Source organism: Camellia sinensis, chromosome 2, assembly GCF_055761805.1.
Source record: "Camellia sinensis isolate YWXY chromosome 2, ASM5576180v1, whole genome shotgun sequence".
Lineage (NCBI taxonomy): Eukaryota > Viridiplantae > Streptophyta > Magnoliopsida > Ericales > Theaceae > Camellia > Camellia sinensis.
Window position 1 is genome coordinate 50,071,420 of NC_138962.1, and position 130,345 is coordinate 50,201,764.

At 37.3% G+C, this 130,345-nt stretch overlaps 2 protein-coding genes and 1 pseudogene across 7 annotated transcripts; 1 reads left to right on the top strand and 2 right to left on the bottom strand.

Annotated features, from left to right (window-relative positions):
• Nucleotides 1-34,322: 34,322 nt before the first annotated feature.
• Nucleotides 34,323-50,093, top strand: LOC114278446 (protein RAE1). 2 transcript variants are annotated; one of them, XM_082914352.1, is made up of 12 exons: nucleotides 34,323-34,509; nucleotides 34,726-34,791; nucleotides 35,545-35,631; nucleotides 36,799-36,876; nucleotides 36,966-37,159; nucleotides 38,083-38,224; nucleotides 45,197-45,277; nucleotides 45,980-46,108; nucleotides 47,388-47,465; nucleotides 48,235-48,306; nucleotides 48,831-48,911; nucleotides 49,696-50,093. In XM_082914352.1, the coding sequence occupies exons 2-12, from the start codon at nucleotides 34,735-34,737 to the stop codon at nucleotides 49,744-49,746; spliced, it is 1,050 nt and encodes a 349-aa protein (XP_082770478.1). In that variant the 5' UTR covers nucleotides 34,323-34,509; nucleotides 34,726-34,734; the 3' UTR covers nucleotides 49,747-50,093. The 2 variants fall into 2 exon arrangements, with proteins under 2 accessions (XP_082770478.1, XP_082770479.1); XM_082914353.1 differs by having other exon boundaries at nucleotides 34,378-34,509; nucleotides 34,730-34,791.
• Nucleotides 50,094-51,040: 947 nt separating this feature from the next.
• LOC114278445 (BRASSINOSTEROID INSENSITIVE 1-associated receptor kinase 1) lies at nucleotides 51,041-60,355 on the bottom strand. Of its 5 annotated transcripts, none has more exons than XM_082914356.1 (12): nucleotides 60,066-60,355; nucleotides 59,771-59,892; nucleotides 57,508-57,640; nucleotides 57,309-57,425; nucleotides 56,063-56,206; nucleotides 55,275-55,346; nucleotides 55,056-55,127; nucleotides 54,888-54,967; nucleotides 54,162-54,290; nucleotides 53,706-54,047; nucleotides 52,365-52,762; nucleotides 51,041-51,614 (listed from the first exon to the last, which is right to left on the bottom strand). In XM_082914356.1, the coding sequence occupies exons 2-12, from the start codon at nucleotides 59,862-59,864 to the stop codon at nucleotides 51,294-51,296; spliced, it is 1,902 nt and encodes a 633-aa protein (XP_082770482.1). In that variant the 5' UTR covers nucleotides 59,865-59,892; nucleotides 60,066-60,355; the 3' UTR covers nucleotides 51,041-51,293. The 5 variants fall into 5 exon arrangements, with proteins under 5 accessions (XP_082770482.1, XP_082770481.1, XP_082770484.1 ...); XM_082914355.1 differs by having other exon boundaries at nucleotides 60,012-60,355; XM_082914358.1 differs by having other exon boundaries at nucleotides 57,309-57,380; nucleotides 60,066-60,353.
• A 7,752-nt stretch (nucleotides 60,356-68,107) lies between these two features.
• On the bottom strand, nucleotides 68,108-113,301 carry LOC114289856 (uncharacterized; annotated as a pseudogene).
• Between the last annotated feature and the right edge of the window lie 17,044 nt (nucleotides 113,302-130,345).

Sequence of the window (130,345 nt, forward strand, 5' to 3'; positions counted from 1 at the left end):
TGTTCCTCAGGAACAATTACCTCATCTTCACATTAAGTTACCAAACAGATAATCTCTAAATAAATTAATTTAATGACAGCATCTCAAGATACCTAGCACAACATTAATACCAAGCCTTTGGGTAGTGATATTAACTGTAAGTGGTATTCTTGTTGTAATGATCAAACATTGACAATAAGTTATGTCAAATAACAAATCTATCTTTTGATGGATTTATTATTCACATTAGGTTTCCTTGACAATTGGCACATGTTTATCACCACAAAATGTGTGTGTAATTCTGCCAAGTCTTAATCATGTCTTTGGACCGATAAATACCGGCATGAGATACACAGACATGAACTTCAAAACATTCCATATAAAACAATCTAGACAAGAGAGATCACTTTTGTGACATCTTGTTTGAATTGACTTATATTGAGAATGTTAGAAAATTAAATTTCTGTAGACGTTGTATGAAATTACATTAAATTTAAAGATTTCTAAATTTGTGACCCCGTATATGTTATATAATCTGCAGCAATTCCAATTATATACATATATATATATATAATTGACAGTTCCAAAAACAAATATATATATATATATATATTTTTTTTATGATGTTCAAAATGAAACCGATCAAATCGCAAGATATATCTATATATATATATAAATACATGATGTTCATCCATTTGAAAAATGAACCGCCCATCTGAATTATGTTCCATTTCTAGAAAACAAAACAGAATTTGCAGCAGAGGAAAAAACAGAAATACAAAAAACAGAATCTGATTCCAGGAAACTAAATAGGATGAAGAAAAGCATATCTATTCTAATAATACACATGATATAACCGCTCTGATACCACTTGTTAACATAAATTTCAGAACATAAACCTTACACTTTGGATCATTTACCATGTGTATTATCAAGAAATCAAGACAAAATGACATACCTGAATCCATTGATGAACGGTTAAACGGAAGCGTCTGATTGTTAATAAAACCTTAATATTGACTTTGTTAGAGCCTTCTAATCCTTTCCCTTTGGTGCCTTATGTTTTTCCTTGAGAGAATTTAGAAAAACAAAACAGTATTCTTATTTTTTCACCTTGGGAAGGAATAGGGACCATAACCTTTTAAAGGTTGTAATTGGTTTTCATAACTGAAAGGTAATGAAAACCAATAAATTAACCATTATTGGTTTTAAAACTGAAAGGTAATGAAAACCAATAAATTAACCATTATTGGTTTTAATACTGAAAGGTAATGAAAACCAACTTTAACCAATATGTTTTAATTTCTATTTCTGCCCCTCATAGAAATAGAAATTATACAACTAGTATCTACACATTAGATCCATAACACAAATACCCTTAAGCCTATTAACTAAATTGAATCACTTAAATTGTAGGCTTCTTATAAATGATAACACCACATTTAATTATGTGGTCCCATTGAGACATTATCTAACAAACCAACCCTTCCCTTGGTGCTATGCACTTGGTGTGTTGTGTCTTGACGACAGACAGCAACTTGTGCCATGCCTCTAATTCTTTTCCTCTTATTTACACTTGACCCCCACCCCCCAACACTTACCTAAACGAGGCTTAAGCAGGTGAGTCAAATCACCCCCCCCCCCAAAGTTGGTGCTATGCACTTGGTGTGCTGTATCTTGACGACAGACAGCAACTTGTGCCACGCCTCTAATTCTTTTCCTCTTATTTACACTTGACCCCCACCCCCCAACACTTACCTAAACGAGGCTTAAGCAAGTGAGTCAAATCAGCCCCCCCCAAAGTTGGTGCTATGCACTTGGTGTGTTGTGTCTTGACGATAGACAGCAACTTGTGCCACGTCTCTAATTCTTTTCCTCTTATTTACACTTGATCCCCACCCCCCAACACTTGCCTAAGTTGGTGCTATGCACTTGGTGCTGTGTCTTGATAATATACAACAACTTGTGCCACGCCTCTAATTATTTTCCTCTTATTTACACTTGACCCCATCTAATTGCTATTTCTTATTTACATTTTAACCCCAATTAATTGTGCATATAATTAACATAAATATGAAATTTAAAGCATAAATCATTACACTAGTGAGCCACTCAACATATCCTTATGGCATACTGCAAACACTTTTGCTGTTTTTATTTATTTATTATTATTTTCCTAATAAAAATTAAATGTTTAGCTGACATTGTCATGGCGTTGAAACTAATCAAATATTTAGGTGTGTTACATTTCTTCCTTCCTAAAAAGAAGTTTGTTCTCAAATTTTTCGTACCTTAGTTTTTGAAAAGATGTGGATATAGCTCGCATTTGATTCTCAGTTTCCCACATAGATTCTTCGACACGATGATTCCGCCATAAGACTTTTACTAGAGGTATAGTCTTGTTTCAAAAATTCTGATCACGACGGTCAATATGCACCAGTTGCTCTTCACATGAGAGATCGTTTTGAACTTTTAGGTCTTCGTGTTCAATGATATGTTCTGACTCTCGAAGATATTGCCGAAGCATCGACACATGAAATACATTTTGAACATTGGACAATTCTAGTGGAAGGGCGAGACGGTATGCTATAGGGCCAATCCTTTCTAGTATTTCAAATGGCCCAATGTAAAGCGAGTTTAATTTTCCTCGTTTTCCAAATCTAATGACTCCTCTTGTCGATGAGACTCTTAAGAAAACATGCTTCCCTACTTGAAATTCCAAATCTTGTCTCCATGTATCTGCATAGCTTTTCTAGCAGCTCTGGGCAGTATAAATTCGCTGCTGGATAAATCAAATTTGTCATTGGTCATTTGCACAATTTCTGGACCCAACAACTTCCTATCTCCTACCTCTATCTAACACTTTTAATTGGGGACATTAGACCTCTAATACCACTTTTATTATGACCCACCCCAGTGCCTAGGGTTGGATTCGCAACTAGTTAAATTCTAAAATTCCTAAGATTAGTTTGAAGTAACTAAATTAAATAATGCAGTGGAATGAAATAAAAAATGTAGGTAAATATCTGAAGCGTGCATGAGAATTATTACTTATTTATGTAACATACATTAGATAATAATTACAAATACACACAAGAGAAAAAAAAGGAAAAAAAAAACACGATATTCATCTCAAGTTTGGGTCCTGATTAATAGAGTAAACCATTATTCCTTAAGTTTTGTCACCTCAAAGGGTTTCAACAGCTATAAGCACATGACAAAGTAATGAATATTATACCAAGAGCATAAGGGTATACAAATCACCACGGACAATTATTTAGGCTAAACAATGAATAGTTTAGTTTGAATAAATCATTTGAAATAAGAGACATACAATACAAAAATCGTATATGCAAAATAATCATAACCATGATACAAAATAGAATAGAACAGAGGGTCAGTGGATCCATGACGATGGTCACAACATGACTAATCAAAGGGTCAATAGTTATTTAAGTCCCCCAAGGCGTGGGACCTCCGTGGTGATACTTATAAAAATAAATTGTTACATACTCGTTGTCAAATAAATTCCAAAATTTAAACAATCATAACCATGGGCTTCAATTTTTAAATAAGTAGGGATCATAAAATGAATAACATAATTAAATGATAATATAATTAAAAAAACATAATTTGCATAAAATAACTTATAAAATAATGAAATAATTTATGACTACTTAAGGTATAATATAACTCACCTTAATACCGTCCCTTACTATTTATTCTACTTCTTCTTTTTCTTCTTCTTCTTCTTCGTCTTTGTTCTGGTGGTATCTTTCTTATTGCTCCTTCGTTTGTTTTTGTTCCCTTTTGGACAAAACATGTCCTTTATATAGTATTTGATTAAGCAGGTGAGTCAAATAGATGACTCACCCCCCTTGGCACTTGCCTAAGTTGGTGCCATGCACTTGGTGCTGTGTCTTGATGACAGACAGTAGTCATAACTTATTTTATTACTTATGAGTTATTTTATACAAATCATATTTTTATTATGTTATTCATTTTGTGAGCCCTACTTATTTAAAATATAAACTCATGGATATGATTGTTTAAATTTTGAAATTTATTTGATAATGAGTATATAATCATTTATCTTTATAAATACCACCACGGAGGTCCCATGTCTTAGGGAACTTAAATAAGTATTGACCCTCTGAATTGTTACTTTAGTGACCTTCTAACAGTCCCATGCCTTGGGGGACTTAAATAACCGTTGGCCCTCTGATTGGTCACTTCATGACCCTCTGTCTGCCATGGATCCATTGACCCTCTGTTCTATTCTGTACCGCGGTTATGATTGTTTTGCATAAACGATTTTTGTATTTTATGTCTGTTATTTAAAATAATCGAATATATTCAAACCAAACTATTTATTGTTTAGTCTAAATAATTATTCATGGTGATTTGTATACCCCTATACTCTTAGTATAATATTTCTCAATCTTCCATGTGGTTATAGCTGTTAAAACCATTTTAGATGAAGAAACTTAAGGAAGAATTTACCCCATTAATCAGGGCCTAGATTTGAAATGAACATCATGTGTCTAACGAATTTTGAGAAAATATTGTTATCGTAGTATTTGTTATGTAATTGACCCTTAACAAGTAGACTCAATGGTTATTTAAGTCCCTCATGGCATGGAATTTTCGTGGTGATACTTATAAAATAATTACTCAAAAACACATTTAATAAATGGTTATATCCATGGATTTCCCTTTTTTAAGAAAATAGGATTCATTAAACAAATAATATACTTTAAAAACTAATATAATTTACACAAAACAAGTTAGAATAGCTCAAAATATAATAAAACTCACTTCAATATTAATTCTTAATTTTCTCTTCCATTTACGGGTGCCTCTATTTACACATCATAATTTATCTCAAGGCAAACCACTTCTCAAGGCACACCTTTAATAATTTGATAAATAAATATTTTGCTCAATACACACCACAAATTTGCATATTTACCCTTACTCACACACCCCACCCACCACAGTATACCCCCATATTTATCTCAAGGAAGCCAACCCCTCTGATTCATACAATATGTAGTTTGACATAGCATCTTTGGTTCTTAATCAACTCACAATTTCTTACTGTATTTTTTTTTTCATGGACTGCATATGTTGTGCAAATTTATGAGCGCCCTATATAATTTGCTTGATGATTGCTATTATTGGAAATCAGTCTTATGTGCTATTTACGTTGGACAAGTTGATATATAAGCTGGTGAAACAGGTAATGCGTCTGCGAGCCCTATTTTGTCTTTTTCATCACTGTTTTCCAGCAAACGTTCTAATTTGTTGTTTTTGTTGTAGCTTCAAACCGTTGCTAGTGATGAGACTGATAATAAGCTTATTCAATTATACGAGTATGAAAAATCTCGGATGCAACAAAATTATGTGGATTCAGGATAAATATGGTAATTATACAAATAGTGTATATCATAACTTGTCATTTGTAGTCGTTTCACTTAAGATTAAAATTGTAATAAAAAATAAATTAATTAATGATATGCCTTGAGAGGAAAAGTAGTGTATAAATAGAGCCTCCCTCCATTTGCTCTACTAAGCTTTTTCCCTCACTACACTTCCTTACTCCACTCTTCCACTTTTCTTTTGTTGCCTTCCATTCCTTCATAATATATCCCCTATTTATAGGAGATCAATTTGCTTAAAACCATGGTTGCCTGCCCAAGCACAATGCATACCATGTGGCATTGCATTGTATACCACACCCACGGCACCACAATGCATACCACATGATACCACGTGTTTGCAATTCATTCAGTGAATTGCAAACCTTCCTCCTAATTACACTTTGTCTCAGAATATATATAATTACATTACCATCCCATAATGATTCTTAATTTAAAATTAAATTACATTTTAATACATACAACCATAAAATGAAATATGATTTTTTGAGTAATAATTTAACCATTTAATATTATACGATAACTAATTTAGCTTAATAAATTATTTGAGTTTTTACAATCTTCATTTCTTTTAAAATTTCACCCTCAAAATTGATTTCTAAAAGTATCTTGTCGTTTCTGCTGCACACACTGATAGAATTATTTTCTACTATATTTTGACTCGTATCAATCATCATAGGGCACTAGAAATTAATTCTTTAAACTTCTAATCGATTAAAATTCTAAGGGTCTTTATGAGGTATACAATTATAATTCTGGGAAAATTCATCTTCTTGCTTTCTATTATATATTACCTCTTTTGATTAACACTAGGGGTGAATTCAATATGTCTAGGTTGTGATTTGAGATTTGAATTTATTTATTTGCTTATGAGATCTTAATATTATATGTGTCTACCTATATCTTTGAAAAAAATCAAAAAGTCACTATCCTATTTAAGTCACATCATCTTATTTAAGTCATATCACTTCTCTACCACATCATTTCAAACCCAACCCATGTTTCATAAAAAGGCCACGTTTGGTAAAGCTGTGGGAAAATGATTATAGCTTATAACTTAACAGTTTATAACTTATAACTGTGAACATAAGCTGATTTTTGACTTATAAATTAAGTTTTTCCTCTCCCACTCAAAGAATAAGTTGATTTTTGACTTACAAAAAGTTATAAGCTGTATTGTTAGGCTGAACTAAACACATCAAAATACCTTAAATTAAGCTAAAAGCTGAAATAAGCTGGAAATAAGCCCTACCAAACAGGGCTAAAGTAAAAAAATACACTTATTTAGAACATCCCAAATAACACCATGTATTTGGATTCATAACTTAATTAAATTAAAAGTGTTTTTCGTCCAATTGAGTTTCAAATATAAGTAAATGGATCACAAAACATATTGCACACATTATTCACAAAAACATTCCCTCAGCTTTTCTTTGCTTCCAACAAAGTAGTGATTGAAGGGGGATAAAAAGTTTTTAAAAACAACTTTACACAGCACAAAATTACAAATAAATGGACCAACAAATATAATAACATAATCAATACAAGGGGTGCACTTAAGAAGGTGATTGAGCAGACACATTTCACTTATTATATAATAAGTGGTTCAAAAATAGGAAAAGAAAATGGGGGTGGCTGGCCACTTCTTTTTCTTTTCTTTTTTTTTTATTAAATTTTATCATAATACATAAAAAATACGATTTTTGATAAACACATAAAATCACACAAATTTATAATAACATTTAGGTATTGTTTACCCTATCTTATTATATATATATTTTTTTCCATTGTGTGCACTGGCGGAGCCAAAAAACTAAATCAGGAGGGGCACTTATTAATTACAACTTCAATTTTTTTTTAAATTTATTTATTTATAATCAACAATAAGAAGATAATAAAATTTTACAAAAGTATTTCACATAAAATTTTACAATTAATTTCGAGTAAAATCGAAAAGAAAGTATTGCGTATAACTAGTGTATCATGAATAATGTAAAAAAGTCATATATTTAAGTCGTAAAATAAATTATATAATGGTAATGACTAAAAATTTCATATAATAGTGATATCACATCATTATTGACATATGATATCACTAACCAATAGTAAAGCAACATATAAAGGGTGAATTCCACATGCAAATATAACTAACATTCTAGTAATTTTTACATGTATATAGTGAGATTAATTATTTTTGCATATCAATAATGATGAATATTACCTTTTTATTGAGCTTTTTCACAAAATTTTCATACATAAAAATATAATTTGTTGTAGTCACTTCATTTTCAATAAAACAATCACTATTGTTTTCATAAATTTAAAAATGCTTTTGACATTTTATTCTAAATATAATTTTTGTTTAAAATTTTATTTATATACATATGTAAAAAAAAAAAAAAAAAATCCAGGGGGGGCATGTGACCCCCCTCGTCCTCATGTGGCTCCGCCACTAATTGTGTGTCCTGTGCTCCAAATTTTTTTTTTAAAAAAAAACATAAGCCCTATTTTAAAAAAAATAAAAAATAAAATAAACCATTGCTCTAATACCACTTTTGTCACGACTCAAATCCAATACCTAGAGGTTCAGCGTCGCGACAAGATAATAACTAAAGTCGTAACAAATTAATAATGCAGCGGAGTAAACTAAAAGGGTACCCAAAATTTTATTTTATAATAACAAAAATATATACATTAGAGCTTTTATTTAATTACATTGCCAGAGCTAGATTATGACTATAAAGTGCATTGTGCCTGTCCCACGTGATGATCCAGATAGATTACTTAAAAGTGGTTAACAACTAGAAGCACATGACAGAGTGAGAAATATTATACTAAGAGTATAAGGTCATAAAAGTCACCATGGATAATTATTTAGGCTAAACAGAGAATAGTTTGGTATAAATCATTTTACAAAAACAAACATATAGTACAGAAGTCTTATAAGCAAAATAATCACAATTATGGTACAAAACAAAGAACAGAACAGACGGTCAGTGGATCCATGACAATACAGATGAATAGACCCAAGAGGTGACTCATACGGACCCGAAAGGTAGCTTCCACAATATTGTAGCACTTTGCTCCGCACAGCACTTTGCTCCACACTAGAAGGTCATCAAAGTGACAAATCAGAGGGCCAATAGTTATTTAAGCTCCCCAAGACATGGGACCTCCGTGGTGGTATTTATAAAATAATTACTCAAAAACACAATAAATGGTTATGTCCATGGGTTTCCTTTTTTAAGAAAATATGATTCATTCAACAAATAATATACTTTAAAAACTAATATAATTTACAAAACATAATTTACATAAATGATTTAAGGTAGCACAAAATATAATAAAACTCACCTCAATATTAATTCCTAATTTTCCCTTCTACTAAGCTTCTTCCCTCCCTACACTTCCTTACTCCACTCTTCCAATTTTCTTTTGTTGCCTTCCATTCCTTCATAATATATCCCCTATTTATAGGAGATCAATTTGCTCAAAACCATGGTTGCTTGCCTAAGCACAGTGCATACCACGTGGCATTGCATCGTATACCACACAATACATACCACATGATACCATGTGTTTGCAATTCATTCAGTGAATTGCAAACCTTCCTCCTAATTACACTGTCTCAGAATATATATAATTACATTATCATCCCATAATGATCCCTAATTTAAAATTAAATTACACTTTAATACATACAACCATAAAATGAAATATGATTTTTCGAGTAGTAATTTAACCATTTATTATTATATGATAACTAATTTAACTTAATAAATTATTTTATAATTTTCCATTAAAGGTATTATTCGGGTTGTTACAAATGGCATTCATTTCATTGGCCATTTGTTGTTCCCAGTTCCCATTGAATGTGTTGATTATGATATTCTTATTTCATTGCCAAAAAGTCTGTCCAATAGGCAGGAAGCTGTTGCTGTGGTGGTGGCATTGCAACTTGGACATGATCTTCAGGATCATCCATGGAAACATCACGAGCAACCATGCTTATAAGCAAAATATGTTGTCCTCCAACTCGGTTGATTGTGTACTCACTATTGTCGGAGCCAATATGAGATTTGGGCTCATTGGCAAATCTAACTTTGAAATGTTTGAGAATTTTGGTCAGCAACGCTCCAAGGGCTAAAATTTGTCTTACATGGGTGCGTCAAGAGCCATTTCTCTCATAATAATATAGCTCAAACCAATGGATTGACCAACCTCAAAACAATAGAGTAGGTAAGCATTATAGGTGAGAACAACATCATAGTGGCCTGCTTTAGGAGTTACATTCTCTACTAAAAAATGATACAGGATGCGAAGATGTGGTTTGAGGTGTTTGGCAAGTAGATTTGAGCCTGTAGATTTGCTAATGCAGATAGTAGAATAAATTCATTAATATTGCCCACAATTTGAGCCATTTGTTCCTCAGATTGAAAATATATTTGGTTATTGCTTTGTTAAATATCAAGAATAGAAGTCAAGGTTAGAACATTAAACTTATTGAAGTTGCCTTTCACATAAGAGTGAATAGTGTAGTCGTCTTCTTCGGCATTCGAATGTTTGAGATGCAAATAAAAGAGGGCAAGAAAACGGCGATATACATTTTTAGGCAAATTTATCAAGTTTTGCCATCCTATGGCTTGAAGTTTGTTTATCAAAAGGGCATCATATTTTGGTGCAAGGTTGACTCTTCAACCAGTAATGATGGAATGGGAAAACATTGTTGCAAATTTAACTTCCTGGTGCTGTGAGAGGAAATCAATTGAGGGATATAATTGTTCTTAATTGGATGACTATCCAGCCTCTTGGGCTCTAGGATTCTTAGTGCGAGGAGCCATGACTATTTAAAATTAACAAATAAATAGAACAACAAAATTATGATGAGATTTTAGAGCAAAATGTTATTCTCAAAACAGTTCCTAGATATTCAACTTTAAGCAAAATTTGTGATAGGAAAATAGAAACTTGATCAATTAAAAAAATCATAGAAGCATGAGACATGGTCGTATTGGAAACATATCATCATTATTGAACTTCTATCCACATACTGATATAATCATATGGTAACAGAAAAAATAAAAAAAATAAAAAAAAAATAAAAATTGACAAATTTTCAACAAATCAGACAAGGGTGAAGACAAATTATAGAAGCATGACCATATTAAGCCGTTAACCATTTCCAACAATAAGATAGAAGTATTGCATGAATTGAAAAAAGAAAATCAAGGGTAAAACATGTTGGAAAAATGGTTTTATATAGGCATAATTTTGAGCCCTTTTTGGGTGGGCCCCAAACGTCTTTTGGGGTGGGTCCGAAGAGGTGACGTGTTCCTTGTCGCGTGGCAAGTCACACGGTGAAGACGGAACGTCAAAACCATTTATGAGTGAATGAGAAGTTAACGTCGTTTTCAGGTCTAACATTAATTTTTATTTAGATAAAATTCATTTGAATTTTTTCAATTAAAATTATTGTGGGAATTTAATTTAATTCTAAATTCAAATTTTGGGTTCCTAAGTGGTTTCCTAAAAAATTTGTAATTGTAGAAATTTAATTTAATTCTAAATTTAAATTTTAGTTTCCTAAAATTTGTACCTCTTCATTTATTTATTTATTTAACTATTTCAATAGTTTAATATATATATATATTTAATTAGTTTAATATATATATATATATATATATTTGAAATAGTGTAAATAATAAATTACCTACACATGTTGAAACAGTTCCTAACGGTCAACGTTTCAAATTTGTTTGACCATTGGTTTTCTTACTGCCAACGGTTTGACAAATTATTTGAATGAATTAGTGCATCTGTTCACTTGGCATTGCACCTCTCCGAGGCTAAGGATTTTTGCCTATATATATACTGCCATGTTCCAGCAATCAAGGGTCGGAAAAAAGAGTCAGAAATTCTTTCACTTTGCTGTCCATTTCTTTTAGTACATTATTCCTCATATTTAGTTTTAGGAATAAATATTTAGAGAGTTAGAACACAGGTTTGGTTCGCCGAACAAATTGTTTGGAGTACTACTACAATTTGTGAAGATCATTGTATCCTGGGAGATAGACGCCACTCATCCGTAAGTACCATAGCGGGGTGAATCTGTCTTAAGGACAGAGTGTCACACACTCGACTTGGTTTTGTAATTTTATTTGGTTCGACAAAATAAATCCGGTATGTTATTTATTTATTTTGTTTGAATTTATTTCTAGTTATTTTATTTACACAGAATATTGTTCCAACAATCTTAAGACAGATTCGAAAAATTCTGTTTACAGAATTTTTCGTTTGTTTTCCTTTTTTCATTCTTCGTAAATAATTTCGAAAAAAAAATTATTTTCTGTGAATTTACAAAATAATATTCTGGTTGGAAAAATAAATAGTGATTATATGCTATTTGACAGATAGTAGTAATATACTGTCTCTTTTCTTTGACAACAACTAGTAGTACGATACTGGTGTCATTAACAATTCAGAATATATTTTTGTGGAATTTTTTCAGAAATTAATTTTGGGTTTTAGAAATTATTTTCTGAGTTTTCATTAATTAAAATTCTGTTTCAGTATTTTAATTATTGAAGTGTTACTGAAATTAATTTTCTTGTGTGGAATTAATTTGGTTAAATAAAATTTTATTTTATTTCCAAATTAATTGAAAAATAAAAGTTATAGTTATTATTTCTTTTATTTTTATAGAATTTAATTTCTTGTGTGGAATTATTTTGGTTAAATAAAATTTTATTTTATTTCCAAATTAATTGATAAATAAAAGTTATAGTTTTTATTTCTTTTATTTTACAGAATTTAATTTTCTGTGTGGAATTAATTTGTTTAAATAAAATTTTATTTTATTTTCAAATTAATTGGAAAATAAAAGTTACATTCTTGTTTCTTTTATTTTTACGGAATTTAATTCTGTGGATTTGGTTTAATTTTCTGTGTAGTGTAAATTCTAATTCTAATTTTGTTTTATATATTAGAATTGATGGCTACTGAAACGAATGCCCAAACAAGTACTACTGTGGTGGCTGCAATGACGCCAACCCCCTCTCCTATGATGACAGTACCAATAAATCATGGTGAAAAGCCAGAGAAGTTCTTAGGAACTGACTTTAAAAGATGGCAACAGAAAATGTTGTTCTATCTTACAACTCTGAACCTGGCTCGTTTCCTCCGTGAAGATGCTCCTATCCTGAAAGAGGATGAAACCGACCGGCAAGTGGTTGCTGCGGTTGATGCCTGGAAACATGCCGATTTCCTTTGCCGGAATTACGTCTTGAACGGACTTGACAACACATTATACAACGTCTACAGTCCAATCAAGACTGCAAAGGAACTTTGGGAATCGTTGGAGAAAAAGTACAAAACGGAAGATGCCGGCTCAAAGAAATTTGTGGTTGGCAGATTCTTGGATTTTGTAATGGTTGATTCAAAAACTGTGATCAGCCAAGCTCAAGATTTCCAACTCATTCTGCATGACATTTACGCAAAAGGTATGTTTCTCAGTGAATCCTTTCAAGTTGCAGCCTTAATTGAAAAATTACCAAAAGGCTGGAAGGAATTCAAGAACTACCTCAAACATAAGCGCAAAGAAATTTCTATGGACGAGTTAATTGTGCGTTTGAGGATTGAGGAGGACAACCGCAATTCTGAAAAGCGGGCTGGTAAGCATCCTATGGAGTCTAAGGCAAATGTGGTGGAACATACTTCAAAAACCAAGAAACGAAAGTCTTCTGGAGAAAGTTCATCACAAGGCTCTAAAGGGGGGGATAATAAAAAGTACAAGTTTAATGGCAAATGTTACATATGTGATAAAGAGGGACATCGGGCCAAAGATTGCCGTAGCAAAGGCAAAAATAAAAGAAGAACAAGCAAGAAGCCTGCTCAAGCCCACATGACTGAAGTGGACAATATTTCCAATGGTGTTGATGACATCAATCTTTCTGCAGTTGTTTCCGAGGCAAATCTTGTCGGAAATCCTAAAGAATGGTGGGTGGACACTGGTGCTACTCGCCATATCTGTGCCGACAAAAAGATGTTCACATCTTATTCTACAGTGGATAATGGTGAACAACTCTTTATGGGCAACTCCTCAACTTCCAAAGTTGAAGGACAAGGAAAGATTGTACTCAAGATGACATCTGGAAAGGAACTCACTCTCAACAATGTGCTGCATGTACCGGACATTCGCAAGAATCTTATTTCCGGATCTCTGTTGAGTAAGAATGGGTTTAGGCTAGTTTTTGAGAGTGATAAATTTGTACTTACTAAGAATGGGATGTATGTAGGAAAAGGTTACTTGTCTGATGGCCTTTTCAAGTTAAATGTAATGACCGTTGTACCCTCAGTTATTAATAATACTACATCTTCTTCTTACTTGCTTGAGTTTTCAAATTTATGGCATGGTAGACTAGGACATGTTAATTATGGATCTTTGCGTAGATTAATTAATATGGAATGTTTACCTAAATTTGACATTGATTCAAATCATAAATGTGAAATTTGTGTTGAGGCAAAATTATCTAAAACTCCTTTTCATTCAATTGAAAGAAGTACAGAACCACTTGAATTAATTCACAGTGACATTTGTGATTTTAAATCAATTCAAACCAGAGGTGGGAAAAAGTATGTAATCACTTTTATAGATGACTATACTAGATATAGTTATATTTATTTAATTCGAACCAAGAATGAAGCTTTGGAAACTTTCATTCAATATAAGAATGAAGTTGAAAATCAACTTGGTAAGAAAATCAAGAAACTTAGAAGTGATAGAGGTGGTGAATATGAATCACCTTTTGGTGAATTTTGTAAAGAACATGGAATAATTCATCAAACCACAGCTCCTTACTTTCCTCAGCAAAATGGAATTGCTGAAAGGAAAAATAGGACTTTAAAAGAAATGATGAATGCCATGTTAATAAGTTCCGGTTTACCTCAGAACTTGTGGGGGGAAGCAATACTTTCTGCTAATTATATTTTAAATAAAGTACCCCGAAAGAAAATAAATCAAACACCTTATGAATTATGGCATGGAAGAGTACCATCCTACAAATACTTAAAAGTGTGGGGGTGTTTGGCTAAAGTGGCTATTCCTAGTCCTAAAAAGACTAAGATAGGTTCTAAGACCATTGATTGCATTTTCATTGGTTATGCCAAGAATAGTAGTGCATATCGGTTTTTGATTCATAAATCAGAACATTCCGAAATGCATGTAAATACTATTATTGAATCTCGGAATGCATCGTTCTTTGAACATGTATTTCCGAATAAGATTGGACAAGAGACTAGTAATAAGAAAAGATCTTTTGATACTATTACTAGTAATGATCAAGAACATGATCAAGAACAAGAGTTAGATCAAAATGAAGAAGAGGAACCTAGGCGTAGTAAACGTGCTAGAACCTCAAAATCTTTTGGTCCAGATTTTCTAACATATATGGTAGAAAATGAGCCTTTAACTTTTAAAGAGGCTATGTCCAGTCCTGAAGCTCCTTTATGGAAAGAAGCTGTCAACAGTGAAGTTGAATCCATCTTGCAAAATCACACTTGGGAACTAGTGGACTTACCACCAGGTTGTAAACCTCTTGGATATAAGTGGATTTTCAAAAGGAAAATGAAAGCGGATGGATCAATTGACAAATACAAGGCAAGACTTGTAGTCAAAGGATTTAGACAAAAAGAAGGTCTTGATTACTTTGACATGTACTCACCGGTTACTAGAATAACATCCATTAGAATACTAATTGCTATTGCATCTCTATACAATCTAGAAATTCATCAAATGGATGTTAAAACCGCTTTCTTAAATGGTGAGTTAAATGAAGAAATTTACATGGAACAACCAGAAGGGTTTTCTGTTCCAGGGAAAGAAAAGAAAGTGTGTAAATTGGTTAAATCATTATATGGTTTAAAACAAGCGCCAAAGCAATGGCATGAGAGATTTGACAAGGCAATGATGTCAAATGGATTTAAAATTAATGAGTGTGACAAATGTGTTTATATTAAAAACACAGATAAAGGTTATGTCATTGTATGTCTTTATGTAGATGATATGCTCATCATTGGTAGTAATAATGACATGATTAAAACTACCAAGAAAATGTTGAATAAACATTTTGACATGAAGGACATGGGCATTGCTGATGTAATACTTGGTATGAAAATTACCAAAACATCAGAAGGATATGCTTTGTCACAATCTCATTACATTGAGAAAATACTTGACAAATTCAGCAAAGATGATGATCATCTTGCTAGAACTCCTGTAGATGTTAATTTGTATCTTTCTAAAAATGTACATGAAAGTATTTCTCAATTAGAGTATGCCCAAATTATTGGAAGCTTAATGTACTTGATGAACTGCACCCGCCCAGATATAGCTTATGCAGTAAGTAAATTAAGTAGATATACGAGTAATCCGGGAGTAGAACACTGGAAAGCAATGATAAGGGTTCTAAGATATCTTCGATTTACTCGTAACATTGGGCTTAACTATACTAGATATCCAGCAGTACTTGAAGGATACTGTGATGCAAATTGGATATCGGATACTAGAAACTCGAAGTCCACCAGTGGGTATGTCTTTACTCTTGGTGGGGCGGCTGTATCTTGGAAATCTTCCAAACAGACTTGTATTGCTAGGTCTACTATGGAATCTGAATTCATAGCTTTAGACAAAGCAGGGAAAGAGGCAGAATGGCTTCGCCACTTCCTTGAAGATATTCCAATATGGCCAAAATCGGTGCCTGCTATATGCATACATTGTGATAGTCAATCAGCAATTGGTAGAGCACAGAGTCATATGTATAACGGTAAGTCACGACACATTCGTCGTCGACATAACACCGTACGACAACTACTCTCTAATGGAATTATTTCCATAGAATATGTTAAGTCTCAAGACAACATAGCGGTAACCAAAGGGTTAGCAAGAGAGTTAGTTAAGAATTCATCGAGGGGAATGGGACTAAAGCCTATTAAATAAGAGTTACCACAACGGCAACCCAACCTAGTTGACTGGAGATCCCAAGATCTAGGTTCAAAGGGACAACCGAGTTGTGATTGACTCAGAAGGATCACTGTGGAGTCCAACTCCTACCCATTTCTATGATGAAATAAGTGATGTCTGCAGCGATTTAGGTTAAGTAATACTTTTAATGATTCTTATATCTAGGTAAACCTAGTGGAGTATGGCAGGATACTTTTCATAAGAATCACCTATGTGAGTGTGAACTGGGCCGGTTCTATAAGATTTGTGAAGGGCTACAAGTCTTTAGAGCACTCATGAAAGACCAGGTTGTTCAGGGCCAAAATGAACACAATAGTGAGAACTAAACTGTGTCTGGGAATATACTGTGTGAGTTCTATTGTCTTGGTTTACACAAACGGCTGAACAGTTCAAGACATCGTGTTCACTGGTTAGCTAGTAAATCCGATAGTGTCTCACAAGGGAAGGTTCAAAGCCAAAAGCTACCTATCCTTTGCAGGATATTTCCAATTTCTGTACTCTCTGTATTTAGATCATGTTGTTGCATTTTCTCTCCGTCAAATTCCATTCATGTGGGGGATTGTTGGAAAAATGGTTTTATATAGGCATAATTTTGAGCCCTTTTTGGGTGGGCCCCAAACGTCTTTTGGGGTGGGTCTGAAGAGGTGACGTGTTCCTGGTCGCGTGGCAAGTCACACGGTGAAGACGGAACGTCAAAACCATTTATGAGTGAATGGGAAGTTAACGTCGTTTTCGGGTCTAACATTAATTTTTATTTAGATAAAATTCATTTGAATTTTTTCAATTAAAATTATTGTGGGAATTTAATTTAATTCTAAATTCAAATTTTGGGTTCCTAAGTGGTTTCCTAAAAAATTTGTAATTGTAGCAATTTAATTTAATTCTAAATTCAAATTTTAGTTTCCTAAAATTTGTACCTCTTCATTTATTTATTTATTTATTTAACTATTTCAATAGTTTAATATATATATATATTTAATTAGTTTAATATATATATATATATATATATATATATATATATATATATTTGAAATAGTGTAAATAATAAATTACCTACACATGTTGAAACAGTTCCTAACGGTCAACGTTTCAAATTTGTTTGACCATTGGTTTTCTTAGTGCCAACGGTTTGACAAATTATTTGAATGAATTAGTGCATCTGTTCACTTGGCATTGCACCTCTCCGAGGCTAAGGATTTTTGCCTATATATATACTGCCATGTTCCAGCAATCAAGGGTCGGAAAAAAGAGTCAGAAATTCTTTCACTTTGCTGTCCATTTCTTTTAGTACATTATTCCTCATATTTAGTTTTAGGAATAAATATTCAGAGAGTTAGAACACAGGTTTGGTTCGCCGAACAAATTGTTTGGAATACTACTACAATTTGTGAAGATCATTGTATCCTGGGAGATAGACGCCACTCATCCGTAAGTACCATAGCGGGGCGAATCTGTCTTAAGGACAGAGTGTCACACACTCGACTTGGTCTTGTAATTTTATTTGGTTCGACAAAATAAATCCGGTATGTTATTTATTTATTTTGTTTGAATTTATTTCTAGTTATTTTATTTACACAGAAGATTGTTCCAACAAAACAAACCCACATACAGAAATTGAATTTCATTGGTGTTTGGGAGATGGAGTTTCAGAGTAGGTTTTGCTGCATAGAAGAAACAAAAAGGGAAAACTACATAGATCTGTCGCTCGAAAAGTATTGAAAAGACTATCTGTTCTCCACCCAGTTGTCCGGCAAGACGACCGGCCATCTCCAGCTGAGTTGTTTTGTTTGTTTAGACTGTGCTGTGGAGTGTATACTGCTCTGTTTCATCAACACCAAAGTGATGAGCTTCTGTGGGATGAATAAAAGAAGTAATGCACTTTTTAAAGAATAAATAGAGAGAGTTACACGAATGAATCATGAGACACATTCAAAGCTTTTGGTCAATGTATCAGTATTGTGTAAATGATGTAGGTGGGTGTTAAGTAATGAACAACCATAAATGTTTAGGCATGTGAAGATATCAATTGCAAGCGTTTTGCAGTACAGTACAGCTATTCCCTTTTTTTTTTCTTTTTTTTTTTTGTAGTGAAAATGTATATAGTAGTGCTTTTGGAATTATGCTTCTAATCAAAACTCAATTCAAAACTCTTTGCAAAACTCTACTTACAAAAAATTTTTCAACAATCTTCATTTTAAAAAATATAAAATAAGTAGTTGTCTAACAATTGCATTTCAAACATTACGAACAAAAGAAAAAAAAGTACATGTAACATAACAATTCCATTTCAAACATATAAAAGAAAAGAAATAAAATTGTACATACAATACGAAAAAAAATTGTTAATATGATTTCATAATGTCATAAATCTATCCATGTCGAACATGATTTTCCCACACAGCATCAGTAATTGCGTCCTTCAACTTTGATTGGTACGTCAACCCATTTTGTGATATATCCACATAATTAGCTTCGCCTCCGGCAAACCCCTGTTCCGCCCCCTCAGCTGCCATTTCATTATCGACTTCCATGAAGAATGGGTCCATAACTGCATGCAAACAGATCCAGTTATGTACAACACAACATGCAATCACTAGGGGCCCTTGTCGTGTTGACTTGTAATTGGGCATAGACAGCAATATTGGAAAGCATTTTTTGAGTATCCCAAATGTTTTTTCTATGACATTCCGTAATGACGAATGTCGGTGGTTAAACAATTCCTTGCATCCAGAATACTGACGGCTGTGGAACTCTTGCAAGTGATAGCAGTGAACAAAATAAGGCAAGAAATCTTGGCATGTTTGTATACTCGACATCCACTAAATAATACTTGCCTACATGGAAATAATGTTAATAACACTTCGTCAAAAACATGTAAAAAAAATATCATTTTGTGAAATACTACAGTATGTTAATTTGTAACATTGACTATGGGCGGATGTGGAAAATGTACATCATCTTTTGTAATTGAGTCAACTAAAATTGCGTTGTCATGGGCGTTTCCTTCCTATCTAGCATTGATAAATGTGAATAACATGTCGAAGTCGTAAGTTGCTAGTACATATTGTGATACCGTGGCTTTGTAACCACGGAATGTATTCTATCTAGAGGCAGGGACCCACGTGTTTACCAATGTGCCATCGATAGCACCGACACAATCTTACATTCTATTATCAATTTTACATTAAACGTGATAGAAACATTACTTTGATAAACATTAAAAAAAAAATCAAGCGAAAGCTATATTGCAAATTAGCGTGCTGAAAAGTTATACCTTGAACCATGGAAAAAACCTTTTATCATTTAAAATTTTTACTGGTGTTTCTGCTTGGTTCTGTGGTTGGATAACCGTTGCTGCAAGCTTGCATAGTGCATGCATTATGATTTTGATATGCCAACAAATGGTTACAGTAGAGTGTTGAAATCTGTCGGCCAGTAGCCTATGCCGGTTATTTAGTGCGCATGTATATAGAAAAATGCCAAACGATTCCTTGACACTGATACGCATCTTTTCCATATTCACAAAGCCATTGTGAACTAAGGCGTCTTTTAATAAAATGAAGGTGGAGGTATCCATTTGCATGATGTCCATCATTGCTTTTAGATGGCCATTTAATAAACCGACGATATAGTCATCACCTTTGAATGGACAAGTTCGCTGCAGTCATCTACTTGTTGACACATTCAGATGTTCATCAATAAAAACAATAATGAAGAAGTACATAAAATCGTCCATAACCTCATCCTCCTTTGATGAACTTACCATTGCATTATTTTCTGTATCAAATGACATATTGTTTCGGCTACATAACAATAAAACCACAATTATTCAGACTATTAGAAAAGGGGATAACTGTTATCGTTATTCATGAACATGAAATTAACATATCGATAAATTGAATTGCCTTAGTCATTTATTGAAGTAAAAACAAATATGTATATATACAATCTATACCGGTTAATAATTCATTTTGTTGTAGAAAACAAAATTATATGCAGTGTACTGATAGAAAATTGAATCATTGAAAACCATGGGACTATCGCAATTAGTTCATAGGAACAAATAACATAAACATACAAAAAGAGGAACAAAAATACAGCAACACATGAATAAAAGAAAATAAAAAAAAATTAACGAAGAATGACATGTTGCATAACCATTGAAATGACAACAAACTCCACGAATGACGCAGGTTCTCAGATGACTACAAATCTAGGACCATTGACAGGCGTATATGCACAGGAGTGCGCATAAAAAACCTCCACCAATCCTTATCTTTGAATACTGTCAATGCCTTAAAATATTGCGCCGAGGGTATGTCCCTCAGCTAAAGTAGGGCATCCTGACATGCGTCAAGGGAATAGTCATCACCACCTGTACTTATAGGCTCCGTGTCTTTTGATTGTGCACGTGACTGTTCCGTCTTTGCCTGTGCATAGGCAGTGAAAACTGTACAAACATCATCAAAGCCACTTGACCTTGACTTTTTCGAGCGACCACTATCACCCTGGATATGGCCCTTCCTGTGACTTTTGTCCTTACACGTTTCCATGTATTAGTCTCCAAATGTGTCAACAGGAATGCATCTGCCGCATTACTAACTCCTGCTCCAGGAGAACAAAATTTGTTAAGCATTACATCATCTTTATCGAAGTCAGGGGTCCTTTGTGTAGATGCACGGGCCAAGGCCCTATGGCACAACAATGTTCGACAATTTTGGCCATTTCCTCAAAATACTCAAATCCTTTAGTCCTGAACTTTTTCAAATTTTTTGATTCCTACCTCCAATTGTGAAATATTAAAATAAGCCCATGGTACATGTGACAAAATTTCAAAAATAAATGTAAAAAAGCCTACAGGTTGGTGTAATACCGTATCCCAAAATTCATCAGGTGCAATAATGGTTCCTACAATCAGATCCCATCCAAGACCAGTGTGTGCCTGAAGTCGCTTGAAAGATAAATAGTCAGCTTTGAGTTGCTGATATTTTTCTCTCACATTTTTTGGTGTGTATCGTAACCCATAGGCTACTTGCAACTCAGTTGCGAAATGGGTCTATTGCTTCAGCGTCCACATAGTGCTACAGCCTTTTGTTTGGTTCCGTTGCACCGCTTCTTTCAACATGTTAATGAGCCGGACTTCACTTCTGGAGCTCCACATTTTCAACTTCTGGTTGTCATCTGAATTGTTGCTCTCCATCTAACACATAATTTTTACGTAAACTAAGCTTATGTTCAAAAAAATTACATAAGAAGACAGTGTACAACTTTTGCATAAGTCCTAAGAAAAACTATTCCATACAAGCTCATGTTTCAGGATAATGCAAGGAGAACCAATTCTAAAACAATTTTGTGTCAGTTTATAACGTGTTCAAATAGTAGAAATTAAAAGATTAATCCCTAACAATTGTTAAGAGTTTTTGTAGCCAAATTGAAGTTTAAACATGCACATAAGAAAGTAGAAGAAGAAGCAGAACACAGACGTAGCAAAGCAGAGCCGAACCACCAAGGGACGGTCGATCGGCTGAAAGTCTGAGTGAACTATTGGCAAGACGTCCAGGTGGACGATCGACGAAACAACTTTTTCCCATATTAGGGAGAACCTATACCACTTCTCAGCGATTCCATACCAGATCGACAGAAGGAAATACTACATGTGACACCCGAATTTTATTTTTTATTTTAATATTGCAATAAATAAATAAATAAAAATAAATAAATTAATTAAATATCAATCAATAAATAATAATAATAATAATAATAATAATAATAATAATAATAATAAAATAAATAAATAAATAAATACATAATTTAGGAAATTGGGAATTAATCGATTAAATGGTTAAGGAAACAAATTGTGAGACACTACATGTTAAATATTTTAGTAAGTGGTAAGTGATGTTTTATAGTTGGGTGGTGAGATTTTTAGACGTGAACCTAACTTATAATCATAAGTAATTTTAGGACTCATAAAAGAAATCATAACCTTTAGAATTGAATTTTGAAGGAAAAAAAAAAAAGACCAAACAGATTTTCAGTGGGCCAAGGGTCAATATGGCCTTTGGTGGCTTCTTGAGAATTAATTAAGAGAAGGGACAGATGGCATTAAGGGAGGTAACCAAACCAAGAAACAACATTACCTCTCATCACCAACAAGATAGAAGCGTGGCAGCATTAGACTTAAAATCTTAGGTAGTAAACAAAGGAGTAACGCCTATAAATAGTGAGGACTATCAGTAAACTTCAAACAAAACAAAAACATTCGTAGTGTATCAGTGAACTTCGAAAGGTGGGGAATTGTAGTAGCAAAACTACAAGCTAAGAGTCAATCCTAAGGTGGGTTTTATTATATCTTGAGTTATCATAATGTGTTTTTTACATGTCTTGAGTTACCATAATATATTTTACGAATGTTTTAAGTTACCACAATTTATTTTATATAATTTATGTTTTATGGTTAGGTTAATGTTTCAATTACGTGGATTATTTTCTGAACTCTAATTGCGTAAATTAAAACCCATGGATATGCTTGTTTAAATTTTAGAAATTATTTGACAATGATCTTGTAAATAATTATTTTCCGTAAGTATCACCACTAGAGTCCTATGCCTTGGGGGACTTAAATAACCATTGGCCCTATTTAACCACTTTGTGGTTCCCTGTTTGTCATGGATCCATTGACCCCTATTCTGATTGTCACTCTAGTGACCCCTGTTCTGTTCTGCACCGTGGTTATAGTTATTTATTTCAGTTTCTGCCACTTAATTAATTTGTGTATTCAACTCAAATTATGTTAATGTTTTAGCTTAAATAACTATCCATGGCTATTTTGTGCCCCTATACTCACAGTATAATATTTCTCACTCTGCTATGTGCTTATAGCTGTTACCCCTTTCAGGTGGCGAGGTTTAGCGGGATCAAGATGGAAAATGAATCGCTGTGTTGTTTTTTTTTTTATTTTCTTTTTTTAAGATTTCTATCTATTTTTTTTTATCGGACTCTTGTAATACAATAAAGCTCAAATGACTATGTTTGTTTCCTTTTTAAATAAGCAGTTGATACCCAATTATTTTATTTTAATTTATTTAATTTATCCGCTTGCGCTATGATTACAAAATTATTTGAATTATTTTATTTTTATCTTGTTATAACGCCGAGCCTTTGGGTACTGTAATTGGGTCGTGACAGTGGTATCAGAGCAATAGTTTTTTTTTTATATAAAAAAAAACATAAATAAACAAATAAATAAATATATATATACATATAATAATAATCATATAAGTTTTTGAAATTTTCTGTGTAATTTTCACATTATTTGAATTGAAATTTTTTTCCAAAAAATGTGTATAAAACAAAATTGCATATGTTTTTGAAATTTCCTGTACAATTATTCACATTAATTTTATTTACATTAATTGAAATTCACATTATCTGAATTGCAAAAATATATATATATATATATTTCAAAAAAAATTTAACCTTGTATTATTTGATATTATGTGGTATGTCTAACACAAGTAAACCATGCTATAATGTCTAAGCTATGTTTTCCTGTGTCGTAGGAAATGGCCAACCTTATGGAGTTGTTTTGGTTCGAGCCCCCAGGAGCTCATCTTGTCCCAAACTTATTAGAGGGCTGGGGTGATTCAGAGAGTCTTGTCAGGCAAGCCCACCCGGCACTCAACCGACTCATGGGACGACCCGTGTATTTGTAGGCCGACGCCGATGAGGATTTCTTATTCTGAAGACTTAGCCGAGGCAACACTCGTGAGAGGTACATAGGACCGACCCACGTCGTTGGTCTTGCTCCAGACCTAGAACAGTTGTATTTTCTGGTCGCACCTCTACCCCTAGGCTTTGCAGAGAGGAGGGGACACGCGTATCCTAGCAGTCACATCGGCACCACAACACCTCCTCCACAACATATTGTCCATACCTCAGCTGTGGACCTCACTGATAGTGCATCATACATGGAGGTACTGGTACAAATTACCGAACGAGAGTTTTGGGGTTATGATCATGGTGTTCCTGTCTACATAGTCCAGGTGGTATGGAGTTGTTTTGGAATAGAGCACAGTGGGTGGGAGTTCAAGTCCCTCATGCAGAGTGAGTTTGCAGGGTTATTTCATGGGCCAGTTTTTCGAAGTCAGTTCTCATGGTGGTAGCCTAACGGCCCATTCTAGTTATCCGACCAGGAGATCCTTTTGTGACCTGACTGTGGTTAGCCTAATCCAATTTTGTATCAGTAGGATTAGACATTAACACTTGACCGTTATCCAAGTACGTTGTACTGATATCTTTTTCTTATATAAGTAAAACCAGTATTATGTAAATGATGTATGTATTGGATATATATGCTGTTATGGGATCGTTATGAATCATAGATATAATATTGCAATAATAATTGATTCAAAAAAAAAAAAACAACAATAACAAAAAGGGAAGTCCACTAACCGTTTTCACCTTGTAGTGATGGCTAATGATGGAAATGGAACTGGATCATCGGTTAGTGGTACTGACCCAATGGAGCAAATCATGGAAAGAGTAGTTACTAGTTTTCTGTGAGCCCTACAAACCAACGTTAACAGCGGATTGCCTGAACGAAGAGAAGAGCCAACTACTATAAAACAGTTCCAAGACTTGAAACCTACCATATTTACCGACAGCACAAACCCACTGGTGGCAGAAGCTTGGGTCAGAAATATAGAGAAAATTTTTCGCGCGCTACCTTGCACAGAAAGACAGAAGGTGACTTTCGCCACATTCACCTTCAAAGACGATGCACAAGAATGGTGGCTACTTACCCTGGAGAAAGAAGATATTGTGACTTGGGCCAGATTTTTGGAGGTATTCTATGAAAAATACTTCCCAGATTCACTACAGGAACAAAAGACGTCAGAATTTATACATTTAAGGCAAGAAAGCATGACAGTGGCCGAATACGAAAGCAAGTTCACACAACTTGTGAAGCCCCTGAAATATGTATTCACTTTAAAAACCCTAATGATTGAATTATTTTCTTAATGCCCCTCGGTTACTTGAATTAATTCGAATCTTGTCGGTTAGCATTACTATTTTTATTTTATCAAAACAGGAATTACCCTAGCTGGATTAGGTTCCCTAACCTAATTTAATTCTATATAAGTTACATGTATTTAACTCCAAGCCCTCACTCTTTATTTAATTCAAAACTTATCCAAAAACTAGTACTTGTACCTTGTACCTTGAAGTACCATCAATCTTGTTATATATATATATATATGTATACGCATTGAGGAGTGTACCCCTAATGCCTAAAATGATTAAAATAATAACCCCATCACCCTTCCCAAGGGCCGGCCACCATAGGGAGAAGTGAGGAGCCATTTTCAAAGTCTTTGATCATGATATTCTAGGAAATCCAAGACCTAGTACCCTAGACCTAGGATAATGTTTCCAATACTAGTTTCCTTTCAACTAGGAACCAACTAAATGTTGCCTAATCCTATGATTTAACTCCCAAATCACTCCTATCCCATTAGATTCCAAGCAAGAGCCTAACCTTTCCATCATTTTCCAACTAATGGGCTTTTAGGACTTTTTACATCAAGAATTGCCTATATATACCAACCTCCCCTAGCTTGGCAAAGCACAAATAACACACTCACACACACTTTCAGCTAGAGAGAGGGAGGAAAGCAAGAAAGAGAAGTCTAGAGGAGAAGAAGGAGGAAGAAGGGAGCCTTCTTGTGCAAAGTAGCAAGTAAGCCACAAACACAACCTTCTCTTTCATTTTCCTTTTTTTCAATACATGTTTCTAAGGGTTCTAAACAATGTTTTCAGATTTGTTATTAATGAGGTCTTATGTTAAAAATGCTAAGGGTTGAGTATTGATTCCATCTCTCTTGTATTTTCTCCATTTTGACACAAAACCATCTTTTTCTATACCAATCTCTCAACTTTCCAAGGGCACTCTTTCAAGAAAATTTTCTGAGTTAAATATATGTTAGTTAGCATGTTTTCTTTACAAAATAAACGAAAACTTTCCTTTGGTAGAACCCTTATCTCATAAAACTTCTTGTTTTGGGCATAGTAACTTAGAATCTGTTTTTGCAGCCCACTTCCAGAAATTCTAGAAAAAATGTATAAAATTATTCTGGACCTATATTTTATGTCAAAACCTTCCTTAAGGTGTTATATTTCAACTAAAATTGGTTTCATCGAAAAACATTAAGCGGTTTGCAAGAAAATCAAATTTTCGTAACGGTCGACGGATCTGAATAGAATCTGGACAGCGCTGGAATATTTTCTAAATAACTTAGAATCTGGAAAAGCAATCCCATTTCCGAAAAATGTTCTAGAAACTACATCAAATTCTCTACAAACCATAGGAAGGCCGAGTCCGGTGAAGGATCTAAAATAGTCCTTTCATTTTAATCTTTATGCGATACTAAATCTGAAAATTTGTTATGTATGGATGTTTTATACCCTTGAGTTCATGAGATTGCTTATTAGCTTATGATCATATCTTGGCATGATATTATATGAATATTATTGTCTTATAAGTTGAACTAACCTTGATTTAAAATATTTAACTCAACGGGAAACCTAATGGGGAGGGTATTGGGTTTTCGAGCACTTGAGTAATGAAAAGATGAGAATATGTGATATATGGATTGTTGCGATGCGTTCCCTATTTGAAAGTTAAAGTCTTGCGCAAGTGGTTTTCGGAACCCTTGAACGGAGCGGTTGTATTCGGACATTAGGTGGTTTGGGGTGAGGAGGGATTTGGGCAAGGCCCTATTTTACCGTCTCCTTTGAGGCCCTGCGGTTGGCGCTACGTGGTATATAACCGTTGGTAGGCATCCGAGGTTAGTTCTGTAACAAAGCAGCAAAAGAGGGGGCATATCGAATAATCCGCGTCCGATTCTTGTGGTTGGGAGGACGAAATCTCTTTGGGGGATTTCTAGTTTAGTGACATCTAACTTAACCCTTTATTTATTTATTTACTTGAGTATCATGCTTTACTACTTGATGTTATAATTGTGATTATGTATTGGACTGGGAAAAGGGGTGGGGTGTGTGTGTGTTTAATGGGCATTCAAAGCTCATGACGTATCATGCCAGGTGACGAAGCGGAACTTATAGCTGGAGACGACGAGCCGGAAACCTTCGAAGACTTTTGGCTATCTTAGGAAGGCTAGAAATTTCATTTTGTTATTTTGTAAGACTTATACGAAGATTTAAGCTTCTTTTGGGATGTAATGGAACCATCTTTTGAATTAAGTATATTTGTGGTTGTTATGTATTTATATTCTATGTATGAACCTTATCGTTGCTTATGAGACCTTGTGTCAATGCCTTTTAAGATCTGTCAAAAGGGCAGTACGCTGCCTAAGAAAGCTGGACTTAGAAGGGAGGCTAATTTGACTCCTCTGGTGATCTAGGATCTTACTTGGTTATTGACCATAGGACTCATTAGTGACTCTCCCTTGACTGCAATCAATAGTGTAGAATCGGGGCGTCACATAATTGGCCCGATTCGCGATGTACGTCATCCCCACCAAAGCTCGAAAAGCTAGGAAATTTGAAGTAGGATTGGATCCTGAAATCAAGGATAGGCTGGAGGTTTTGAAACTACCAACTTATGCGAAGGTGGTAGATCGAGCTTACATTGCAGAAAAAGGGATTAAAGCCTTGCGCTCCAGGGAACCAAGTCAGAGGAAGCGATTTTGGGAAAGAGATAACAAAAGACTCGGTGTCGCGCCTCCCAAGAGAATAAATATAGGCATAACCAATTCAATCGGTTCAAGCAATCAGGGTCCTACAAATCCCAGAGGTGACACCATTCCAGCTTGCACTACCTGTGATAGGACTCATTGGGGGCAATGCCATCGAGATACAAGAGCATGCTTTAGATGTGACCAAGTTAGCCATTTGCTGAGAGATTGTCCAAAGTTCGCCAATCCTACAACCGGCCCCTTTGAACCAGCCTGAAAACGCGCAGTACCTGGAGGAGTGAGAAAGGACCAAAAACGCCAAGGAAGAGCTTTTGCCTTGGTGCCTGGAAACCCAGAAGTTACAAAGAACGTCGTGTCAGGTACACTTTCTGTTTGTGGTTACCTAGCCCATGTTCTCTTTTACTCTGGTTCAACTCATTCTTTTGTTACACCACACTTTTCTACCAAGTTGGCATCAATACCTGAACCCTTAGGATATGTATTGTCTGTGTCTTTTCCTTCTGGTCATTCCGCCCTTAGTACTAATGTGTACAAATCTTGTACTATATCCTTAAAAGGTGAAACTTACATGTAGATTTGATTCCCCTCTGCATTAGTACCTTTGATGTGATCTTAGGAATGGATTGGTTAGTTGCCCACCGTGCCTCTATTGATTGTGAAGCCAAAAAGGTCTTCCTCCTGTCACCAAACCAACTTGAGCATGTCTTCGAAGGAACTGGAGCCTCTCCCCCTCCATGTATTGTATCCTTCACGATAGCCCAACGATTACTAAGAAAGGGTTGTTATAGTTGTATCTGTCATCTGATCGATACTCAACAAGAGACCCAGTAGACACCCTATTAGTTACCGTCCTCAAGACTTGGACGTCATCGTTTGAACACTCAATGATCATCTATGCTCGTGTTCGTTTTGAGTTCTCGGAGGTCTCGGCTACGCGCCTTGCCTTAGGATCTCTCAACTTCTCTGTTTTGTGCTTGGTTGTAGACCAAACACTTGTGTTTTTGCTTTTGAGGGAAGATGGTGGCTTGTTGGCCATCCCTTCAACCCATCGGCTAAGGCATGAAGCCATCGGCCTTGTTTTCCTGCCATCGGCCAAAAGTATTGGTCGATCGGCACTCTTTTTCGTCGATCGGCACTTATGTTGGTCGATCGGCCATATTTTCTGGTGGAACCCTGTTCACCTGCTTTATGCAGATATTTTATGCCAGCTGTCACAGCTGGCATCCACAATTCCTCCCCTCCAAACACGTGTATGAAGGGATTTACACCTTTACTTAGCTTCTCCAAGAAGCCTTGGAATTGAATTCCTATAAGAGGGGAGCTCCTTCTCCCTTCTCAGAGGTTCAGAAAAATCATCTTTGAAGGATAGATATAGCCTTGTATCTATCTTCCCTTGTTTCTCCATTTTTGTGCTTCTAAAGTGTAGTATTGTCTTACTATTGCACACAAACACCTACTAGAACACCATTCTTGGTTGTTGAGGTACTAAGGAGTTGGTGCTAGAGTTCTTGAGGTGGTTTTGATCAGAGAAAGGTGCTAGAGCCTTGTTCTTGAAGAGGTTCTACAAGGGTGAGCAACTAACCTTTAGATACCCCATTCTTGTTTAAGCTTTTAGACCTATTTGCTTATTGTTTTAAGCTTAACTCTTAACTGATAAAAGTTCTGATTTTTAGTGCTTAAGACCTTTGTTTAAGGTCATTTTTGTGTTTGGGGTTGTTTACCCCCTCTTAGGCCTTGTTTGGCCTTGTTCTTGTGCTTTATTTTTAAGCTTTAAGATTACCTTGTTTTGGCTTTCCCACCACTGAAATCCCGTGTTTTAAGGTCTAATATTGTCTTGAATGCTAGTATAAATGGCTTATATTGGTAGCATGTTTGCTTAGCATGTTTTAGCTCAATTTCAGCAAGTATTTGGTGTTATTTTGTCATGCTTTACCTCTGTTTTGAGTTGGTTTAGTTGGCTCTTACATGCTTCATGTACTTGCCTTGCAATCTTCTCATTTGCCTTAACATGCATCTTGTGATTAGACTATCATTCTTGCATATTTTGGCTCAACTCCATGAAGTTTTTAGTCATGATTTACCATGTTTAAGCTCTATTTGGTGTTGTTTTGATCATATATGTCATGCTTTGTATAGCCATAAGGCATTCTAGCTTGTTGGCTTGGAGTGTTCAAGTCACTAGTATGCATTACTAGGACTATTATCATGATTTGGCATCATTTTAAGGCCAAGTTTGGGAAGACTAAATAAGTGTACTTTTTGATTTTTTTTGTATTATGTGTAGAAAAAGTAGAGAAGAGATGTTGATTGATGTGACCCAAAAAAGATAAAAAGATGAAATAAGTGCACTTTTTTAGGTTAGCCAAACTTGGCCTAAATGTTATTTCAGTCCATATAGTATACTCATATACTTGCACTTATCACTCCTTTAATGCTTTAAAGAGTTGGTGTCTTATGTCTCATGATTGGATCATTGTGCATGCTTCCATACTTAGGCCTTTGGGATGCCATCTAAGTGGGGTTTTGGGCTTACTTTGACATGCCATAACTCTGATTTTATTGGTTTAAGTCATGCCATGTTTGGTTTTGATAGGTGTAGTGTAACACCTCTTTTGTAGCCTTGCATGCTTCATGCTTTTGGCCCTTTATTCTAGCTTATTTTGGCTTTGGTCCTTGCATGTTTTAGACTCATTTTGACATGATCTAGGACTGTTGTGGATTATACTTGCCATTTGCTTCATGTTTTGTATAGCCACAGTTTGAGCTCCTTGGCTAGCCTTAAGTTTTAAGGCTTTCTTGTATGCCTTGCTTGCTTTGTTTAGTTGGTTTGGCATCATTCCTAGCATCATTTCAGAGCTTGTAGTATTGTCATACTTGCATGCTTTGTCCCCTTTTAAGTGTTCTTGAAAGTTGCCCTTTTATGCCTAGGTGATAGGCCATTACATGTGCATGTTTGTATGTGCTTTTGTCCATTATTTCTTATTCGGCCATTGATTTGGGCATGTTTGAGAGTAGCCCATTTTAGTTTAAGTCCATTTTACCATGTTATTGCATGCTTGTTTCATTTTCCATGTTGTTGCATGCTATGCATGTTTGCATATTTAGGTTGCATGCCTATTGCATATTGTATGCTTGCATGCTCATGTTGTATTAGATTTGTATCATGCCTGAGTTGTTTGCATGCTTGCTTGCATGCTTAGGTTGCATTGCATTGTGTGTGCATTGCCTTGCCTCTTGATTACACATGACAGAGGTTAAGGTCCCCTTGTGTGTTTTTGTGCATTTCATTTGATATTGAATTACACTCTATTTCCAACCAATGGGCAAAATGGACCTTTTGTACCAATTTTCCTATAAAAGGAACTTCACCCTTAGCATTTTGCACACAAGAACAACACTTATACACACCTACATATTCAGTTGAGAGAAAGAAAGAAGAGGAAGAGAGTGAACTTTGGTAGTGGAGGAGAGGAGCATATGAGAAAAATTGTGCATGCACTTCACTTAACTTCAAGTAAGCCATAACATAACTTTCTCTTATTTTTCCTGTAAAATACATTCCCTTAGAAGTTTTAAACATTTATTTCAGATGTGTTTTGATGGCATTTTTCTATTAAAAATGAAAGGAGTTGAGCCTTGATTCTACCATTCTTGTATTTCTCATAATCGGTATAAGACTACATTTTTCCATATCAATCTCTCAAACTTTTCAAAGGCACGTCTTCACCTTAAATTTATGATTTTAATACATATTATTTGGTATGTTTTCATCACAAAAGAAGTGAAAAATTTTCCTTAGTTGCCCACTTTTCTCACCAATCTTCTTATTTTGAGTATTGTGCATGAAAAACCTATTTTTTAGCGAAATTTTAAAAATTATAGAAAAATGTATAAAAATTCCCTTGAGCTCATTTTTATCTCTAAACCTTCCTTAAAGAGTTAGATTTCAAGGAAAATTGGTTTCATTAGAAACTAGTGAGCGGTTTGTGATAAAATATGATTTTCGTAATGGTCGACAAATCTGGACAGCACTGGAGTGTTTCTTAAATAACAAAACATTTAGGAAAGCTATTCCATTTCCGAAAAATGTTCTAAAAACTTGATAAAATTCTCTACGAACCATAAGAAATTCGGGCTCAGAAAAAATATGAAATGGTCCTTTTAATTTCAATATTTAAGTGGTTTTAAATTTGGAAATTCTGTTTCGCCTTGGTGATATAGCAGATGAGAGTTGTAGATTTTATCAAAGTAAGATCAGAGTTATTTTTGGAGATCCTTGAAGAAATATCGAGATTAGAGTGTTGGCGACGGAGGAGATTGATTTGAGGTAATTCTGGTGGTATACAATATGATTCCTTTAAATCTTCTTGCAAACTGTGTTATTTTAATCACCTTTAATTTGTACACCTATTGATGATTTATATAATTTGATAAATTATGTGGAATTATTCGTTGTTGATTCGTTTGATTACTCTAGTCATTTGATGAACTCTGTGTAGTTATTCTGTGTTGGAAATGTTAATTTGTCTGGCTAAATGACGTGGAATGCTCCGTACATTGATCGAGTGGACTTTGCCAATATGCTCTGTACCAATAGCCTGGATAAGCGGTTGTGCTTGGGTGAGGGGGGTGAGGCCGGTCACTAGTCATGTACTGAGTAGGACCGGGTATTTGGTTCTGGATAAATTATCATATGTCGACTTGTTAGTGTAATTTGGTAAATTGCTTGGTATCTTGAATTGAATCATTTGTGTAATTATTGAATCTCTATGAATTTATTCTTTGTCCGAGCTTTGTTATTCCTGCCGTATTGTATGCTTCCCGAATTAATTTATTTTTCAGGTGCGGAGCAATTTAGTGGAGATTAGATTTAAAGTTCTAAAAATGATTATTAAAGTTAGATATTTTGGAGTCACCACTATATGTTATTATTATTATTATTATTATTTTGAGATTTGTATAAGATATATTTTGGATACATTTGTGTGATATAAATTTTTATTTTTTTTGAGGTTATTAATTAGTTAGAGGTTTAAATTTAAGGTTGAGTTGATCTATTAACAGCTCAGAAGTTGGGGCATTATACATTCGAATACCCAGATTCGAACAATGTACTCATGTTTGACTATCTACAACCGTACAAGTTCTAATTGTTCGATTTTCTAGTGTTGAACATAATCCACATATTCGGTTAATAAATTCTAAACTTATAGCATTTGTTTGGTTTTCAATAATCGAACTTTTGAATTTAGCTTGACTTTATATTTCTGAACACTTACAACAAATTTTTTTTAAAAAAGTTTTTCTAGAACTGTGCATCCATGGAGGGGGTCGTGAATTAGAGGAGTAGGGAGTAAAGTCGTCTTCATGAACGGAGACCGGTTTAGACTGATTCCCAAACCTTTGGGATGACAATAAAATAGAGAATCGAGAGGGACGTGTGTGTTTTTGAAGTGGACGTGTAGAATATGGAAGATTGAATATTGTGGGTGGGGTGTGTGAGTGAGTAAGGGTAAAGATAGAAGATTATGGTGTGTATTCAGTAAATTTCTTATTTATTAAATTATTAAAGGTGTGTCCTGAGTAGTGGTGTATCTTGAGATGAAAGGTGATGTGTAAATAGAGATACCCGAGAGTTTGCCAAACATGTTCTGATATGTGTTTTGCAATGTTGGATGGGAATTAATTTTTAAGAACCATATTCTAACCAAACAAAGCCTAAAAAAACTATTAAAATAACCCAAAAAAAAAAAAAAACTAAAAAATTTATGTGAAATAGTGCCCTACTAATCGGTCATAAGACCTTGTTTGGGGTAATCTAAAAAAGTCAAAAAGTCAAAATGTCACTATCCTATTTAGGTCAAGTTTGGCTATCCTAAATAAGTACACACTTTTTTATCTTTTTATCTTTTTTCCATCACATCACCTCTCTACTTTTCTGCATATCTTTTCGTAAAAAGACAAAAAGTGCACTTATTTAGGTCATCCCAAACAACCCCTTAACTCATATCACCTCTCTACCACATTACTTCAAACTCAATCCATACTTCACAAAAAGTCAAAAAATATACTTATTTAGATATTCCAAAACTACCCCTATCTTTTCATTGACGCTGAAGCGGTGAACCGACATATCCCGACCCGATAACCCATTTTCGACCCAACGGTTAGCGTTGCAAGAACACTATACAACCCGTAGCGTCCGCGCAACGCGTGTGGGGGGTCTGTATATCACTCTTTTTGGGACACATATGTATAGCATACGCCTCTCCCTCTCTCTCTCTCTCTCTCTCTCTCTATCTCTCCTCAGTTTCAAGCTCTCTCTCTCTCTCTCTTCCCTCTCTCTCTACAGGTACCTTTCTCTTTCTCTCTCTACAACTTGCATATTTTGGGATTCTTTGTTGTCAAATTAGGGTTTTTATAGTGCTCCGATACTGTTGTTGTTTTAGCTGTGGTTATGACATTCAAATCTTGACACTATTGTTGAACTGGGAATTTGCAATTAATCTTCAATTCTAATCACAGTTTTGGTTTCTCTGTGTTCTTGTTTCTCGATATTTATGCATAGGCAGCTTCAATGGCCACTTTCGGTGCTGCTTCGAATGCGAATCCCAATCCGAACAAGTCGGTTGAGGTAATTGTTTGTCCACTCTCAAGTTTAATCACTTCACATTGTTTATTTTTTTCGCTGATTTTTTGAACTTGATTAAGCTTTGAATATAATTTCGTTATATAGTTCTGTTGGTTATACACCTCCAAATAAGCCTCCTCTTTTTTCGATTTTTGTTTTGTTTTGTTTTGTTTTTGTGACTTTTTTTTTTTTTTTCAGAATTATGTCAAATTATTATTTTTTTTGAAAAATTCCGAAAAACAAATTGGAAATGTCAAAATAAGTCAAAAAAAGGCCATTATTTTTTTGCTTATTATTTTCCTTTCTGAACTTATTTTGGCATTTTATAAATTTTTCTTTTTATTTTCCGGTTCATCCTTGGAGTAGAATTTAGAAACTTAAAAAACGTTCACTAAAGACCAAATGAGCCTAACCAAAAAAAAAAAAAAAAGAAAAAAAAGAAAAGAAACAACCACCATGTATGGAAAAGGATTGAGACCCTCAATTTATAATGCACAATTCATCCATAATGACATGGTAGGATATGTGTTCGATTTGTTACAAACACAACCGTTTAAAAGCCCAGCTAGCTACCTTGCCATGTCATCATGGGTGAATTGAATTGTGGGTCTTTAGCATTCTTCATTATGTATTTATGTTTGTATATACTTGCCATTTTGTTTGACTTTTTCGCTTAATTTGAGTCTAGAGTACAACTATTCGAGTTTGGTTTGTAATTTTTTGTATGTAACATGTGTTGCTTGTATAAATGTGTAGGTGGTGCAAGCTCCAAGTGATTCTGTATCAAGTCTTTGTTTCAGTCCCAAGGCCAATTTCCTTGTTGCAAGTTCATGGGATAACCAGGTTTGTTTTGTTCATTTTTAGTTTGTTGTTCCTTATTTCCTTGCCATGTTATTCTAAACCTCTTGAAGAAGTACTGATGCAAACTACATTTTCATTTATACTTGTTCTTAAGATGTTCTGTTTGGTTGCTTAGAAAAATGCATGGCAAGATACCATATTAAACATTTCCGATTGGCATGGGCTTAAAAAGCTGCCTTTTGGCAAAAAAAAAACCAAAAAGGCCAAACTTCACTTTACTCTCTTGTAATTTGGGTCATGTGCAGTTTACCTCTTAACATTTGAAAATGACCACATGAATCCCTTTTGGTTTGTGAACTCAAGGGCACCGTTGGATCTGTTAACAATTTAATGAAAAAGACTAAAAATACCCTTATATTTTGTCATTTGTTTGAAAGGTGAAGTGCACTGTAACCCCCTGTGTTTTATTCCATGTGCCATTTACCCCCATGAAATTTAAAAATGAGCATATAACCCCCTTATGTCTGTCACGTATTTCACACTTGTTGTTAAGTTGAACAAAATGTTTAACGCTGCACTTTAATTCACAAACCACGTGGAGGTTATGTGGTCATTTCCAAATGTTAAGGGTAAACTACACATGACCCAAACCATAGGGGGTAAAGTGAGGTTTATCTAACCAAAAAATAAAAGACTAAAAAAACCAACTTTCCCACATCCCCCCCTCAAAAAAAAAAAAAAAAAAATTTTTTTTTAGCAATTATCAAAAGCATTAGCTGTTTTAGATTCTAAAAGACTAAAAAAGGAAAAGAAAAAGAAAAGAAATTGCCATACTTCACCGAAGAAGAGGAAAGAAAGACCTTAATCCCCCTGGGCCAAAACATATACGATGTGTGTGTGTGTGTGTGGTTTTTTTTATTTAAATTTGAAGAGACCTGAACAAGACCAAAACATAACCAAATTCTTGTGATTTGAGTATCCCATATTCCCATTGCAACCAACTAAGGTTTTTTTGGAAAATGTTTTGAGGTATTATGGGGACTATTCTACTGCATGAGCTCTCTCTTTCTCCTTGCTGCCAAATGCTCTTAGGTTTTGTTTCATTTATGTTGTCAAATTTCCTTTATTTCTATCCAGATGGTGTCTTGTACTTCTTGTTACTGTGATATACTAAACTCCGCTTCTATATTGTCTTATGTATTTCCATAGGTGCGATGTTGGGAGATAATGCGGACTGGGACCACTGTTGGTAGTGTGCCCAAGGCATCAATGTCACATGACCAGCCGGTATCATATCAAATCTTCAGAGTGTTTGCAAACTATTCTGCTGATTTTGAGTTTGAAAATGTGGTAATTGATTGTTTTATCTTTTGAAGGTTTTATGCTCAACTTGGAAGGATGATGGCACAACTGTTTTCTCTGGGGGATGTGACAAGCAAGTTAAGATGTGGCCATTACTCTCTGGTGGCCAACCAGTGACTGTGGCCATGCATGATGCACCTGTTAAGGAAATTGCATGGATCCCTGAGATGAACCTCTTAGTCAGTGGAAGCTGGGACAAAACTCTGAGGTAAGCATTGATTTAGTTCTCAAACCTGTAATTCGATTCTGATTTTTTTTTTATTATTTATTTACACTCTAATATGTTAAATCGCTTATATGATTCTTTACTTTTGAAATGCTGGATTTAATGATACAGTCTTATCACATTGTCATCAATTCATATTTGATTCAAATTTTAGCTAAGTTGTTGGTTTATGTAGCAAAACAGCTTGCAGTCTAGGTTAATAGAGGTTCTCCTTCCAGGCAACTTCATCTGGAACAGTTTCTTTTTTGGTAGTTTTCCTATTATTTGTGTCTTTTCTATGTGTAGGATAGTATGTTGTGCATTGTGCTTCATGCGAAAGAAGAGACGCATATGTACACATGTCTCTAGCTATAAAATAATAACTATGCCTAAGAGTATAATTTTGCATGCAGATTTATGCTACCACCTCATTCTAATTAAATAGAGCATTTTTCTGTGCTTGGCTTCAAGGAAACTTTTGAAATTTATAGATTACTGCCTTAAAAACTAAAGGAATAAGATATATCCGCTCTTTTCCTTCCTTTCTTTTCTGTGGTGAATTGCTTTGGGGAAAATTTCACAGATAAGAAGCTGAATCTGTGTCATTATCTAATCTTGATAAACTCACAGAATTTGGAAAGGAACCATTAACACATTTGCTATTTTACAACTGATGATGCCCTTGATAGTATAACATTCGTGACTCATATTTCATCTAGACTTTAGTGCTTTTACTTCTGCGTCGTTTAGTTTTTATTTTATGTTATTAACTATCTTTCTGTTGTAAATGTATGCTCTAGCACACTCTGTTTGATTTCCTTTGCACTTGATTTATTGTTTATATGACTTTTTGTTGTTGCACATCTCATGTTTGGACTTATAATTTTGTTAAGTTAGGATTTTAATCATAAATTACCCGATTTCAGGTATTGGGATCTGAGACAGTCAAATCCAGTGCATACTCAACAACTTCCTGAGCGTTGCTATGCATTTACAGTGAGACATCCACTGATGGTTGTTGGGACTGCAGATAGAAATCTTATAGTCTTCAACTTGCAGAACCCTCAGGTATTGTTTTTTCACTTATTAAATATTTTGACATCATTGAAGCCGTTATTGAATGATTGGTTGTTACAGTAACATCATAACAGTTTACTGTGATTAGTTTAATAAATGACATAGAAATTTGTCGTTACTAAGTTTGGAATGGTAACTTTTGATTTGAATGATATGAAATCGAGTATGTGATCTTGAAGTCATAATATTCCATTCAAACATTAAATGTATACTTACGACAGTAATTTCAAGTTGAATCTATTATTGAGTGAGTGTTGTCTGAACATTTCAATTCTTCCTCGAGTTTTAGAAATTTTGTGACGTGAGAGAAGGAAGCCGAGAGGCATGATCAGACAGACAGAGCACATCGGTTCTAAATATTGAAACTTTTTCATGGATTTTTGTTTTTTTCCATAGCCACCGACCAGCTATTGAGTAATGAGACTGAAACTTTTGTGGACAAATGTTACGGTGCTTATACTTTTAACTTTTGGGGGTGTTATGCCTGTTAAAATTTTCAAATGGGTGACTATTAAATGAGGAATCACCATTTAATTTTTATTTTGTTAAGAAGGCATTGCAATTATGTAAAATTGATGCTTCTTTGATAGACCTGTGTGGAAGCAAATTGACAACGAGTCAGTTAAAGATAGATGACCTTCAGTTAGTTTACACATGATGCAACAAATTGTTTTTATCATTAAAAAATGGGTGATTGATTCTTGACTATCTTCTTTCATTCATTTAAAGAAAACACATAAGAAGAAGAAGAAAAAGAAGAAGCTAAACACACAAGACTCATGACAGATGGTTAACCATATGAGATTAGAGATTAGTTCCTGTGTTAAATGTTCGAGGAAGTGGGGTATGTTAAAACTTGTTGATGGCCAACCCTTTGTTGGTACCGGAATATTGTCCTCGCCGGCGGTTGTTGTTTTTAGGTTCACAATCTTATGGGATTCAAGATATTGGTACGAAAACCAAAGATCGACGTCGTCTGTCAGTGGTGGAGCGCGGCCACGATCGACACAGTGAGATATTTCTGTTTGGAGCTGAGATACGGTGGTTGGTTGCACGTTTACAGCAAGCTAAGGCGACGGTGGACTGTGGTTTGTTTCTGGGTCGTGTGTCGGGTGGTCGCCGGAGTGTGGCCACTTGGCTAAGGACGGAGCAGATTGGCTGTGTGGTGTAGGTGGTTATGTCTTGGGGGCCCACTCGTTGTTAGATCTTCATTCCAACGGCGGATGGAAGTTGGAAAGGTCTAGCTTTGGTGCTCGAGGGCTTCGATCCTGGTTGGGGGTGGACGCGACAAAGTCAGTCTTGGTGGTCACCAGGGGGGCGGCGTTATATGCGGTTGCCGGAGATGAGGAGGCCGGCGAGGGAGCGGAGCTCTGTTACTCGCACGAGATTTACGGCGCATAATCTTGTGCGAAGATCTCGGCCTTATCTTAATGGGTGAGCAGCTGTTGGTTTTGGGCAGCGGGCAGTGGGCCTGGGTCACTCTCTTGGGCTTGAATTTAAAAGTGAGGCAAGGCAGAATGGGCTGGGCCATCAATTTAGGGAAGGGCAGCTAAATGGATTGGGCAGGCGGCTAAATGGACTGGGCCTCTCAAATGATGGTAGTTTTGGACACAGCCTTTGGCTCGACCAATTATGCTAGTTAGGCGACCCACTCATCGGTGGAGTCATCGGCTCTTTGGCCCAGTTATTCGGCCTCCTAGTTTTGGCCCAAGTTGTCACACAACTGTCGGGGGTCCATTTTGTCGGATTGTTTCTTGAAACGTGAACCCTACTATTCGACGAGTTTTCGGATCGCTGACTGGAGCGTTGGGGCCTGGAGGCGAGGCGACTTCGACTGTCGACGGGAGTCGAACAATTCGCCAAACGTCGGAGCTACATTTGACGGATCCTGTGTGTGGGCCTGTGGACATCTCGGTCGATTGGTATGAGGGGGGCTTCCAATATGTTCCTGCGCCGTTAGTGGTGGGAGATGGGGAGGTTGGTTATGACTGTCCAGTAGGGACGACTCTACAGGAGAGGATTTCAGAGGGGTTGACTGGTGTGGTTGGGGTAGAGATAGAGCTTCATTCACAGGAAGTTCTAGCGAGTGCGGTTTGGGCTGTGGTTTCGATGCGAGAGTCACAAGTGGAGGGCGGCATGTTTTCGCAAGTGTCTGAAAAGTGGGAAGATTTGGTGGAGGATTCAGACGCTGGTTTGGGTTTGGTCAGGGATGAGGAGGTTGCCAGTCCTAGCTTTTTTCAGCCGCTTGCAATGTTGCATGATGGGACGGGTGGAGGAGGGCCGTTTGCTGGAGACTGCTTTGGGGGTTTAGAGCCTTCAGCCTCGAAGGTTTCTGATTGGGTTTTGGAAAGAATTGGCAAGGTGAGTCGGTTGTTGGGAATCTCTTTTGATGGGCACGAGGAAGAGGCTATGAGTTTATTTTCGGCGGTAAAGATGTCTTGGTGTAGTAGGGTCTCGTCAACGGATGTGGTTCGGAGTGGGGCTCATCGTCAGAAAGGGGAAAGGGAGCTGCGAAATTTAGAGTGCTCGATTAATTATGATCGTCGTGTTGGGGAGCAAGGGAAGAAAGGGAGGCGTGGGAGGGAGAAACAACTTTTGTTGAAATGAGACTGGAGATTTTATCTTGGAATGTGGGTGGCTTGAATGACAGGGGAAAGCGTGTGGCAGTGGGAGCGTTGCTGAGAGGTGTAAAAGCAGATGTGGTTTGTTTTCAGGAGGCCAAAATGGAGTGTCTGGGTAGGGATGTCATATAGGAGATTTGGGGTGGTCTGTGTTTTGATTGGGTGTATCTTCTGGCGTCAGGTGTGGTAGGGAGGGTTCTTGTTTGTTGGGACAGTCGGGTGGTGGTGAGGGAGGAGATAGAGGTTGGGGCATTCTCAGTATCCTGTTTGTTCAGATGTGTGGAGGATGGTTTCCGTTGGGTGTTTATCGGTGTGTATGGTCTAATGCAGGGTAGGAAGAGGCGGACATTTCTGGAGGAGTTAGCGTATGTTGTGTTTCGGTGGGAGTCACCTTGGTGTGTAGGGGGTAATTTTAATTTGGTGAGATAGCCGGGGGAAAAGGTCTGGAGGGGATCGGCTTTCAGGTGTGATGCGGACTTTTTCTGATTTTATCGATGAGTTGCAATTGGTGGATATGCCTTTACAGGGCGAGGATTACACATGGTCTCGAGGACGGGTCTTTTCTCGGATTGATCGTTTTCTGGTAACAAGAGATTGGGAGGAGCATTTTCCAGGGGCAGTTCAGCGACGGTTGTCCCAGTCAGTTTCTGATCATTGGCCAATTCTATTGGATGGTGGGGGTATTTGGTGGAGTCCTCCTTTTCGTTTTGAGAATATGTGGCTCCGGTCGGATGGGTTTGCTGATAGGGTGAAGCGATGGTGGGATAGCTATGTGGTATCCGGTTCTCCGAGTCATAAGTTGGCATAGAAACTGAAATGGCTGAAGGCAGATTTGAAACAATGGAATAAAGAGGTTTTTGGCCATTTGGATGGGCAGAAGGCAGAGGTGTTGGCTCAATTGTAGGCCTTGGATATTGTGGAAGCTGATGTGGGTTTGGCTGATGAGGAGGTGTCTCGTAAGGAGTGTTTGCCTAATTTTGCCCGAATTGCTCAGATGGAGGAGGTCAGTGTCAGGCAGAAATCTTGTTGTCTGTGGCTAAAAGAAGGGGATTGGAATACAAAGTTTTTCCATTAGATGGCAAATGCGCATAGACGGGTGAATCAGATTGGACCGATTCGGATTAATGGGGTGGAGTTGACGGAGGAGGAGGAGGCGGTTCGCATGGGGTTTGTTGGGTTTTATGCGCACTTGTTTCGGCGGCCGGAGGAGGGGTGGCATCCGGGGATAGATGGTTTGGATTTTGGTATGATTTTAGATTCGGCCAGTATGGAAGAGCCGTTTTCAGAATAGGAGGTGTTAGATGCTTTGAAGGGGATGAGTGGTGATAAGGCTCCAGGTTCGAATGGCTTTACTACGACTTTTTTCTAGCATTGCTGGGAGGTTGTAAAAGGCGATGTGGTGGCAATAATGGCACAGTTTGGGAAGAGCTTTAATGCGACTTTTATTACTTTGATTCCTAAGGTGGGAGGGGCCACGAATATTCGACAGTTTCGTCTTTGTTGGGTAGTGTACAAGTTGTTGGCGAAAGTTTTGGCTAATAAGCTTCGTTTGCAAGTGGGGGAGGTAGTGTCGGAGTCTCAAAATGCTTTTGTGGGTGGGCGACAAATTTTGGATGTGGTGAGAAATTTTGAATGTCTGTATTCGTAATTGGGATGTCGGTAGGTTACTTCCAGACGTTTAGGGGTTTGCGCCAGGAGGATCCTTTGTTCCCTCTGTTGTTTATTCTGGTCATGGAGGCACTAAGTCGGTTGTTGTCTCGAGCGGTGCATGCGGGTTTGTTGGAGGGTTTTTCTGTGGCAGATGGGGTTGGTATTTCTCTCATTTTGTATGTTGATGATGCTTTGATTTTTTGTGGGGTTGATTCAAAGCAGCTGGGGTTTTTGCGGTGTGTTTTGCTATGTTTCGAGGTGGTCTCAGGTTTTAAGGTCAATTTGGCAAAGTTAGAGTTGATTCCAATTGGGGAGGTGGTCCATCTTCCGTCTTTGGCGGCTATTTTGGGTTGCAAGGTGTCTCATTTGCCGGTGTCTTATTTAGGTTTTCCTTCAGGGACACCTTATAAGGCGAAGGGGGTGTGGGATAGGGTGTTGGAAAGGGTTCAGTGCCGGCTTGCGGGGTGGAAGAGGCAGCATTTGTCTAAGAGGGGGAGGCTTACCTTGGTGAAGAGTGTGTTGGGTAGTATCGCAACTTATTTTATGTCAGTTCATGTCATTCTTGTGTCGGTGGCTCGACGGTTGAAGAGGCTGTAGCGTGATTTTTTGTGGGGAAGTGATGGTGGGGGGTTTCGGTATCATCTCGTTAATTGGGAGCAGGTTTGTTGTTCTAAGAAGGCTGGGGGGGTTGGGGGTGCGAAGGCTGTGTAAGTTTAATTTGGCTTTGTTGGGGAAGTGGCTATGGCGGTTTTCTAAGGAACGGGACCGTTTGTGGTGCAGGGTGGTGGCCTCCAAGTATGGGTTGGGATCCTGGGGAGGGGCGAGTGGTGTACTAGGGTGGTGGGAGGCTCTCATGGGTGTGGCTCATGGAAGGGGATTTGGCTGGGGAGGGTTCAATTCTGGGAGCGGGTTCAGTTTCGGGTAGGCAATGGAGCTTAGGTGCGGCTTTGGAAGGAAAAGTGGTGTGGGGAGGTTACCCTTCATGAGCGTTTTCCTTTGATCTACCGGTTGGTGATGGACCCGGAGGTGTTGGTGGCTTCTTGTTTGGCCAGAGATGGTATGGAGTTGGTTTGGGATATTGTTCTTCGTCGCCATACTCAGGATTGGGAGGTAGGGTAGTTGGTGGAGTTGATGACCTTTTTGTATGGGGTCCAGGTAGACCGAGAGTGGGAGGATGATGTGGTCTGGGGAGTCCTTGGGGCAAAAGGTGTTTCATCAGTCTCGTCTTTTTATTTGTCCTTGTGTGGTGGTGGCAGGGGAGTGTTCCCTTGGCGTGGTGTGTGGGTTTCTGGTGTTCAATCGAAGGTGGCTTTCTTTGTGTGGACAGCCGCTTTTGGTTGGATCTTGACTATTGATAATCTGATTCGTCGGCATCATATCCTGATTAATTGGTGTTGTATGTGTTGTGCGGATGCGGAGACAGTAGACCATTTGTTGATTCATTTTCCGGTTGTATCTCGTTTGTTGGTGCTTGTTTTTTCTCTGTTTGGCGTGGTGTGGGTTCAATCAAGGCAGGTTGTGGATGTGTTGCGTTGTTGGGGGGGGGGGGAGGTGATCGAGTTGGGAAGCGGCGGCGGCGGTGCCTTTGTTTGATGTGGTTGGTGTGGTTGGAGCGGAATTGTTAGATCTTTCAGGGAAGCACTCAATCCTTAGCCCGTTTAGAGTCTCAATTCCTGGGTATTTTGTATAGTTGGGTGTTAGGACGAGTGAATCCTGATTTATTTGTTCTTTTGGACTTTGTTGATGATATAGTTATTTAGGCCCCTGCTCTTCGTAGGGTTGGTTTTGTATTCTTTTTGCATCTTCTTGATGCTATGGTAATAAAAATCCATTTATCAAAAAAAGAAAAAAAAGGGTGATTGATAGTCAAACTATTTCTATAGTAGCCTCTTCCACAATAATAGGCCGCCCAAGTTTTCCAGTTTACCCTTGCTAGGATGATAAATTCTATTAGAAATTTTGAAAGAGGTATCTGATTAAAACAAAATTTTGAGGGAACTCATGCCATGCTATAAAAAGAAATTGGTTTTCTCTTGTAACTGCTTCGTCATCAGCTTTTATATCCAATCTGGTACGTTTGTTAAAACAGAAAATCACTAAATATTGCAATCATTTGTAACATTTAAAAAGAAAAAGACCAACTTTGGAAATGCGGAAAATAGAGGCCCACTGCCACAATCTTGTCCAAACAATATCTGATTGATTCGTCCCAAAGGTGGTGCTTCCTTTAAAACCTTCATTAATATGCACTTCTGCTGTGAACGACCACTGTGAGATGTGGTTTCTTAGTTGCTAATTTATCTGGATGCTGCAGAACTTTTTTGTGATGCGACTTTGACTCCACTAACCACAAAATTGTATCCTTTGTTGTGGTGACATGACCAACTCACCATTACTTGCTACTTAAAGTGCATATTAAAAATGGGATTTAAAATGCTAAAATTTAGATTATCATTTTGATACTGTGCTATGGCAATTAAAAGGAAGCTTGTGTCACGTTTTGCATTTTTTTTTACCTTAACAATAAAAAATGCTCAAGAGTTGCCCAAAAAAAAAAAAAAAATCTTACCCTACTTTTTCTCATTCAAGTTTTTTGAGTTCCATTGTTGCAATGACTGCTGAGATTGTTTCTTCATTTGTTGCCTTAAATTTGCACTACATTGATAATATTAATCACTTTTGAATACAACAGACTGAGTTTAAAAGGATCACTTCACCCCTGAAGTATCAGACAAGGTGTGTTGCTGCCTTTCCTGATCAGCAAGGTTTCTTGGTAAGTTCTCCCTTTTATTTCATTCCTCCTCCCAAAACTGTGGTAATGTACGTTCTTGTGATGATCTTAGTGCACTTAATGCATGTAAATATGGTTTTTATTCTTGGATCCATAATGTTCTATACAAGAGGCATTACAAGATCTTCATTATTGTTATATGAGAATCTAATGCTTTACCACCTAAGTAAGTCCCTTCAATTTGGAGCTAAATGCTTTAGTAAGCTGGTTGTACCTGGTTCAGGGCAGGTAAGAATTTTACATGATGTTGTCTCATGAGAGATAGCAATACTCTCTAGACATGAAGGAAGTGATACCTTTAGAAAATACATGATTTATTTATTTTTCTTTTCTTTTTTCTTAGCACCAGCACTGGACTCAATGCATCCTGGATTATTAAAAAGTCAGATGAAATCATTTTTGTAGCCTGTGTTATGCCTTTTTCTGATACAGTGGTATAGCTCTCCTCTAGGAATCATTTCCATAGGTTTGCTTCAGGTTTTCGTGTTCATTATATATGTTGCTCTATCTGTGGCTTTCCAATCTTCGAATTAAACATGTTTTCTCATCCTAAATTTGTGTTGTTATGTGCATTAAAATAACCTGATAATTTTTTCATTGTAAATTTGTAACTATTTCAGTTATATTGTAGTTACTGTGAATCGTTATTCTAAGACTGTTGAATTTGGTATTGTTTCTCTTCAGGTTGGCTCAATTGAGGGAAGGGTAGGCGTGCACCATCTTGATGATTCGCAACAAAGTAAAAACTTTACTTTCAAATGTCATAGAGAGGGCAATGAGATATATTCAGTCAACTCATTGAACTTTCATCCTGTAAGATCCTACTTTGCAACTGCAATTTTTCTATTTAAAGTTGCTGATCATTATTGCTGGTTAGCTTTTGTAACTGTTTGATACTGTCTAAATTAAAACGTTGGAAGACTACTCAGTATTACTGCAAAATTAGAGGAAAGTAAATCATCACTAAACTAATCTCTCCTATATTGCTTTTACAAACAACTCCCATTAGATGTCTCTTTGCAAAATATTTTCTATCAAATATTGTCACATTCCCTTGCACGTAATTTGGCAACATTTTTTTTTAAAAACGTATTTAGCTTAAAATTTGGAATTTTATGCTTAGGCAGTTGTACTTTGAAAAGTTAGGTATTTGGTAAAACTTTCCAGTTTTCATACTTATTTGCTTTTTCAGTTCAAAAAGTTCACATAAGCTCAAAAAGTCTTATTTGAAGCTGCACGTAAGATGATTTTTAAAGCTGTAAATAAGTTTTTCCAAACAGCTTCATGCCATTGAATGATCTTCAACTGTGCTCCTCCAGTGATTTGTTGTATGATCATGCTAATTCCTATTCCTTGATTTTTATTAACTTAATATGGTAAGGTTCATTATTGACATGCCAATACTGGAATTTCATCTTACAATACCTAGTGATTCCAATAATTGAGATCTTTAATCTGTAGGTAATAGGTTAGAGGGCATGTGCTTATTTTAGTTTACCAAACTAACTAAGCCCATGAATCTTCCTGAAGAAAGCCAACCCATCAGAGAGTGATTTCAGAATGCATTTGATACATTTTGTGACTAATGTGGAATTTAATAACATTTTTAAATTCCACATGCCACCTCTTGAGCATTCAAGTAAAAATTTGCATCTGTCTTGGTCTTGGATAATAACATTTTTAATGATATCTAGAAATTGGGCAGATGAAAATGCTTCTTGGTTATATTTGATTGGTTTTTATATGTTGTCACCTAGATGGTTGGAGGTTGTTTAAGGTCCAAAACTAGAAATAGGATCCAACTTATACCTGGACTGCTCAGACTTTCATGGTAGGATCCATTAGAAATTTTTTGATTAGTACAGAAGGTTATTTGTAATATAATGTATTTGTCTTCTGGATTTGTTATTTTGTAAACCTAAATTATTAGATAACCCTACTTTTCTTTTTGTCATGCCAGGTATTCACAACTGGTTTAGAGCAAACTCTTGGAGAACCTATTAGATTGTGTCTTTGATGCTAAATTGTTTTCTTCTTATCTGCATTTTTCATTACTGTTGCTCAGCATCTTACTTGCTGTCACTTGTCCCAGGTACATCACACGTTTGCAACTGCGGGATCTGATGGTGCCTTTAACTTTTGGGATAAGGATAGCAAACAAAGACTTAAGGTGTCCCAGATTTCTGACTAATTATGGGAATTCATTTACTTGCTCTACTTTTTAACAACTGTTCTTGGTTTTACTTTGTGTGCAATTGGTTTAGGTTTTGACTTGTAACTTTACAAAAAGATACAAACTGCTTTGAAGGCTGAATATTTTCACCATTATGTTTGATTCGGATATATCTTATTATGGACATGTATGCCATGCCTACATGATTGAGCAATTTCTTTTTTGCATTTTACGATATGTCACATGCATGTGTTATATTATATGCAAGTTTTGGGCGGATTGCATGGTCTATGGAGTTGTATTTTCCGAACATATGAACACATTCCAATTTTGTTCCAATAGCAATTGGTAGGTCAAATTTTCGATAGATTGGATTTTCAATATACTTGTCATTCCTTGACCCTTGGTACTTTTATACTTGCCATTCCTCATTTAGAAAAAAAAATGTAATCCCTAGAAATCCTACACTATTTCTTTACATGGCACACGATAGTGTTTTGAAGACGCATTGACTAAATGTGAAATTTTTACAAATTGCGTAACTGTTGTTCTATTTAATGCACATACATCCTGTAATAGACTGCTGATCTAGTTCGTTGGCTACTGACCAATTCATGGCCAGATGCTTGTTACCTTTATTTATCTAAAGATGTTGCACTGATATGCTGTTAACCCTTTTTTTTTTTTTCATGTGAAACTGACAAATTGCAGCTGTCCTGCCTGGATATGATATTAATTTTTCTAACTTGGTTTTGTTAATATCCAGGCGATGTCAAGGTGCAGCCAACCTATACCTTGCAGTGCTTTCAACAATGATGGCTCGGTATATGCTTACTCGGTATGTCTTGTCTAAAATGTGTAACAAACTATGTTCTCTCTCTTTCTCTCTCTCTCTCTCACACACACACACACACACACAGAGGTACAAGAGCATGCCCTCATGCACACATTAGGGAAATGGAATAATATAATTGGGATAAAGATTGAAATCTCTACCCATGCAATGGAACACTTATTTGGTCATTTCCTTTTGAATATTGGGGGTGAACTCATTTAAAGCTTCATAAATACCATGCAAATTACATGAGTGCTGCAAGATTTAGCAAATGTACGGAATGCTGTTTGTTTTGTGAAGAAAATAGCATTATTAGTTTGTCTGTGGGACACAATGTCTAAAACAAAACCTAAAACCAGTAAGGCTTGAGAAGCCCTCATGTCTCATATTTTCAGTCTGACGTGGGTTGAGAAAGCTAGATGTTTTGTCAGTACATGGACCTCTTGCTTATTATTTCTGCTTTTAGTCTGTCAATTTCTCCTCTTGCCTTGTTTTTTCTAGTTTATTATTATTATTATTTTTTATAGGTGTGTTATGATTGGAGTAAGGGTGCAGAAAATCATAATCCATCAACAGCAAAGACCTACATTTACCTGCACTTGCCACAGGTATAATAATGACAGTCCCGTTTTGTAGCTCTAAAAATTTGATGCTCGAAATGGCTCGAATTGTAAAACGACGTCATTTTGCTATTTTTTTTTTTTCCTTCGCTCTGTTCTGAAATAGAGGGGATGAAGAAGAAAGAAGAATAAGAAGAAGAGATGGAGCAGGGGAGGGGACACACAACATCATCATCATCAAACACAACACACAGATCTACCACAACAAACCAAACAAATCAAACAGATTTTCAAAATCAAACACAGGTTTTCAAAAAACACAGATCTACACAACATCATCATCATCAAACACAGATTTTCAAAATCAAAATAAAAAAAAAAAACCAAACAGATCTCGCACCCACCGTCGCCCATCACCGTCCACCGTCGCCCATCACCGTCCACCGTCGCCCATCACCGTCCATCACCGTCTCGCACGCCATCGTCGCATCGCCCTCCCTCTCTTTCTTCTCTCTTCTCTCGCTTTCTCTCACTCTCTCTCTCTCTCTCTTCCTTCCTCCCCGTTTCAGATACAAAAGAGAGAAGGAAAAAAAGAAAAAAAAAAAAAAAAAAAAAACGAAAAACTACGTCGTTTTTCGATTCGGGCCAATCGAGCCCCGCACTTTTCGAGCTACAACCTATTTCTCTAATAATAAAAGATATATGAGATATGATCATTCATTCTTCTACAGGATATTTCCTTTTCCATGTGATGACCACAGTTTTATTGCATGGTTCAGAAATGATCTGATGTTATGCTTACTCGTATGTTATGTTTACTCGTACGATGCAGGAGTCAGAGGTTAAAGGCAAACCGAGAGTTGGAACCAGTGGCAGAAAGTGAAACTGCTTGTTGTCAGTCTCACGAAGAATATACTGTTCTTTTGTTCTTTTCTTTTCTTTTCTTTTTTTGTTTGTAAAATTGAGGTCATTTTCATCCATCCTTTTTCCGACGAGTGATGTATGAATTCTCTCTCCCCTTGTTAATATAAAAGTTTTGAGCAGAAATTAGGTTCCTCAGGTTCTTTGAATTAGATGTTTTTTTAGTCTCCTAGTCATAGTGTGCTCTTCTTTCCAAGTCTGAAGTTTGGTGGATGTCGTCTTTCTTTTCTTGGTCAGGTGATATTTTGTTGGTTAATGTTGGGCAAATTGCAATGGAAGAATGAGAAAGTAACTACAATTGCATGATAATTTTTTTGATGCTCGTCTTTCCTGTGTTTTGCAAGTGGATGTACGATTTCATGATGATCTTTTTGATGAAGAATGAGAAAGTAACTACAACTTCGTGTTGTCTTCCCTTTTCTCTCGTATTGTTTTCTTTGTTTTGTTGTGGTTGGGTGGTAAACAACTTTTGATCTAACAGAAGATACTACACAGAAAACTAGGGCTTTTACCAAAGTTTGACTGGGTTTGAACATTATTACAGAAACGAACAACTTCCTTAACCAAAGCCCTTCTCAAAGAAGTCACAATTGTCGAATCTTGTAAAAATTTTTGAAGTACAAGAATCGTAAGTCATAAAAATTTCATAGTATGGGATTGTCAAAATATTATTCAATGACTCTTTTAGAAGAAATAAATGAGTTGATGGAAGGAATAGACATTATCACATTTTATTGGAATAGTCAGTTAGTCTATTTCCACTTAAATAAAACATACCAAACAAGAGAAAGAAAATACAAAGTTAAAATGAGCATTTTATTTCAGCCCTTTCTATAATAGTAAATGTTCTCAAAAGAATTTGGGTATAGAGTTAAAAAATTTAGACACAAGGTGGATGAAGTATGTTATTTTGTCAACATGAGAGAGAGAGAGGGAGAGAGATGAAATGCCCTTTTTGCAACAATGGCTACATCTTTTAAGTGCATAGCCATTTTTTTTAAAAATCTTTTTCCTGGGTATTGAGCCATCTCTTCGTCAAAGATCGTTCAATCGGTAGATTCCGTGGAGCCTCGACAGAGCATTTTTAATCTCATTCATATTCTTAAATTCGGCAAACATGAGATATGTCCCACACTTGAAGAAGTACATCGAATTTTAGAGATGTCCCTTTGTTTTCAATCTTCCAAGCTATATTTAGAGATTCCAAACGCTTAACAAAGCTATAATTAGTAATCACAAATGCTCAAGTGTTATAATTTGCTTTCAGACTAAAAACAAAATGTATTTATTGGTGTATAAAATATATACTCATTGGACACATTACATAACCTTTCCAACCATGTTTTTGCTTATACCTAAAAATTCATAATCATCGTCATATAAACCGAGCTAAAAAAAAAAGGCTAAAGAGGAGAAATCATATACACAGATCGTATATATCACATTTGAATAAAGAGTGGGACTCCAAGAGACTTCTTTGTATGCCGAAAACAAAATCCATTTAAAAGATCATCTGGGACCAGACAATTCTTCTGGAGGGAGGTTGGGAGTGGAGTCAGAAAGGTTGTTGAAATTGTTATTTTGGTGGTAGATATTGACAAACTCTTGCTGGAACATCTCCTCCTTTTGCCATTCTTCCCACCTCTCCGCCAACCCATTGCCTTCGAGCATTTTGACAACTTCCGACATCTTGGGACGTTCCATTGGGGAGCTCAGTGTGCAAAGTAGAGCCACCTGGATAAGTTGCTCCACCTCATCTTCGGCATAGTTTCCTTGCATATCTGCATCGACTAGTGTTTCAACCTTCCTGTCTTGCAGAATTCCTTTCACCTGAATTTTTCAGGTATTTTGAATAACAGATGTCAGATGACAGGTTATGAAACGATCTCATTAATAAGGAAGAGCACCGTCCATCAACTACTTTCCAAATTAGAGAAAGCAACATAATAGTAAAAGAAAAGGTCACAAAATCGGACATTTGAAAATTGATAATAAAAATGAAACGGAGAGACAAAGGCAGCTTATGATTTTCAATTTTTATCCAAAATTTCCTTTTCTTTGTCCAAATTGGAATGTGTGAAAACTTCAATCCTAAAATTTCAATATAAAATTTATGGTGTCCAAGGTAAAGACTGAGCCTCATATAGTATTATGGTGTATTTTTCTTTTCAAGGTTCAATACTATGAAATAAAAGATGACTAAATTCCAAGTTTCCTAGCATTTGAAAACATGATGGTCATTTAAGATTGTGATACTGTAAAAATCAGCAAATCACGATGATGACACATTTCTTCAATGTAACTGTTGAGTGGACTTTACTTTAAAATGCATTGAGCGAGACATTTTTTTTTTTTTTTGAATACCATCATGAACATTGCTAGACTCATTTTGAATTATATAAGCAACAGAATAACAGTTCTATTCATGTGCTTTTGACAAACCTTATAGCCAGCAAATTGGCAGCAGATTTTTTACAGAAGGGCTTTTAAGATGAACTCAAAGAATGGTATGAAAACAGCCAACTCAAGTACCCTAGTTACGTAATGAAAACAGATCGTATGAGGTAAACAAATGATTACCCAATCAAGCAACATAACTTCGTCGTCGTCATTGGCAAGTCGAGCAAGATCAAAAGCCCTCTGTCCAGTGATGAGCTCCAGAAGCATGACTCCATATCCAAAAACATCAGTTTTCTCTGAAGACTTTCCAGTGGAGAGGTACTCGGGAGCAATATGCCCAATTGTACCACGTACAGCAGTGGTAACATGTGTATCCTTGTAATCCATAAGTTTCGCTAACCCAAAGTCTCCAACAACTGCTTCGAATTCCTCATCCAACAATATATTTGCAGCTTTGACGTCACGGTGAATTATCTTTGGGTTGCAATGATCGTGCAAATATGCAAGGCCTCTTGCGGAGCCCAATGCAATTCGCTTCCTTTTGGGCCAATCAAGTGGGGGTTGTGAATCAGGTCGCTCTACAACAATGAAGCAATGAGATCATGGAAACATTGTAGAGATTAAGCAGGGTTGGGAATATTGATTTAAAAAAATTTCAACATTGCTCAAAAACTTTGGGTGTTAGCACCTAAAAGTAAAGTATATGTGAAGAAATCTGAAAAAATAAAAAAAAATAAATAAAAATAAATCACTAAAGACAAAAAAAATATGAAAATCCCCCCCCCCCCCCCAGTTTTCTCTTGTCTTTAGTGTTTTTTCCTCTGCATATTTAGTCTTTTTCTTTTATTTTATTTTAAAACTTTTTAGATGCATCAAAAAAGTATTTAAAAAAAACTAAAATATGAAAATTTTCTCCCATTTTCTGAAAATTTTCTCCCATTTTCTGAAAATTGAGTTTTTTATTTTTAGTATTTTTTGTTTTTTGTGAATTTTTTTAAATATTTTAAGCAAAATTTGTACTTTTTAGATGCACTTAATGTAAATACAATTAAAAAGTGTAATATTTGTGAAAAAAAAAATCTTAAAAAAATTCACTACAAAAAAAAAAAAAAAAAGCCTCAAAACATTTTTGTATTTTTGTGTATTTATTGATTTTTTTAAATATTATTTTACAAATATTTTACTTTCTAGATACATGTAGATTAGGTGCATCTAAAAAGTTTAAAAAAAAAAAAAAATTCAAATATTAAAAAAATTCACTAAAAACAAAAAATAAAAAAAATGCGAAAAATATAAATATAAATTTTCAGAAAATTAAAATTCAAAAAATTGAAACCACATAGGGTGTCACAAAACTGTTTTTAAAAAATCAAACTAAACAAACCTTTTCTCTTGGTATCAAATTGGGAATTGGAATAGAAATAAAGCATATTGTATCAAATCTACTAAAAGTTCTAATGAATATAATACTTGACAAATAATTAAAAAATGGAAGCATATGAAGACGCATGCAAGTAGTACCTCTTAAACATGAGGCAACACTTCCATTAGACATAAAGGGATAAACAAGCAATCGTTCTGTCGGTGTCATGCAAAAGCCACGCAAACGCAGTAAATTTCGATGGACGGCCATGCTGATGATTTCCACTTCTGTTTGGAACTGCAGCTCCCCACCCTGAATGTGTTCCTCTTTTAGTCTTTTTACTGCCACTAGAGAGCCATTGGCCAATCGTCCTTTGTATACCTTACCAAACCCACCTCTTCCTAGAATATTTATGTTGCTAAAACTATCAGTTGCAACTTGTAGTTCACGCAAAGAAAACCTCTTGAGCTGTCCTAGATGAACTTCTGGATCCTCTTCAGCTGCAAAGAGAGGGGAAACGCATTATATAACACCGTAACAATCAATTTAAGACATGTTCAAAAAAACATATAAATAAAAATCAATTAAAGGCATTTTCAAATTGGTCCACTAACCAGGTACATCAAAGAAGCTATCCTCTGGTTTCCTTCGCCGCCACCAAGCAAGTGTGATTGCAGGGGCAGCAAACAACAGGGCAGCACCAGCAGCAACTTCTCCAGCAATGGCTCCAGTGGCACTGCTACCTATTGGAATAAGATTTGCAATCATAAATTAGTAAGTTCACTCTTATTGTGCATTCCCTTCGCAACTAAAAATTTTGATAGGAAGACAATTCAATGGAATAAAATAATGCCATGGTTTGGACAATCTAGGTGCAGAGTCTAGTGGAAAAATTAGATTCTAACTTTAGCAACATATCATAAGTCGCTAATCTAAAGAGAGCTGAAAATTGAACAACACTCGGACAAATAAAAAAGATCAAAGCATGGAGGTTTCCCTAGGAAAATAAGTATTGGTTGTGCATCATAAACTATGAAGCACGGATACTTCGAAAAGGGAGACGTATCCGTATAGGATACAAATTAGATACCGATACTCCTTGGATACTTGCGGATACGTATCAGATACTTCTTAATTAATTTTTTATTAATTTCGGAGTATCGGATACTTAATTTTAAAGTTAGAAAGACAAATTACAAATCCAGCCAAGTCATCTGTGACAAGGTCTGAACAGGCAGCATGAAACGAAGTTTATAATTTAAGAATTGAGGAATTGAAAGTGTTGGACAAACAGAACAGAACCCAATATCAGCAACAACTTAGGATACAATGAAACAAACCTGAAGCAGTAGATGGGGGTGGCGGCAAAAATGGAGGCGGTGGAGGAGGTGGAGAAATTATAAAATTATTATTTCGAAAACTGAAAAATGAAAGAATAGTGGTCAACATATATCTAGATGAGTCACCCGACTCCACTAGTATGGAAAATAATGTTATTAGCAACAAACCTGAGGGAAGTAAAAAGTTGAAAGGAGCCATTCACTGGGATAACTCCCGTTAAGTGATTGTTTGAAAGATCCCTGTATACCAAATGGCAAGAAGCCATACCATATTCTTGTAGTTAGTTTACGCCAACTAAAACTAATCAAAAAAAGAAATAAAAAAAAGAAAAACCTTTATTATTCACCAAAAAGGAAAAATAAAGAACATGTCAACTTGGTACTCACAGGACTTGAAGTGAATTGATAGTAGTCAATGACATAGGAAGAGTTCCAGACAAAGTGTTGTTGTTAAGCCGTCTATCCTTGCAAATAAATACAAGGACCAGGCATCAGTACATTCCAAACAATCAAAATGGTATATCAATAAAATTCCTAGGGACATGGCTGATCAATGCTAGTAGATGTACATAATACATGCAATATGCACATAATACATGCAATATGTGATCAATAAGAGCTCTCTGTGCACTGCAATGTACAAACAACTAGTAGATGCACAAAATAAAGTAACATATGATTAAAACAAATAGCCCTTCGGCACTATTTGCCATTATCAAGAGGATGCTATTTCTTAGTCATTGATCAGTATGCATTTTAATAATTTTACTAAGAAAAAGTAAAAATCAATGCATTTATCACCAAAATACCTAGTCTTACTGTATATTAATCTAGACATCTTGACAACAATGGGATTTCCATCTTTGAGGTTGATTTCAATCAAACATGCAATATCTTGGACTGAATAACTTGAATAATTTGTTTTCATGCATTTTTCTAAATATACATAAAAAAAAAAAAAGACAGAGAAATCATGAGAGTATATTCTTTAAGAAATCACCAAAAACCTAAAACAACGCCACTGTATCCATATTCCCATATATCAACGCATAAGCAACCCACTTTTGAGAAAACCTTGTAATAGGAAAATTGAAATACAATAAAAGTAAACTTAGACAGATGCACAATAAATTTAATAACAAAAGTAAAAAAGATGAAGGATATGTAATTCATACAGGAAACGTAATTTCTGAAGCCTGCCCAATGTGTCCGGGATGATACCATTCAAATTGTTCAAGTAAAGATCCAAGCTCACCAAACTTCTCAAATTGCCAAGCTCAATAGGAATTCTTCCACTTATGTTGTTGCTATAAAGTTCCCTGTCAAGAAACATGTTAATAATATGCAAACCAAAGGGACAAACAAAAGATGATCATGTTATTAATGGGAGAAAAATTGTGCAGCAATATCAAGATAATGAATACAAGTGGAACAGAAAAGGGCTCAAGCCACCAACTATGAACCACCCATTTTAAAAAGATAACTTAACATAATAAGCTGCTAGGAAACTAGAGTTTCTTTCTAGAGGTTAGTTGCTTCATCAAAGTAAAAGATGCACATGATCACAATCAGTACAAAATATTAACCAAGAAGTCAAGACAAATGCTTTAAAGGGAAGTCAAAACATATTTAGCCCTTTTGCAGATGAAGTTGTACATGACTCCAAAAGCTAGCATTGCAATAGACTGATTTATTTATTTATTTTTTGCGGGGGGTTACAATGGAAGCCAATAAAACAAAACACTAAACATGAACTCACCTGGGAATGCTCAATCAGAGGTATCCCAAATCATTCAAAGCACAAGAATATGCCCCTTTAGTCATTTGATCCTTTTTAACCAGAAAAGCTGAACAATATCATGTATATCATGTATTCTCCATTATCATGTGCATGTATGTGTGGAAGAGCATGTTTTCAGGGTTGTCTTTATACATAAAATGATGATATCCAGATAGCCAAATCGAGGGAATGAAACTAAGGTCTCAAGTGTGTTGAATACAGCACAATGAAAGATTCAACAGAGGATTCAAAAACTATGACATATAGAAAGTAATTGAGTTCCACCAAAGCAGAGTTAATTTTTGTCAATGCACATTATTATTTCTTAACATCAGAATATGGCCAAAAATAAAACTGAATTATATTTTTGTTAACAACTACAGAGAGGGAAGAAATTTATGACCCAAAACTTGTTACGTTTATTAGCTATGCAATCAGTAATAAGAAGCTTACATTATACAATCAACTATTAAAACTTTCAAAGAGTTACCAAAGTTCATGTTATTGAAACTTTAATACAAAGATATCATCTTTAAAGTAAATCCTCATATTCTCAAAAGGTAGATATAAGAATAAGACTAAAGTTTATGAAACAAGTGATAAATTAGTATGAGATAAAGTAGTACTGAAGTACGACTTACAAGTACTGCAAATTCAGAAGCACTCCAAGTTGTGAAACCAGTTGACCAGACAAGTTTGCATTTCCAAGATCACTGGGTGTACACGAATGGAAGCAAAATTCATCATCAATCACACCACTGAAAATGGTAGTATGAAAACATCAAAAGTTTCAAATAGCAAGTTACATCACAAGAATTGTCGCCGATGTTAGCAACTTACACTCTTGTAACGCTGTTCTCACTGTTGCACGTTACGTGAAACCAAGTGCAGGGATTGACAAGTGTAGCGTCCCAACTTTGCAGAACATTATTAGGATCAGCTAAGTTGGTCTTCAGCGCATTCAAGGCATCGCCTGTTCTTCATGAAAGAGGCAATCATCAGGTACTTGTCAAATGCATTAACATTGTTAGAGAATATTTCCAAGATATTCTATTCCTATATTTACCTATTTCCTTGCTTAAGTTATTAAATGATTAGCACTCTAGGTTTCTTCGTTGATCAGTCTATGCAACCCTACAAATAGGCTACCACTTGTAATAGTTATATCAATCTCAATACAATATTTCACTTTCACCATAATTCTAACAAACATCATCAACCAAAACAAATCCCAAGAGGAGGTAAGCTACTAAATTGTCTAACAGACTAACACTCATACCATAACATAAAGATTTCAAATTCTACAACTTAATTCAAGGTTACTAAATACAACATCAAGGCCTTGTTTGATTAGCGGATTATAGCATAAGATTAGGATTATTAATTCATGGCACTCGCATTCCATTGTGTGGTTTCCAATTTTATTATTCAAATTAGAATCCAGTGGCCATTCTATCCAATAAAATTGACAGTGATAAATCTAGAAATCCTCTAGATGTTGATTTGTGATTATGTATCAATTTTAAGCAGAATATAACAATCCCAATCAAACAATCAAGACAAAGAGACACAACGATTTAACGTGGAAAAAACCACAATTGGACACCTCCAACTGTGATAAAAAACCACGGGCAACAGCCACAAGAACAATCCACTAAGAAGATTTAAAGGAATTACACAGGTATACTCTCAATTACCTAGCGAATCCACAACGCCTAATTGAACCAACCTCTATGTGCCTCTTCCAACCCCATCTTCACCTCGGAATTGTCTTTACGATGAGCCACCCCGGAATCCACCAAAGCTTCAGGCTCGAATTCTTCAGAATCCACCGAAGAACAACTCTCTCTTTTGTATAGCAAACAAAAACCTTTGATGTACTCTCTTTTAAACCATGAGTTGAATACTCAATAAAACATCAAAAAAAACTCACACAGTATCCCCAGATATAAACCCTAGAAACCAAAAAGAAGATCTGGGGTAGTTCTTAAAATCTGACCCAACACGCGAATTTATAGAATCTGTCCCGCGATCTCCGCTCGAGCGCCCAACAGCCCGCTCGAGCGGCTTCAGTAAAATATGCGCGTGATATAACAGAGGTCCGCTCGAGCGCCAGAAAGCCGGCTCGAGCGCGAAATCACACATCTCAGTACTTTTGCAGGCGACCAAAACTGCTGGAACCAGGGATTCTCCGCTCGAGCGCGGGTATGTCCGCTCGAGCGGACAGGCAATTTTGAATGCATTTTTGCATTTTGCTTCGGGGGCGCTGCCCCTCGACCCCGCCGTGGCGCTGCCCCGGAACCGCCAAGGGGCGCGGCCCCCTGGACCCCCGCGAGTTGACCGGGCAGCTCGATCCCCGTCATAATCAGCGAAGTGGCAATCTTGAAAGCTTTATCATCAGAAACTTCTCTGAAAAGCACAATTCGGGTTGGATTCGCATCTAAACACTCATAGCCTCACTGAAATAAAAATGCGAAAATAAATACAACTGAAAGGAGTTTTGTCAAACGGGATTGCCAAGAATAAAACCTAACAGACAGATTTTTTAATCCTTCAACTAATAATATAAAACATACATATAATTGAGATTATATATTTCCATATCTATTCCGAAACAAACATGGACAAGAGGGAATTATGTACCTCACTAATCCAACTGGATAACTAATCCTACACTAATCTCATGAATTGTTAATCCCCTCACTATTAGTCCTACTAATCAAATAGGCTCCACGGCTATTAGGGGAGCACTTCAATAAGAAGAATACACCATTGAACTTCTAGTATTTTTTTTTTAATTTTTAATTTTTTATGAAATTAAATTTTAAAATTGCACTAGTAAGGCTAAGTACTTGAATTTTTGAATGAATTCAATAAATAATTGAATAAATGACTGTAAATTCTTATTTCAGTTATTTTCCGAGTTTCACGTAATGATTCCAAGCTCAGAACTGAATAAATCCATTAAAAGTTCAGTGGTTGCTGAATTTGATTATGCAAAGTTCAATGCAAGCAGAACACAATCCAAGAAACATTGACTCAAATTGACGCGAAGAAAATGTCAAAACCAACATAAAATCGAAGCTAACAGAGTGGAACTCACCTTCCGGATTACCAGAGGCCTGAAATAACCGAGAAAAAACAAGAAATAGACAAAGAAAAGCCGAGGGTGAGATCGCCGAGACCGCTCGATCCATTGCCACAACAATTGCTTCAGCTAAAAACCTATATATTCCTCATCAACTCTTAGAACTAGTAATTAAAAAAAAAAAAACTCAAAAACACTCAACATCAAATTTTTGGTTGAAGGAAATCTAAATCCCCTGGTAGCCAAACATTGGCAACTGTCGGTTGATTGAAAAAGGGAATCGGAAGGGCAAGTCGTCGCCGGAGCTCACCGGAGGGGAACTGTTTGGAGCAGCCTTTGACGCTGAAGGTAGTTAAGGAAATTTTCTTTCACGTTCCCGGGAAAATTCTGAGAGAATGCCGAAGAGAGAAAGAGAGAGAGAGAGAGAGAGAGAGAGAGATTGAATTCAACGGTCCGTGGGGAAGGGGGGAAGAGAGAGTCGTTTGTGGAGGGGATTTAGTCAAAGCCTCTCTCACTCTCACACTCTCTCACGCTGACGCTCTCAATCTCTGTTCTCTACTCTACTCCTTGACTGGTATTTTCCTAGTAAAAATTTGTAGTATAGTTTTCTTTATTTTTATAACGAACTTCCTTACATCTTAATCTTACATATTGGGGGAAGAATGCTAGCGGTTAACCAAAGCCCTTGTCCCAAAGAATTGTAAGTTATAAAAATTTCTAAGTATGGGATTCTTAAAATATAATTCAATGAATGTGACTGTTTCAGAAGAAATAAATGAGTTGGTAGAAAGAATAGGCACGATCCCATTTTGTTAGAATAATCATTTAAAATATTTTCACTTAAATAAGGCATCCCAAAATAAGAGAGAAGATGCAAAGTTAAAATGAACATTTTATTTCATCCCATTCTATTATGGCAAATGTGCTCAAAAGAATTTGAGTATAGAGAACCCCGTGTCAGCTATACTGTTAAAAAATTTAGACACAAGGTGGATGAAGTGTGTTATTTTGTTGAGAGAGAGAGAGAGGGAGAGAGATGAAAGGTCCTCTTTGCAACAATGATCTTCTATATGCATATTCATTTTTTTAAAAATCTTTTTTTTTTTCTGGGTATTGAGCCCTCTCTTCTTCAAAGATCGTTCCATAGGTAGATTCCGTTGAGCCTCGACAGAGCGTTTTTTTATCGTATTCATATTCTTAGATTCAACAAACATGAGATGTGTCCCACACTTGAAGAAGTACATCAAATTTTAGAGATATCCCTTTGCTTTCAATCTTCCAAGCTATATTCAAAGTTTCCAATCGCTTAACAAAGCTATAATCAGTAATCACAAATGCTCAAGTGTTATAATTTGCTTTCAGACTAAAAACAAAATGTATTTATTGGTGTATAAAATATATACTCATTGGACACATTACATAGCCTTTCCAGCCATGTTTTTTCTTATACCTAAAAATTCATAATCATCGTCATATAAACCGAGCTAAAAAAAAAAGCTAAAGAGGAGAAATCATACACACAAATGGTACATATCACATTTGAATAAAGAGTGGGACTCCAAGAGACTTCTTTGTGTGTTGAAAACAAAATCTGTTGGACAATCTTCACTGTATTTAAAAGATTTAATTCTATTGTGTACACAACAACAAATAGAATTTAAAGAAATAAAGAAAATGAGAGAATTTATTTGATTACAAATATCAAACTCGAAATAAAAATAAATAAATAAAACTACAGATTTTATTTTGTTACAAAAACAAAATTAAAATCTGATTAAATAAACAAATAAAAACAGAATAAAATTAAACAACTTACTTGGTTAATTTATTTGAATAACTTTTCTGATCAAGTCCAGTGTTTAACACTGTGTCCTTAAGACAGATTCGTCCTCTCCACGGTGCTTTCAGAATTTGGACGTCTATCTCCTAGGATGAAATGATCTTACCACAAACAATAGCAGCACTACAAATTGTTTGCCTTACGAACACACTAAGTGTTTACACTCTTTCTTTCGGAAATAAAATGCAGCAAGATGAAGAATATAATTAGCAGAAGTGAAATACGAAATTTCTGAATTAACCAAAACATCAAATGAGGGTGGTCCTATTTATAGATGTGAAGGTGGCTCTTAGATTTGAATTGAACAGGTATGTGGCTAACCAATGGATTTTATTGAATTCTGGATTTTAATTTGAATTGAAAAATCCAAACCAATTTAATTTGAATTCTGGATTTTATTTTAATAAAAAATAAAATTAAATTCAAATGTTTTTGGCCCAAAAAGATTAGAAGCCCAACCACACACCACGCACCCGCGCCCAAGCCCAGCCCGCCTGACCGGACGGACCGCGGCGGCGGCGCGCGCGCGTGTGGTGATTTTTGGGTCCAATGGGTCTAGCCTATTTTGCCCATAACCTCTCCCTCTAAAACACTTGGGTACCCCTTGGGGCACACCCCAAGTATCTCACCCTAAGCCTTATAAACCCTTTCAAAACCTCCCACCAAATCAATGTGGGACAAGCCAATTTACAACCTTAAGGAATTTCCACCAAAACTCCATTTCCATGGAGCACACTTTGGCTTCAATTTCCCATTCACTCGGTAATGGTTTTGAGCAACCAAATATACCACGTGAATCACAACGCGGCATAGAACGCGTTACCACTTTGACCCGAGTAAATCGATACTCGGGGCCCACCTAAAAAATAGACCAAACTTGAGGAAAAATTAACCATTTCCAACAATCCCCCATATGAATGGAATTTGATGACAACGGAAATGCAACAATATGCAGACTTAACGAAAGAGTATAAGTCGAAAATATCTTGCATCAGGATAGGTAGTTTTCGGCCTTGAACCTTCCCTAGTGATAACCTATCGGACTTACTGGCTAACCAATGGACGCGATGCCTTGAATTGTTCAGCCGTTTGTGTAAGCCAAGACAATAGATTTCACACAAAATATCTTCTAACACATCGTGGTTCTCACTGTTGTGTTCATTTTGGCCTTGAACGCGCCTGGTTTTCATAAGTGTTTCTAGAGAATTTAGCCTTTGCATTCTCATAGAACCGGCCCCAGTTCAACACTCATATAGGTGATTCTTATTGTGAGTATCTCTTTATACTCGTCTTGATTTTATGCCTTAATCAAGATATAAGTAATCATTAAAAGCAAAGCTTATCCTTATACCCCTGCATACAACATATGTTGCAGATATCACTCTCACCATAGGAATGGGTAGGAATTTTAATCCCTTGGTGATTTCTGGCGAGCCATACATAACTTAGTTGTCCCTTTGAACTTAGTTCTTGGGATCTCCAGTCATATAAGTAGGGTTACCATTATGACGACTCTTATGTAATAGGCTTTAATCCCATCCCCTTCGATGAACTATACACTAGCTCTTTTGTCAAACATTTTGTTAACGGATCCGCAATATTCTCTTTAGATTTTATATAATCTATTGAGATTATTCCGTTTGACAACAATTGCCTTACGGTATTATGTTGACGACGTATATGTCGTGACTTACCGTTATACATGTGATTCTGTGCCCTGCCTATTGCAGATTGACTATCACAATGAATGCAAATAGCTGGCACAGGTTTTGGCCACATTGGAATGTCTTCTAAGAAGTGATGAAGCCATTCTGCTTCTTCACCTGCTTTGTCTAAAGCAATGAACTCGGATTCCATTGTGGATCGTGCGATGCAAGTTTGTTTCGTGGACTTCCAAGAAACAGCAGCGCCGCCTAGAGTAAAGACATATCCACTAGTGGATTTTGAATCTTTAGTATCCGATATCCAATTGGCATCACAATAACCTTCGAGTACTGCTGGATATCGAGTAAAGTTCAAACCATGATCACGAGTAAATCTTAGATATCTAAGAACTCGAATGATCGCTTTCCAATGGTCTTCTCCAGGGTTACTAGTGTACCTACTCAATTTACTTATAGCATAAGCTATATCAGGACGAGTACAATTCATTAGGTACATTAGGCTTCCAATAATTTGGGAGTATTTTAATTGAGACACTGCATCACCTTTATTTTTCGATAAATAAAGACTGATGTCTACAGGTGTTCTAGCTAAATTCAAATCATCCTTGATAAATTTATCAAGAATTTTCTCAATATAATGAGATTGAGATAATGCATATCCGTCAGATGTTTTAGTAATTTTCATTCCTAATATAACATCTGCGACCCCCATATCTTTCATATCAAATCTTTTGTTAAGCATCTGCTTAGTTGATTTGATCATGTTTTGACTGCTTCCGATGATAAGCATGTCATCCACATAAAGACAAACTATGACATATCCTTGGTCAGTGTTTTTAACATAGACGCATTTGTCACATTCGTTTATCTTAAACCCATTAGTAAGCATCGCTTGATCAAATTTTTCATGCCATTGCTTAGGTGCTTGTTTTAATCCATAAAGGGATTTTACAAGTCGACAAACTTTCTTTTCTTGCCCTGATACTACAAACCCTTCGGGTTGTTCCATATAGATCTCTTCATTTAGATCACCGTTTAAGAAAGTTGTCTTAACATCCATTTGATGTATTTCTAAATTAAACAACGCTGCTATAGAAATAAGCATGTGAATGGATGTTATTCTTGTCACAGGGGAATATGTGTCAAAATAGTCCAGACCTTCCTTTTGTCTGTAACCTTTAACAACAAGTCTTGCTTTATACTTGTCAATTGAACCATCTGCTTTCATTTTTCTCTTGAATATCCATTTATATCCAAGAGGTTTAGAACCTGGTGGAAGATCCACCAATTCCCAAGTATGATTCTGCATAATGGATTCAATTTCATTATTAACAGCCTCTTTCCACAAAGGTGCTTCAGGACCTGTCATTGCTGCCTTAAAGCTTTGAGGTTCATTTTCTAACAAGTATGTCAGAAAATCTGGACCAAAGGATTTTGATGTTCTTGCTCTCTTACTTCGCCTAGGTTCATCATTAGTTAAATCCTGTTGGTCGAGACTATTACTAGTCTCTTGTGTTTGATTGACATTAGGCTCTTGACTTTGTGTACAATCATAAGTTCTTTTCTGTGAACTTAATTCCTGTCCTATCTTGTAAGGAAAGACATGTTCAAAAAACACAGCATTCCTTGACTCTATAATAGTGTTCACATTTATATCAGGTATATCTGATTTATAAATCAGAAACCGATATGCACTACTATTCTGAGCATAACCAATAAACACACAATCTACTGTTTTTGGTCCTATCTTAGTCTTTTTAGGAACAGGTACTTCAACTTTTGCCAAACACCCCCACACTTTTAAGTATTTGTAGGAAGGCGATCGACCTTTCCACAATTCATAAGGAGTGCTGTTGGTTTTCTTGTGGGGTATTCTATTAAGAACAAAATTAGCAGACAATATTGCTTCCCCCCACAAGTTCTGTGGTAAGCCTAAACTTAGTAACATGGCATTCAGCATTTCTTTTAGGATTCTATTCTTCCTTTCAGCAATTCCATTTTGCTGTGGAGAATAAGGGGCAGTAGTTTGGTGAATAAGGCCATGTTGTGCACAAAATTCATTTAATGGTGCATCATATTCACCACCCCTATCACTTCTGATATAAATCAATGAATTTTAAAACAAATTCAAGAAAAAACCAAAATAACTAATGCAAGAGATACACCCCCATATTAATAAAATGGTTCATGGTTTAACAAATTCTACTACGCAAGTAAAATAATTATTAATGACATCTCATGTCACATAATTCAATAATCAACATAAAAGATTTCTTAAATTACCTTCCAATTAAACGGACTGATATAATTACATACATCTTCATGTTTAAATTTCTCTGGTGTTCAAACACCCATTCAAAATTGATTAGAAATATTCAAATTAACCTGCTTATGTCCAAAGTCGGCATAACAATTTATCATTCCAAATCACTTGAAATTATTGTTAAGAAATAACTTGAGTTGATATCATACATGCATATCAAACGCATCAACTAAAAATAATGAATTAACAAAATAAATTAATCATGCACGATCCTATCACTTGCATCATGAAATAAAAGGATTCTCAAATCATAAATAAAATCCAACGCATTTAAACTTTAAACTTCAAAATGACAAAACATACCTTCATTTAATCAGTTTGATTTGTACATAAATAAACAAATTAAATATGCATTAAAATGTTCTTCTGAATATATATATATATATATATATATTTTTTTTTCGACTCAAGTGCAGAAACAATTCAAGACTATGAATCCACATTGTAATAAACTAAAATTAGTTTGTAAAACTAATATTTTATTTTAGAAACAAATTCTTCCATGTATACTCACGATGAACTATGATAAAGTTAAAATAATTAACACCTTTTCACAAAGGGCTCAAAAATAAGTGGTCTACCAAACGAAACCATAAGTTACATGATTGATTAACAAAATTAATTTTCTAGTTACTAAAACCAGAAAATAAATTACAATACAAAATAATTTTATTTTCCTTGTTACTAAAACTAGTAAAATAAAATACCGAAATAATATCTGATTACAAAAATCAGAAAACCAAACCACAAATTAATTTTCTAGTTACTTAAACCAGAAAATAAATTATGACACAAAATCATTTTACTTTTCTTGTTACTAAAACTAGAAAATACTGTAATTTTATTTTCCTTATTACTGAAACTAGAAAATAAAATACCACAAAACTATCTGATTACAAAAATCAGAAAAAACACAAAATAATTTTCTAGTTACCAAAACCAGAAAATAAATTAAAACACAAATTAATTTTCTAGTTACTAAAACCAGAAAATAATTATAACAACAAAATAATTTTATTTTCCTTGTTACTAAAACTAGGAAAATAAAATATCACAAGAATTTTCTGTAATACCAAATAATATTCTGAATTGTTAATGACACCAGTATCGTACTACTAGTTGTTGTTAAAGAAAAGAGACAGTATATTACTACTATCTGTCAAATAGCATAAATCACTATTTGTTTTTCCAACCAGAATATTAATTTGAAAACACAGAAAATTAAATACAATGAAGATACCCAAAAAAGTTTCTGTCTTCAGATTGTTGGACAATCTTCACTGTATTTAAAAGATTTAATTCTATTGTGTACACAACAACAAATAGAATTTAAAGAAATAAAGAAAATGAGAGAATTTATTTGATTACAAATATCAAACTCGAAATAAAAATAAATAAATAAAACTACAGATTTTATTTTGTTACAAAAACAAAATTAAAATCTGATTAAATAAACAAATAAAAACAGAATAAAATTAAACAACTTACTTGGTTAATTTATTTGAATAACTTTTCTGATCAAGTCCAGTGTTTAACACTGTGTCCTTAAGACAGATTCGTCCTCTCCACGGTGCTTTCAGAATTTGGACGTCTATCTCCCAGGATGAAATGATCTTACCACAAACAATAGCAGCACTACAAATTGTTTGCCTTACGAACACACTAAGTGTTTACACTCTTTCTTTCGGAAATAAAATGCAGCAAGATGAAGAATATAATTAGCAGAAGTGAAATACGAAATTTCTGAATTAACCAAAACATCAAATGAGGGTGGTCCTATTTATAGATGTGAAGGTGGCTCTTGGATTTGAATTGAACAGGTATGTGGCTCTTGGTTTTGAATTGAACAGGTATGATACCTGTTGGGTTTTGAATTCAAACAGATTCAACAATTCAAACAGATAGCAATTACGGGAAGGGCCCTGTTTGGGTGTGCATTAATTCCAAAACAGTTTATTTCTGTTTGAAAATGGGAAGGGCCCTGTTTGGATGAACAAAAAATCCAAACCAATTTAATTTGAATTTTGGATTTTATTTTAATAAAAAATAAAATTAAATTCAAATGTTTTTGGCCCAAAAAGATTAGAAGCCCAACCACAGCCCGCGCCCAGGCCGCCTGACCGGACGGACGGCGGCGGCGCGCGCGCGTGTGGTGATTTTTGGGTCCAATGGGTCTAGCCTATTTTGCCCATAACCTCTCCCTCTAAAACACTTGGGTACCCCTTGGGGCACACCCCAAGTATCTCACCCTAAGCCTTATAAACCCTTTCAAAACCTCCCACCAAATCAATGTGGGACAAGCCAATTTACAACCTTAAGGAATTTCCACCAAAACTCCATTTCCATGGAGCACACTTTGGCTTCAATTTCCCATTCACTCGGTAATGGTTTTGAGCAACCAAATATACCACGTGAATCACAACGCGGCATAGAACGCGTTACCACTTTGACCCGAGTAAATCGATACTCGGGGCCCACCTAAAAAATAGACCAAACTTGAGGAAAAATTAACCATTTCCAACAAAATCCATTTAAAAGATCATCTGGGACCGGACAATTCTTCTGGAGGGAGGTTGGGAGTGGAGTCGGGAAGGTTGTTGAAATCATTATTTTGGTGGTAGTTATTGACGAACTCTTGCCGGAACATCTCCTCATTCTGCCACTCTTCCCACCTCTCCGCCAACCCATCACCTTCAAGCATGCTGACAACTTCCGACATCTTGGGATGTTCCATTAGGTAGCTCAGCATGCAGAGCAAAGCCACATGGATAAGTTGCTCCACCTCATCTTCAACATAGTTTCCCTGCATGTTTGCATCAACTAGTGTTAGAGCATCTCCAATGGATGGCTAAATCAGCTGCCAAAGCCATAATATAGCAGCTTGGGCAATCTTGGCTTCTCCAATGGCATGCTATAACAGCTGCCAAATTTGGCAACTGCCAAATCAAGTGCCAAATTTGGTAGCTACTTTGGCAGCTATCAAATCTGCCAAGTCACCCAAAATTAAACTATTTTCTTTCTTCCCTCATTCCCTTTCAGTTGGGATTTTCTAGAATGCATGAAGTTTTATATAAAAATATTGAACAAGAATTCATCAATATTCTAGAATTCATCAATATTCAGCAAATTCATCAAATTCATACCAAAAACAGATTTAAAAATTTCATCAAATTCATACCAGAATTCATAAATAATTTCAGGAAGCCCCTGGTTCACCTTTCCATATCAAAATTTCAGAATTCATATCAAAATTTTAGAATTCACAAATAATTTCATACCAAAAAGTTTCAGGAATACCAACATAAATAATCTCAAATTAATTTCTCAAATAATCCATTATAATGTCAAAAAATCCAAAGAAAAATACCTGGATTTGATGGGGGCTACGGCTTCCATTGATCCGAAGATGGTATGAAATTCTGAAGAGGATGATCCGAAGAGGATTGATCTGAAGAAATTCTGGATTCGATCCAAATTTCATACTAGGTATTTTTCAAGGTATTTCTTCTGGGGCTACAGCTTCCATTTTTTGAGGTATTTTTCTTCAGATTGATCCAAATTTCATACCAGGTATTTTTCTTCAGATCGAAAAGGGTTGAAGCTGAGGGTTGAAAAGGGTTGGAGAAGAGAGTTGAAGAGAGAGAGAAAGAGAGAGCTTCAGATAAGAGAAGATGGGGGATGATCATTGCTCCGAAGATGAAGTGGATGATCATTGATTCGAAGATAAAGTGGAAGAGGGGGAGATGCTGATCCGAAGCTGATCTGAAGAGGATGATCCGAAGCAGAGATCCGAAGCTCTCTCCTTCTGATCTTCACTCATCCGAAGTTTGTTTCGAAGTTGTGCTCTCTCTCTCTCTCTCTCTGAAGTTTCGAAGTTGTGCTCTATCCCATTGATCTCTGAAGTTAAGAGTAGATCTGGAAACTTTCAATTATGGGAATTTGTGAAATCGTTCGAAGTGTGCTCTATCCCATTGATCTCAGCCGTTGATTAATAATAATCCAATGGCTGAGATCCAAGTGTGCTACTTTATTCATTAAAAAAAATAAAAATTACATAAAAACATAACTGAAACATATCTACAACGGCTCTTTTTTATGTTAAAACGGCTATAAAAAAATGGCTCCTTTTTTTTTTTTTTCTATAAATACAAACCTTCTCTGCTATCTTTTTACTCAATTTCATTTCACAACAAACTTTCTAAATTACATTTTTATTTATATTTTCTTTACACAATCGGTATGGAAGGTTCATCAAAAATAAAAAGAGGAAAATCATTCACCATTGCTGAAGATATGGCACTTTGTAAAGCTTGGTGTCACATTTCTGAAGATCCAATTGTTGGCAATTCACAATCTTATATTCATTTTTGGGGGAGAATTTATGAAAATTATTACTCCCTTCAGAATGATCAGTTAAGAACACAAACTTTTATCCAATCTCGATGGGGTACAATCATGAAATGTTCTAACAAATTTCGTGGATGCTTAGCGCAAGTCGAAAATCTACACCCAAGTGGGATGTCTCAAGTTGATCTAGTAATATTTCATCTTCATTTATTACGTTAGTTTTTTATTTTATTTTATTTCGTCTCATATAAAAATTAAATAATTACTTAATTCAATATTGATACATATTTTATTTTATCTAGTAAGATCTTATATTTTATTTTATTTTATTGATACTTAATTCAATATTGATACAGATGCTTCAAGCAAAACTTTTATACCATCAAGATAAAAAGAAACATTTTGCTTTTGAACATTGTTGGTCAATCTTGCAAAACAATATCAGGTGGCAAGATGTAACTCCTACGAATACGGTGAAGTCAAGGATACAACAATTTTCCCCTAATTCAGCCCCCGATTCCCCTATGGATAATTGCATTTCTTTTGAAGATGACACAAGTCCAAGTGTTGGTAACAATCCAACTGTTGGTGAGGGCAATGTCTCTGCAAGGGGTAAAAGGACGATGGGTAGGAAATCTGCAAAAGAGTTATTTCGAAGAAATCAAGTCATTGAAACTGAAGTCCAAAAAATGAGTACACAATTAGACACATTTAACCTCCACCTTGCTAAGAAAGAAAAGAAAAAAGAGGAAAGAGAAGAAAAAAGGATTCAAGCACTACAGTAGATGAAAGAACTTGAGATGCAAAAACATGAGTTTGAGATAAGAAAGGAAGAACACCAAATAATGACTACGGACATTTCTCATCTGGACCCTCAGATGAAAGCGTATTACACAATGCGAAAAAATGAGAATTTCGCCAAGTGGTCCTCAAATGTGAGCAGCCCAAATTTTTATTTCCCCTTACCTCCTGATGAATAATTACGGGATAATGTAATTTTTAAATTTGCAATATCATTTATTTTTTGATGTAATTGTTAGTCTTTATTTGCAATGTAATTTTTATTTTGTAACGAAATTTCATGTTTTTATTTTTATTTTTGAGTATTTTGTACTTCACAATGTAATATTATTTTTTCAATGTATAATGTTCACTAATTTGTATTATTATTTAATATTTTCAATAAAGTATAATGCAAAAAAATAAATATATTTTTTTCAAATGAAGGCAATAAAAAGACAAAATACATTAGTTGATATTAAATGAAGATAATTTTATTATAATAAAAAGACATTATAATATAAATTTTTCAATTTTTCTAATTTTTCATTTTTTTTATTTGTCTAGTTGGGAATAATATAAATATATAATTTTTTAAACAAACAGGTAAAAAAATGTCACAAAAGACAAAAAAATAAACAAAAATAAAATTACAAAAAACCTATATCCAAACAACACCTACAAAGTTGGAGGGAAAGTTGGTTGAGATTTACCAAAAATAACAAATGACCATTGGAGCACCATTGCTATAATTTGGTAAAATAACACTATTCATTGCCAAATTATAGCAATAGCAACCCCAATATAGCAACAACCATTGGAGATGCTCTTACAATCTTCCTGTCTTTCAAAATTCCTTTCACCTGAATTTTTCAGGTATTTTGAATCACAGATGTCAGATGACAGGTTATGAAATGATCTCATTAATAAGGAAGAGCACCGTCTATCAACTACATTCTAAATTAGAGAAAGCGACAAAATAGTAAAAAAAAAGGTCACAAAATCAGACATTTGAAAACAGATAATAAAAAAGAAAGGGAGAGACAAAGGTGGCTTATGATTTTCAATTTTGATTCAAAATTTCCTTTTCTTTGTCCAAATTGAAATGTGTGAAAACTTCAATCCTAAAATTTCAATATAGAATTTATGATGCCCAAGGTAAAGGCTGAGCCTTATATAGTATTATGGTTTATTTTTCTTTTCAAGGTTTAATACTATGAAATAAAAGATGACTAAATTCTAAGTTTCCTAGCATTTGAAAACATGATGGTCATTTAAGACTGTGATTCTGTAAAAATTAGCAAATCATGATGATGACAACTCTCTTCAATGTAACTGTTGAGTAGACTTTACTTTAAAATGCATTGAGTGAGACATTTTTTTTTTGAATACCACCATGAACATTACTCCTGTCACGTCCCAAGTTCCGTGACAACGCCGCACACTCATTTAAGTGAGCATGCAAGGCTAAGAGTGCAACACATAACTAACAATGTAAAATACTCCAATCAAATCCTTAATTATCATAATACTAAAATCCATAAAAAAAATTGATTATTCTTATCATATGAAATTATCCACCAAGTCCACTAATAAAATCCATTAACAAAACAAATAATCCAAGTACTTAAATCATAGTCCTACTCTCGACACTCCCATATGTAAAAAAAATCCCGCGCAGCTCTACTCTTCAGAATCTGAAAAAAATAAAATAAGGGTAAGCTAGACAGCCTAATAAATAACCAACCATCACTGCCAGCTGGATCAAGTATTAAAAAAATAAAAATAAATCGATAATCAATAAATATAAATTTTTCTACAGTTCAATAAATGAACAATTATTTGTAAGATGGTTTCATAGCTAAAAATAAACAATGTACAATACATTTTAAATGAAAAGCCAACAAGATAATTCAAAGTAATTCATTGTTCAAATCGATGGTTCAATATTCAGATGGTTCAATGATTTGATTCACAAAACCCAAGTCTTATTGACTACGGTCACATAGCTCGTGACAAGGCCCAGAACCACACATAGGCCGGTGGTAAAGCCCCAAAAGAAACTAGTTTCTGTGCCAATAAATAACCCCCATTGGCTAGGGTCCAAATCATAGTCAGACTAGAGTGATGTTCAAAATTCACACAATACACAAATTTTAAATAAAACATTCGATATTTTCAGAATAAACGTTTAGTACAATTTTCATAATAGTTTCACCAAATATTCAAATAATTTTCATAATAATATTCGATGTTGTTTTATACTTGACCCATATTTTATTTTAAGAGAACAGGAAAGTTACGAATAAATATTTATGATTTTAAACGATTCGATAGGATTAAAAATAAACCAACAGTGATAGAGGGTTACTTACCTCAAACAACTAAAATAATATTTCCCAAGCTAATATCAAATTACCAAGATCCACCTCAATCTCACAAACCTAATAAAATATTATACCACATAAACAATTATTATTGATCACCATGATGCATCTATCATTCTTTTCTTTATAATGTAATAATCTAATCCTATAGTCTACAAGTAAATTCCAAAACCCCAAAATACATACACCCAATCAACATACAAGATACTATGTCTAAAGAAATAGTTAGGAGTACCATAAAAACAAATCTTACCTCCAAGAGATGATTAGATCAAAGTCACCAATCTATGAATCTTCTTTCTTTTCTTTTCTTCTTCTTCTTCTCTCTTTTTTTTTTTTTTTCTCTACTGCTAGATCTGCCGCAGCAGCCACAACATCAATACCTCTATTTGTTTGTGCTTCTATGTTTCCAAGACCTAAAGCCCAAGTGGGCCTATAACCCAATCTCCCAAAATTACAAACTTAACCATCTAAGTAATAAAAATTTAAAAAAAACCACCTCATAACTAATTCCTTGATGTTACTAAAATGACCCATATAAATTAATTTAATTACTACTTTATCCAAAAATAATTCTACACATAAAAATTTGGATTTTACATTCTTCCCCACTTAAAAGAAATTTTGTCCTCGAAATTTGACATACCTGGAGTCTCAAAAAGTTGTGGATACTTTTGTCTCATTTCATCCTCAAGTTCCCAAGTAGCTTCTCTTTTCGAGTGATTACTCCATTGAACCTTAACATAGTGAATGACTCGATGCCTCAAAACCTGTTCCTTCCTATCAGCAATTCGTATAGGGTGTTCTCATATGTCAAATCCTCCTTAAACTGCAACGGTGCATGATCAATCACATGACTAGGATCCGGTATATACTTCCTTAACATTGAGACATGAAAAATACTATGAACTCCAACTAGTGAAGGTGGTAGGGCAAGTCTGTAAGCTACCTCACCAATTCGATCTAAAACCTCAAATGGTCCAACAAATCTAGGACTCAATTTACCACGAACACCAAACCTCATTACTCCTTTCATAGGAGACACCTTAAGGAATACATGGTCTCCAACCCCAAACACCAAATCACGTCTCCTGTTATCTGCATAACTTTTCTGTCTACTCTGTGCCGTGCGAAGTCGTTCTCTAATAAGATTGATCTTGTCCACTGTTTGTTGCACAATCTCAGGCCCTAACAACTTCCTTTCACCCACATCATCCCAACAAATAGGTGATCTACACTTTCGTCCATATAAAGCCTCATATGGTGCCATCTGAATGCTCGCATGATAACTGTTATTATAAGAGAATTCCACTAAGGCCAAATGCTCATCCCAAGAACCTCCAAGATCGATAACACAAGCCCTCAACATGTCTTCCAAGGTTTGAATAGTTCTCTCTGGCTGTCCATCAGTTTGAGGATGAAAGGCAGTGCTAAAATTCAAACTAGTGCCCAAAGCTGTATGCAAACTCTTCCAAAACATAGATACAAATCTGCTATCTCTATCAGACACTATGGTCACCGGAATACCATGCAACTTCACAATCTCCTTGATATACAATTTTGCAAACTTCTCTAAGGAGAACCCTACCTTAAAAGCTAGAAAGTGAGCGGATTTGGTCAATCGATCAACGATAACCCAAATAGCATTGTTACCACCTTGGGTCCTAGGCAACCCTGTCACAAAATCCATGGTAATATGTTCCCACTTCCATTTGGGAATAGAAAGAGGTTGTAACTTACCTGCAGGTCTCTGATGTTCAACTTTCACTTGTTGACATACCAAACATTGAGCAACATACTGAGCAATTTCCCTCTTCATATTATTCCACCAAAAGTTCCTCTTCAAGTCTTTATACATTTTAGTGCTTCCTGGATGTACAGTATATCCTGAACTGTAAGCTTCTCTTAGGATTTCTCTCTTGAGCTCTAAGTCATTAGGCACACACAACCTCTCTCCAAATCTCAAGGTTCCATCTTTATGCATACAAAATTCCATCTGTAGCCCTATTTCCATTTCAGCCTTAAGTTTTTGCAACTGAGGGTCTCTTCCTTGAGCATCTTTAATTCTATCAATCAATGTGGGTTGAACCCTAAGGTTTGCCAACTGCACTCCATCGTTGTGCCATCTAATCTCAATATTCAACCTCTGTAAGTCCTCAAAGATATTCTTTTGGTCAGTGATCAAGGTAGCCAAATTACTCGGGGTCTTTCTACTCAAGGCATCCGCCACTGCATTAGCTTTTCCTGGATGATAATTGATAGTCAACTCATAGTCCTTTAATAGCTCCAACCATCTCCTTTGCCTCATATTCAATTCTTTTTGAGTGAAAATATACTTCAAACTTTTATGATCAGTGAATATCTCACATTTCACCCCATACAGGTAGTGCCTCCAGATTTTCAATGCAAACACCACGGCAGCCAACTCCAAATCATGCGTAGGATAATTCTGCTCATATGGCTTCAACTGCCTAGACGCGTATGCCACTACCTTATCATTTTGCATCAGGACACAATCCAAGTCCATCTTCGATGCATTACTATAGATGGTAAAACCTTCATCTCCGGACGGAACTATAAGTATTGGAGCACACACCAATCGACTCTTTAGATCTTGGAAACTCTTCTCACAATCATCAGACCACTCAAATTTAACCCCTTTTTGTGTTAAACGAGTTAAAGGCATAGAAATTCGGGAAAATCCCTCAACAAACCTTCTATAATATCCTGCTAAACCCAAGAAGCTACGAATTTCAGTGACACTAGTAGGCCGATTCCATTCCACCACCGCCTCCACTTTCTTGGGGTCAACAGACACCCCATCTTTGGATATCACATGACCCAAAAATGATACACTCTCCAGCCAAAATTCACACTTCTTTAATTTAGCAAATAATTTCTTCTCCCTTAATATCTGCAACACTATTCTCAGATGTTCTTCGTGCTGCTCTTTACTCTTTGAGTACACAAGAATGTCATCAATAAAAACTACCACAAACTGATCTAAGAAGGGTTTAAATACTCTGTTCATTAAATCCATAAAAGCTGCAAGCGCATTGGTCAACCCAAACGGCATCACTAAAAATTCATCATGCCCATACCTAGTTCGGAAGGCTGTCTTAGGTATATCTTTCGCCCTAACCTTCAACTGGTGATAGCCAGAATGAAGGTCAATCTTAGAAAAGACTTGTGCTCCTTGCAACTGATCAAATAGGTCATTTATCCTAGGCAAAGGATATTTATTTCGGATTGTCACCTTGTTCAACTCTTGATAATCAATGCAAAGGCGAAAACTACCATCCTTCTTTTTCACAAATAAAACGGGCGCACCCCAAGGAGAAACGCTAGGCCTAATAAAGCCCTTATCTAGTAACTCTTGTAACTGTTCCTTCAACTCTTTCAACTCTGCTGGGGCCATCCGATACGGAGCCTTGGAGATAGGATCCATGCCAGTTATCAATTCAATGGCAAACTCAATCTCTCTATCTAGTGGCAACCCCGGTAACTCTTCAGGAAAAATATTGAGAAATTCCTTCACAACTAGAATATCCTCTAACTTCAATTCAGTCTCACGGGTATCTCTCACAGAAGCTAAATAGCCCTCGCAACCATTCCTTAACAACCGTCTAGCTTGCAAAGCTGAGATTACCAGAAGAGGAGTGTTAACTCCACTACCCACAAAGCAAAATTCTGGTTGATTAGGAATCTGAAATACTACCCTTTTGCCTCGACAATCAACAGAAGCATAATTGGTTGCCAACCAATCCATTCCAAGAATTATGTCAAAGTCCCGCATATCTAAAACAGTTAAGTCTACAAGCAATTTCCTATCATCTATACTAACCACACGAGATTTGCAAATTAAGTCAGCAACCATAACCCCTCCTATCGGGGTTTCAACACATAAGTCGATCTCTCTAGAGACATATTTCCATCCATGTTTCTTAACAAATCCCATAGACACAAATGAATTTGTAGCGCCAGAATCAAATAACACATGTGCATAAACAGAAGACACTAAAACAGTACCTGACACCACCGTGTTGGAAGTCTGAACATCTTGTTGCGTGAGTGCGTACACTCGACCCTGAGTCTTTGGCTTATGACCTCCATTTTTCTTTTGACTTCCTGAAGACCCTTTGTCTGTTGATGCTCCTTTATTTGTCCATGCTTTCTGTTCAATCTCATGCCCCTTCCGATTAGGGCAATCAGCTATCCTGTGCCCCTGTTGCCCGCAAGAGAAACAAGCCCCAGTATTCCAACGACACTCACTATCCCGATGGAATCCATTACACCTAGTGCATTGTACCCGATCATTCTTCTTATCAACACTACTACCCATAGTTCGACTTCCCCAACTCCCAACCGAAGAAGTGTTTTGTCTCTTAGTATTGCCCTTCGAATTGTTAGCTTGGAAGTTGGAAGAACTAGGCCTCTTCTTATAATTCTCTTTTTTCTCTTCTTGGGCTCTGGTAAGGCCACTCTCAACTAGCAAAGCCTTATTCAACACTGCTCTAAAAGTAGGTAACTCGAAAGGAACCACTTGTTGCATAATGTTCGTTCTTAGTCTACCTTCAAACTTTCGTGCTCTGCTATCCTCATCTGCTTCAAATGCTGATGCAAATTTAGACAACTTCGTAAGCTCAGCTTCATATTCTGCAACCGTCTTATTCCCTTGCTCTAACTTCAAAAATTCCCTCTATTTTTGTAGACGAACACTCCTAGGGAAGTATTTCTCATTGAATGCCTTCTTAAACCTTTCCCATGTATAGGGGTTGGCATCATGCTCGTGTATGCGCTTCTCCATCTGCCACCAATCATTAGCTATCCCTTGTAGCATAAACGTAGCACAGGTCACCTTCTGATCATCCGTACACTCAAAAACGGGAAACAACTTCTCCATTTCTGTCAACCATTTTTCAGCCTCCAAAGGGTCTGTGGCTCCGTCAAATGCCAAGGCTATCTTCTTAAACTCGGTAATGTTACAACGTGGCCTTGGTTGTGGCCCAACACCTGGCTGCATCCGCTGTTGTTGCTTCATAAGTCTAGTCAAGTTATTCCCTATGGTGGTTTGTTGTTGCACCACCCCGGCCAATGTTTGAAGCACTTGAACCATTTCAATTGTATTGGGGATTGCAGCTTGTCTTGGTGTCCCAACTCTTGCCCCTGATTTCCTCCGACTGCTTGAGAACCACTACCATTATTAGTCACATTCCCTCGCCGATTGCTATTACCAGTCCGTCGATTCGTTTGACCCTGGCGTGTATTCCTAGCCATATTTGCTAATGTCTCCTCATGTTCCATTGCAACCTAAATGCATCAATAATAAAATCTCATCTTATTCTATTCTCAAGTCCCTATAACAAGTAAATAAAAATAACATTATATCAAATTATAAGCGTTCCCAATCCTATATCTACCCAATCTCACCACTATTTTATACCAGCCTTTAAAATTACAACCTGGCTCTGATACCACTAAATTGTCACGTCCCAAGCTCCGTGACAACGCCGCACACTCATTTAAGTGAGCATGCAAGGCTAAGAGTGCAACACATAACTAACAATGTAAAATACTCCAATCAAATCCTTAATTATCATAATACTAAAATCCATAAAAAAAATTGATTATTCTTATCATATGAAATTATCCACCAAGTCCACTAATAAAATCCATTAACAAAACAAATAATCCAAGTACTTAAATCATAGTCCTACTCTTGGCACTCCCATATGTAAAAAAAATCCCGCGCAGCTCAACTCTTCAGAATCTGAAAAAAATAAAATAAGGGTAAGCTAGACAGCCTAGTAAATAACCAACCATCACTGCCAGCTGGATCAAGTATTAAAAAAAAAAAATAAATAAATCGATAATCAATAAATATAAATTTTTCTACAGTTCAATAAATGAACAATTATTTGTAAGATGGTTTCATAGCTAAAAATAAACAATGTACAATACATTTTAAATGAAAAACCAACAAGATAATTCAAAGTAATTCATTGTTCAAATCGATGGTTCAATATTCAAATGGTTCAATGATTTGATTCACAAAACCCAAGTCTTATTGACTACGGTCACATAGCCCGTGACAAGGCCCAGAACCACACGAGGCCGGTGGTAAAGCCCCAAAAGAAACTAGTTTCTGTGCCAATAAATAACCCCCATTGGCTAGGGTCCAAATCATAGTCAGACTAGAGTGATGTTCAAAATTCACACAATACACAAATTTTAAATAAAACATTCGATATTTTCAGAATAAACGTTTAGTACAATTTTCATAATAGTTTCACCAAATATTCAAATAATTTTCATAATAATATTCGATGTTGTTTTATACTTGACCCATATTTTATTTTAAGAGAACAGGAAAGTTACGAATAAATATTTATGATTTTAAACGATTTGATAGGATTAAAAATAAACCAACAGTGATAGAGGGTTACTTACCTCAAACAGCTAAAATAATATTTCCCAAGCTAATCTCAAATTACCAAGATCCACCTCAATCTCACAAACCTAATAAAATATTATACCACATAAACAATTATTATTGATCACCATGATGCATCTATCATTCTTTTCTTTATAATGTAATAATCTAATCCTATATTCTACAAGTAAATTCCAAAACCCCAAAATACATACACCCAATCAACATACAAGATACTATGTCTAAAGAAATAGTTAGGAGTACCATAAAAACAAATCTTACCTCCAAGAGATGATTAGTTCAAAGTCACCAATCTATGAATCTTCTTTCTTTTCTTTTATTCTTCTTCTTCTCTCTCTTTTTTTTTTTTTTTTTTTCTCTACTGCTAGATCTGCCGCAGCAGCCACAACATCAATACCTCTATTTGTTTGTGCTTCTATGTTTCCAAGACCTAAAGCCCAAGTGGGCCTATAACCCAATCTCCCAAAATTACAAACTTAACCATCTAAGTAATAAAAATTTAAAAAAAACCACCTCATAACTAATTCCTTGATGTTACTAAAATGACCCATATAAATTAATTTAATTACTACTTTATCCAAAAATAATTCTACACATAAAAATTTGGATTTTACAACTCTAGACCCCGCTTAAGCCGGAGTTTCGTGCACTGGGTATACCCTTTTATCATGAACATTACTCGACTCATTTTGAATTATATAAGCAACAGAATAACAATTCCATTTATGTGCTTTTGACAAACCTTATAACCAGCAAATTGGAAGCAGATTTTTTACAGGACTTTTATGATGAACTCAAAGAATGGTATGAAAACAACCAACTCAAGTACCCTAGTTACGTAATGAAAACATATCGTATGAGGGAAATAAATGCTTACCCAAACAAATAACAAAATGTCATCGTCATTGGCAAGTCGAGCAAGATCAAAAGCCCTCTGTCCAGTGATGAGCTCCAAAAGCATGACTCTATACCCAAAAACATCAATTTTCTCTAAAGACTTTCCAGTGGAGAGGTACTCGGGAGCAATATGCCCAATTGTACCATGTACAATAGTGGTAACATGTATATCCTTGTAATCCATAAGTTTCGCTAACCCTAAGTCTCCAACAACTGCTTCGAATTCCTCATCCAACAATATATTTGCAGCTTTGACATCATGGTGAATTATCTTTGGGTTGCAATGATCGTGCAAATATGAAAGGCCTCTTGCGGATCCCAATTAATGCAATTCGCTTCCTTTTGGGTCAATCAAGTGGGGGTTGTGAATCAGGTCGCTCTACAACAATGAAGCAATGAGATCATGAAAACATTGTAGAGATTAAGCAGGGTTGGGAATATTGATTTTAAAAATTTTCAACATTTGCTCAAAAACTTTGGGTCAACTACAATTTTTTAACTGTTAGCACCTAAAAGTACAGTATATGTGAAGAAATTTGAAAAAATAAAAATAAAAATAAAAATAAAAACAATTCACTAAAAGGAAAAAAAAAATGAAAATGTGATCCCCCCTCCTCCCAGTTTCTTTTGCCTTTAGTGTTTTTTCGTCTTCATATTTTAGTCTTTTCATTTTATTTTATTTTTAAACTTTTTAGATGCATCAAAAAAGTATTTTAAAAAAAACAAAATATGAAAGTTTTCTACCATTTTTTAAAGATTGAGTTTTTTAATTTTTCGTATATTTTGTTTTTAGTGAAATTTTTAAATATTTTAAGCAAATTTTGTACTTTTTAGATACACTTAATGTAAATACAATTAAAAAATATAAAATTTGTAAAAAAAAAATACTTTAAAAAATTCACTAAATACCAAAAATACAATTTTTTTTTTTTTTAAATTCAGTACATTTTTGTATTCTTTTGTATTTATTGATTTTTTTAAATATTGTTAAGCAACCCTGCGGTCCCAAGCCTGCGTAAAGGAGGAGGGTTGTGTGTTAGGTAGCCAATAGCCAACACGTAAAAAAGCCGCTCGGATCCTTTATGACATGAAGCCTAATAATCTGAATCGATTAAATACTAGGTTGTTCCCCTTAAGTGACGCGTTGCGCCTACCTTCGGGTGTTTTGAAAAGTGAAGATAGGGCGCCTCATCGACACCTAGGTGCAGTGAAAAATGAACAAAGGTTTCCACGTTTTTCTGAATGAGCGTGAATAAAGAAGCTAGTCAAGATTATAGGTTTACAGTAGCCACATGGAATTGGTAAGACTATAGAATTGGTAGATGTCATGATTAGGAGACGAGTTAGTATAGCTTGCGTACAAGAAACAAAGTGGATGGGTGAGAAAGCTTGGGAAATAGAGGATACCGGTTTTAAGCTATATTATAGTGGCAATGATAGACACAGGAATGAGTTAGGAATAATAGTTGCCAAAAGTTTTGTAGAAAATGTAGTTGCGATCATTAGAAAAGGTGATAGGATTATGTTAGTTAAACTAGTTATTGGAGAGAATATAGTGAACATTATTAGTGCATATGCCCCCCAAGTAGGATTAGATGATCAGACTAAGAGAGTTTTTTGGGACCAAATGGATGAGGTACTATAGGAGATACCCATAGAAGAGAACCTAGTTATAGGTGGTGATTTCAATGGCCATGTAGGAGTAGATAAACTAAGGTATGAGAGGGTGCATGGTGGGTATGGTTTTGGTGATAGAAATGAGGTTGGAGAGAGTATTTTAGATTTTGCGTTGGCTTTTGACCTAGTGGTGGCCAATACTATGTATAAGAAGAGATAGGAGCATTTGATAACCTTCAAGAGTGTATCAATTAGGAGCCAAATAGATTACTTTCTAGTAAGAAAAGGGGACCGTCTAAAATGCAGCAACTGTAAGGTGATTCCTGAAGAGAGCTTGATGTCTCAACATAGGATTTTGCTACTAGATTTATGCTTTAAAGGGCAATACCAAACTCGGAAAGATAGTGGGCATCGCAGGACTAGATGGTGGGACCTAAAAAGGGATAAATTAGACACTTTTAAGAATATAGTGGATAAAGAAGGTCCTTGAGACTTGGAAGATGATGCTAACACTATGTGGAACTCGATTGAAGTGAATCTCAAGGGAAGTTCTTGGAGAGTCGAAAGGAAAGAGACTCAACTTTGGGGAAACTTGGTGGTGGATGGAGGAGGTCCAAACGGTAATAAAAATGAAAAATGAGAGCTTTAAAAAGTGACAGAATGATAGAACAGAGGAAAACCTCAAGCGCTATAGATTGGCCAATAAGGAGGTTAAAAAGGTAGTGAGGGAGACTAAGTTGAAACCTTATGATGACCTATAAACTAGATTAGATAGTAAGGATGGAGAGAAGGGGATATACAAACTTCTAAGATAAGAGAGAGGAAAACAAGAGATTTTAGTCAGGTTAAGTGCATCAAGGGTGAGGATTTTAAGGTGTTGGTGAAGGATGAAGAAATTAAAGAGAGGTGGAAGAACTATTTTGAGAAGTTATTAAATGAGAAACATGGAGGTAAGTCAAAAGGAGAAGAAATAGACAGTAATAAGGAAAACCAAGACTATAGGTTGTATCGTAGGATTAGGGACTTTGAAGTGGATTTTGCACTTAAGAAGATGAAATTGAATAAGGTTTTAAGACCTGATGATATACTTATTAAAGCGTGGAAATGTTTGGGTAAGAAGGGGATTGTTTGGTTGATCAGGTTATTTAGCAAGATTTTGTTGACAAGAAAAATGCTAGAGGAGTGGAGGAAAAGTATTTTAATGCCAATATAAGAATAAGGGAGATGTCCAGAATTGTAACAACTATAGAGGAATCAACTTAATGTGTCGCACAATGAAAGTGTGAGAGAGAGTGATGGAACGTCGATTGCGAGATATAACAGACGGGTCAGAGAATCAATTTTGATTTATGACTGATAGGTCAACAATGGAAGCAATCTATCTTTTGAGGAGAGTAATAGAAAAATATAGAGAGAAAAAAAAGAAGAAGACATTCATATGGCTTTTGTTGATCTTAAGAACAAGGTTGTCAAGATCGCGATCCGGATCGTAGGATTTTATGATCCTATGATCCTATATACACCATTTGATCCGACTCGTGCTTTAGATTGACCCCAAATTAGGATTGTGGTGGGATCGTTTTGGGATCGTCGGGATCATGTCTGGATCACAACTCCATGCGATCTAAATTTCAAGCGTTTTTTTGGCAACTTAAAAAACAAAATCGGGAGCAAAAAGGAGAGAAGCAGAGAAGTAAAGCAACAGAGAAGCCTGACCTACGATTAGGGCAATACGAATTGGGGAAAGAGAGATTCAACATCAAATTTCAGAATTTGCATCCACAAATAACCAGGTACGCTTATTCTTCTTCTTCTTCTTCCTCTCTCTTCTTCGCTGCTGTTCAGATTATCTACCTGTTTTTTTTTCTTCTTCTTTTTCTTTGCTGTTCTTCCTCTCTACTGTTCTTCTTTCTCGCTGCTTAGTAGTTCTTCTTTCTTCGCTGATCTTTTTTCTTTCTTCGCTGCTCAGTAGTTCTTTTTTCTTCGCTGATCTTTTCTTCTTTCTTCGGTATTATATATATATATATATACATATCATACTGAATCACCTCTTCGTTTTTTTTGGCTCTTATTTATTTATTTATTTTTGTTTCTGTAAATTATATTATATATATATATATATATTTCTGTATGTTTCTCTTATATATAAATTATATTATATTATATTATATTATATATATATATATATATATTTAATTTTGCTTTGTAAATATACATTTTTTTTTGCTCTTATTGTTGTTTTGTTTCTCTTTTTTTTTTCTTTTCTTTTTTCTTCAATTTTCCTTGTTTTTCTTTGCTGCAATGCTATAATGCTATTGCTGTTTTCATTAGCTCCTGAGAATGGAAAGTAAATCATTGTAAGATTCATTTTACTTAATCTTGTTAAACACTATTGCTTCTTTGATTGGAAAAGCAAAACATGATTGCCAATCAAAAACATGAACTGTTTTCCCAAATGATGGTTTGTTTAAAGCCTTTTGATACATGGGCTTGGAATTGCTGTCTTGTGCCTTTTGTGTAATGTAAATTTTGCAGCATACTTTATCATAAATTCTTCAAACATCGAAGAAGTAAAAAAAACCCCATATCAACATTAGGAGTGAAACCAATGTAATATTGGGGCAATCTTGTTTCTGAATCACTTTGGAATTGCCCAGAAATTTCTAGATAACTTTCTCCATACCTAGCTAGAGTTGTGGAATTTGTTGCTGCTTTTTCCCTAAACTTTCCTGAAAAAATTTCTTTTAATTTTCACAATTTGCAATTGCAGCACACAATGTCAGCCTCTGGTTCAGGAAGAGGGAGGAATAGGAAAAATGTTGCTGGTCACAGATTTGATCCTGGTTGGGAACACGGCATTGAAGTGGATGTTGCAAGCAAAAAGGTAAAATGCAAATATTGTAATGTTACTCATTCTGGAGGAATATATAGATTAAAACACCATTTGGTATGCACTCATCAAAATGTTGAACCATGTCCCCAAGTTCTGAAAGATGTTAGAGAAAAATTTATGAGCCTTTTAAGAACTCAAACATTGGAGTCTCAAAATAAGAAAAGGAGGATGCTTGATATTGGTGATGATGATTCTGATGAAGAAGTGGAATTATTGCATGTTGGTGGCCATGAAAACAAACAAAAACATTATGGGCGTATGGATAAATTTGTGGTGAATAAGTCTCGGCCCCAAAATAAAAAAACTATCAATCAATTATTTAAAAAACAAGAGAGAGATGATGTTTGTCAAACAATTGCTCGGTTTTTTTACACTAGTGCAATTCCTTTTAATTGTGTTAACAACCCTATATTTCCACTTATGGTTAAGAAAATTGGAGATTATGGAAAAGGCCTTGTGCCACCATCTTACCATGAAATTAGGGTGACATTTTAAAAAAAAGAAGTGCGAGAGACATTGCAATTACTTGACAAGTTCAAGGAACAATGGAAAAAGACTAGGTGTACAATTATGTCCGATGGATGGTCAGATAGAAAGAGAAGATCAATTTGTAATTTTCTTGTCAATAGCCCTAATGGAACTATCTTTCTATCATCATTGGATACATCCGACATTTCAAAAATCGGTGAAAAGGTTTTTGAGATGTTGGATGAGGTTGTTGAGAAGGTTGGAGTGGAGCATGTTGTGCAAGTGGTGACCGACAATGCTTCTAATTATAAGTTGGCGAGAGAAATGTTAATGGATAAGAGGAAGAGCTTGTTTTGGATGCCTTGTGCCGCTCATTGCATAGATTTGATGTTAGAGGATTTTGAGAAGCAAATCCAACTTCATCAAGTTATAATTAAAAAAGGAAAAAGAATTGTGGCATACATTTATTCAAGAACAAATCTTATTCATTGGATGAAGGAGTTCACCAAAGGTATTGAACTTATTAGGCCCTCGGTAACGCGATTTGCCACATCTTACTTGACCTTGAGGCGCCTTCATGAGCAAAAGGGTGCATAGTTCTCTTTGTTTACATCATCTAAGTGGAGAAATAGTCGATTTGCAAGGTTTGAAAAGGGTAAAAAAATTAAAGACATTGTTTTAGATAATCGTATTTTTTGGAAGGGCGTTTCTATGTGCTTGAAGGCTGCGGTACCTCTCATTAAAGTACTTAGATTGGTGGATTCGGATGAGCATCCGGCGATGGGATTCTTTTACGAGGCAATGGATCGTGCGAAAGAGGAAATTCAAAGTAATTTCAATAATGTTTTCTCATGGTAAACTTTTATTTAGTTAAACTTATTTACTTTACTACAATATTTCCCTAAACTTTGTACTTGTTCATTAATACTCTTTATTCAATGGTGTTAGCTATGATCCTATATGGACCATCATTGATAGAAGATGGGAATCCCAACTCCATCACCCATTGCATGCTGCAGCATACTTTTTGAACCCTCAGTTTCATTACAATCCCAATTTTCAGCCCGATGCTGAGGTTAAAATTGGGCTGTACAAATGTCTTGAAAGAATGGTTCCTGATGTTAATGAGAGGGTGAAAATAGATTTGCAAATTGATGCATTCAAGAGTGCAAGAGGACTCTTTGGCATACAAAATGCACTCATAACTAGAAAAAAGAAATCTCAAGGTGTTTTTTTTTATATTTATTATAAGTTGATTTGTATCATTTTTAATATCTCATTATTTGTTTTCATTTCATCAATTTTAAATTTATAACTAAAATTTCATGTAGCTGATTGGTGGGATTCTTTTGGTGATGAATGCCCTGAGTTGAAGAGGTTTGCAATTAGGATATTAAGTTTAACATGCAGTTCATCGGGGTGTGAGCGAAATTGGAGTGCTTTTGAGATGGTACATTCAAAGCAGAGGAATCGTTTGCACCAAAAGAGAATGAATGACTTGGTGTTTGTCATGTACAATTTGAAATTGAGACAACGACACATGAATAGACAAGCAATCGTGAATCCATTATGTTTGGATGATGTCCCATCAGATGATGAATGGATAACAGAGAGAGAGACTCCGACTCTTCCAAGAGAAGGAAATTGGTTGAGTGTGCTTGATAGGAATGCTCGACATGGATGTGATTCGGATGAAGATGAAGTGGAGGCCCTTGCAAGGAATTTGGAACAAGCTTGTAAGTTTATGTACACATCTTTTAGTTTTAATTAGAAATTATAGCTTTAATTTTACTTTTAATTTTTTTGTTTACTCCAACTTAGGTCGTGATCATATTGGTAGAGAACATGATGAAGTTCATGAAATAAGTGATGATGATGCAATGGATCAAAACATGGATGCTCGAAGGGATTTTGATCATGGCTTTGAAGATGCTACTATTGGTGAAGACATTGAGGACTTGGATGGTACCGGGGGTGGTGATGATGATGATGATGATGATGATGATGATGATGATGATGTGGCAATGATTAATGTTGATTGTGGCAATAATGATGATAATTTAGGCGACAATGATGACTTATTGTAGTCTTTTATTTGTTCTTTATTTAGTTTGTTCTGTTTTCATTAAGAAACAATGACAATGGTGTGCAAGTGTTGGTATTTGCTTTTATTATGTTTTTTACTTCTTTTTTTGAAAAAAAAAAATGTTTGAATGCTACATTGAATTGCTATATTTCTTTTTTTGGGGCTTATTCTATATATATTTTGATAGTATTATTTAGTCATATAAAAATTATTGCAGTTTTTTATCATTTTAGTAGGATCTTATGATCCTCGATCCGATCATACGATCCGATCCGATAGACCGCCAAAACAATCCTGTGTAGGATCCCGATCTTAACAACCTTGCATGTGAAAGCATATGATAAAGTGCTTCGGGATATAATCTTGTGGGTGTTAGAGAAGAAAGGAGTGGCAAAAGGTTACATTAATGTGATTAGGAATATGTATAAAGGTGTTGTGATCACTATCACCTGCTGGAGAGACGGGTGAATTTCTAATTTCTGTAGGGTTACACCAAGGATCAACCTTAAGTCCTTATCTTTTTGCTTTAGTTATGGATGAGTTGACGTGCAATATTCAGGATGATGTGCCATGGTATATGCTTTTTGCAGATGATATCGTGTTAGTGGATGAGACTAGAGAAGGAGTTAACACTAAGTTAGAGATTTGGAGAAAAACACTTGAACCTAAAGGATTTATGATAAGCAGAACTAAGACTGAGTCTACGGAATGTAATTTTAGTAACAGTCACAATGGGAGCAGAGAAGTGAAGATTGAGGACCAAGAACTACCTAAGAGTGAACATTTTTGGTATTTATGATCGATTATCACAACGACTGGGGAGATTGGTGCGACTATAGTCCACAGAATTAAGGCAGGGTGGCTTAAGTGGAGGAATGCGTCTAGAGTACTGTGTGATAAACGAGTACCCATTAGACTAAACAAGAAGTTTTATAGGACAGCTATTAGATCAGTGATGTTGTATGAGACGAAATGTTGGGCAACTAAGAAACAACATGTAGAGAAGATGAGTGTTGCTGAGATGAGGATGCTAAGGTGGATGTGTGGCAAGATTAGAAAAGGCAAAGTTAGGAATGAGTATATTCGAGAATGAGTTAGAGTAGTACCGATAGAAGATAAGTTGAGAGAGAATAGATTGAGATGGTTTGGTCATATACAATGGAGACCAACAGAGGCAGTAGTAAAGAGATGCAATACAGTGACGGTAGTTGGTAGTATGAGGGGAAGGGGCAGACCTAGATTGGCGTAAACTAGTGTAGTAAATAGAGATATAAATCTCCTTAATTTGACTAACGAAATGACTTTGGATAAAGTCGAGTGGAGAAGAGTGATTCATGTAACCGACCCCATTTGATGAGACTTAAAGCTTGATTTGGTATGGTTTGATTTGGTTTTACAAATATTTTATTTTTTAGGTACATCTAGGTTAGGTGCATCTGAAAGGTAAAACAAAAAAATTAAATTAAATTAAATATTAAAAAAATTCACTAAAAATAAAAAAAATGAGAAAAGAAAATCTCAATATTCAGAAAATTAAAATTCAAAAAATTGAAACCAAATATGGTTTCACAAAACCGTTTTTAAAAAATCAAACTAAACAAACCTTTTCTCTTGGTATCAAATTGGAAATTGGAATAGAAATAAAGCATATTGTATCAAATCTACTAAAAGTTCTAATGAATATAATACTTGACAAATAATTAAAAAAGGGAAGCATATGAAGATGCATGCAAGTAGTACCTCTTCAATATGAGGCAACACTTCCATTAGACATAAAGGGATAAACAAGCAATCGTTCTATCGGTGTCATGCAAAAGCCATGCAAATGCAGTAAATTTTGATGGACGGCCATGCTGACCATTTCCACATCTGTTTGGAAAAGCAGCTCCCCACCCTGAGTGCGTTCCTCTTTTAGTATTTTTACTGCCATTAGAGAGCCATCGGCCAATCGTCCTTTGTATTCCTTACCAAACCACCTCTTCCTAGAATATTTATGTTGCTAAAATTATCAATTGCGACTTGTAGTTCACGCAGAGAAAACCTCTTGAGCTGTTCTAGATGAACTTCTAGACTCTCTTCAGCTGCAAAGAGAAAGGGGAAATGCATTATACAACATCGTAACAATCAATTTAAGCCTTGTTCAAAAAAAATATAAATAAAAATCAATTAAAGGCATTTTCAACTTGATCCACTAACCAGGTACATCAAAGAAACTATCCTCTGGTTTCCTTTGCCACCGCCAAGCAATTGCGAGAAACAACAGGGCAGCACCAGCAACAACTCCTCCAGCAATGGCTCCAGTGGCACTGCTCCCTATTGGAATAAGATTTGCAATCAGAAATTAGTAAGTTCACTGTAATTGTGCATTCCCTTCACAACTGAAAATTTTGATAAGAAGACAATTCAATGGAATAAAATAATGCCATGGTTCGGACAATCCAGGTGCAGAGTCTAGTGGAAAAATTAGATTCTAACTTTAGCAACAAATCATAAGTCACTAATCTAAAGAAAGCTGAAAATTGAACAATACCCGAATAAATAAAAAAGATCAAAGCATGGACGTTTCCCTAGAAAAATAAGTATTCGTTGAGCATCATGAAATATGAAACACGGATACTTCAAAAAGGGAGACGTATCCGTATCGGATACTTATCAGATACCGATACTCCTTGGATACTTTTGGATATGTATCGAATACTTCTTAATTAATTTTAGAGTATCAGATATTTAATTTTGAAGTATCGGATACTCCAAGTTACATATTATTTCTAATACCTTGTTTAGTTCTTTGATAAGAGGAATATAGTGAGAGTTAAAGTAATAAAACATGTCAAATTGATGTATTCTTATTGCCTCGCTCACTCTCTCACGTTTCTCTGCTCTCATTCTTTTTTTGGTGTTGACATATAAGGATGATTTTTTTTTATATTATATTATATTTTTTTTGATAAATGCATGTAAAGATGTTGTTTAATTTGCATTTGCATTTGCTTTTGCTTTTAGTTTTGGATATTTTATGAATGTTTGAAGACTCTTAACTTAATAGGAATCCCTCTCTTTATTTATTAATTTGCTTTAGATTTTATTTTCATGCATATTACATTATTAAAATTATAAAACAATAATTTTTTTACGAACGTAACCCCGCCGTTCCCATATCATATTTTTTTCAGATTTTGGTGTATTGCCATATCCGTATTCCCCTATCGCTGTATCCCATATCCATGCTTCCTAGATCATAAATATGTTGGAAAATAAAACCTATACATACTGGTTGAGGAATTGACCTAACATACAATTTATTTTCGTATAGTTGCTTTCAAAAGCAATAATGTGCATGAAGTTAGAAAGACAAATTACAAATCCAGCCAAGTCATCTGTGACAAGGTCTGAACAGGCAGCATGGAACGAAGTTTATAATTAAAGAATTGAGAAATTGAAAGTGTTGGACAAACAGAATAGAACCCAATATCAGCAACAACCTAGGATAAAATGAAACAAACCTGAAGCAGTAGATGGGGGTGGTGGCAAAAATGGAGGCGGTGGAGAAATTGTAAAACTATTATTTCGAAAACTTAAAAATGAAAGAATAGTGGTTAGCATATGTCTAGATGAGTCACTCGACTCCACTAGTGTGGAAAATGATGTTACCAGCAACAAACCTGAAGGAAGTAAAAGGTTTAAAGGAGCCATTAACTGGGACAACTCTTGCTAAGTTATTGTTTGAAAGATCACTGTATACCAAATGGCAAGAAGCCATATCATATTCTTGTAGTTAGTTTATGCCAATTAAAGCTAATCAAAAAAAGAAAAGCCTTTATTATTCACCAAAAAGGAAAAATAAAGAACACGTCAACTTGGTACTCACAGGACTTAAAGTGAATTAATAGTAGTCAATGACATAGGAATAGTTCCAGACAAAGTGTTGTTATTAAGTCGTCTATCCATGCAAATAAATACGAGGACCAGGCATAAGTACATTCCAAACAATCAAAATGGTATATCAATAAAATTCCTTGGGACATGGTTGATCAACGCTAGTGGATGCACATAATACATGCAATATGTGATCAATCAGAGCCCCCTTTGCAATATAATCCAATTTCGGATGAAAGTTGATTTGTAATGTACAGACAACTAGTATATGCACATAATAAAGTAACATATGATTAAAACAAATAGCCCTTCAACACTATTTGCCATTATCAAGAGGATGCTATTTCTTAATCATGGATTAGTATGCATTTTAATAATTTTACTAAGAAAAAAGTAAAAATCAATGCATTTATCACCAAAATACCTAGTCTTTATAGTGAGAGGATAATTTATAAGTAAATTGGGCCGAGCTGTGTAATGGGCCGTTCTGTGGGCTGAGGTAAGAAAGGGCTGAGTAAAAGGACCTTGTAGTTAGCTCGGTCCTAAAAGAGCCTTGAAGTTAGCTTGGTCACCACGGAATGAGTGGTAATAAATGGCTCGGTCATACCATTCTGAGCCAAGATGTATTGAGCTTTCCTCAGGACCTTGCTTTAGATTAGTTCGGCCCAAGCTTGCTATGGTTAGCTCGGTGTCAATTGGTGAAACCGAGGTACAAGCTATGAGGGGGAGAACCGAGCTAGTTAGAGCTCGGTCGGTGTTGCCAGTTTAGCATGGCCATGTTAGCTCGGTCGTTTTGTCATCCAACCATGGTAAAACCATCTCACTTGGTTTAAGCAGTGAGGGGGGTGTTGAAGGATAAGCATTATTTTTCAGGAGAGTGATTCCTAGGAGGATTCTACATGGAGGAGTAAGAGTCCTACTAGGATTGTGCTACACGGAACCTATAAAAGCTCACAACATCACCTATGGAGAGGTAACACAACTTTGATTCTTGAATACACAGAGTTTTTGTCTATTTGTCTATTTTGCTGACTTAGGCATCAGAGAGGTATCCGGCACACACCCGCCGGCTAGCTTACGTTTGTGTTTTCAGGGAGTAAAGCGACGACGTTTGGAGGAGCGTAGACTTGATCAACAGGATTATACGAGAAAATTATTTCTTACTCGTACAATTGGCGCCATCTGTGAGAAATCCAGAAAGAACAAAACCACTTGATCAAGCTTTTCTCGCTAATTAGAAGCAATGGCGCACAATAAAGACTTGCCGCAGTCCGTTATCGACGGACAAACCCCAGAGGGGGGTGGAAGGCGCGAAGGTTTGCCTTCTATCCCTCCCATGGCGGATTTAGAGCCCCAGCGATAGAACCCCTAGAGGGATGTAAGGGGGAGGCGGACTAACAGCCCCCGTCGCTCTTAGAGTCCTGAAAGACAGAGGCGGAGGATCAACCCTCAAGTTCTGGAGGATCGCGTTAAGGAACAAGATGAGTTAATAAGGAAGATGGTGGTAGACATGGAGTCTATGCAGTGCCAGATCAAAGGAAAAGGGGTGGCGACAGGAGAGGGGCCCAAAAGCAACACGCCCCCTCGCCACTCGGAAGATCGTGGTAGGCATACCATGCCATCACAAGCAGAGAGTAGGAGCCTGAGAATAGGCGACACTCAGTCAAGAACTCCCAGGACTCGTTACTCCAAGTCTGAGAAAACGAGAACTGAGAGGTCATATGCTGAGGGAAGCACCTTTCGGCCCTCGCGCACGCACCAGACGTCATCCAGGCAGACGGAGTTGCCTAGATCATCCGATTTGTGAACTGTGCTGGAAGAAAGGGCACGATGGAAGGAAGATACCAGGGCGCGCGACTCGCGCAAAATTTCAGCCCTTCAGCGATTGGCTCCTCGGACACATGGGAGCGTTGAGGTAGGAATGCCAATACCGCGCCTTGCTTATGAACCAACAGACAAAGCATTAGCAAGGCTATAGACCTTGCCGTTCGTTCCGGTAATTGAGAACGCACCACTACTTTCGGGCTTTCACCAGCCCAAATTCACCACGTATGAGGGGAAGACAGACCCCTACATGCACCTAAGCCACTTTCGCTAGGTTATGGCAGTATACCGGCGAAACGAGGCTTTAATGTGCATCCTATTTCCATCCAACCTTGGCGACCTAGGTTTAACCTGGTTCGAAAGGCTATCAGAAGGCAGCATCGCCTCCTGGGCATAATTGGCAGAAGCGTTCGTGGCAAGGTTTAGAACGAACACCAAGACACCAGTGGAGATCGATCAGCTACTATCTATTGACATGGGCGACAAAGAGACATTGAGGTCTTACAATAGTCATTATTGGGAGACCTTCAACCAAATTGGGGATTGTCCTACAAACCTCGCCATCGCACAATACAAACGGGGCCTGCCAGTCGGTAACAAATTGAGGGATTCAACTACTATGGTGCCCCCCCTCACCATGGAGGCCTTAATGGAGAGAGTGCACCAACATATTCGTGTGGAAGAGGATAACGCCCATGCTAAGGTGAAATCTGGCATAACAGCAGTACCAGATAAAAAGACTTCGGCAAAAGTCAACACGGTAGAACGACCAAGCAGGAATGGGCGAGGCAGACGGGCCAACAAGGAGGATCCAGACGTAAGGTGGCTAAGAGTTCGTATGGCCATTACCACGGTGTTCAAAAAACCAATCTACCGAATTCTCAGTGAGATACGCGATGAACCTTTCGTCCGATGGCCAGTTAAGTTGGGAGAAGCACAAAAAGACTATGACGAAGGATCCCGGTGTATCTTCCATAATGAAAAGGGACATCGCACAGAGAATTGCATGCTGTTGAGACAACACTTGGAGGAGTTAGTGGCAGCTGGGCACTTGGACAAGTACATAGAAGGAGGGACACAACTAGCCCCCCAGAACCACGACAACCTAGATGGAACGCCGAGATAGTGGCGGAAGAAGTAGCAAACCTGCTAGAGACAGGAGCCATCAGAGAAGTACACTACCCCAGGTGGATCTCCAATACCGTAGTAGTGCTAAAGAAGAATAAAAAATGGCGTGTTTGCGTGGATTACAAAATAGTCAACAAGGCATGCCCAAATGATAGCTTTCCCTTACCGCAGTTAGACCAACTGGTAGATCTGACAGCAGGACACAACCAGCTTAGCTTTCTTAATGCGTATAGAGGTTACCATCAGATCGTTATGTATGAGCCAGACCAGAAAGTCACATCTTTTACAACTCCTAGAGGGCTGTATTGTTACAAGGTCATGCCCTTTGGCCTAAAGAACGCAAGGGCAACATTCCAACGGATGGTCACCAAGATGTTTGAACCATTGTTAGGCAGAACAATGGAGGCTTATATCGACGACATAGTGGTCAAGAGCAAGGATGAGAAGGACCATCTTAGGGACCTGGATGAAATGTTCCAGATCCTGAAGAAAAACAAGTTGCGCTTTAATGCATCCAAGTGCGCGTTCGGCGTAGGATCAGGTAAATTCCCAGGTTTCCTGGTGACCAACCGAGGTATAGAGGTAGACCCCTCTCAGATCAAAGCAATCTAGGATCTAGAGAGGCCCAACTCAGTAAAAGAAGTGCAACATCTCACTGGCATGGCAGCTGCACTCAACCGGTTCATAAGTCGGTCGTCAGACAGATATCGACCATTTTTCCAAGCTTTAAAAGCCAAGTTTGAATGGGATGAAGAATGCAACCGCGCCCTAGAAAACTTGAAAGAATATATGTCTTCTCCACCATTGTTAGTAACCCCAGTACCAAGAGAAGAGCTCTTTTTGTACCTAGCAGTTTCGCAGCACGCAATCAACGCAGTGTTGGTCAAAGCGGAAGGAATCCAACACTTGCCCATCTTTTATGTTAGCAAAACCTTGCTGGACGCAGAAATCAGGTACTTACCATTGGAGAAACTGGCCTTAGCCTTAATGATGGCCTCAAGAAAGCTGTCGCATTACTTCCACGCCCACACCATAATCGTCCTAACGACTTTTCCCTTAAAAGCCTTGTTTGAGAGGGCGAACTTTTCTAGGCAAATCTTAAAGTGGGCAGTGGAGTTGGGACAGTTCGACATCAAGTCTCAATCCAGAACCGTAATAAAAGCCCAAGCATTGGCAGACTTTGTGGCGGAGTTCACACCAGGAAGCCATCACATCTGTCTGGTTGACTTGACTGGCACAACCGAAATGGGGATGAAAAACGCGGCAGGAAACACGCAACCCCTGAATTAGGATTCTCAGCCACATCCCAAAACAGACCAGAGTGAAGATAAGCAGGAAGAGGCAAACCATACTGCACTAGGCAAAGACTTGCCAACAAGTAAAAACTTAGTACAACCAGATAGTGAGGGGCAAACGGTAAGCATGGACTTTGAAGAAAACACCAGCAACACTCAGAACCCCAAGGCATCATCCGATCCCTCCACTTGCTGGAAACTATTCGTTGGAGAGATGTGGAAGCTCTTCGTGGATGGAGCGTCAAACAGGCACGACGCAGGACTTGGCATAGTCCTCATCTCACCAGATGGCCTAATGGTGGAACAAGCAGTCAACCTTGGCTTCCCAGCATCAAACAACGAAGCGGAGTATGAAGCACTTTTGGCAGGCCTAAAATCAGCACTCTACATGAAGGCCACCGAGCTAATGGTTTATAGTGACTCACAGCTAGTGGTAAACCAAATTTTAGGCGACTACGAGGTAAAGGATGAAAGAATGGCGAAGTACCAAGAATTAGTCAGAAAAGAGATCATGAAATTTGAGGTAGTGCGGATAGAGCAGATCGGCGGGGAAGAAAACAGTAGAGCGGACGAACTAGCAGGCTTTGCTTCGATGGCAGATACATCCATCCCTTATCCATTACTAATCGACTGCCTACCAAGACAAAGCATTGAAGAACCTGAAGTAGCTGAGGTATGTTGCACCGAATTAGGCCCGTCATGGATGGATCCCATTATAATTTTCTTAAAAGACGGCGCCTTACCTGAAGAAAAGAAAAAAGCCAACAAGATTAGAGCAAAGTCGCAACAATTTTGGCTCTCCCCATCAATGGCCTTGTACAAGAAATCCTTCACAGGACCTTACCTAAAGTGTGTTCATCCCAGCAAAGTCGAAGCATTCGTGTTCGAGATACACGAAGGTGTATGCAGAAGCCACCAAGGGGGAAGATCATTGGCCTACAGAGCAATTTCACAGGGATATTGGTGGCCTTACATGCAAGCAGACTCAGAGAAGTATGTCAAGAAGTGCGAGAAATGTCAGAAGTTCGCACACCAAATACATCAGCCAGCCAGAGAACTCTTACCTTTAACTAGCCCATGGCCCTTCGCAATGTGGGGCTTGGACATCGTAGGACCACTTCCAACGGCACCCGGCAATAGAAAGTTCTTTCTAGCAGCAATAGACTACTTCACAAAGTGGGTGGAGGCAGAAGCACTAGCATCAATAAAGGAGAAAGATGTGAAGAAGTTCGTCTGGCAGAATATCATCACTCGGTTCGGCATACCAAAAGCTCTAATATCTGACAACGGCACTCAGTTCGACGACAAAATTTTTAGAGCCTTTTGTGAAGAATACAAGATAGAATTCTACAACTCTACACCGGCATACCCCTAAGCGAATGGCCAAGCAGAAGCATCAAACAAAGTCGTCCTAGCTAGATTGAGGAAAAGGTTAGAGAAAGCAAAAGGCAAGTGGGTGGAAGAGCTCCCTCATGTTTTATGGGCTTACCGCACCACACCTCGGCGGTCTACTAGAGAAATGTTTTTTTCCTTGGCCTATGGCATGGAAGCAGTAATCCCATTGGAAGTTGGCCTCCCCACAATTAGAAGTAAAAATTTTGATCCAGACTTAAATGGAGAAGCCATAGCATTGGAGCTCGACCTTGCAGAAGAAGGAAGAGAAAGAGCACTGGTTCACATCGCCTCATACCAGCAGGAGTTATCCAGAAAATATAACAAGACAGTACATCCAAGGCAATTCAAGATTGGAGATTGGGTGTTGTGCAAAGTAATGGGAAATACCCTGGTACCCGGAGATGGCAAGTTAGGGCCCAATTGGGAAGGACCTTACAAAGTGGTTGGATTAGCAGGAAAGGGGGCATACCACTTGGAAGATGAAGGTAGCAAAGCCAATCCCAGACCATGGAACACTGCCAATCTCAAATTATTTTATTTTTAGCTTTTTTTTTTAAGTACTTGTAATTTTTTCTTTTTTCAATAAAACAAGTAGTTTCTTTTTCAGCATAGCTTGTTTTATTCTATAAAAATAGTTTTAGCATTTTAGGGGCAATGAAATCAGAGTTGGCCGGAATAACCAACTTTGAGCTCTCTTTAGCTAGGATTAGAATCTGGGCTGAAGAGGTTGGCTGGAAAAAATAACACTTCTCCTAAGCCAAGGGTAAGGATCCAGGCTGCAGGACGTTTGGCTGGAAAAATCAAACACTTTGCTTAGAGTTGGCCGGAATAACTAACTTTGAGCTCTCTTCAGCTAGGATAAGGATCTGGACTAAAGAGGTTAGCTGGAAAAACTAACACTTCTCCTAAGCTGAGGGTAAGGATCCAGGCTGCAGGACGTTTGGCTGGAAAAACCAAACACTTTGCTCAGAGTTGGTCGGAATAACCAATTTTGAGCTCTTTTCAGCTAGGATAAGGATCTAGGCTGAAGAGGTTGGCTGGAAAAACCAACACTTTTCCTAAGCCGAGGATAAGGATCCAGGCTGCAGGACGTTTGGCTGGAAAAACCAAACACTTCGCTCCAGGTTAGTAGGAATAACTAACTTTGAGCTCTCTTCAGCTAGGATTAGGATCTGGGCTGAAGGGGTTGGCTGGAAAAACCAACACTTAGTACTCTTCAGCCGAGATAAGGATCCAGGCTGAAGAGTGGTTGGCTGGAAAAACCAACACTTAGTGCTCTTTAGTCGAGATAAGGATCCAGGCTGAAGAGTGGTTGGTTGAAAAAACCAACACTTAGTACTCTTCAGCTGAGATAAGGATCCAGGCTGAAGAGTGGTTGGTTGAAAAAACCAACACTTAGTACTCTTCAGCTGAGATAAGGATCCAGGCTGAAGAGTGGTTGGCCGAAAAAACCAACACTTAGTGCTCTTCAGCCGAGATAAGGATCCAGGCTGAAGAGTGGTTAGCTGGAAAAATCAACTTTTAGTACTCTTCAGCCGAGATAAGGATCAAGGCTGTAGAGTGGTTAGCTGGGAAAACCAACTTTTAGTACTCTTCAGCCGAGATAAAGATCAAGGCTGAAGAGTGGATTGGCTGGAATAACAACTTTTAGTGATCTTCAGCCGAGGTAAAAGCCTAGGCTAAAGAGGTTGGCAGGGGTGAATAGGTAGATTACAAGGTTAAGACCAAGGTAGGTATCTCGATCAGAAAATGTTGTACTGCATTCAGAGAACAATTGGAAAGTAAATGCATGCATGGCATGGCAGTTAACCGAGCAAACAGTTGTAACAAAAGAAGATGTCATTCAAAATGCAAGAGTTACAAAAGTGGGGCCCAGGCCCGTTACAGTTTCTTTCCAAAAATAAATAAGAAGAAAATAGAAGATCAAGCAAAGAGGTCATCAAGATCCGCATCTAATTCAACTCGGAGCCCGGTTTCAGCAAGTAGCTCGGTCACACTTTCAACCAAGTCCTCCACCGGTGGCTCCACCCGAACTGACTGAACGACGGGATCATTGGCGATAACCGGGGCATTGTCGGGCTCTGGGGCCTCTTCTTCATTATCATCTTCAAGAAATTTTTGCTGAATGGCAGTAGCATACTCCACCATGTAGCTTGGTATGAAATGAGGAGGAGGGTTGAGGAAGATCTCGGTCTCTTGGCTGTGACCGAGCTGCGCCACAGCTGCCTTCCATCCACACTTGAAGAATATATCTTTTGCTGCCTCGCATTGTTGGATGTAAGTGGCCTCTCCCTCTTTGTAACCCCGGTTTTCGGCGTCTTCCACGCTCTTCTCCAACCGAGCGATCTCGGCGTTCTTTTTTCCTTCAAGCTTGGCTAGCTCGCGCAGATATTTATCTTTAAGCACGGCCGTAGCCTTCTACTTATCTGTTTCGGCTGAGTTGACAAGACTAGTCAGGCGAGCTACTTTGGCCTATAGCTCGGCTATCTTCTGCTGGGATTCTTTTAGCTCGGCCGTTTTAGCATTGGCTTCTTCCATGGCCTGCCTTGTGGTCTTTCGAAGTTCCAGCACGCGTTTGTGGGCGATGTGGTTCTTCTGTAAGGCCTGCAAAAGGAGAGAAACAATTTTGAGATAAACCGAGTGAAAAGATATTAAAATTTGAAGAAGGAAAAGGAGAACTTACTAACACCATTGATTTTGAAGCCGAGCGAATGGCCTTCAGCTCGGTAAGATAATCGTGGTGATCCATATCGACTGGAAGGCAGACGCTCTTGGCCAAATTAAAGGCCAGCATATGGTCTTTTTCCGCGACCACTGAGTCGGAGTCAGTGATAGCGCGGTTCTTGTATGTGACCTTAGGCACCCATTTGGAGGAGCTAGCTCGGTCAGAGCGTTCCAGTTGTGGGCTTGGTGGTGTGGATTGAGGAATGATGGTTTCATCTTCGTCAATAAGGCATGGCTCGGTTGTGGAAGTCCGAGCACGCTTGCTGGGTCGAGATGATGAAGGCTGATGAGTTGGTAGGGCTACCACGACCTCTTGTGATTGGCCGGTTGGCGGTACTTCGACTTGATTTGTTTCGGTGATAAGAGCTCTTACTGCTCTTGTTTTGGCCATCTCTTGTTCGGCAGTCAGTGGGATAAGATTGATTTGTGGGAGGGTTGGATCAGGTTCAGGAGAAGGCTCCAAGAGGAAGTCGGTCACCCCAGTCTTCCTCCTGCTGCTGTATTTGTAGGTCGGCTCGAAGTTGAGTAGCTCGGCCCAACTTCGATTGGGATATCTTAGTGCGGCGCGGAGGGCGTCAAGGTTTGGGTAACTGTACTGTGACTTTAGAAAGTTTAAATCTGCATGAAGGAAAATTACAACGGTTAGTGTGGTTCAAACGATACAAATAAGTGACGAAGTAAAGAAAAATATGAAAGTAAGCTGAGGTAATTATACCGGCGACTCCTTTGTTCTAGTTAATTCGGTCGCCCAGGATTTGGGCCTCCTGGTCTTTGAAGTTGCCCGAGACCCAGAAGAAATCATCATCATTTACGTCTTTATCTGGGGTGTTCTTTATTATCTTTTCACGGCAGCGTCTTATTCTTAAATAATAAACCCAGCCGTCTTCATTTTGGCCAAGGAAGTATTGGTGAAATATCTCGGCCAAACCGAGGTTGAGGCCAAGCCGGTGGTTTAGCTCGGCAATGCCATTTATTATTCGGTATGAGTTTGTTGAAAGCTGTGTAGGGCAGAGGTTTGTTTGTCTAAGGAACTCACAAAGAAGAGGTTGTACAGGGAATCGGAGTCCGGTTTCCACAATAGAAAGAAGGGTGAAGGGAACGAAGCCCGGGTTTCCCCAGGGTGTGATGTCTAGTTCGGCTAAAGACAGATAGACATCATCAAGGATATGGCAGTCCTTTCGGAACTCGGCCATAGCCCCTATTGAGTTTACCAAAAACCTATATTTACCCATGAGGTCTTAAATTATGTATAAATTAGCTAGAGTGCTAGCTCGATGCTGAGATGACGGTGGTTATCTCGGTTGGAAGTTCAAAAGAGTGCCTAGGCAACCTAGTCAGAGTCTGCAAAGTGCAAAGGAAAAAGTGTTAAGCATAGATCGATGGACCATGCTAAAAGCAAAAAAAAGGGAAAAAAAATAAGTGTTATCTTAGCTTAGCTACGTGGGATACTATGCATTCTTAGCTCAGTTTAAGCAAGGGACTTTCGCCCGGTTAAGTTAATGGGAAGTTCGTAGCCCGGTTGTAGCTTATAGTGCAGCATTCTTAGTTCGGTTTTAACTAAGTCAGGGGGTTGGTTTAGCCCCAAGTTTTAGCTCGGTTGGGGGTTAAGGTTTCCTAGCACGATATGGCGCAAACTGAAATACGGCTCGCTAGCTCGGCTAAATGAAACAAAAGGTACTTGGACCTATTGAAACTACAAGTATATCGTGAAGTCTTAGTTCGGTTGTTTAGTTTGGCTAGGTTCGTACCTAATACAAACAACTTCCTAGTTCGGTTGGAGTGAGATTTTGGATCTAAGACGTCCCATTACAGTTTGTTCGCAAATCCAGTAGAAGTGAGTACTATTCAAGAAGTTCTTACTCATTACAGAGAAAACTATTTGGAAAGTGTTATGAAAAAACACGTATATACAAATGGTACATGTTGCTAGTCAAATGGAAAGCAAAAAATGATTGAGTTACTTACAAATTGGAGAAGGAAGGATGCAGATCTAAAACTACGAAGATGGTGTTGGGAATGCAAGCTTCGCAGGTACTAAGGTTGCAGAAATGGAGGCTCAAGCAAGAGAGAGAGAGAAGATGAGTAGTGCAAATGAATGGTTCAAAGCATAAGGTTTGGTTTTGTGAAAAGGGAAGGAAAAAGGCGGGACTGTTCAAATGTTGCGAGGTACGAGGGTGGCTGTGACAGCTACGCTGGGCTAATGAGAGTCTGCCACGTGTCTATGGAATGGGAAGCAATTCAGTTACAGCGACAGAAGAGACGTTTTGACCGGACAAATTTGTAGCCCGGTGTGAATTTAGCTCGATTGAAAGGCTAAAGTTATTAGCTTGGCTGGTGATGAGTAATCCTGATCATGCTATGCAGATGGAATTAAGGGGCAATTGAGAGGGTAATTTATAAGTAAATTAGGCCGAGCTGTGTAATGGGCCGTTCTGTGGACCAAGGTAAGAAAGAGCTGAGTAAAAGGACCTTGTAGTTAGCTCGGTCCTAAAAGAGCCTTGAAGTTAGCTCGGTCACCACGGAGCGAGTGGTAACAAATAGCTCAGTCCTACCATTCTGAGCCAAGATGTATGGAGCTTTCCTCAGGACCTTGCTCTAGATTAGTTTGGCCCAAGCTTGCTATGGTTAGCTCGGTCTCAACTGGTGAAACTGAGGTACAATTAGAGCTCAGTCGGTGTTGCCAGTTTAGCATGGCCATGCTAGCTCGATCATTTTGTCATCTAACCGTGGTAAAACCATCTCACTTGGTCTAAGTAGTGAGGGGGGTGTTAAAGGATAAGCATTATCTTTTAGGAGAGTGATTCCTAGGAGGATTCTACATGGAGGAGTAAGAGTCTTACTAGGATTGTGCCACACGGAACCTATAAAAGCTCACAACCTCACCTATGGAGAGGTAACATAACTTTGATTCTCGAATACACAGAGCTTTTGTCTATTTGTCTATTTTGCTGACTTAGGCATCGGAGAGGGATCCGGTACACACTCGCCGGCTAGCTCACGTTTGTGTTTTCAGGGAGTAAAGCGACGACGTTTGGAGGAGCTCAGACTTGATCAACAGGATTATACGAGAACATTATTTCTTGCTCGTATAACCTACTGTATATTAATCTAGACATCTTGACAATAATGGGATTTCCATCTTTGGGGTTGATTTCAATCAAACATGCAATATCCTGGACTGATTAACTTGAATAATTTGTTTTCATGCATTTTTCTAAATATACATAAAAAAATAAAAAAGACAGAGAAATCATGAGAGTATATTCTTTAAGAAATCACTCAAAAACTAAAACAACGCCACTATATCCATATTCCCATATATCAACGCATAAGCACCCCACTTTTGAGAACACCTTGTAATAAGAAAACTGAAATACAATAAAAATAAACTTAAACAGATGCACAATAAATTTAATAACAGAAGTAAAAAAGATGAAGGATATGTAATTCATACAGGAAACGTAATTTCTGAAGCCTGCCCAATGTGTTCGGGATGATACTACTCAAATTGTTCGAGAAAAGATCCAAGCTCACCAAACTCGTCAAATTGCCAAGCTCAATAGGAATTTGTCCTCTTATGTTGTTCCTATAAAGTTCCCTGTCAAGAAACATGTTAATAATATGCAAACCAAAGGGACAAACAAAAGATGATCATGTTATTAATGGGAGAAAAATTGTGCAGCAATATCAAGATAATGAATACAAGGGGAACAAAAAAGGGCTCAAGCCACCAACTATGAACCACCCATTTTTAAAAGACAACCTAACATAATAAGCTGCTAGGAACTGGAGTTTCTTTCTAGAGGTTAGTTGTTCCATCAAAGTAAAAGATGCACATGATCAAAATCAGTACAAAATATTAACCAAGAAGTCAAGACAAATGCTTTAAAGGGAAGTCAAACATATTTAGCTCTTTTGTAGATGAAGTTGTACATGACTCCAAAAGCTAGCATTGCAATAGACTGATTTATTTATTTATTTATTTTTGTAGGGGGTTACAATGGCAGCCAATAAAACAAAAGACTAAACATGAACTCACCTGGGAATGCTCCAATCAGAGGTATCCCAAATCATTCAAAGCACAAGAATATGCCCCTTTAGTCATTTGTTCCTTTTTAACTAGAAATGCTGAACAATATCATGTATTCTCCATTATGATGTTCATGTATGTGTGGAAGAGCATGTTTTCAAGGTTTTCTTTATACATAAAATGATGATATCCAGATAGTCAAATCGAGGGTGACATGGGTAAGCCTATAAAGGTTATAGCCCACCACTTAGGGCCCAATGCATAATTCAAATACTAAAGCCCAGCGTTGCTGGAGCTCAACATGGCATTAAGAACCAATGACACCTAGACACGTAGCAAGTGAAGGACAAGCCACATAAGCAGACAAAGATCCTGCAAAGTTATTGCACTGGACATCAGCCATTAATGAAGCCCCTTACAGCATTTATTGAGATAACCCTTCCCCGTCGAGACAGAACGGCCTCACCATGAACAAGGCAAGCTAGAGCATAGACTTTCGGCCAAGATGACAGGTCGGAAGGGACAACGAAATGATTACCAGAGGATATAAGCAGACGTCGAAGACAAGAAGAAGGTTAAGCTTTTCTATCTCTAATCCATCTCTATATTCCATCTCTCTTTCTAACTTGCCCGTCAGAGGATTCGTTGGGGGACTCCCAGTTCCCCGTTGAACTCTTGTGCAGGTTCCTCTGTGGGCTTGGTCACCCAAACGTTGGTTTGGGAAGCGCGGATCAGTCCGACCCGTTCCATCTGGAATGCGCTGTATCATCAGTTGGCGCTATCTGTGGGAATCTCTTTTGCTCCGCGCGCCAGTTGTGCTCATTGTCGCTGAAGACCCTTTCCCAATAACCCCTTCCTACCACCTGCGAAGATGGATGGTCACCACTAGATCCATGGCTTCTCACCATAATGTTGCCAACCACCAAGTTGACCCTCCTAATCCAAACAACCCACCGGAGTATTTCACCGAGCTCACCAACAGCATTAACCGCCTGGCCGAGCAAAACCAAGCCCTGATTAATGCTCTACTCCAAAGAAACCTTCATATGCCCCCTCCACCACCTCCAGATATCTCACCCAACCAAGAACGAGCCCCAAGCCACACTATCCAACAGCCCCATCCACCCAACTTGGAAGGCTTGCGACCCCCTCCCCCGGATATAAACCTACCACCCCGAGCCCCACACCCATCGGTCCGGGCACCAACCCCTGAAGAAGAGGCCAGTAGCGTCCAGCCTCCCCTACTTTCCGGTGGTGACAACATTCCTCTCTGGGATGCAGAACTCCGAGCCATAAAGCTCTAGCTCCAGGGAGTCATGCAGAACATACAACATAAACCATATACCATAACCAACTCACCATTCGTTGCCTCCATCAGGGACAAACCTATACTTGCTAAGTTTAAAATGTCCTCGATTGACTCTTTCGATGGTCCAACGGACCCAGTCAATCACTTAGAAACCTACAGAACCCTCATGATCCTCCATGCATTCCCTAATGAAATCATGTGTCAGGCTTTTCTCGTAACACTCAAGGGATCGGCTCGACTCTGGTTTAGTCAACTGCCAGTAGACTCTGTTTCCACTTTCTAGCACCTCAGCGACTTCTTTCTTAGCCATTTCATTGGTGCCCAGCGCCAGCGGCGTCCAGCAACCCAGCTCCTTAACATCCGCCAAACCGAAGGAGAGTCCCTGCGCAGCTTCGTTACCCACTTCAACACCGAAGCCTTGCAGGTAGCAGAAAATGATGACAAGGTCATCCTCACGACTTTCATGGCCGGTGTATGATCGTCTGATTTCTTTTTTTTCCTCTCCAAAAACCCCCCGACCTCCATGGCAACTTTACTTTCCAAAACCCAAAAATACATGAACGCTGAAGACTCCCTAGCCGTCCGACAAGATCCTACAGCCAAAAACCCAACCCCCTGAGAGAAGTGAAACGACTCAGAAATCAGAAACACCCAGTACACTCACCAAACACCTCAGTATACCGACCGACCACCCCAAGTCGACCGGTCGGTGCCAACTCAACCGCCCGGCTGGCTCGAACGATACACCCTCCTCAACTCCCCCATGGAGCAAGTCTTGAACCAGATTCAACGAGATTATCCCCTAAAATGGCCTCAACCGTCGCGGTCTCCTTCAACCGGCGAGACCAGTCCAAATACTGCCATTTTCACCAGGACCACGGCCGTAATACCGAGGAGTGTGTCAAACTCAAAGACCAGGTCGAGGGCTTGATACGTCAGGGATGTCTCAGTCGATTCACGGAAGCTCGCCCTCAGCAGAGGCAAAAGACTAAACCCATTAAAAACAACCGTCAGCGCACCCCTCCCCGGCAACCAGCACAACCTAACCAAGGTCATGATCGCCCTCCACAGCAACCCCGAGCACAAGGTAACCCCACTTCTCCTGTCGGTGAAATTAGAGTTATTGCAGGCGGGCTTGCTTGTGGAGGACCATCTCGCTCGGCTCAGCGGGCATAACTCAGAAGAATAAGGCAGGGCTCAGATAAAGAAGTTGCCACAGTGGACCGCCCTTCCAAACAGCCCAAGAAGTGGATGGAGCCCATCACCTTCATGGAGGCCGACTGTACAGGCATCCGTTACCCCCATGACGATCCCCTCGTCATCTCTGCCCTCCTCTCAAATGATAAAGTCAGGTGGGTTCTTGTCAACAACGGTAGTTCTTCAGACATCATCTTCCTAAATGCCTTTCGCCAGCTCAAGGTCGGGGAAGAGAGTCTGTCCCTTCTCCAAACCCCATTGGTTGGTTTCACTGGAGATCGGGTCACCTCCATTGGCTCCATTGATCTTTCCATCACAATCGGCGAATACCCGCGGCAGACCACAAAGTTGCTCACCTTCCTTGTCGTCGACTGTCCCTCTGCTTACAACATCATCCTCGGCCGCACCGCCCTAAATGCTTTCCAAGCTATCACATCCACTTTCCATCTGGCCGTCAAATTTCCCACCGACCTTAGGTTCGGCACGGTGAGGGAGGAGCAGACTGTGGCCAGAGAATGTTACGTCATTTCACTTAAATAGGTCAAGCTAAAGGAGACTATGATTATTAAAGGACTCAAGGTCAGAGACGAGGACGAGCTGGTCAGAGGGGAACCAGTGGAAGAGCTTGTCGAGGTCCTTATCGATCCCACCAACCCGACAAAAATTGCCAAGATCGATAGCCAACTATCCTCCCAGGCCAAGGCCGACCTTACGGCCCTCCTGATTGAGCACAACGATGTATTTGCTTGGACCCACTCCGACATGCTGGGTATTGAAAGTGTTGGACAAATAGAACAGAACAGAACCTAATATCAACAATAACCTAGGATAAAACGAAACAAACCTGAAGCAGTAGATGAGGGTGGCGGCAAATATGGAGGTGGCGGAGGAGTTGGAGGAATTGTTAAATTATTATTTTGAAAACTAAAAAATGAAACAATTGTGGTCAGCATATGTCTAGATGAGTCACCCAGCTCCACTAGTATGGAAAATGATGTTACTAGCAAAATACCTGCGGGAAGTAAAAGGTTTAAAGGAGCCATTAACTGGGACAACTCCTGTTAAGTTATTGTTTGAAAGATCACTGTATACCGAATGGCAAGAAGCCATATCATATTCTTTAGTTAGTCTATGCCAATTAAAGCTAATCAAAAAATGAAAAACCTTTATTATTAACCACAAAGGAAAAATAAAGAACACGTCAACTTGGTACTCACAGGACTTGAAGTGAATTGATAGTAGTCAATGACATAGGAATAGTTCCAGACAAAGTGTTGTTGTTAAGCCGTCTATCCTTGCAAATAAATACAAGGACCAGGCATCAGTACATTCCAAACAATCAAAATGGTATATCAATAAAATTCCTAGGGACATGGCTGATCAACGCTAGTAGATGCACATAATACATGCAATATGTGATCAATCAGAGCCCTCTGTGTAATATAATCCAGTTTCGGATGAAAGTTGATCTGCAATGTACAAACAACTAGGAGATGCACATAATAAATTAACTTATGATTAAAACAAATAGCCCTGCCGCACTGTTTGCCATTATCAAGAGGATGCTATTTCTTAATCATGGATCAGTATGCATTTTAATAATTTTACTAAGAAAAAGTAAAAATCAATGCATTTATCACCAAAATACCTAGTCTTTATAGGCCCTACTGTCTATTAATCTAGACATCTTGACAACAATGGAATTTCCATCTTTGGGGTTGATTTCAATCAAACATGCAATATCCTGGACTGAATAACTTTAATAATTTGTTTTCATGCATTTTTCTAAATATACATAAAAAAATAAAAAACACAGAGAAATCATGAGAGTATATTCTTTAAGAAATCACTAAAAAACTAAAACAACGCCATTGTATCCATATTCCCATATATCAAGGCATAAACAACCCCCTTTTGAGAAAACCTTGTAATAAGAAAACTGAAATACAATAAAAGTAAACTTAAACAGTGTCACGACCCAAACCCGCCCCTATGGGTTTAGCACCGCAACCGGCCAGTAATCCGTGATTACCAAATGCCTGCTTAACACTAATAACAACAGTATAGAGTAAGGGGCTGACAGAAGCCAAACAGTAAATAAAAGATGTCCAATGAGCTGTGAAAACCCGAAATGCGAAAGACTTTTATGAACACATTCACATTCATAGCCATAAACATATATACATATCAGATACACATAACATACAGGTTAGGGATCCAATCCTTTCACCATAACTGTATAGTCAAAGGTCTTAAACATTCATCACAAAACAGAGACAAAAGGGTGAGTCTAAGACACCACTAAAATAGCATTGGCTTGAACGGACTTGGAACCTCGAACTGAGGCACAATGGTTGGCTTGACAAAACGAGAGCCTAACTCAACGCTTTTAGCTCCGGTCCGGTGCCTGGACACCTACATATAAATATAAATAGTGAGCTAAAGCCCAGTGAATAACAGATGCGTAAAGGGGTTAAGAATGAATGTCCTTTCAGTAATTAAAACAGTCAATTGCATCTGTAGATCAGTTATTCAATCAGTGGCTCATATTTCATGCCATAACAGTCATTTAGAAACCATAGTAGTCATATGTGGTACATCCAATAGCAAAACAGTACAGTAGGTCTTAACAGACCAAATAGCCAGTTGATGACCATCGATACAGTAACAGTAGTTCCAAGGATAGGAACTGACAGAGATCTTTGTAACAGTAGCAGTAGCAGTAACAGTCAATTTCTATGGATACCACGAGTACAGTTCGTAAAATACGACAAACATTGAATCAGTAAACAATATCATTTCAGAAAGCAGTACAGTTAATCATTCAGAAAATAATTGTAATTGAACATAGCTTTACAACATTGTTACTCACAAATTACTGGGCTATAGATAGGCTAGTCAACGTCCACGAGTGCTAACCCTACATAGTTGTAGAACGAACACACACTAAATTACACACATGGGATTAATAACTTATCCCCTAACTTGACTTGGTGTGGTTCTATAAAATTATCCTCATTAAGATGCCTTAAACTTGGCCTAGGAATGCCTAGGATGGAATGAGGATGCAAGAATGTACTTTGAAACACTTTTCAAAATTTGCTGAAAACAGTGGTCTCGCTCGAGTGTGGCGTTCCCCACTCAAGCGAACATGCAGACAAAGAGGCTCCGCTCGAACGTGACTTCCATCGCTCGAGCAGACTGCAAACTCATGAAAAGGTACTGGTTGCACGTTTTTCATGCTCGATGGACGCTCGACCCACGATCGAGCGTGAGACTCAGACCCTCGCTCGAGCGCAGATTACCTCGCTCGAGCAGACTGCAAAACACATGAATTTCTGGGCATATGCATTTCACGCTTGAGCATGACACTCGACGCTCGAGCGGAAGTGCATGTACTCCGAGTGTACGCTCGAGCGTGAAGTCTTCCGCTCGAGCGTGGATAAAAAATCTAAAATTTTCGGATTGATCCTCAAGCACAAAACTCAACCTCTAAAGCTTAAATTCGATTTTTCTAGGCTTATTTTCTGGAAAAACACTTAGAAACCATAATACAACATGTTTCGAAGATCAGTTTACAAAATCAAAGCCCAAGAGTTTGCCAATTGAACACCAATTTGAAAGAAACTTGAAGAACAATGCAAGAACATAACATGCATGAGTTCCCATGAACTATAATGCTCCAAAACATGATCAAATGCAAGATTGAGCTCAAAATCAAGGTGAATTCATGGACCACAACTAAAATATGAACATGCATGTAAGGATTTCATGAAAAACAACTTCAAAACACTATGATATGGACATGCATGCATGAAATCACTCTCAAACCAACACTTTAAGCCAATTCTTGATTCAAATCACTATTTCTTCCATGAACCATGCATGTAACAACTCAAATTCATAATTAAGAGGGCGAATTTCCTACCTTAGGTCTTGAATTCCAAGTATGGAAGTCTAATTTTGCAACTCTCCTTCAATTCCTCTAATTTTCCAAGTAACTCTTGATGAAATCAAGTTTTTCTCCTACTCTCCCTTTCTCTCTTAGTTTTGGTCTAGGAGGTGGATGAGATGATGTATCAAATGCAAGAATTAAGTCCCAAACATTGTTTTAGAAAATGGCCCACTCAATGGCAAAACATGTAATTAACTAGGCTCAATTAATTTAACATTAATAATTCTAATTTAATCATTCCAAATTGAATTTTACTTAAACCTACCATAAAATCACATAAATCCTGGCATATCATACTAATCAATTTCTGAACCGGTCGCCGATAAGGCCTTCAGTTCACAATTCGAAATTAAAACATGAACAGATCATTCAACGACAAACAGATAGAAATGCAATTAAACAACATGCTAATGAAATCAAGCTAGTATTTCATCATAATCAATTACTTATCATGCTTAATCACAATTAAGACTTAATCAGAGGTGAGGGTTGTCACAAACAGATGCACAATAAATTTAATAACAGAAGTAAAAGAGATGAAGGATATGCAATTCATATAGGGAACGTAATTTCTGAAGCCTACCCAATGTGTTCGGGATGATACCGCTCAAATTGTTCAAGTAAAGATTCAAGCTCACCAAACTTGTCAAATTGCCAAGCTCAATAGGACTTCTTCCACTTATGTTGTTGCTATAAAGTTCCCTGTCAAGAAACATGTTAATAATACTCAAGCCAAAGGGACAAACAAAAGATGATCATGTTATTAATGGGAGAAAAATTGTGCAGCAATATCAAGATAATGAATACAACCAAACCAAAGGGACAAACAAAAGATGATCATGTTATTAATGGGAGAAAAATTGTGCAGCAATATCAAGATAATGAATACAAGGGGAACAGAAAAGGGCTCAAGCCACCAACTACAAACCACCCATTTTTAAAAGATAACCTAACGCAATAAGCTGCTAGGAAACTGGAGTTTCTTTTTAGAGGTTAGTTGTTTCATCAAAGTAAAAGATGCACATGATCACAATCAGTACAATATATTAACCAAGAAGTCAAGACAAATGCTTTAAAGGGAAGTCGAAACATATTTAGCTCTTTTGCAGATGAAGTTGTACATGACTCCAAAAGCTAGCATTGCAAATAGACTGATTTATTTATTTATTTATTTTTGCAGGGTGTTACAAAGGCAGCCAATAAAACAAAACACTAAACATGAACTCACCTGGGAATGCCCCAATCAGAGGTATCCCAAATCATTCAAAGCACAAGAATATGCCCCTTTAGTCATTTGTTCTTTTTTAACCAGAAAAACTGAACAATATTATGTATTCTCCATTATCGTGTGCATGTATGTGTGGAAGAGCATGTCTTCAAGGTTGTCTTTATGCATTGTTATGAAAGTAGAGAGGGAAGAGAAAAGAGAAACTCTATATTGAATGAATTAAATGAAATACAAGAAGCCTGTATTTATAGGCTGAAAAGAAACCTAGATAAGTATAGAAAAGAAGATGAGATCCATCTACAATACAGTTAGATAAGTATAAATAATAATATATATCTAACACCCCCTCTCAAGCTTGAGGTCGTAAGTCAGATATCAACTTGAGCTTGGAGAGGAGATCAGAGAAGCGTCTTGGAAGATTAGCTATGGTGAAGAGGTTGGTGGTCTGATAAGTAGAGGTAACAATGAGAAGACGAACATGGCCACTAGTAACATGCTGTCGTATGAAGTGGCAATCAATCTCAATATGCTTGATGTGATCATGGAAGACATCGTTATGTGCAATCTGTATAGCACTCTGATTGTCACAATAAAGATTGATGACAGCAGAATGAGAAACACCCATGTCAGAAAGAAGCCAACGATGCCACACAAGCTCCCAAGTAATGTCAGCAAGAGCACGATACTCAGCATCGGTACTAGAACAAGCAACAAGAGTTTGTTTCTTGCTACGCCAGGAAATGAGAGAGTTGCCCAAGAAGAAGCAGAACCCAGTAGTGGAACGACGACCAATAGGATTCCTTGCCCAATCGGCATCAGAAAATGCATGCAGCTGTAGAAAAGAGTGAAGGGAGTAGTGAAGACCATGAAATAGAGTTCCTTTGAGATAGTAGAAAATGAGAACCAAAGCAGTATAGTGTGGAGAGCGAGGAGCAGCCATAAATTGACTGACAATGTGAACATCACAAGCAATATTTGGATGAGTAACTGTGAGATAGACAAGACTACCAACTAGCTGACGATATAAAGTGGCATCAGGCAATAAGGGACCGTCAAGGGGTGTAAGACGAGTCTGATGATCCACTGGAGTAGTGACAGTGTGGCAATCGGTAAGGCTAGCACAAGTCAAGAGATCAGAAGTATACTTAGCCTGGGTAAGAAAATAACCAGAGGAATCTTGAGAAATTTCCAAGCCAATGAAGTAGCTAAGCGAACCCAAATCTTTTATCTCAAACTGGCGATGGAGAAACTGTTTGAGATTAGAAATACCCATTGTGTCATCTCCAGTGATAATCATATCATTTACATAGAGGAGAAGGAGAATAGTACCGTGCTCCGTCTTACGGATAAACAAGGCAGAATCATTGGCACTGGAAGAAAAACCAAAGTCACGAATGGTAGAGCTGAACTTGGCAAACCAGGCATGCGGAGTTTGTTTCAAACCATACAAAGCACGGTGGAGTTTGCAAAGTTTGTTTGATGGAACAGAAGAACCAGAAGGGGTTGCATATAAAATTCTTCAGTAAGATCACCATTGAGAAATGCATTCTTGACATCCATCTGAGAAAGACTCTAGTGGAAGCAGCAACGACAAGTAAGCTATGAACTGAAGTAAGATGGGCAACAGGAGCAAATGTTTCCTTATAGTCAATCCCATATTCTTGAGTAAATCCTCGGGCTACAAGGCAAGCTTTGTAACACTCAATGGAACCATCAGAATGAGTTTTGATGTTGTAAACCTGTTTGCAACTAACAGTACGCTTGCCAGGAGGAAGATCAACCACATCCCAGGTATGAGTTTGTTCAAAAGCTTGCAGTTCATCAGTCATAGCTTGTTGCCAAAGTAGGTTAGTAGAAGCTTCGCTATAAGAAGTAGGTTCATGAGAGCAAAAGGCAGTGGAACCAACAATATAATCATGAAGAAGAAGTAGAAAGTTGCTTTACTTGTGTAGAATAATGCTCAGGTGGAAGAGGAACCTCAATGGGAGGTAGAGATTGAGAAACCTCCATCGGAGCCGGAGAAGGCATAGGACCGTCAACAGACACAAGATCCTCAGGATGGACGATAGGCGTAGGCGTCAATGGAAGCATGGGGCCAGAATTTACATCAAAGGCATTAGAAAACAGGTCTATAGAAATATCAGTGAAGACCGGTGAGTGGGTGGATTGTGGTAGATGAAACTTGGAAAGAGTGGAGAACATTTTGTGTTCCCAGAAGACCACATGACGGGAAATACAAAGACGCTTGGAGATAGGATTCCAACAACGATGCCCTTTATGTTCTATACCATACCCCAGGAAACAACAAAGATGAGAACGAGGTTCTAGTTTAGTGTGTTCATGAGGCTGAAGTGGAACAAAACAAGTAGCACCAAAAACTTTAAGAGAGGTATAGTCAGGAGGAGAATCATACAAGCGCTCATAAGGAAAAGTGTTAGATATAACAGGTGTAGGGACACGATTGGCAGTGGGGGCAGCTTCCCCCTAAAAGTTTTTAGGACAAGAAGAAGAGATAAGAAGAGCACAGGTAGTGTCTAGAATATGACGGTGCTTTCTTTCGGCTTGTCCATTTTATTGGGAGGTGTCTGCACTAGATCGATGAGAGAGGGTACCATGAGCCCAAAGAAAAGAAAGAAAATCAGAATCCAAGTACTCCTTAGTATTATTAGAATGAAAAAGCTTAATAGTATGAGAAAACTGAGTGCGGACCATAACAGAAAAATCATAGTAAATCTGTTTAAGTTCAGAGCAATTTTTGAGAAGAAAAAGCCAAGTATAATGAGAAAAATCATCAACAAAAAACACAAAATATCTGAACCCCCCATGGTCGGTGTAGGGGAAGGTCTCCAAATATCTGAATGCACAAGATCAAAAGGAGCAGTAGAAAGAGAATTACTTTTATTAAAAGGTAAGGCAGGTTGCTTAGCAATTTGACAAGATAAACAATCACATCTTCAAGATGGACATGACCTAACTGACCACTAGAAACTAAAGTTTTCAAACGACTAAAAGAGACATGTCCTAAGCGACAATGCCAAAAATGAAAAGAAGACATAGTAGATGCAGCAGCAGCAGCAGCAGTAGATGATTTGTATGGACTGCGAAGATGGATAAGCTTGAATAGACGTCCATTCTCGTCTGAAGGTCCTGCACCAAACAACCATTAGCAGAAAAAGTAATAGTTAGACCAAGTTTACATAACTGACCAACAGAGATAAGGTTCAATTGAAGAGCATGAATATGGTAAGCATCAGAAAGAGACACAATGGAAGTAGAGATTTGGCCAATATGAGTAACAAGCATATGAGAACCATCAACAGTGTATATAGTGGGGGCAGAAGATAATGATGATAAAGAAGAAAATAGAGTGGAGTCAGAAGTCATGTGATTATAGCATGCGGAATCAAAATACCAAGAAGAGTTACTTGAGGTTACTGAAAGAGCAGTAGAGGGAGGAGTACCAGATTTGGTGAGCACCTGGTGGATAATGGACTCAACATCATCCATAGAGAAGGAAGGAGTAGAAGAACCCTCAGAGGCAACAGTAGCAAAGTGAGAACCGTGGCTAGATTTTGACTGATACCCAGAACGAGAAACCTCTTTTTTGGATAAAGGAGTTGAGGGAGTGCAAGGACAATTACTTTGGAGATGGCCTGGAGCAGTCTTGTGACAAGTTAAGCAGTCGCAAACCTGGTAGTGAACAAGAGAATGATTGGCTGGCAGACCTTGGTTGCGACAATAACTGCATATGATTAGCTGTGAAGATGAGGAACTCTGAGAAGATGGCGTAGCAAGAATAAAATCCATGTTTTGAGATTTGATAATCCCAAAATGAGTCTCCTCTGATAGGAGCTCAGTAATGGCTTGCTCTAAAGTGGGCAAGGGCAAACGATGGAGCAAAGAAGCACGCACGGGCTCAAAAGTGCTATGAAGAGCCATAAGAAACTGTAATAGTCATTGATGATTCCGATAAGTAATAAATAGTTGTGCATCCTCAGAATGGGCCCATGGAGGTCCAGAAAGAACGAGCTGGTCCTAAATAGTCGACATCTGGGATAAGAAGTCATTGAGAGATTGATCGAGTGCCTGCGCATGTGATGAAAAGTCTGCAATAGTTGATATTGATGAGCATGCCTAGTGGTCTGATAATGTTCCTTCAAGAAATCCAAACTGAAGGTTGATAGAAGGAACTGAGTGTGATAATTTGACAATTCTTACTTTCCCATTCGTCAAGATGGTCATCGAATGCAGAGTCAGTCTCATCCTCCTTCTAGTTGGGTTTGGAAAGAGTACCAGTAATGATCCGCCAAAGTCGTTTCCCTTTAATGAAGCTAAAGAGAGCTTGGGCCCAACTAACATAATTAGACCCATCAAGGATAATAGAAACAGATTGGATGTTCTCAGTACGATCCATAATTGCCAAAACAGAGGTCACCAACAGATTCAGAAGGTTGAAAAACCTTAGGGACGGTAGGGCTGATGTCAGCATTATGGCTGTGATGTTGTCAGCAGCTAGGTAGTGGCTGATTAGGGTTGACGCCAGTGGTTGAGAAATAAATCAAACGGTTGAGCAAGCCGGGTAGAAGCGGCATGTGTCTAAGAGAAGCCAAGCGAAAGTCGATGGGGAATCGGCTGGGGTAGAAGCCGAAGGTAAGTCGGTTGAAGCAAAAGCCAAGGGGCCGAAGCCAATGGAGGCCAGCTGAGGCGACGCGTGCGGAGCATGGTGAGAGTGGGAACGATGTCAACCGACGCACCACTTTTCGAGAGGCGCGTGAGGGCACATGGGCAGGCCAATGAAGGTGAGTCTGGTGGCATTGGCTTCGTCGTGAAGAGACAAAGAGGTTGGTATAGTCCAAACGTTGAAACATAGATGGACTAGATACACAAAAGCCAGCAGAAACCAACTGGGGACAGAAGCAATTTGCCAGGAAAAAAAATGTGAGGAAAAAAAAAAGGCTAGGAGAGAACCCTGGGCTCTAATACCATGTTTATGAAAGTAGAGAGAGAAGAGAAAAAGAGAAACTCTATATTGAATGAAATACAAGAAACCTGTATTTATAGGCTGAGAAGAAACCTAGATAAGTATAGAAAAAAGATGAGATACATCTACAATACAATTAGATAAGTATAAATAATATATATCTAACATACATAAAATGATGATATCCAGATAGCCAAATTGAGGGAATGAAACAAGTGATAAATTAGTATGAGCTAAAGTAGTATTAAAGTACGACTTAGGGTAGCACTTCAAGAAGTAGAATACACCATTTAAGTTCAAGTTTGTTTTATTTTATATGAAATTAAAATTTAAAAAGTGCACTAGTAAGGCTAAGTACTTGAATTTTTGAATGAATTCAATAAATAATTGAATATATGAACTGTAAATTCCAATTTCAGTTATTTTTCGAATTTCACGTAATGATTCCAAGATCAGAACTGAATAAATCCATTAAAAGTTCAGTGATTGCTAAATTTGATTATGCAAAGTTCAATGCAAGCAGAACACAATCTGAGAAACATTGACTTAAATTGACATGAAGAAAATGTCAAAAACAACATAAAATCGAAGCAAACAGAATCAGAACTCACCTTCGACATTACCAGAGGCCTGAAATAACCAAGAAAAAACCAGAAATGGGAAAAGAAAAGCTGGGGATGAGATTGCCGAGACCACTCAATCCTTTGCCATAACAATTGCTTCAGCTAAAAACCTATATGTTAGGGCCCTTAGTCTTGTCAATCCCACGAACAAATATAGTTTATCGAGTTGTAAGTTTCCTTGGTTTTTAACTTTCTTGCTTGAGCGAAGGAGTCCTGGTTCGAGCGAAGATATTGTGCTCCTAGAAGTTTTCTATGTCTACAAAAATACTGGGAAGGAAGTTTGTGCGCTCGAGCAAAGGAAGCTTGGCTCGAGCGAAGACACTTAAGCAATACACGCGTAGTTGGTTCATCGCTTGAGTGACCATCGCAGCCCTATTTTCTATAAATATATGTTTCGGTCCATTTTTAGGATCACTGCTTCCAGATCTTCTTTGAGGGTTCTAGGGTTTTCTTCTGGAGCAATTTTGCTAGTTTTCTTTGATGTTTGATTGAGTATTAAACTCACATGATTTGACAAGAATACATTAAAGAGTTGTTTGAGTGTTCACCTTCAAGAGTGTTCTTCTTTGGTGGAATCCGGAGATTCAAGCGTGGAGTATTCGAAGGAGTTCGAAGCTGCGCGCAGTCGTTGATTCGACATGGATGTTGTGGATTCAACATCAATTTGATCAATTCTGAGACGAAGATTGTGGTGAAAGAGATATAGATTGTTGAAGACAAATTGATTGCATTTGGGTAATTTGTTTAAGTATATTTGTATTCTTTCTTTCTTTCATAGTGGATTGATTAGTGGTGTTTCGCCCGCGGTTTTTTTAATCACAATTGGACTCCAATTGTGATTTTTCCACATAAAATCGGTTATGTCGATTTAGTGATTTTGAAATAACAAACTAAATCACTTTCGTACGTGCTAGATGATTTAGATTGTTAGTTTTAATTGTTTGGGAATTGTTGCAATTAATCTTGATCCAAATCACAAATCACCTAGGTTTTTCAATTGGTATTGAAGCAGGTCACTCTTCGTTTTTATCAAAACTATAGGAGTGTGATTTTGTGTGAGTTGTGATATGGATTCAATTCGTGAAGGTAACTCGACCCATAGACCTCCTTTACTCAATGGTACAAACTATTCTTATTGGAAAGCTCGTATGAGGGTGTTTTTAAAATCGATTAATGAGAAAGTTTGGCACTATGTGATCTATGGGTGGAGTGAACCTGTTGTCACCATTGATGGTATTTATATTCCCAAACCACTTGATAAATTGGACGCATTCGATTATCAAAACTTGAGTTGGAACAGTCAGGCTCTTAATTCCCTCTTTTGCTCCGTCACACCAAAAGAGTTTCGTTGTATTTGCACATGTGAGGTAGCAAAAAAGGCTTAGGACATTCTTGAAACTATTCACGAGGGTACTACTACTGTTAAAAGATCAAAACTTTAACGTCTCAGCTCCTCTTTTGAAACTCTTTTTATGAGTGATGATGAGACGTTTGATGATTTTTATGCTAAACTTAGTGACATCGTGAATTCATGTTTCACTCTCGGTGAAACAATCCCTGAAGCTAAGGTTGTTGAAATTTTTTTGAGATTTTTACCCGAGAGGTTCCAATCAAAAGTGACAGCTATTGAGGAGGCTCAGGATGTTGATAACCTCAAGCTTGATTAGTTGGTTGGAAACTCTCAGACTTATGAAGCCCACCAGATTTCTAAGAAAAAACAAAAAGATAGTGTGGCATTTACTAGTGCTCATGAGACTGTTAAAACCCTTGAGATTGAATTTGATCTAGAGTACGAAATGGCGGTTATGTTTACCAAGCAGTTCAAAAAAAATTTAAAGAAAAAGAAGCCTAATTTCAAGGATCCTAGTTCAAAAGATAAGGGTAATGAAAAACCTAAGACTTTTCCACTAAAACTTGCTCCTAAAACCATTCCACCAAAACTTGCTCCTAAAATTGAAAACAAGATTATGAAAGGGCCAGGTGTCAAGTGTTACGAATGTCAAGGGTTTGGACATATTGCTCTTGAATGTCCATCTAAAAAGAACCGAAAGAAAGTCTATACAATGACTTGGGATGATGAAAGCGGATTAGAGCCAGAACCTAAAGAAACCAAATCCGATAAAGACGGAGATAGTACTTACATGGCATTCTGGTCTACCGTCACTCAACCACCTCCAAGGCCAGTTGAGTTTGCTCGTGGTCAGAGTCTACACTGTGCTTCTATTTCATAAGAGTAATTACTTATTTTGGAAGATCCGAATAAGGATGTTTTTTAGAGTTCATGATCCTGGAAGTTGGTAAGCCATTGAAGAGGATGTTGAAAATGCTAACAATCCAAGCAATCACAGAGTTCTGACAACCATCTGTGAAGCAATTTCTGAAGAAGAACAACAACGGATTGCTCACTACACAAAGGCCAAAGATGCATGGGACATTCTGAGTCAAGTCTATGAAAGAGGAGAGTCATCTTCACTACCATCTATCAACTTTCATGCCTTAGTTGCTCGACTGGATGAGATTGAGAAGGAAGAGAATAAAAAAAAAGATGATGAAACCTCAGAAGACAATGATGAGATTGATGGTGATAACCTACGACAAGCTTATGAAAAGCTTTACAATGAATCTCTGAATTTGTCCAAGATTAATGACAAACTCACTCTTAAGTTCAAAGCATGTGAAAGCGAGAATGTCAAGCTAAAGGGAGTGATTGTAGCAACAAAAAAGGATGTCATCAAGATCTCCAATGACGGGCAAGACCTTTGTGGAAAACTTCTATCTTGTGAAATCGAAAGGAATGAACTTTTGAGAATCTATGCAACCTATGAAGAGAAGATTAGAATTCTTGAGATGTCACAAGCCGCTTTGGAAGAACTAATTGGTCAGAAAGAGGAAGAACTCAAAGTTGCTAGAGCCATGATTGATATGTGGAACAAAGGGTCAAAGACACTTGAAGACATCATCGGTGCTCAACATATGAGTTGTGACAAAAGTGGGATAGGCTATGGTGATGCAACACTTCAAAAGGGATAGGCCTCTATATCACATGACTTGAAAACTCAAGCAAAGGGAAAGCTCAAGGGTGATCCCTCTCTACATCAACCTAAAGGGGGTAAGATCAACGAAAGGGAGGTAAAACCTATTTTTGTTTGTCATCATTATGGTAGGTATGGCCACATTCATCCTTATTGTTATGAGTTGTTTGGTAAGGTGTCTCAAAAATTTAGAAATTCTAACACTTCATGGCTTAGGAGACAACCTTACATGTCTAGGCGAAACACCAAGATTCATGAGGGTGTTCACAACGCTAAGACATTTACCAAGACTGCCAGTCCTGTTTTTGTTAAGACCAAAAAGATATGGGTGAGAAAAAGTGACTTCACTTGCTTTGTTGTTCACACTGCAATGAAAACACATAACTCACACATGTGATATCTTGATAGTGGGTGCTCTCGTCACATTTTTGGTGACAAATCCTACTTCACGTCTCTGGAAAAATATGAAGGAGGAATTGCTACCTTTGGAGATGGTGGCACTTCTAGAGTCCTTGGTAAGGGCTCTATAAGTGTGGCTAGTCTTCCTAAGCTCGAAAATGTCTTACTTGTTGATGGTCTTAAAGCTAATCTTTTGAGCATTAGTCAAATGTGTGATTCCCATCATGAAGTATTATTTTCAAAAAATAAATGTGAAATTTTAGACAAAAAGGAAAATACTGTCATGCATAGGGTTCGCACATCTGATAATTGCTATGGGATTATTACCACTAATGATCTCACATGCCACTCAGCCGTCATAAGTAATCTTGACTTGTGGCATCAAGGATTAGGTCACATGAATTTCAAGGACCTAACTAAGATAGCCAACAAAGAGCTTGTGAGAGGAATACCCAAAATGGGTAAGAATGTGAACCATGTGTGTGGACCATGTCAACTTGGGAAGCAAACAAGTGGCCCTTATAAAAAGGTGAACAACTTCACAACCAAACGCCCTCTTGAACTGGTTCATATGGATCTTATGGGACCCACTCGCACTGGAAGTATTAGAGGTAAAAGATACACTTTTTTAACTATTGATGATTACACTCATTTTTCATGGGTTAATTTTTTAAGAGAAAAATCTCATACGTTTAATGCTTTCCATGCCTTAGTCCTTAAAATCCAAAATGAACAGGGTGTTTCTATTGGGTGTATCATAAGAATCCGAACTGATCATGGTCGTGAATTTGAAAATAGTTCGTTTTTAAATTTTTGTGATATGCATGGGATTAAGCATGAGTTTTCTACACCGATTACCTACAACAAAATGGAGTTGTTGAGAGGAAGAACATGGTTGTTCAAGAGATGGCTGGGGTCATGCTCCTTAGCAAGAAAGTTCCTCCAAAGTTCTAGGCTGAAGCCTTGAATACTACAGTTTATGTTGTGAATCGAGTGTATTTAAGGCCCGACACTTTACAAACTCCATATGAATTGTGGAAAGAGTTGAAATCTAATGTAAAATATTTCAAAACTTTCAGGAGTAAATATTACATTTTCAAAGATAGAGAGCCTTTCAGCAAATTTGACTCCCGAAGTGATGAAGGTATTTTTCTAGGGTATTCAACCACTAGTAGAGCCTTTCGTGTCTATAACCTGCGTACTTTATCTTTAATGGAATCGATCAATGTGGTTATAGATGGCACAGGTTCTTCTACTCCAGCAATACATGAGGAAGAAAATGGTGAGTCTCCAATCTTGGGTACTGAACCACGGAGTCAAGGAGAAGCAGAGGGCCAAGCTCAAGAAGGTGAGCCGGCACCAACTTCAATGGTAAGTCCGAGTCCAAAGAGTGCACAATGAGACACCACCTCTGATGCTTCTGTCACTACCAGTCCAGAGTTCAAACCATCAGCAAGGGTAAAATTGAATCATCTGGCTCAATAGGTGATTAGAAGTGTCTTACACCGAATGAAAACCCGAAAACAAATTCGGGAAGAGGTATCTCACATGTGCTATGTTTCATTAATTGAACCTAAGAATATAAAAGAGGCCTTATTAGATGATAGTTGGGTCAATGCTATGCATGAAGAGTTAGGTCAATTTGAACATAACAAAGTTTGGACTCTTGTTCCCAGACCTAGAGACATGAATGTGATAGGTACCAAGTGGATATTTAAAAATAAATCTAATGAGAATGGTACTATGATTAGAAATAAAGCTAGGTTGGTTGCTCAAGGCTATACACAAGTAGAGGGTGTTGACTATGATGACACATTTGCCCCTATTGCACATCTTGAATCTATTCGGATTTTACTCGGTGTTGCCTGCTTTCTAGGGTTCAAATTGTTTCATATGGATGTGAAAAGTGCCTTCTTGAATGGGTACTTGAAAGAAGAGGCTTATGTTGAGCAACCAAAAGGGTTTGAGGACTCAAAATGTCCACATCATGTCTACAAGCTAGATAAGGCGTTGTATGGGTTGAAACAAGCCCCTCAGGCTTGGTATGATAGACTTACTACCTTTCTTGTTGATAATGACTTTCAAAGGGGTAGTGTGGACAAAACCTTATTTGTGAAACATACTAAGTCTCATATACTTGTTGCTCAGATTTATGTTGATGATATTGTGTTTGGATCCACTTCTGATTCTCTTGTGAAATATTTCTCAGATTGTATGACACATGAGTTTGAAATAAGCATGATGAGGGAGTTGTCTTACTTCTTGGGTCTTTAAGTTAAACAGTCTCCTTTGGGTATGTTTGTTTCTCAGACTAAGTATGCCAAAAACCTTGTGTCTAAGTTCGGTCTAGAGTCGGCCAAACATGCATGCACTCCTATGAGCACGAGTCTTCACCTCTCCAAAGATTCCTCTGGTACTTATGTTGATCTTACACTTTATAGAAGTATGATAGGGAGTCTTTTGTACTTTATTGCTAGTCGACCTGACATTGCATTTAGTGTAGGTGTTTGTGCCCGTTACCAAGCCTGTCCTAAAGAGTCTCATCTTCTTGCACTCAAACGCATCACTAAGTATGTTAATGGGACATTGGGGCGTGGGATTTGGTTCTCGACCGACACTATAACTGAAATCACTAGTTTTTCTGATGCCAACTGGGCCGGGTGTGCTAATGATCGGAAAAGTACATATGGAGGGTGTTTTTACCTTGGGAATAATTTGGTTGCCTAGCATAGCAAAAAACAAAAATGCTATCTCTCTTTCGATCGCTGAGGCTGAGTACATTGTTGCAGGGAGTTGTTGTGCACAAATGTTATGGATGAAGCAAATGCTTCATGATTATGGTATAGACCAAAACACTCTCACCCTTTTATGTGATAATACAAGTGCCATTAATATTTCTAAAAATCCTATCTAACACTCTTGCATCAAACACATTAACATTCGTCATCATTTCAATCAAGAGTTAGTGGAAGAGGACCTTGTAGTTCTTGAACATGTACCCACTAAGCATCAAAAGGCTGATATTTTTACAAAACCCCTTAATCTTCTTAGGTTTGAGTTCCTTAGAAAGACCTTAAGTATAGTGCTCAGTCACTAGGGTGTGACCTGTTACTTGAGTGGGTAATAGTGATTGGCTTTTTGTGTACTTGGAAGTTGTAATCTTATTGTCATTGATTCTTGTCATTCTTGCATTTAAGACTTATATGAACACCTCTCATGCTGCTTGCAAGGTTTCATTCTTCTTTGTTCATAGCTCATTTTGAATGCTCATGCTCATTGACTTCATGATCTCATTCTGCACACATCCTTAAGATAAACTGTTGCAGAGGCTTCCGCACAAGTGATCAAAGTTCTCTATGAACCTCTAACGTTGTCTCTTATACATTTTTTAGAGGAATTGACCTATACTGGCATATCATGGGTGATGTTGAGTCTCTTAACCATCTACCATCATTTTTCACTTTCACTGTTCCTACCTCAATTCTTTGAAGTCCGGGCATTAGGAAAAGGCTACCTTAGAGGCACCAACCAGGCCATCCTTATTGTCTCCATGCTTCTTTGGTTTGGTCTCCATACTTTTGAGCGTAAAAGCCACCAGTGAGTGCACACAAGAAAGAAAAGGCAAAAAAAAAAAAAAAAACTCATTGATTGAGGGAGAGCCTCCGCTTTTACTCAACAAATACCCCTTGATTTCTGGTGGTTTGACTTTTCTCAGTGATATTTGTTAACTCTTGCCTGAGGTCCATGTCACAACCCCAAACCCACCCCTATAGGTTTAGCATCATAACCGGCCAGTAATCCTGGGATTACCAAAGGCCTCTGAACAATTAACACATAATAAGGGGTTGTGAAAGCAAATATACATAAAATGTACAGGGTCCATTGAGCTGTGTAGACATACATGGGACGAAAATTTCAAAACTTTATATACAAACACGTGATGTCATCATTCCAATTAGTCATACGTCACATTCATTAGTTATAGCCAAAAGGAGACTTAGCCCAAAATACAGATAAACAGAAAACTCGTTCATATTTCAAAAAGAAACAAAGTCTTATACGTCCACAAAACATGACCCCATGACTTGACTTAATCCAGAACCTCCTCAGGTGGCACAAAGGGTGGCCGACAAAACAGGATTCTAGACGATCATCACTAAATCTGGTCACGCGCCTGATCACCTACATACATAAATAATACAGTGAACGGAAGCCCAATGAAATAATAACAATGTAAAGAGGTTTTAATGAATGATGTCTATTACAGAGTTATAAATCAGAGTTTACAATAGACCAGATTCTTATACACACTTCAAATTTTATCAGACACAGATTTAGAGTTCATATCTTTCACATGATCATTCGTGGTACATCCCTTAGCGTTAACCAATCCAATGACCCATGAATGGGACGGCCATATAGGCACTCTGATGACTCATTTGCACAAAGACGTTTTCGATGACCCATAAAGGGACGGCCCTAAAGGTACTCCGATGACTCATATGCACAGAGACATTTTCGATGACCTATAAAGGGACAGCCATAAAGGCATTCTGATGACCTATAGCCATAAAGGCATTCCGATGACCTATAGCGATAAAGGCATTTCGATGACCCATAAAGGGACGCATATCATATGATGCTAAGGATGCCACAAATACATTTCAGAAACTTAGACAATCATTCATTCATATAAAACAGCATTTCGGAGGGCTGATCATTTCATATCATCAAAAAATAATTAAAGTTAAACATAACTTTATTGAGTTATTACTCACAGATAGTTCTAGAAACAGACAGACCGAATAGCTTACGGCGCGTGACCTACACAAACATAACAGATACACATGTTGAAACACACGCTCAGTTAGCATTTAACTTATTTTGTTTTGTTCTTCGTGTGTTTCTAAGTCTTATCCTCATTACTATGTCTTAGGTAGGCCTTAAGAATGCCTAGGGTGCAATGAGAATGCCAAAATGTACTTTGAAACACTTAGCTAATTATGCTGAAAAATAATGTCTCGCTCGAGAACAACTTCCTTCGCTCGAGTGGATGTTCCAAATGAGAGTGGTCGCTCGAGCGCAACTTTGGTCGCTTGAGCGGCCTATAAACTCTACAAAAGTGCTGGTTATGTGAATTTTCCACTTGACGTCTGCTCGATGGTTGCTCGAGCATAATAGTGGAGCCTTTGCTCGAGCGCAACACTTGTCACTCGAGCAGTCTGCAAAATATGTAAACTTTTGGGAGCATGCATTTTACGCTTGAGCCAACTTTTTGTCACTAGAGTGGAAGTGCAGAATAAAAGGGTGGTCTCTCGAGCCCAGGTTTTGTCGCTCGAGCAAAGAAGCAGAATCTGGAATTTTTAGATTGTTGTTCAAGCTGCAAAAGTCATGTGTATAATTTCAAAACACACCTTTTAAGCCTCAAGACTTGAGAAAACATGTGTAGACTTGAAAAATATCATGAATTAAGGTTCCTTTCGCAAAATCAAGGCCCAAAAGCTTGTCAGTTGTACAAAACAAAACTCAAATCTTTGAGAACATTACATATATGAGTTAAAATGAACTTCAAGCTTTCAAAACATGGTCAAATGAGCTAAATTGATGTAGAATGGGATAAATTCTCATAGCCAATCTAAAATAACCACAAGCATGCAAGAATCCTTTGATAATTTGCTTTAAACATGATGCCATATGCATGCATGCATGATGCTCTCCCATATTCATCCATCTAAGCTTAATTCTAGCATTACACAAATTAATTCTTTGGATTCATGTGCTAAATGACTCAATTCCAAAGTTGCAAGGTTGAATTCTTACATAGGCTTCCCAATTGAGCTTCAAGTAGTCAAATTCTTGAGTAATTCTCCAAGTCTCCTAGCAAGGTCCTTTTTTACCTCAAGTTTGGTCTCGAGTTTCTTAACCTCCCACTCTCTCTCACGTTTTGGGTCTCAAGAGTGCAAATGCAGTGATGAGTAAGTGAATTCAAGAGTTATGTTGGCCTTATATAGGCTTAATTGAGAAGGCTTGATTAAACTTAGCTTAAGTTAATCAAATTGTCATCAATTATTTTAATTTAATTCGTTCCGAATAAAATTTCAATCAAACCTACCATAAATTCCCTAAAATTCCAAATAACACATAAACCAAGTCAATTTTGTGATCGGATGCCGATAAGGCCTTCAATTTGTAGAATAGAACAAAATCAGAGATAGAAACTCATATAGCACATAACACATGTAATGAATGGAAAATTTCACCTTAATTACTTATTAAGCATTCTTAATCATGGATTATACATTATCATGGGTCGAGGTTGTTACAGTCTTCCCCCCTTTAAGAGTTTGTCCTCCAAACTCAAATTACCTTCAGTTGGGAATAACATTGGGTGCAACGGAAATAAATCCGGATATCTCTTTATCATATCTTCTTCCGTCTCCTAAGTCGCATAAGTCCCTCCGTGGTTCTGCCAGTCAACTTTCACTAACGGTATTTCCTTGTTCCATAATCTCTTGATTCTTCGGTTAAAGATTTGAATTGGCTGTTCTTCATACGTGTAGTCATCTTGCAAAAGGACATGTATCGACTCAATAACATGGTGCGGATCTCGTAAATATTCCCGAAGCATGGAGACATGAAAAACGTTGTGCATATTCTCCATTACCGGAGGTAAGGCCACTTGGTATGTCACTGAATTAATCTTTTCTAGAATTTCATATGGCCCAATATACCTCGGTGCCAATTTGTCTTTAACCCCAAATCGAGTTTGTCCTTTCATAGGAGTTACTTTGATAAATACATGGTCGCTTACTTCATATTCTCTGTCTCTCATCCGGATATCCGCATAACTCTTTTGGCTGGTTTGTGCAGTTTTCAGCCTCTACCGAATCAATTTCACGTTTTCAGTTGTCTCTTGCACAAGTTCTGGGCCCAACAAAGGTCTATCACCTACTTTAGCCGAGCAAATCGAAGATCAGCATTTTCTACCATACAATGCTTCATAAAGAGCCATTCCAATACTTGAATGATAGCTGTTGTTGTACACAAATTCAGCCAGTGGTAAGTAGGTCTCCCAATTTCCTTAGAAATCTAACACACATTCTGAGCATAACTTCCAAGGTTTGATTAGTTCATTCAGATTGGCCGTCAGTTTGTGGGTGGTAGGCACTACTCAATTGCAGTTCCGTTCCTAAAGCCTGCTGTAAACTCTACTAGAACCTTGACGTGAGCTTCGAATCTCTGTCAAATACAATGGATACTGGCACCCCATGTAAACTCACAATCTCATTCATATAAATGTTAGCCAACTTGTCCGCGTTACAAATAGCTTTAACTAGTAGAAAATGAGTAGACTTAGGTAAACGATCAAGAATGACCCAGATAGAATCCATACCTCGGGAGGAGCGAGGCAGTCTAACAATGAAATCCATGGTAATATGCTAGCGTTTGAAGCAATCTAGCGGGTCATTGATGTTCAGCTTTAACTTGTTGGCAAAGCAAACATCAGGCCATAAAATCAGCAATGTTTTTCATCATTCCAAACCATCAAAGATTCTGTTTCAAATCATGGTACATCTTTGTACTCCTCGGATGCATAGAAAATTTGGAGTTGTGAGCTTCGGCCATAACATGTTTTCTTATATCAAAACAATCCAGTACACAAAGTCAACCTTGGAGTTTCAGCACATCATTTTCAATCACAAATCCCGGCCTTAGTTTTGAGTCAATTTCATCCACAATCTTTTTCAGAAATTCATCTTGCAATTGCTTTTCTTTAATTTCTTCTAGTATGGCAGGTTGCGCAGAAATGGTGGCTAGAACTCCACATTGTTCAAGAAAAAGCACTTCAATTTCATTTCTTTCCAGGTCACATAACAACTCTCTCTGACCGATAAGTAAACATGACAAATTCCCCAGTGATTTTCTACTCAAAGCGTTTGCGATGGTATTTGCCTTTCCCTGATGATACAAAATCTGTAGATCATAATCTTTTATCAACTCTAACCATCTCCTCTGTCTCATATTCAGTTCTTTTTGGGTGAAGAGATATTTCAAGCTTTATGATTAGTGTACATTTCATAAGTCGCTCTATATAGATAATGGCGCCAGATTTTCAAAGCAAACACCACTGCTACCAATTCAAGGTCATGAGTCGGGTAATTCTTTTCATGAAAGCAGAGTTGCCGAAAAGCATAGGTAATTACCTTTCCATTTTGCATCAACACACACCCTAAGCCTTTGTAAAAAGCATCACTATAAATCTGAAACCCATCGGCTCCACTAGGCAAGGTCAGAATTGGTGCAGTTACCAGTCTAGTTTTCAGTTGTTGAAAGGCTGACTCCCGTCAATCATTCCAATCAAATGGTACATTTTTCTGAGTCAACTGTGTCAACGACATAGCAAGTTTTGAGAAATCTCTCACAAATCTTCTGTAGTAGCCAACAAGCCCTAGAAAACTTCTAACTTCAGATACATTTGTCGGTCTTGGCCAGTCGACAATTGTTTTAATCTTCTGTGGGTCAACTGATATGCCATTTTTATTGATCACATGCCCCATAAAAGTCACACAATCAAGCCAGAATTCACATCTAGAGAATTTTGCATAAGTTTCTTTTCTCTCAAGATTTGCAGCACAATTCTCAGATGATGTTCGTGTTCTTCCCTACTTTTAGAATAGATCAATATATCATCAATGAACACAACAACAAATTCATCAAGAAATTGTTTGAACACTCTATTCATTAAGTCCATGAATGCTACAGGTGCATTAGTTACCCCAAACGGCATTACCAAAACCTCATAGTGCCCATATCTAGTCCGGAAGGCGGTTTTCTCTATGTCTTCTGCTTTCACTTTCAATTGGTGGTATCCAGACCTGAGGTCAATTTTTGAAAACACTTGGGCTCCTTGAAGTTGGTCAAATAAATCATCTATACGGGATAGAGGATATTTGTTCTTGACAGTTACTTTATTCAATTCCCGATAATCAATACATAACCTCAAAGACCCATATTTCTTCTTAACAAATAGGACAAGTGCACTCTAAGGTGAAGTGCTCGGTCGGATAAACTTCTTGTCTAATAATTCTTGAAGCTGGACTTTCAATTCTTTTAATTTAGAGGTTGACATTCTGTATGGGGTTTTGGAAACAGGTTATGTTCTCGGTACCACATCAATGGTGAACTCAATTTATCTATCTATCAAATCGCCAAGCAAATCATTAGGAAACACATCGGAAAATTCATTGACTATAAGGATGTTCTCGACATTAGGACTATCTGTGGGTTTGACCAATACACAACACAAATAACCCGACAACCCTTTCTCAACATTTTACTAGCCTTCATATAAGAAATCAAATATGGAGGAGGTACTATACCATTCCCACTAAACACAAACTTAGACAAACCAGGTGGTCGAAACACAACAGATTTATTCACACAATCAATCGTAGCACCATATTTAGTCAACCAATCCATACCCAGGATACAATCAAAATGAGCAATGCCCAATGGTAGCAAATCAACATATAATACCACATCCCCAATCATTATGTCACACGCAAGATACACATATGCACACATCATGGAACCCCCAACAGGTGTAGATACAACTAACAAATATGTCATGGGTTCTAGTGGTCTAGTCAATTTTCGAGAAAAAGCATACGACACGAATTAATGTGTAGAAACAGAGTCTATCAACACTGAAAAAATCTAGAAATCCCCTAGATGTTGATTTGTGATTGAAAAAATCTAGAAATCCCCTAGATGTTGATTTGTGATTATGTATCAATTTTAAGCAGAATATAACAATCCCAATCAAACAATCAAGACA

Excerpts from the sequence above, each read along its gene's own strand:
- LOC114278446 (XM_082914352.1), top strand. The coding sequence starts at position 34,735 with ATGGCCACTTTCGGTGCTGCTTCGAATGCGAATCCCAATCCGAACAAG. Across the intron at positions 37,160-38,082 it reads AGCTGGGACAAAACTCTGAG|GTATTGGGATCTGAGACAGT; the intron begins GTAAGCATTGAT and ends ACCCGATTTCAG. Across the intron at positions 38,225-45,196 it reads TCAACTTGCAGAACCCTCAG|ACTGAGTTTAAAAGGATCAC; the intron begins GTATTGTTTTTT and ends TGAATACAACAG.
- LOC114278445 (XM_082914356.1), bottom strand. The coding sequence starts at position 59,864 with ATGGATCGAGCGGTCTCGGCGATCTCACCCTCGGCTTTTCTTTGTCTA. Across the intron at positions 56,207-57,308 it reads CTTCTGAATTTGCAGTACTT|GGAACTTTATAGCAACAACA; the intron begins GTAAGTCGTACT and ends GTTTCTTGACAG. Across the intron at positions 52,763-53,705 it reads TGTTGCCTCATGTTTAAGAG|AGCGACCTGATTCACAACCC; the intron begins GTACTACTTGCA and ends TCATTGTTGTAG.